This window comes from Pocillopora verrucosa, chromosome 9 (genome assembly GCF_036669915.1).
Source record: "Pocillopora verrucosa isolate sample1 chromosome 9, ASM3666991v2, whole genome shotgun sequence".
Taxonomy (NCBI): Eukaryota; Metazoa; Cnidaria; class Anthozoa; order Scleractinia; family Pocilloporidae; genus Pocillopora; species Pocillopora verrucosa.
Window position 1 is genome coordinate 9,141,578 of NC_089320.1, and position 144,179 is coordinate 9,285,756.

Here is a 144,179-nt window from a genome sequence, read left to right on the forward strand (position 1 = left end):
AAACGTATTTATATAATAGTATGCACAAGCTCGGAGAATTTGTCCACCAAAAAACAATTTTTTTTTGGAATCGCTTGACATTTCTACCCAAACATCTGATACTCTTAAGAAGTTTCAAGGAACCATTTAGTAGCTCTTAGGTGAAAATCTCCAACTGCCAGGAATTTAGTCTATTCGAGACCGTGCTCGGCAGTCTGATCATAAATGTACAATCTTACAGTGTGGACAACCGAGCAATATTATGGTATGAATAAGCTCGGAGAATTTGTCTGCGAAACAACTAAGATAATTTTGGAATCGTTTGAAATTTCTAAACAACATCTGATATTCTAAGAAGTTTGAAAGAACCTTTCGGTGGAAATTTTGTGAAAATTTCTGACTGCCTTGGAATTTAGTCTATTTGAGACCGTACCCGGCTACCGGGCATTTAGTCACAGCGTTGTAAAAAAGACGAAACAAAGTGCAAATGGTTGCGCGGTTGCTTAATATTTGATAAAAATTTGATGTGTCAGCGTAAATAAAAGGTACGAATTTCAATCAGTTCAGACCTGTTATTTTAAAATTCTTGCCTGGAGAAATGATCCAGAAACCAACTATCCTCTCCACCGAACAATTGATCGCGGTAAAAATGAACATATGTTGGTAGTGCCAGTCTCCAATCAAGCGGATTTCAAAAAATCCGTATCTCCTCACAGGAAGTTGACGATCCAATTTGTCTGACTGAACACGCTCCTTTTTGTTGTGGTCTTGTGACGCACCAAATATGGTCGTGGTTCGAATCATTTAAATAGAACAAACTTTGATACCCACCGGGGTCATGGAACCAAATTAAGGGGGTTTGAAGTCTTCCTTAGCAACAGACTTGTAGTTAAGTGGCACCCCCCATAAAATGGCAGCTTTCTTATATGCAAAACTTTCCGCTCCGTTTCTTTTTCTCAAGCTTTTTTCTATATCTATAGCTTTATATTCTTACATTTTTAGGTTCGTAATGCATATAGAGATTTGATGAGGAATTTGACCATCAAACTTGGAGCTGGGGAAGATTCAGAAGATGATCTGTTAAAGACGTTTGAGTTCGAGAAAGAGCTGGCAAAGGTTAGTTATTGGCAATGCAAGGCTGGCCTGAGTTTTCCTCTGCCTCTCTTTTTCTTCTTTGATATCGTGCTCAATATTTCCATGACCTTGGAAACATCCTTTTTCCACTAAAGTAAGTCTTACTTCTCTCGCGTTCTTATCATAACAAAATCACTGTCAGGCTGTTCAGCGCTGGTTTGTTGGCAACAAGAGATGATACGTTTAATATTATTGTCCTCTAAGCATAAAACTGAAGACATAACGCATATATTGTAAACGAATGTAAATATATATGAAAGTCATATATTTGAACTGCGGATGAAGACGTGAATATGAAAGCGATCTTCGCAGTAATGAACACCAATTGAGCAGTAGTGAAAATAGGGCTTGAAAAAAATTCAGGCCTGTACGGGATTTGAACCCATGACCTCTTCGTTACCGGTGCACTGCTCTACCAACTGAGCTAACAAGCCAACTGGGAGCTGGTCATGATGGTGGTTCTAAATAAACCCGTGAAGTGATGAATATACGGTTAAGAATATATGAAAGTCATATAAGTCAAATAAACCCGTGAAGTAGTGAATAAACGAATGTGAAGTGGGTATATATTGTACCTAGTTTGATTTCTGTAGGTGACGAAATGCAGTTTAGGGTAGTTCAACTTAACTTAAGTAGCTTTATCTGGTAAGTGTAATTGCTGTAGTTAAACTGCAGTACTTTGTAGGAGGCTGCTGTATGCAATGTCTGAGTGTGGTGTTTTCTGTATAATATCGCGCAGTTGGTTTCGTTGGTATCTCAAGTAAGTATCGGCCTAAAATTATTTCTGTTTTGAGTTTTGTATCACGAACTCAAAGAAATTTCCTGGAGCCAGCAAAATATTTGAAGGCCCATCTTTCAAAACTAAAATAAGTCTTATCCCAAGAGAATGAACACAGATAATGACAAGTAAATATTGCATGAAACCTTTGTTACGGTATGAATCTAACCGACAGAAAAACATTACAATCCCACATACTCAACTACTTTATTAAACAACCAGTGATATTCCTAATAAGGAGCGACTCCTAAAGGCATCACAATACTTATCGTTAATAAACTTAACTAAGCCCACCACAGTCTTTGTCCTAGCTTACAACTAATACAGTTTCGCTGCTGTCTCCAAAGTTCCTTGAAATAAGTAATCTTCCGCAGTAACTCTCTCTGGGTATAGCTTTCAAAACAGTCTCGCTCCGACAACAACAACTACTATTACTACATAAGTGAGTCTTTATATATATGTATTCACAAAGTGTTCAGGAACCTTCCAGAAGCTTACTACATCAACGGCAAACTTGAACGAGGAGCTGAAATCAGGCGCTGTCGATACAGGGGCACTCTGTAACATAGCTTTTAATTCCTCAAACGCCTTTTCACATTGGTTACTACAAACAGATTTCACCTTCTTACTGAGTACTTGCGTTAATGGTTATGTAACAGAGGCGAAATTAAAACAAAACCTTTTATAGTTGCCGGCCATAATAAGAAAACGCATGAGTTGTTTCTTGTTCTCTGGTCGTGGAAAGTTAGCCATCGCTTCCACCTCGGCACTAACTGGTTTTACTTGACCTTGTCCAACGACATGCCCCAAATAAGTGACTTTCGCTTGGCCAAACTCACTTTTGGAAAGATCTATGGTCAGCTTAGCCCCACTCAATCTCTTGAAAAACTCACTTAAAGTGCTTTTCCCAAATGTCAATGAAAATAATCACATCATCAATATATGCTTTACAATTTTCACGATCTGTGGTGACTTTGTTGATATGGCGCTGGAAAGTTGCAGGTGAATTTCTCATACCAAAGAGCATGACTTTGTATTGGTACAGTCCTTCTGGTGTTGCAAAGGCTGAAATCTCTTTGGCGCGTTCTGTCAAAGGAACTTGCCAAAATCCATTTAGAAGGTCGAATTCCGTTACATACTTAGCTTTTCCAGCTTTGTCAATACAGTCGTCCATTCTTACGATAGGAGAGGTGTCTGTCTTGGTCACGTTGTTCACTTTTCTGCAGTCTGCGCACATACAGTAACTTCCGTCTGGCTTAGGAACGAGTATACATGGAGAACCCAACAACTGCTGCTTGGTCCAAGAAAGTCGTTCTCTAACAAATATTTTATCTCTTTTTTTGAGATATTGTTGCTTACTAGAATTTAGCCTGTACGGGTGTTGTTTTACACGAGCAGCATCACCGACATCCACATCATGGTAAATCTGAGCTGTCCTGGAAGGTACATCAGGAAACAGCTCTTTATACTCTTGGAGTAACCTTTTCAGGTCCTGGCGTCGGCTCTCTTCCAGGTGTGACAGCTTAGAGTCTAAGTTCCGCAGCACATTAGAGTTTGTGAGTTTTGTTGTGTTAGTGGGACTAAGATGACTACTACTAAGTTCGCTATTCAGTTCTTTGGGCTCAGAAACAACTACATTAACATTTGTAAGCTCTTTAACTAAATGAATACTTTTCTCTACATAAGGCTTGTTACTGGGTACTGGCAACAATGCAAGAACCTTTTGACCTGGCTTAAAGTCACGTTCTACAGCATGTACATCATACTTTTCTTTCATAGACTTCTGAGTAGAACTAAGATTAGCTTTGACTAATTCACAAGCTCTAAAAGCTTGGAGCGAAAATCTGAAGAGATCAGTACTGTCAGTTGTCACGTATAAATGTAATTCTGTTAGTGATCCAGCAGAGAAGGCGTCATTATTTTAATGAATTTTTTCCTTCCGTGTTCATACCTAACTGTGTTGATCTTGCGGGATTACAAAAAGAGGTGGCACATTCTAACCTACCTTTGGAAGTGTCAACAACAGCCTCTGAAGTCCATAACATTTTAGCTAAGTCAGATGTAGTGTCTCATGTAATCTTACAACAGAAGTTACGTAACTTTAGTGTGTCTGGTTGCCTCCTGAACTGGTACAGGGACTGCTTAATGAATCGTGAGCAACAGGGAGTAATAGATGGGGCAAGTTCTGACTGGCACACTGTCTCCTCAGCGGTACCCCAGGGATCCATCCTGGGCCCCTTGTTTTTTGTGATATTTATTAATGATCTGCCTTTGAGAGAAAGATGGACATACTTTGAAGAAGAATTATGCTCGCACAAACACTTTTAAGTTTAGTTGTTTTAAATATTATCGTTGATATGTGGAATCACTCACATTTTTTCAGTGTCTAGTATCTCAAGTTTTAGGCGTGGCGTGAGGAACTTCTCGATGAATACCAACTACACTGGTCGAATTACCGAAAACTCATAGTCACTTATTTTAGAATTTTTATATCAGATTTTAATTGATTATATTAATTATATTTTTAAACTATCCATTTAGTTAGGTGGTCTGTCTGAGGATGGATGGTCTTGAACTCTTTTACAGACCATCCTTAGGGCATTTCCTTTGTTATAGGTAATTATTTTATTTTGCTAATTTCCATTACATTGTAATAAATAAATAGATAATAACTTCTCTTTAAGTAGTTTTAGCGGTCCTCTCACAGTGTGCCTAAACACAAGCTTGAATGGACTCCTGTACTGACTCGCGTGCAGCGGGAACATCCGTAAAGTAGCGGGTGGGGTTTTGCGAGACTTCCCTTTCTCTAACACTTCTTGAAAACATAGGTGAAACTTCCGGGTCTTCATGCTGTTCTGCAATGAGCTAAGAGGTTGACATCTTTTCAACCTGTTTCATTAAAATTTTCTCAGAAAAGACTTGTACTGGCTCATAAATAGAGGGATTCAGTCGTTCACCCTCAAAGACTTGGCTGATGACGGTGTCCGCTAATGTTACCTTTTCGTCACTGGTTTCTTTCCACTTACTCATGGCTCGCGTCTCAACACACGCTTGGTATAGACCAGGAATTTTCTTCTCTACTGGGTCTGGATACTTTTCTGAACTGGGCTTCTCGCTAACAATAGCATTAATAACTACTTTGTCTCCTGCAAAGTCATTTCCGAGGATAAGGTGCACTCCCTGGTAAATGGTGACAAAAGCTGTATTCCAAATTTCACAAGCCCAGACACAATATTAGGTAAACTACATGAAGTGGCACTGGAGTATACTCCGCACTGATTCCTCTGATTAGAACACTCGCACCAGTGGACGACTTTCAGAAAACACCAAAGTGTCACTCAACCGAAAAAAGACTGCGAGGCTCCAGTGTCTCTCAAAATCTTGATTGGTATGGAGTCGGACATATGGAGACAGCAGTGATATTGTGTCAGTGGTAAGCTAGGATGTAGACTGTGGTGGGTTTAATTAAGTCCTTAAACACTTTGGTGTTTTCCGCACCGTAAACATAATGCGGAATTTGTGATTTGTATGTTATGAAGTAGCACTATGTATGGTATCATGTTGTGAATAATCTTAAGTTAGAGTATGATTAACTTCGTTAATGAACTGGTCGTCAGCAAAACGACTCGTAGACGAAAAGATCATTAACCCGCCCTATTTTACTCGCAAAGAAATAGTAAGTAATGAAAATCTCTCATGAAGCAAGAGTAGCTATGGACCGAGCCTCGAGCAACTCTTACGCTTCTCTCGTGCTCACCAAACTTCCCGCGTACATCTATAACACGATATACGCTCGCTGAGCATAGACCAATTCTTAAATTTGGAATAAGGTCTCCAGTCCTGCATATTTAGGTTGCTGCCTATTCATTAAATGTGTCAGAATCGATTGTACCTCAAACACAAATGTGATCTTTCCACGTCTTTTTCACCTTTCGTATCTTAGATATCTACCCCAAGATCTAGACGACCATCCTTTGAAGAAGCTTACAAGAAGCTCACGTTATTAGAAATACAGGAGTATACCGGTGACTTCGTGAGTATCAAAGAGTATTCATGTAGAGTGATCTTTCGTTTATACCACCTTCATCTCGAATTGATTTTGTTTACTCTCCCAAGTTCAACTGGACGAAATATGTGCAAGTAGCGATGGAGGATAATACATTTCATGTTAACAGCCAAACCAAAGCCGTGGTCTATTCTTTGGAATATTTAAAAAGACTGGTCAAACTCCTGAGCATTACACCCAAAAGGTGAGATATCGTAACTGCAATAAATAGATATTCAAGAGATTCATATTTGTCATCTTCTTTTTCTTCGTTGGGCCTATTGAAAAGAAAACTGATCACTCGCACTTAAAACAACAAAATAGTTCCTATTCGTTTTAAATATTTCTAATACTTGAACAAAAAGAATAATGAACAAGTTTCGAGTTGGTTGACTTTTCTTCAGTATCTTAGCTCGTTTCTTCTCTCCTTTGGTCGTTCGAAAAAGGCGCCTAACAGTTTTCCCGGCCTTTTTTTTCTGTGTCTACGATCTCCCGTGATGTTTGTAGCACCCGAATACTTTCCATCCTAACACATTCGAGCAATGTTAGTCACAAAGTAATTTGCCGGCCAACTGTCTGCGTGGCGCCAACAATGTCCAGCAATAAGTATTCTTCCTTGGAAATTAAACTCATAAATTAAAGTGTCATAATTGGTGTACAACACAGTACACATAGGTTACATCCAAGTGGGTTTTTCAGAACTGATTTGTATGAACTTACAACAACGTTCATTTACTTATTTTTACTAAATGAACAAGTGTTAGAGATTCCTTATAACATGACTTTCGCCAGAAGCTTACAAGCCTAAAGTAATTATGTATGTCCGAGAGCTGGGTTTATTAATGTGTGAGACTAGTCAATCAGAATTTACTTCCTAATATGGAGTTGTTTATCTTTAATGACTGCTGAATATGTAATGAAAGAAACTTTACCTCAGTACTAATCAGGAATACGTTATGATAATGCAGTTTTCAGACTGCAAACTTGACTCAACAAATAGAGAAGCCTTAACAATGCTCTGCTCTCTTGTAAAGCACGCAGGAATTGGCCAGAGTACTCAAGAACTGGGGAGAAATACGTAGTCGAGTGTTTCTCCCAGCTTCTTGAATGCTCAAGCCGCTTCCTAAGTGTTCCTAAGTGCTTTACAAGAGAACGGAGCACAGTCCAGACTTCTCTATTTGTAGCGTTCGACGAAGGAGAACGCATTCTAATCGAGTCGTTTTTACGGAAATCACTCTCGAGGGTTTTATGGACCAGTCCCAAGGGGATCGATCGTGATGCCATGCGATTTCAAGCATTGAGCGTCATTTTGGATTGGCTGGCTGGCTATGTGGCACAAATAGCCTCGATCGATCTCATGTGAAAATATTTTCTTGGCCGCCTTGAGCTTAAGACACCGATTTTTTTCTGCACAATCAGCACAATAAAGCTTTTACTGGAGATCGAACGCAGTTTACTAATCTTTGATTATTACTAATTTTACAATAAATAATCCGTTAAATTCCCCTAGTATTACTTTCAATTTTCAAAACAAACTTTATTTCCAAAGCGAACAACAGTGTCGTTAGTATGCTCTTTACTCTCATAAAGCACGCTCTTAGTCGTTCACTCGAAGAGCGGCCGATATAGTTTCTGAGACTTGACCGGAGATCGCTTGTCGCTCAATACCTCTTTGTAAACAATTGTGGGTTTTTATGAAGGAAAACACTGCTTAACCTCTAATTCCATATTTGAGCAAAACTTGCACCCTTGTTTCTGATTGGCCGCCTAATTAACCCAAGCTTGTAGTTTTGACAATATAGGGGATTTAGACACTTCTAGATCATAAGCTTCTGCTTTCGCTCATTAGATCAAAATCTTCGTGCTCTATCTCATTCATAGTATTTTCTATATTTCTTATGGATTTAACCCACCTTTCCATATTCTTTTTTTGTCCATTTTATTTTCACTTATTAGAACTATTGCTAACTATATGATGTGGAGAGTGGTCAAGTTAAAGTTTCTACAACTAAGCAGCGATTTTGTCGAATTGTTCAAATATTATTACCTCCAAGCTTTCAATTACTGGAGTGACTCGGACCAGCATCAGCTCTGTCTCATGGCAACTTCACAGAAATTTGGAATACCCCTTTCGAAAGTCTTCCTTGATCAAAAGTTCTTTGGTGACAGCAAGGAATTGGTGAGTGAAAAGGGCAGTCAAAGAAAATTACAGGCGAGAGTGATAAACTGAGTCTCTTCGTCTCTTATTGTTAAATAGTCTCATACTAATCCATTTAGGCAAAGGACATCATTGGAAACATCCGCGCGGCATTCATCTCCAACATTGGAAAACAAGACTGGATGGATGAAAAAACACAGAAGGTGGCCGTAGAGAAGGTGAGGTCCCTGAAATGCTAGACTGCTCTCTGTTCCATTTTAGTGATACTAGGTACAATCGACTTGTACTTTTTCCATAATATCTTAGATACGATGGTCTCGTAAACCTCAGATACAGATATGAACGTTATCGCTCAGAGGGAATGAAAATACAATAGTTAACCGACTCTAACGGCTCAGTCCAACACACTCTTCTCTTTTACGGATACGACAAAGTCGTGACGACCATTGGCAAACCTCCAGACCAAAGCTACCGTCTGTATATTTGTCACGACTTAGTTTCGTTGGTAGATGTATGTACTTCTATTCCGTTTTCAATTATTTGCGACTATTGACTACCTTTTCTTTATCGTATTAGTGCCCTTTTGATGTTTTTCATTGGACGTTTTCCTTCAAATTGATTTCAATGGATGATTGCAATGAATGAATATTTTGAATACTCGACCAATTGAATATTCACGAATGCATGGTTTGCTCGTAGGCGGAGGCTCTAATCGAAAACGTAGGATATCCTGATTACATAATGGACGTTGAATATATGACCCAAAGATATAAAGAGGTACGTTTTTTAAGCGTTAAATTGGAATACTTATCCGATATATTTCGTTCATACTATACCTTCTTAGAATTTCTTCAGCAAACTTCACTTCACTTCACTAGTGTTACTCGCAACCTATATAACGTGAGACTAAGCACTATCCAAGAATCTATGTATTGCTCCATGTTTTTTTCGCCTTGATACTAGTTGTTCTAATTTAAAGCAATGCAGGAGGTTGTAATGTTGCAGCGAAGTCGACTGATGGTGTGGTGACGGTCGCAATTCCTCGCCTCCCAACGTTCCTTGATTATAGCTTCTCTTCGAAGTACGACTGCGGTTACAACCTTAGCCTGGTCTTATAACTGAGATAGAAAAGAAGTGGTTGGCAAAGTTTCATGCTCTCGATTTAACTTCTTAACTCAACCTTTTTTTAAATTTCACCTCTGAAAGAAAAAGCAAGTAATAGCGCTGATTTCGATATTTCATTTAAATTGAGGGGTGTTTTCTTAAAATCCCAATTACCTCTGCAGTGTATATAATATGTGTCTTCCTATATCGTTCCTAAAAGAGGCCTTTGCAGGGTTAAAGATTTTTTCAGATAAACCGGATATAACAATAGAAAAAAAAACTTACAAATACATGAATGAAGAAAATTTAGGAAGTTCACATCAAAACAGGTGTTTTGATGTAAGGAAACTGATTAAGTCCAATAGGGTGTTTAAAGACGTTTCCTTGGTCGTTGTTTTTAAGGTAACCATAGACCCAAAAACATATTTCAACAATGATGTTTCAGTTACAAAGCGTCAGAATATCGACAAACTTGCAAAAGCTGGAACAGCCGTGGACAAGACTGAGTAAGAAATTTTTAGAAATTCTTATAATGTCAGTGTCCTTCCGCTTGAGCTCAGTTCCCTTTGGCGTAACTTCTGCAGTCGATCGGAAGAGGGTGTACCACAATGCATGAAGGCGATTTGTTTGTAAAGTTCCTGTAAACTCCAAGGATGAATCGCCAAAAATTTTTAGTGATTCGCAAATTTATATCCCAAATCGTCCCTCAGGCTCGTTCAATGCTACTACCCATGCATTCTCACGAGCTTATACTTCATTCCATTACAAGCACAGCAAGACTGGCCAAGGCGTACTAAACATTGAAAATTCCTTAAATAATTTCAGAGTCAAGTGCTTATCGGACTTTATGCTAAGACGTAGAAGCTCTAGCAAGAAACCTTAAGTTCTAAATTGTTCTTTGTGCTTTTTAGATGGCCTTTTCCGCCAACAATGCTTAATGCATTTTACGCCTACAACGAGAATAAGATGGGTAAGGAAAAATCATGAACGTTTGTCTTTTGTTTTTTTTAAATAAACCGTTGAACTTGAAGCTTAACAAACTTTTTTTCGTTAAATAGGGGGAGGAAAGGATGGAATATTGTCATTTAATATCGTAAACTATGATTTAGGCTCAGAAAAGAGAAAATGTGCACTTAGCATAGATATGTACAAAATTGTATTCTTAAATTTACTTTTCCACTTGAAATACATAGATTTGTTTTCATTTCAGTCTTTCCAGCTGCTATTCTGCAACCACCATTTTATAACCTGTTGTATCCAAGGTAATGCAAATCACGATGTTCATCGTTTGCACTTTGTTTTGTGATCGTTTTTTTCTGATCTGGTTTTCCTGACTGTTTTTTCTATTACAAATGGCCGGCCTATCTCCCTGTGCCCTAAGTCATGAAACAACGCATTTATATCTCTCACTGTACTGTAGGATTGAGTTGTGCAGTTCAAGTTTAACAAAACTGTGACCATTTTGCTCCCTCGCCTGATCTTCTGCACAACCTGCAGGGGCTGTTTACAAAGATAAATCATTACTCTTGTTTTCTGGTGTATTTTAAGAGCAATGAACTATGGTGCTATTGGAGGAGTCATGGCCCATGAAATTACCCACGGATTTGATGATACAGGTTTGTGGGTGATTGTTTATTAATGATTTACTTAAAGAAAAAGCATCATAGAAAGTCAGGATAGACAAAATTTTGACAGCCCGCGCGCTATTTGTAATTACACTCGTGTTACAACTTTGTTACTCTGTTACATGAAAAATGCAATCGTTTTCAGCCAATCAGAAACGGGTAGTTTTTTCATACATACTATAGTATGATTTGAAGATACTGTTGATCAGACCATCGAATGTACACTTAGATGAGGCCTCGACTGACAGTCGAAGAAAATCTCTATTCTTATAGGAAAGCTTTACGACATTGACGGTAATAGAAGAAGATGGTGGAGTAACTCAACCCTCGCTAACTTTCAAGAAAGGTCTCGTTGTTTGGTCGATCAGTACTCGAATTATACATTTTATGGGAACCAGGTAACAAAGCAGTAAATAAACTTTGATTTACCCCTTTTTTATACTAAAGAATAATATTTCATTGAAGCCACATTTTTGTTCTTAAAATAATATGGAATACAAAGGGTTAGATTTCAAATAGACAGTAAAGTACTTATAGAGAGGCAGTTTTCATGAATTAATAAGTATGATTATCGTCTCATTGCCTTCGGCTTCCATGCTTTTGTCGGACATAACTAATGTATACTTGTATAGGGGGTGGTGTAAAGGAACAGTGTACGCACAAAGAAAATGTGCTGAAAGTGAGGAGTCTCACTATTCAACATGTCCACTACCGAAGAATCGTTTCTTTTGAGGCACGTTTTCTCTCTCCTAGATGTAGTTAATCCTACCGTTTTGGTGTGTCTCAACTCCACCACCAGTGATGCTGAAGGCTTAAAAAATTACTTATCACTTGATTATGTGTTAAACTTTAAAGGTGAATGGCGAGAATACTTTGTCAGAAAACATAGCTGATAATGGTGGTGTTCGCGTAGCTTTTGAGGTAACTGACGAATTATTTTCCCTATGAAGACAATTTTGTTTTATCAACTGAGTTGATAATGCAAATTAGGCACTATAAAGAGTTTCAATCTGACGTTTCGAGCGTTTGCCCTTTCGTCAGGGAAACTGAAGGAATAATCCATTTTACAGTTACGTACTTAGTTGCCAAGCCTTTGATTTGGAGGGAGGCTGAAGGTGACCTTGTTGTGATAAAGACCAGTATCTAGTTAGCACGATGACAAAGTAATTTACATTTGAAAAGCAGCAAGGTTTGTATCATAAAGACCAGTGTCTAGTTAGCACGATGACAAAATAATTTACATTTGAAAGCAGCAAGGTTTGTATCATAACAAGGTCATCCTTAGCCTCACTCCTGTTCAGACTTGGCAACCAAGCGTGCAACTGTAAAATGGAGTATTGTGAGTTGTGCGAGTGTTTATAGGCAGAAAATGGAGCTACACTATCAGTGGCAACGTGGTAACGAGAAACTCAAGAATAAACTAGTTGAATGAAAAGCGTTCATTGATACTTTGTATGGATTTTTACGATGTTGCACAATTCAAAAATCTTTATTCCGCGCTCTCCAACACTCAGCACTCAGCATGGAAACGAAGCTCAAACAGAAATTGACCTCAAATTTAATCTTCTACCGAAGTGCCCCAAACCCTTCTGGAAAAATGATGAGCATGTACCTGCCTGCAATTTGAGAGTTCACATGGTACGACAGCATGTCACGTGACTGTCACATGACCAATTTATTTCTTCAAAAAGCAGTCTCCTTTGTCGATTCTGACATGTTTCAAATCCTGCTGAGACTAGGGTGAAGGTCTTATTCAGGCTTTTCATCTCATGTGGCAACAGAGAAATCATGTACTTTCGAATTATGCTGAAAAAAAACATTTGGATGCGTAGAACTCCAGAAAATGGACAATATTAGTGCCAGATCGTGAAATTATTTTGGTCCTAAGAGAGTTTTGCTGAGATCTGGGTGTGGTTGCAAGAAAAAGATCCCAACGGAGGCTTAAGTTGCTGAGTTCTGGGTTTGTTTGCAAGAAAAAGAAAACATTGACACATGAACGAAGTAATGAAAGTGAATCCAATTTGATGCTTTTGTTGCCTACATAATTGTTTCCTTATGACGATGCCCTTCACCCTTCTGCGCAATAACCTCTAAGTATCGGAAAACATTCAAAGCACTTTCTACAGGCAGTTATCGTTCTGATTGGTTTTTGACGAAGCTCATTTACATTTCACAGGCATACCGGAAGTGGGTTAGGGACCATTGGGAGGAACCTAGGCTTCCTGGTATGATGCTGACAAACGAGCAGGTTTTTTTCATTAGTTTTGCAAGGGTAAGATTGTCTGTAGAAGAAAAATAATTCTTTTAAATCTTAGAATCAGAATCTTTCGAGAGAAGTTGGGTGATCTTACTTTTCATGAAATAACACTTGGTAGAAGGGAGTTGCCTTCACTTCGGGCCATAACCATGGATGACTGGAATCAACACATTGGTAGCTGATAGCTCATTGCTTCTGAAGTGTTATCTCTCAGTAGCAATGACACAAAGGGCTCAAATTCAGTTGTGGTCCTAAACTTTCGTGATTCCTCATCGATTCTTTTATTTTTATAAATCTTAGTGTATAACAACATTGTATTGAAATAGGTTTCATTCTGACTTGAAAAGAAAAGATTCTCGCAGGTGAACAGCAATCTCCTGCAATTGCCTAAATTACAGTTCACCTGCAATGATCATTTCTTCACTTGTCCTTCGTGTCATAGCAGTTTCTTCCTCAGTTTTTGCCCTGGGCTTGAGCTGACCGCGTTGCAATTGAATTTATGGCGAGTTTCGTTTTCATCGTAGTCACATCCCGAATGATATCGATTTTCTGCAGCTTAAAGTGAAAAATAAATGTGCCAAAGAATGCTCGCTTCTGAAAACATATTTGACGTAAGTCTTAAGGGAACGAAATAAGTTTTAGAGTTAACGATATTCTGACTCTCAGAAGTGATGCGAAAAAATTGTCTACAATGTAGCAACTAATTACCCCAATTGTTAACATTTGTTTCAGAAGTGGACAATCAAATAAGCACCTCCAAATCATGAATTACGGCCCCCCGATGGTGATTTGAAAGCATTATATTAAGAAACAGTCAACTGACCGCGCTTTTAATTTGTTTTATTTTTGTTATAAAAGATTTTTAAAAACTTAACATCACAAAACTAAAATACATTCAGTTACCGTAGCTTACGGCAAATATAATCTATAGCCTAGGCCCTTAAAATCAGCGCTGTATCTTCTATAGGCAAAATAATATCAGAGTAAGCAAAGATGCCTCTCTCTCTTGGATTTTTGTCTGCTAACTTTAGTGAACTGGCAACTTCTTGTTTTCCAACAGAACTGGTGTAGCCATTACAGCGATAGAGCTGCTCGTGTAGCAACGAAATACTTCGATCATAGTCCCATGCCATGGAGGTAAAAAGAAGTAATTTGCGTTTATAGCCCATTTTTTACACGGTCAGTTCTTTATTTCCGACAATTATTGCTTTCCTCTTTCGTTGCAGGGTGAATGGTACTCTCATTAATTTCCCGGAGTTTTCAAAGGCGTTCAATTGTCCTATGGGTTCACCAATGAATCCTGAACACAAATGTAAAATTTGGTGAAAGTTACTTCTAAGAAGAACACTAGCAAACCTTAACGTGATGTTTAGCAATTGAGAAATAAAATACGAAATACCTTATTAATGTCAGGTGAAAAAAAATCGACAGAGAAATTCGTCCCAACTGAACAATCAAGCCTTCATTTAAAGTTCTTTACAATAATTTAGTTTGAAATGGTAAATTGGAAATTCATCTTTGCGAAGAAGTTACTACTTAAACAGGATGTTGGTGTGTACACTCAAAAATGAAAGTAGTGAAAGTCATCAGTGTAATACATTCAGATACAAAATAATGTATCGATGTAGTTCGACAGCTTAAAAAGCAATTTTTAAGGCTATTTTCAGTGTATTCATATTTTTATCATAAAATGATTAAAAAGACCATACTTGAAAGATAGGAATGTCAATATGGGTTACCTTTGAGCAATGATGATGTAAACGAAGATGGTAAATTTTAATCCTGGCGAGTTAGGTGAAAAAAGATGTTATTCAGTGAATGACACTGGCATCTCGGAGATAAAAATAATATAATCCGAGTGCTGCCCATAGATTTCGAAGCAACGACCTTCTTAAGGTTATAGAATGGGTTTTCTGGGACAATTTGTTATTTTGCTTCTTCGATTCCCCGAAGTTGAGTGGTGAAAAATCAAAATGACTCAGCGAATTCCTTCAAGCGGCAGCTTAGTTCTAGGAGGAACTATCTGAAGCTGTTGTGTAACGAATCCACGCTTTGGACCATCTTTCCGATAGTAATGAACTGACTCTCCTCCATTCATAATTGATCTACTAACGTTGTAGACCTTCAGAGACCAGATTGGATCTGTCGCTCTTCTCTGTCCACTTTCAAACTCACCAGCTGCATTCAAATACGTCACATTCTTTGAAGAATCGAGTCCCTTCTCACTCAAGCCAACATGCCATTGAGGGCATCGACAGGTTCTTTCCAGTCAATCGAGTCACCTCGCGATTCAAAGCTGAGACAACTTCTGGAAACCTTTCACCCGTTCAGTCGATTTCTTTTTAGATGTGAAGTTCATCTCCTAGCTGTACTGAAAACTGAAGTTTACGTTCACCCAAAGTTCAATTGTGACATCACCTATGAATTCATGTCCAGGATCAACCTGAAGAGCTTAAAGGCCATTTCAGTGGTCCTCTCTTCAGTAAAAATTCTTTCCTCTCGGGAGTCTGTCTTGAGGAATGAAAATAGGATCAGCTCGATGAACTGCATTTGGAGATTAAACGTTAAAAGTCGGTCTCGCAATATGTTTGGGAGCAAACAAGTAATTCTGCCAAATGGCATACTTCATTAACCAAAGTTTTGCAACATCTTCATAAAATTTAGCCTTTTATGCTAATTTCTTTACTCCATGCAATCCTTCCAATAGCAATAAAATATCGTAAACTCTTGAAAACGTACTTTCCATTTTGAAATAGCTCACTCGAAACGACTAGCAGCCAATCCCAAAGAAAGCAATGAAGCTGTTCGCTCAAGCAACTAGAGGTCTCCAAACTTTAGAACAACTGTTGTGAATCTGCTAGCCACTTTTAACAATCAAGCAAAATTTTGTTATCTTCAAGATATTGTTTTTTTGCAAGAGAAGCTAAGACAACTACAGTGAACTTAGCATAACTCATGAAATTAGACCTCAGATTAGAAGTAATTGGCTCTTTGATCAACTACTTTGCGATCCATCCATATCCAGCTGCAGCTGTGATCCCTGTTATGGTTACGGCATCCGTCAATGTTTTCATGAGCTTATTATCAGACTTTATTTTATTTAAAATAATCCTGATAATTTTCAATCCATGAGTCTTACTCCTGTGTTCTACCTCCAACTGAAAGTTCATTGAGCACCTGGTCGGTCTTCGACTCGCTGCAAAGCTTCTGGCTTCTACTGGTGGCTTTTTTATATAGTAGAGTCCAACCAGTGAAAGAACTATACCCACTACTGACAGTATCGAAGTGGTCGTGAATGATGATGCTTCAACTTTCCTCTCACTGCTATTCTCACGTTGATCAAACACAACACTGTCACCTGAGTTTCCACTGCAACCAGGGACCTCTGAGTGAGAGGACGTGTTTTCAGTTAGCTCCGTACTTAGTTTCAAAATAATCTTAGAATATGTCTGGAAGAGGAAATAACACTAAAGTTAAAGCTCCTCAGCACCAGAATGACGCTATGATGAAAGAGCTGAGAACTTTGCGCAACGAAATTGGCCGTCTACAGGAGTCGTTAAGATCGCACGAAGAAAGGTCAGCACCAGATCTTGCTGTAGTCAAGGCGTCGTCAGTAACAAATACGGTGACCTGTCCGCCTTCTGCCGTTCGGCTAAAGAAGACCTCGATCCTCTAAAGAATCTTAGGGAGTCTCTCAACTTTCAAGTCAGCGAGATGGCGGGAGTCTTGGATGATTTGGTACATTATAGTTATAATATAGTACAATATAGTCCCGGAGATTGATCCGACTAAGCGAGAACCTGCTCTTCAAACGGCTAAACTTTCTATTCGACTTTTTAATGCCATGGGTGCTGATGTTACACTTAACGACATTGATACTGCACACATTGTGCCCCGCCGAAATTCGTCTTCGAATGGCCCAAAAACCAAAAATTTGCAAATTTTAACGACGAATCGCTTGAGAAAATGTCGTCATATCGCCGAGAAATTGATCAAATAAACGCCAAGATCATAAGAGCCTTTCTTCTGATCCATCTGAAATTCCTGATATTCTCAATAAACATTTTGCTTCTATAGGGAATAAATTTGCACCCAAAATTCCAAATTCAGTAGAATTCTCTCGCTATCTGCATTAAATTTCGTTCCCAGAACCTTTTACCTTTGATCCAGTTTCGTCTCGTGAAGTTGAGCAAGGAATAAAGTATCTTCCTGTAAATAAATCGTCAGGCTTGTATTCTTGCCCCTTTAGAATTCTTAAGTCTGCTAGTCAGCTTGTTTCTAAGCCTTTGACTCTAATTATGAATAGTCCTATCGAAACTGGCATATACCCTTCGAAGTTAAAGCATGCCAAAGTTATCGCAGTTTTCAAGAGTGAGGATGAATTAGACGCGAATAATTACAGGCCAATCCCCCTCCCGTCAATTATTAATCGTATCTTTGAGAAACTTATGTGTAATCGCTCAAAATGTTTCCTGGATAAACACAGTATATTGTACCGTCATCAGTATGGTTTTCGGGAAAAATGCTCTACACAGCACGCACTCATTGATATTATCAACAGGATCCAACTCAATATTGATAAGCTATTCTCCTGAGGCATTTTTATTGAACTAAAGAAAGTTCTTGACACAGTCAACCACTCAATCCTACTGCAAAAACTGCAAAAACTTCAACGTTATGGAATCCGTCGAGTAGTAAACATCAAACTACTCAGGTCGGCGCTCACGTATCCAAGAAAGAGTGTTGTCTCAGTGACGTCCCACGAGGATCAGTCTTAGGACCTTTACTGTCCTTGTTGTACATAAATGATATCTATACCTCCTCTGAGAAACTAAGCTTTTTCTTATTTGCTGATGACACTAACTTTCTTTAGGTGATAAGAATTTGAGATCCCTTGAATGAACAATTAACGAGGAGTTAAGGAATGTGAGCAAATGGCTGATGGTAAATAAGTTATCTCTTGTATTAAGATGTATTAAGAGCCCTCTTTTATAGATTAACCGTGAAATTTGCAGGATAAATCTTGCAAGGTACAAATGACTAAGCTCTATGAAGAGCTCCTCTTTACTAAGCATGACAGAGAAAATATGTTGAGGGTGAGATTTCAGTGTGAAGATCTTTCAAAGATCAGATGCAATGTTGGAGACAAGAAGACTTCCGGAGTTGTATAGAGAACAAACTGAGTTCAATTTACTGGACCAAATTCAGAATTCCATTGGATCGTGAGACTTTGAAAGATTATTGAGTCTTCGATTCGAAAGGATTTCTAAATGATCTCGTTTTTGAACACAGACTCACACCTGCCAGCAAAGTTGTGAAGACATCTGATTCAAAAAAGCTCAGCTATGTACTGAGCAACAACTGGCTTGAGTATAAAGTGATTCACTTGCCGATGAAGCGAGATCATTCTCTTAAATGGCTGGGAATTCATGTATGAGCATGTTCAGCATCGCAAGACATTATCAATTGCAAAAGGAATTGACACGATCATCAAAGAGAGCATCAATGTTACAAGGAGGTTAATGGAAGGACTCCTACTCCTCTTCTACGAGCCATGCACGGCAGGATTGAGAGATAGTGAGAAGACATTCAACACTGACTTTACTGAGGTGAAAGTGGTCGTGAACGTAATTCTGAATAAAGTGTACAGCCAGGGAATGAATACAAAATCTCCTTGGGAAGAAGTCTGGGGAAGATTCGGGAAAGGGACCAGTTTAATGAATGCAACTGACCTCTATGCAGGAGATAGAGTCAGTTTGTTCATCGACCTCAGTAGCATGAAATAAATTATAATAATCTTCATGGTTCAGGATAGAAATTGACTGACACAAAAGAGGGAGATTCACAGAAATGGATCGGGTTTAAGGCATGTATAGTTTTGTATCCTCATCCTCTCAGACACTCAGTTAAACATCATTAACAGAGAGCTTAATAGTGTGACCTATCCACTTCTCGCTACGTTGGGAGGTGGTCTGTAGCATTGTTACAGTAGAACTTCGATTGAACGAAGTGCCAAGGGCTGGGAAAATTGGTTTCTCACATCGAGGGTTCGTTATATCGAAAACCTCTTTTCAACGAATTTGCCGAAAAACAACCAAAATGTTCGCCATCTCGAGGGCTGGTTAATAATAATTTTTGATATTATTCCTTTTATTTTTTGTGGTGTGACGTTGCGCCAGCATTTTGGAATCGGAAATGTTAACTGTAAATAACATTTGTGCTTTAATAAATGTCTATATGAAGCTACAGCACACTGGGCAGATCAATACATAGCTAGAGCACTTTGCTTTAAAGCACGTTTATGGTTTCAAACTTCCTGCTTACTGGGAAGATAGGAAGGCCGATATGTGTTGCCTCTGCACAATGATGATGTAAATGAAAATGGTTTATTTTAATCCTGGTGATTTAAGTAAAGGAATGTGCTTCTAGACGAGACAAAAAAACCCGAAAGCATCCAATAGGAGTGGAACTTACGACCTTCTGATTAGTACTCCAGACGCTCTACCACTGAGCTACCGGAGGCCTTTTAACTACAATCGGCGACACAATTGTTGACACATTAGCCTTTTCAACCCCCTTTTACTCTATTTTAAGTTAACCCTCTTTCCCCCAAAACAATTTTGTATGGTAATTCTATTAGCTTTTAGCCACACACAGGCAACATTGAACGGGGGAAGGGAGTCTTTTCTATGATTTAGGGTGTTGTAGAGTCAAGAGTGTTATTCTACATATAAAATAGGACTCTTTCAATATGACGTGTAAACTGATTTTGAAGCTGATTGTAGGCCCATGTTGAAAAACGTCCTGCATACTGTGTGGGTATGAAGGTCGATATGTGATGCTTGTACACAATGATGTCAACGAGGATGGTAAATTTTGAGCTTGAAGATTTAAGTGAAGGTAGATGTTATTCATTGAATGGCACAGGCATACACGGAGATAAAAGATACACATGCTCCCAATAGGATTCGATCCTAAGCCTTTCTGGTTGGTACTTCGAACGCTACACAACTTAGTTACAGGAAAATGGCCCGGTAGGGCCGAGCTAAGATCAAATTAAAAAATTTCTTTGGTTGTATCAACTGAGTTGATAATGTAACTTGACCACCGCAAAGAGTCTTAAGAGGGTATCCGGTCAGTTCGCCACCACAACAAACTCGCCACCACTGAAAGTCAAATCACCACCGGTGAAGATTTGACTTTTAGTGGTGGCGAGCTTTGTGGTGGCAAGTTTGTTGTGGTGGCAAATTGACCGTAAACCTTTAAAAGCCGACGTTTCAAGCGTTAGCCTTTCAGTCCTTCGGTCTGACGAATAGGTAACGCTCGAAATTCGGCTTTAGAAACATTTCATCATAGGCAATTTACATCATAAACTCAGTTAATAAAACCACATCATCTTTTAATACCCCAAACCGAAGTGTCCCCACAGTTTCATTACAAATTTACGTCGTTTGCGGGATTAAAGTTGGTTTGTCTGTCACGATTACTACAATTTTTTTGTATAAAGAAAACAGTGAACAGGGATCGCAGTAATGTGCACGCATCTATGGACAAAACAACAAAATCGCAAGAGCTGCTCCTACACTCCACCATTTGTTATAATTCGTAATGTTTTGTAGAATTTTAAAAGTGCATTTGACTAAAGATTGTTCAATTGAGAAATTCTTTAAAACATAACTCGCTCTGATAAGACACGAATCATATTCGCGTTTATTCGATTTCTCATACGTATAGAGGGGGCATAGTTACACATAGTCCACGCTAAGACTTATGAAATACCTTTGCATGCCATATCTGACTTAGTATCCTCTCATACAGGAACATACTCTCATGAAAGGGCTATACTGTTGCTTCCTCTGATGTTGTCATATGGCAAGCCTTTTCTCTTTTCTACTTAATTTGCTTGCTTTATACCTTTCCCTGATAACTTGAGATTATGTCATTAATAGAGAATATATGCAAACTTGTACCACAAGTAACTTGCATGGCATCTCTAAATGGGCATCATCTTCCTGGTTAGTTAAATTTGGAGATTCAAATTAGCATGGTCCATTCAAAACGCGAATTCCTGCATTTCCTGTAAAATCAGACAAATCTAAAGCTGAATCCACTCCTCTGATAAAATTTAAGAGAAAGGATCTACGAGTCTGGTCGGTAAGTTCTGCTGTAATTAGTAACATAAAGTGCAGTTTCGTCGTTAACATCGCCACATTAAAACCGAGAGAAATGTAACCAACAGGAATTAGTAACCACATCACAAGGAACTTCCAGCTAAGTTTCAATTTGAAGATACAAATAAAGGTCTAACTAACTTAGAATCAGCTTTCAGAAGGAGGCCAGTCAAAATCATGCTCAAGTTGATGCTGCAAAATTCGGAAGTAATTTTTTGGGCGAGTTTTGCAAAAAAGACGATTGAGTACTTTCTTCAGCCATTGTGACGGAACAATGAACATCTGTGTACACAGAAGAGAAAACAAACAAACATTAAGATCGAAGTACATAGAGCCCTAAATAATTTCTATACATCAAAGGGCAGATTTGCTTTTTGTTAAGAATTACGAGCTGTAAAAATGATCCGCAATATAATTATTGATTACGTGCCCCTTTATCATTCATAGTTTATGTTCTTTGAATGAATTTCTTGCAATTGGGGGTATACACGTTTGTTAGCGATGGCAAATTTCAAAATACCGCTCATGACACTCTTATTAGATTGTATCATTGTAAAGTCATTGTTAATGACTGAGATTGACAAATTTGCTCATCATGAGCCCCAAAATTCAAATACTTATGTTTTGTTTGTAAACGAAAGAAAAAGCTGTGTCAAGAAACGTTGAAAGTGTGGGAAAGAAGAAATGCGTTATTCCTCCAAACTATTTCCTGGTTAAAGAAAAACCTGTTAGTCTAGGTGCTGAACAGCAATTTGTTTGGCTATCTGAAGTAAATATTAAATTAGGCGGTGAAAACTACTTAAGAAAGATTGCAAGGGGGCTATCTTGTTAAAATGTCGGCTCAAATTGAAACAATCGAGCGATTATAGAGGAAAGTTTTGAGAATTGTTACAACGTGCTTTCTGACCCGTTTCAGACTTTGGAAAAAGGTAAGAATCTTGAATAGAAATAGCAAACTGACGTATGACCCCAACCCCCGATTTGCAAAGAAAAAAGCAGACCAAAGTGCAAATCTGGATGAGGAGATGAGGAACATAGGTAATCATGAACTTACTAGAGCACTTAACATAACTGAATTATTGATCAGTTTTGCCTTTTGAGAATAGAATGGATTTGATACATCGCTTTGTCCTCTTAATAATAGCTCGTCACTAATAACTGTCCATGATGTCGATATCGCAAAGGAGTATCACCCGACAACACGGTCAATCAGTAAACCCACTCGCCCCATCTGATACTTATGGAATTGATTTGTATGAATAAGCAGTGGATTTTATCGCACAATATACTGAGATACTGAGAGGGAGATAACTTTACTATGTTACTAAATAAATTGCTATTGTAAGCTATGAATGCTAGACCAGTACTGTCGGTTTCCCTTAATTAAACATACATGAGGAATACAAGTGATACGATTTCAATCGTTTTACAGTGTCATTACAGAGTGAGAGTAAAATATGCACTTCCTATTGAACTTAGCAGTTTGAAATAGTGTTTTGCCAGAAAAATGCAAACTTTTTGAAACTGGGATGGCTTAGGCTTCGCCAAAGGACCCTTTTTCGTCCATGGAGGGTAAGGATGGCGTGGTACAAGAATAACTGTAGCAGTTCATAAAACGAACTGGTCTGGTTTATCGAACAAACAGCCAAATTCAGTAGATGACTTTCCACTAACCTCAATGAAAAGAGAAATGAGACAATTGCATGCCGCAATACCAAGAAGCGTCCACTTGAAGATTTTATCTGGGATCGTTGCTAGCTGAAAAAAAAAAAAACAACAACAACAACAATCAATCAATCAATCAATCAATCAATCAATCAATCGGGCAAACAATCTGTTACTCAGTTGATTTTTAGAGAATATCAAACAACGAATTACTACAGCCACGGAGCTCTGAAAGTGGTGCACTGTAAGTACTGCTGTGGTTTACTTAGTGTACATCCTAGTGTGCACCAAACATTATTATAAAATAATTCAAATAGTACGCGCACTCTGATTGGCCATAAAACCATTTTACATGAGCGTATGTAAACACGGTTTTCATTCCTCTTTCATTAGTTATTTTATAAAAGAAATGTAAAATGGTTTCCGTGTTTACATAGCCTGATGTAAACACTTGGGAGGTTGGGAGAACACTCGATAAGCTGGAAGCCACTCAGCTTCGCGTCGTGGTTTCCTACGCTTATCTCGTGTTCTCCCAACCTCCCGCGTGTTTACATCAGGCTATGTAAACACGGAAACCATTTTACATTTCTTCACTAAAAAAAAATCTTTATTATTAACACGGGCAATAGCAATCCGACCTCAAAGCTACCCTTTGCATTTCGTCTCTTAACGCATGTGCGGTTATTTCTCTTTTAAAGAATGCAAGAGGAGGCCGAATAATTCATAAGAAAGATTTGTCAAAAGTGTCATGAGGCTAATAATAGCTTGATTAGTTTTTAACTCAACCCGCAAAAGGCAACGCATGTCTGGAGATTAGCGCCCCTCAGATCTGACACTTCCTTAATAACAGGGTGACTATCTTTGGTGGACCTCTGCAAGGCCCACAGATATTCACATCTTCAGTTTGCTAGTAAAAGTACCGCTGTAATCAATACTAACTCGAAAATCGAGGTAGCAGAACCAGATCATCGAGTACACCTCACGTAATGTGAATAAAGCAATAGGATGCAACAGTTAAAGGTTGTCATAAAAACCTGATAACTGACAACCAGACAGTGGAAATGCTAATAATCGACAAGGTGTACTATAGTGCATAATTTGGCGTATTATTAACAGAAAAACAGAATGAAGGCGTTATTACTACATCAGTTCCCTATTACATCAGCACCTGAATTATATGAGTAAGTATGTCAAGTATACATTCCTTATTTACAATCGCAATTATTCCCATAAAGTGACTTTCAATATAAAAATTAAAAAATTAACTTTGACTGAAAATACATTACCTCAAAAAAAAGCTGCAACGTTTCTCCTGGAAGAACAACTAAAAATCCTGTAAACAGGGTTAGAAATACCACGACCAATAGAAAATATCCTGGAAAGAGAAGCAAAATAAACTGAAAACTAAGTTTTACTCCTGACAAGATTCAAGTTACATTTGATATGATCATTATATGAATTTTGAACGACTTCGATCGACACGTGTTTCATCGGATAAGTGAAGAATCTTACATACCACTTTTATAAAATGGTTTACGATAAGGGGCTCCACCAGAGAAGACTACTGCCAAGTGTATATATTGGAAAGAAGACAGTGCAAACAAAACAGCATTCTGATGACATTTCACATATGTAGCATTCTTTTCAGTGACGTGGACGGCGCTATACCTAGAAAAAAAGTACACAGCTTTTAATCACGCACATCCAACTAAAGGAATTTTCATTAGAGGCAAACGAGGAACTGCAAAATCCTGGAAAAATGTAAGTTTACGCGTAATGAGCGATAAAAGGAAGTATAGCTGTCAAAAAATTGAACAAAAGACTGGCCATCATGATGTATGTAAGAGCACAGAGGAGTGCATAGTTTAGAAGCAGATAAGCATTCCTGATATAACAGGTGTCTAAGAGAGGGAAGCACAAAAGAAAATGATCTCCACAGGTAAATTTCTGTAAAAGAAATCGCACGAAGAAACCTTCATATCTGCTGAAGTTTCCAACAAATCGAGTAGATTTCCTTTGGCAGATTGAAAAAAAAAATTAAAGAAATCCACAAGTTAAGCCTAAATTAACGATAAATTATTTGTCATCTTACCATGACTGGGACCGTACGTAATAAAATCCAGCAACCTGCACGACAGTTTGTACAGCAATATGGGATATCAGTGAAAAAAGAACGATTGGAGACATAAGACTTCCTCCAGGTCTCTTAGCCACCAACATTGGATACGCCTCTGTCTTACCCACTAAAAAAAGACAAGAAACAAAAGTTAAAAGATCAAATTTTGCTTAAGCATTGTTTTCAATTTCTCTAAGACAAATTGGAAACCATGGTTATGCAAAATTAACCATGGTTTAAATTTGTTGATTATCAAATTTCTTGCGGGAAATAACAACAATTCGGTAGAGTTAGCCCAGACTTTCAAATGAGTAGAAAAACATCGTGTTACGAGGCGAGTTAGTCTCATATTGAATACCTCGCCGACGAAAGTCTCGAATAAGAAACATGATGGGTTTTTTAGCACATAGCCTTCACCGTGTCAGGAAAAGTATAGGGATTTTGAGGCGAAGCGGTAACGCAGAGACAAGAAAAGTCCAAGACACTGCCTCAAAAATACTGCCGTCTTCATCAATTACTGATCACTTTGTCGGAACTGGGTTTATTTCTATAACCTAGGAATAGATGTATTAACTGCGCTACAATTAAAAATGTTAGGATAAGTGATGTTAATGAATGCAAAGTTTGTCGTATGTTAAGGCGTAAATGGCAACGACAAAATATTCCGTGTCGCAATTCCTGCCCAGGGACCGAGTAACTGCACTTGTGGCTGACCTTTAGCCCACGATGGTAAGAGGGGTAGGTTTGCGTGGCAAGAAAAGAAATTTAAATAGTTCTGCTAACTGCTAAGTAGAACCTGGAAAGCAGTTCTGCACGACCTTAATTATCAGACTTCATTCACATTTATATGCTTTGTTGACGACGTCCAAACTGTCTGATAGAGGTGATGGAAAACTGCTTCAGAAAACTGTCGTTCTTGCAGTCCACGCTGATAAATGACACTGTTCAAGAGGGCCGTGGAACATTCTCATCAGGGACGGCTTCAAACTAAACAGTATCGAAAGCCATAGTTGATAATGATATGGGGCAACAACTAGCGACAATCGAGACTGGTTCGATTATATCAACTAGTAGCGCACTCGTTGCATCAGGACCCTTGGAGAATATGCACACACCCACTCCCATGGGATTACCTCCACATCCACTGACAACGCCTCTATGGCTAGTAAAGGTATCTATGTATACGGCCATGCGAGAAAAAGACGCCTGAATGGATCTCCCCTAAAATGGGTCTCCCCTTTAGGAAATCGAGGCTTTGTACGGCATTTCAGAAATGGACGATCCATAAGAACCTGTCCGCGAAAGGCCCCTAACTGGACTGTCTGTGCGCAAGCATGTTTGGGTGAAAAGCCCCTTCTCTGAAACGGCACAAGGGGACCAAATGTGTCATTTATTACTATCTCCTAAGCGGACCATACTTATTTAAAAAGCAAACTGATGGAATTCATTTGAAGAAACCATCATCCAAAGCTTAAAACACGAAGGGCAATAAACTTACTGACAAGAGCCAGGCTTGTAATAATGACTAGATCAATGTACAAATACTGCCAGTCACCAAGGTTAGAAGAAATCTGTACAAAAAAGAGAGAAACTTACATCAAAGGTGATTTTTTACATGTGCAAATTTATGACAGAAAAAATACTCTGAGCTTCTTGTAGTATTTAGTTAAGGATGTGTTTGTCACTAACCTTACCCTAAACTTTCCTCAAATGCGAGGATAAGGAAAAGGTGAGAGGAATTGGACCATTAAACATGCCGAGATGGGATAGATTTAAACTCTTTTTAAGATAATTTTCACTCAACCAAGTTACTAGGCCGTTCACAAACACAACTTGTGCTTTCAAGAGACCTAATTTCAGAAAAATAATTGACAAAAAGATTATAAGTGGCACATACCGAATAAAGTAAGAGAACAGAGACAAACTGCACAATACTGTAAAGAGCCATGTACTTAAAAATTCCAAATGATGTTACCAGAGCTGCTCTGCCTTCCCTGAAAAAAAAAACCAAACAGACAAACAAACTCTTATAGTTGACAATTTTAGGGCCGACATCTCACGCAAGGATACTTCCATTAACATTAAGGTATTAACATTAAGACATTACCTTTATCATATATTTCTGGAGAATATGGAATGTTGGTTTTAAGAGTTTACTGATTATGCAATAGCAACTTTGAGCATTTACCTTATTACAGCAGGTACACATTCAATATGTGGAATCTAAATAAAAATAATGTTCATTGGTTAACTTCCATTTCTGTGCCTTTCAGTGATTTTTCTCAGGTATCTTCTAAGCTGAATTTTGTTAATGTTTCAAAAATATCTTAATAAAAGCGAAAATGTATGGTGTTCATCCGGTTTCATTTCATGCCTCACAAAGTTGCAAGCAAACTGTAGCCCCCCGAATCTGTGTTTTGGGCAACTTTCATACCTTAATCCGCTTCTTTTGAACTCGCAAACGTCTGTCTAAACAACATATGATCTATACTAGAAGACACAAATAAAGAAGCCTGTCCATGCTCTTTGTTGCAGAGCCGCGTTCTCTCGTACAACGATATTATTTAATGGGGTAAGTTTCTAAAGAAAGCCAGGGGTATTACAAGATAAATTGGTTTTATCAATTGAGTTGACAATGTAAATTGGCCACCGTAGAGAGTTTCCAAAGCCGACGTTTCGTTTGTTAGTCCTTAGCCAGAGCGAATTACGAAGGGGTAATAGAGTCTAAACAAACCTTTGAAGTAAATGGAGATGCCACAGATGCTTCTGCTTGTGACAATGAAATTCCTGCATGTGCCACCTTAAGAGCCTACACAAACAATACAAAATACTTTAGGGCACAACAAAATCCACATGCTTCGAAGAATTGCGCATTTTTTTGCGATTATTGTTTCTTTAAACCCCAGTGGTGTGAGATTGTCATCAAACCCTTATGCCACTTTTTTCTTCCATTCAATTTTAGTATCAATCCTAATTGTTACATTACATCTCTAGTACTGATATAACTATCTATCAATTATCATGCAGTATCATCAGAGTTGTTGTCCTACCCCACAATCATTAGCTCCATCTCCACACATCCCAACACAGTAACTACGTTTAAGACAAAAAAACAGCATATCAAGAGTTAATTAACAACTATTGGATCCTTGCTGTCACTGGGCAATAAGTTACGGTTTTATACCACAGTTACGTTATCAGGCGAATAGATGCGCGCAATGAACCATGTAAAAAAGTACAATGGTCTTTTCCCCCTTAAACGTAAATTTTGGTTAGCAAATTACCCCCCTTTAAATTGGAAAAGTACTCGTGGATGCAAATTCTGACCTTCATAACATAGAGGGCAAAATTACTAAAGCTGATTGGCTGAGACAGCGGGGTTTTTTTTCGTTAATTTTGGTAATTGCCCCAAGAAATTACCAAAGTTTAGACAATGTTCAAAAAGGCTTAACTTCGCCTAAAAAATTTTATCATTTTATTCACGGCAACTGTTTTCAACTAGGTTGCTTTCATTGCTTTGGCGTTATTGTGCAAAAATCAGCTGATTTGTGCGTTTTACAGTTTACTTAATACACTAACTGAACACTGTAATAGCTGAACAGGCAAGGGCCAATTCGAAAAAAAAAACACAACACGATGTCTCAGCAAATGTTTTTACTATAACGTTAGAAAAAAGCAAATTCCTTCAAGAGCGAAAAATTAATAATTACAAATCAGACAAACTACCAAAAGGCCACTGCAAAACGAAATCAAATGAAAATGAGGCCGCTTACCAAATGCTGAGAATAACTGGCATTGGTGGTTGGAGACAACAAACTATATAACTAAATTTACATACAGCACGTAACAAAGCAGCGTAATTAACAAATTACAGAAGAGCGAAAAGAAAAAAAAAAGGTTTACGATGACAAGTGAGCAAACGAAAACGAAGGGAAAAATTTGCCCCAACAATGGCTTCCTACGAACGTGCGTAACAACGTGCGGTCTTGATCTTCTTCATGAAAGAAAACTTTGGCCTTTATATTGTAAACAAGAAATCACTTGTGTCCTGGTAAAATTTAGGATTAACATCACGTGTTTTCTGAAGTATAGAGAAAATGCATGAGTCGCGCAGCCCGTGAAATTAATCCTTAATTCTTCTTCGCTCCATGCAATTAGCTAGTTTAAAAATGCGTGATTTTCCACATCAAATATATCAAATCGTTCTATACGATCGGGACTTTCGGCCTGTAAAGTTTTGTTCAAGTGTTACTTTAACCTTTGCTTCCAACTATCGCAAAATGTACAGTGAACCAATGTAATGACGCGCGTGATTAATAAATGGGGTTAGTTTGGTCAATTATATCTCACAAAGAAGACCCCTCTTTTTTAATGTATTTTTCGAACCAGATATTGATAGGGAACATTTAAGGAAAATTAAAAAAATTTAGAGAACATATGCACGCTCACGCCATCTCCGTTCCTCTGGAAAATAGAGTTCGTTTTGAAAATTATACAAATAAGTGGGGAATTTAATGTATTCTTTATCGTAAAAAAACAAACAAACAAAACCTCGACTGTGCTTGTTTTCTTGTAAAGCATTCAGAAAGCGTAACAAAAGAAGTAGGGAAAACAAACAACTACGTCTTGTGACTCCCCCTACAGTTCTTTTGTGCTCTAACTTCTTCCTGCGTGCTTTACAACAGAACAGAGAAAAGTGAGGCTTCTTTTTTCCCTAACTCTGCTACAGCATTACTTACTTCAGATTCTGCAACCCTTGAATAAGATGTGTCTTTTGGTCAGGTGACATTCGAGCAAATACAGTTCCTGACATAAGCAACTTAATGCAAATTATACACAAAAAATGAAAAACTTCAAATCATGTATGGTATAAGGTAACGAAAGGAAGCCGATATCTGCTAGTTTGGGAGACCTTAATTTTAAGAAAATAGAGAAACTCATTTAGTTGAGACAATTTGGTTATGATGTCACTGTATGTTCACCGTGTTAAATATTGGGTAAATTTACATATCACATTTGTAATGTTGTTTTGGGTGCTGTTGAATAAACCCTTAAATATGTGCCTGCATGTACCCTTTCACAGCTGTTTGTCTTGGGAACCAAAACAAATAATTATTATATAGCTGACAGCGCAAGCAGACATGATGATGTGAAACCTGTGCTGTGATTCGTTTGCCAAGCGGGCAAACGGGTAAGAGCTTTGGACAGTTTTGGAAACAATTCTAATATTGAGAACGATGTTTTTCGTCTTGTGATGAACGTGGGACAAAGACTATTTTAGACATAATTGTTAGTTTCAGTTTTCTGCGACCTCACTTGTGTTCGTGGAGTATACTGTCTAGAGTAACATTGTTCACCTTGTTAAATAGCCGAGGCTTGTGAATTCTGATTAAAGCAAATGTTTTCCCTGAAACTGCCACGTGAATACATCTTCTTCCTCCATCTATGTAATTACGCTAGTAAAGCACACAAAATAATAATGTCAGTGCATTTAGGTTTGAGTATGCAGTTATTATCCATCATGATGACATTACCAAGTGCAGATAGAGCCAAACAAAGCAACTGTTGTAACGTAAGTTGGTTTTATAACTGAGTTGATAATGTAAAATGGCCACCATGCTCTGATCCTTCGAAGCCTGATCCATTAGCTTGCTTCCCTCAGCAAACGAGACGTAGGCCCTTCATCACAGTGTAACCAAATTTATTCAAAGTAAAATTTCGTGGTGAACCGAGAAAGCCGGCGGGCACGACAATTACAATCCCCGACAATAACATGGAAAATCAACACCCTAATACCTTGCGATGAAATACAATGCTTAACTATGTTTGTGACGCTAGACGCGTGACACGTGTGACAGAACACACCATTGAGAGTTTCTAAAGCTAGCATTAAGAGTATAAGCTATATGTCAGAGCGAAAAATTATGAGTCGTGTGTGGTTCATATCTACAGAAAATGGAGCCACCCCATCGGTGGGAACATAGTAATGCGAAAAACAAGAATTAATTAATTGAAAGAAAAGCGTTCGTTGATACCGTAGGGATTGAGAGTGCTGAACTGAAACAGTTTTGCGGCTTTTCGAACTGTCTAAGGCGACTGTTTGGCTGACAAGGCTTTCTACACCCTTACTCAACTGAGCTCCCAGAATCAAGTTTAAAGTCTATATCAAGCCCACAACATACAGAACCCCTAACAGCACTACCATTTACCACAAGTATGAACCTGAACTGAGTGTGCAAAGATGGAGAGTATGTAGTCACCCTTACTCTTTCTGGAATTTCTTTTAATTTTCAACTCCAGTCTACTTTAAAAGTCGCCTCTTTGTACTGCATCTGCCCTTGACCTCACGATGACAACAAAACGCTGTGGAATAAACCTCTCTTCCATAATTTCTCAATAGATCAGTACCTCAGTCTTATAATCATGGCTGCGACTTTGAACAGCTCCAACAACACACCAATTGACATGAATTTCGTGAGAGTGGTCCTCACTCAGCTTAGCAGTTAGTTCGACAACCTAAAGAGCAATTTACAAAAGAGTTTTAACACTTTCTTAAGTTAATGTTGTGCTACCTATTAATGTAAATCAATAGGTAGCACGTTGTCCCTGTCTATGTTATTTAAGTTGACTCTATTTAAATTGCCTCTTCCACTTTCCTTGCGTACCAATGGCTTTCACGGTCAATAAGCTTGCTTTCGTTCCACAATGGCTTGTGTCCGGTTCCGTTGGCATAATCTGAAACCGCGGAATTCTGAGTGCGTGCGAGTCGTATATCCCTGTCGTGTTCTTTCATTCTTTCTTGCATGGGTCGTCCTGTTTCCCCGATGTAGACTTTGCCGCATATGCATGGTATCTTGTAGACTACACCATCTTGCTTGTTTGGATCAGCGGGGTCTTTTGGTCTGACCAGCCGAGATCTTAATGTGGTGTCGGATTTAAAGACGGTGCGTATTCCTTGTCGGTGTGGGTGGCGGCGGAGGGGTTCTGAGACTCCTTTGATGTATGGCAGCACTGCGGTGGACTTGAATTCTGCTGTTTCCCTCTCTGGTGTTGGATTCCTGGTTTTGGTCACCTTCTGTAAGAAGGACGGAGGGTAGCCGTTGGCGACGAGAGCTGTTTTTTATCCTGAGCTGTTTCGGATGGCTTGGTGATGATGCGTTCAGCTCGATCATGTAAACACTTGACAATACCGCGTTTAACAGATTGTGGGTGGTGCGAATCATAGACGAGGTACTGGTCGGTGTGTGTAGGTTTTCTGTATACACTTGTGAGTAGTTTTCCGTCTGGAAAACGACTTGTTACGTAAAATATAAATGTTAAAACCACAATAAGAGCCTCACCGTTCAGCTTAGTTTTTCCTATTGACAAATGGTGATGAATTCAAGTATTTAACAAATATATTCCATGTTCCCTTGCGCCTGTTCAGTAAAAGGTCACAGATGACGTCAAAATTTTGAAAGAACATAAAAGCGACACAAAAGGCGCAGCCCGGTGTGTTATTAACGTTCTTACTACATCTCGGTCAAAGTTTTCTGTAATCTATCACAGAAGAGACCCACGGCAACATGGAATGTAAAGAAGCAAAAATACTGTCAACGATGAAGTCACCTATGCATGTGTCCTCCTATAAATCATACTTCAGAACCAATCAAAATGAGCACATAACTCAGCCTATTATATAAATGCATATACCTGATGTGTAGGTGCAATCATTCCACAGTCTCTAGCAACGCTCACAGCTGTTAACATGTTATCACCTACAACAAATCAATCTTGGGGTAGCTCTCAAAACTAAAGGAAATCAAGAGCTAGTAGAGTACATCAATCACGGCCCCTTGCTTTGGTAAACCAGGGTCAGTTGAGTGAGGTTCAGACATCAAAATCAAAATATACATGTAAAACAAGAGAATATAATTATATTCTCTTGTATAAAATTGTTAACCAATGATGAAAAACAGATCAAATCCAAACACTGTTGTAAGTAACAGGTTGTGAAAGCCATATAGTGATCATTGTACTTCACTCTCACTGAGCCAGGCTAAAATGACAAATTCTACATGGGCTTAACTTAATCAGGCTAACCATATTCCTAAAATATTTCATTTCTTCGCTTTCACAATAAATCCCATAGCAAAGTCAAATCTTGTCTACTTTGAGTTGTGTAGACTATCATGAAAGTGGCAAAACCACTGAAAAGAGTATCCACATGCTCATAAATATAAAGGTGCAGGTTTGAACTACACAGAGTAACAAGAGGTTGCAAACAGCCCGTCGGACTAACTTTTGCTGTAAAATGGATAGCTACAATATGAAAATTATGAAGGGAAGGCACTGGCCTTTTCTACCAAAAAATATGAAGCAAAGTGGGTCCTGAACAGCAACAAGATGAAATGCTGGTACTGGAGCCCTTAGCAGCGATAACAATAACAATGACAGTAGCTTTATGTCTAAAGAGAGATGTTTATGTGAGATGTATGTCTTACCTGTCACCATTACAGTTCTGATATCTGCATTTTGAAGCGTTCTTATAACAGGATAACTCTGGGGTTTCACTGCGTTTTGAAGAATCAAAAATCCCAGGAATTGCAGGTTTGATTCTATTCGATCCCTATAAGAAATCAAGCTGTCAAATTGTTGTTCTGAATTCTGGCACCTCAATAGTTTTAGCTGCACGCTAAACATTAAATTTATTTGATGGATAGTTACCCCCACCATGTCATTACCGTGTAACTCTATGGACATGATGCCATGACAGTTTAGAATCCAGTGGTTTCCATGCCAAACCCAAAACTCTGTAACCTTTCGTGGTATAGTGCTGCAGAACATTGGTAAAATCTCCTGGAACTAACCAAAAAGTTTACCAACATTAGGCTTCGTCAAAATGGGCAAACCCTGCATTTGACATAATTCCTTAGATATAAAACCAAATATCAAAACCAATTTCCTTTGACATCTTCAAAGGCTAATTTCTTCGAAATATTTATTATTTGACGTCAAACCAAGCTATATTATTTTGATTACAGTTTTAAAGAAAACGTATGGTAAAATTTTGAAATGCGTGCGAGATATTAAAAAAAGAAAAACGCTTTGAAACTGACTTCTTTAACCCGCCAAAGTACGAGTAGCCAATTATGACATGTCACCATAGAAGCCTCCCAAAGTGCTTTTTTCAGGCAAAACATCCTGATCCTAAATTTCAAATGCTGCAAAATCTCCTGATTTCTGTTGCATGTGGTGATCTTTGTTATCTGTATGCGTAAAAGCAACTGAATATGGAAAGATGAACAGAAGAATCCTTTATGAAAGTTAAAAAGGTGCCTGGTTGTAACCGAAAGAAACAAAATACCACCCATCGCAGGAACTTTAACACCATAGACCTAATTAAACGGCCGAGTTTGCGCGTGTCTCTTATAGCTCAGTGACAGAGCGTCCACAGTATTTTAAATCGCAAGGTCGTAGGTCCGAATCCTAACAGGAGCACTCGAAATTTTTTTCCCTAATCAAAGTATGCCTGTGTAATTTTCTTAATAAAATCTTCCTTCACTTAAATTACCAGGCTTGAAATTTACCACCTTCATTTATATCATCACATCTAGAAATTCCTATTCTAGCAGCACACAGAATGTTTGTCACCATGGATCTAGTTAAACAGCCTAGATTGGATCAAGTCTCCTGTAATTGCGTAGTAGAGCATTCGAAGTATTTCTCCGAAAGTCGTTGCCTCGAATCCTGTTGGGAGCAATCGGAATTTTTTTTTTTCATCATACTATGCCTGCGTCGTTTACTGAAGGGTACTGCTTTCCCATAGATAACTAAGCTTAAAAATTACTCTCTTTATATACATCATCATTGCACATAAGCATCACATGACGACATTCCCACATGATTCACGCAAGATTTTAAACCCAGTTAAAATAAAGCTTGCCGCGAGTCTTCTCTAACCTATAACTCGGTGGTAATACGCGTCCGAAGTACTACTCGGGAAGGTAGTAGGTTCAAGTCTATTTGAAGCAAATTTTAAGATGCTCCAGGTGATATTTAACAATTATTCAACTACTGGAGATACCAAAAAATAAGTGTATTTCTTTCAATATACCGAAAACAGGTCGGGAATTAAACTCTTGAAGTACGATTTTGTCTCGTCGGCGGCTCGGAAGTAAATATGCGTGCTATTCACTTCTAAACTAGCCAATAGTGAAGTTAACAATGACTTTCATGGTGCCTTTACCGGTACAAACCTGTTTGTGGTTGGCACAGACTTGTAATAGTTTCTGGAGCACCTTTTACATAAACATCCATATTGGGGGCACCAAGAGTACGACACACAACACTCATACGCTGCAGTTCTGAAGAAAATGGAAACTGTCGAAGGACAGCTATTTCATAGGGAGTCTAGATTGAGAAGAAACAAAATAAAATCAAATTTTCAAAAAGGCTTAATATAAAACCCAGTAAAACTTATGAAAAAGACTGTGCAGCTTCTAGAAAACTCACAGTAGGACTCTGAATGGCTAATAAGACGCTACTCACATGCCCTTTTAAAGCAGACTCGATAATGAACTCCTCAGCAGTTTTGGGTTTAACAATTGTGGGAACTATATTGTCAAACTTTGTATTGTCTTCCCCTGGCTCCTCGAGAATCTGCAATGAAAAAAGGGTAAGTTTGCACCCAGGAAACTCGCCCTCCTCCTCGCCCTCCTCAACAAAGTATTTATGAGAACTGGTCATATGGCTCACCACTGTCAAATAGAGCGTGGGCACACGTATCATTTATTATCAAGTGTCTTTACAAGCCCCTCTGAATATCACGTTACAAGGCCTCTCTTGGAGGTTTTTATGAACTATCATAAAGAGACATCACATATAAAATAAATCACACTATAGTAAAGATTTTAACAGGGGGTGCCAAAATGAATAATTTTTTTTTTTTTAATATATATAGTTAAAATTTGCTTTCTACATTGCTAATGTCACCATTGAACTTAATAATGGCAAAGCCCAACACAAAGTTCTCTGAAGCTCAGAAGTAGAGCATCATAGCTCATAATCAGAAGTCTTTAGTACCCGAGGGCGGTACTCGAGACCTTGGCACAGTTTTTCCCAATACGGAACTCCCGGCTGGCGAATAACATATATTTTCTCAGCGGGTACAGCAACGAATCCTGCAATCTGATAGGATCTTAGCGCGGTCCGTATTTTCTCTGGCCACGGGCACGGTAACGATTTCGTAAGTCGCCGAGTACATCCCTGCCTTCGTTGCCATTTTTCATACATATATCTAGTTTTTCCGGCTGGGCAGTATTTTTAAGCAAAAAAGTTGGTCACAACCTCAAGCCGATAAATAACTCATTGTTCCTCTCTTTTATCTCTCTCAATCACTTTGGTAGAGGAAAAATATTGGTTTCGAAATTAATTTGTATAGGCAAAAGTGTCATTAAATTGGTTGACAAGCGACCTAAAAACCGTTTGTAACTAAGTACCGAGGAAGTTGAAACGTGTGGTATTTGGTTACAATTGAGTTAATCGATGGAACTTTCATTCATTTAAGATCTGAATTCTCTCAAACAATTTGTTCGTAGCTCATCCTTCAACAGCACAAGTAAAAGATGCAATATATATGTATATGTGTATTTGTATATTTAACAAAAAGATTCCAAGATTCCAAGTTGCCATGCCTCTGTTCAGTAATAGATCACAGATGACGTCAAAATATAGTAAGAACAAAAAAGTGGCATACGAGGTGCAGCCGAGTGTGTTACTGATGTGTCACATTTTGACGTCCTCTGTGATCTATTACTGAACAGACGCATGGCAACTTGGAATCTATTTGTTTTATATAGTAAAGAATTAAAAAAATTTAATGATGACGTCATCTATACGTCTGTCCTCCAATAGATCATAAGTGAGAACCAATCAGAATGCGTGCATAACTGAGCTTATTATATAAATACATATACATATACATATACTTAACAAATAGAGAAGCCTTGACTGTGCTCTGTTCTGTTGTAAAGCACACAGGAAGCGGCTAGAGCACAAAAGAAGTGTAGGGGGAAACACGAGACATAGTCGAGTGTTTCTCCCTACTTCTTAAGTGCTCCAGCCGCGTCCTAAGTGCTTTATAACAGAACAGAGCACAGTCAAGGCTTCTCTATTTGTTTTATAATAAAGAATCCGTTAAATTCCCCAAGAATTACTTTCAATTTTCAAAACAAACTTTATTTCCAAAGCGAAGAGCAGTGTCGTCAGCATGCTCTATACTCTCATAAAGCACGCTAAATTAAGCCAATCAGAATCCCTGTTAGAATGGATCAAATAATCTGATTGGCTGTACAAGACTAAAGCTGTCAAAAATGTCAAACCATCAAAGTTCATATTCTGCAATAGTTTATAAACTAAAATAGTTCGGCACGTCGAATTTAACACTTTTGCCTGAAGTTTTTTAGTTTCTAATACAGAATCTGAAAGTGAAATGTTCAGTGAAATTCGGCCCAATCGTGGCTCACAAAAATACTCAAGTTATTTCACATGACGAGTAGAAAACAAACTTCTCAAGGCGAATGTTTTATGAATGAACGACAGCCGAATTCACCAGGACATGAAGATTGCTCGGGATGACAGCGCCGTAAAACTCGGCTGCAACGACTGATGTGGCCTTCCACTCAACGCATCGGAAAGGTTATCAGAGCAAGCTCTTATTTTTCCACTCGAAGGGTAGTCGATTTAGTTCCTGAGGCTTGACCGAGGCGTTGATCGCAGTCGCTCTAACACCGTCATGATTAGTATGAATTTTAACAGTTATGCCAGATTACATTTTTCATCATTCCTGTTTTTTTCTGTTTTGTTTTGGAACACGAAACTTTATATATTATACAAGTGTAAGCTGAATTTGATTTTTATTACCGTACGTAAACTTGCAATCTAACTGAGCGTGAAAAACCTTAAAACTCGGACTTTCCATTTTGTTTTATCTTTGTCTCTGCTCACGTTACAGTAACGTAAATTACTGCGCCTGGCATTTTTGCAAAGCTTTTCTCGCTTGTTCCGATATTTCACTTTCAATTAACGAAAGAAAAGAGAAGCCTTGACTGTGCTCTTTTCTGTTATAAAGCACTTAGGACGCGGCTAGAGCACTCAAGAAGCAAGGAGCAACACTCGACTATGTCTCGTGTTTCCCCCTACACTTCTTTCGAGCTCTAGCCGCTTCCTGTGTACTTTACAACAGAACAGAGCACAGTCAAGGCTTCTCTATTTGTTAAGTATATGTATATGTGTTTATATAATTAGTTATGCTTAGTTATGCTTAGTTATGCTTAGTTATGCACGCATTCTGATTGGTTCTCACTTATGATCTATTGGAGGACAGACGTATAGATGACGTCATCATTAAAAGTTTTTAAATTCCGTACCATATAAAACAAATAGATTCCAAGTTGCCGTGCGTCTGTTCAGTAATAGATCACAGAGGACGTCAAAATGTGACACATCAGTGACACACTCGGCTGCGCCTCGTATGCCACTTTTTTGTTCTTACCACATTTTGACGTCATCTGTGATCTATTACTGAACAGACGCACGGCAACTTGGAATCTATTTGTTAAATATACAAATACACATATACATATATATATTTAACAAATAGATTCCAAGTTGCCGTGCTTCTGTTCAGTAATAGATCACAGATGACGTCAAAATGTAGTAAGGCCGAGTGTGTCACTTTTTTGTTCTTACCACACTTTGACGTCCTCTGTGATCTACTACTGAACAGACGCACGGCAACTTGGGATCTATTTGTTTTATATAATAAAGAATTAAAATACACAGAAAAAAAAGTTTTAATGATGACGTCATCTATACGTCTGTCCTCCAATAGATCATAAGTGAGAACCAATCAGAATGCGTGCATAACTGAGCTTATTATAAAAAGTACAATATTTGGCAGATGGCGTGACAGCTTTAGTTCAGTTCTATGCTCTATACTCTCATAGAGCATGCTCTTTTAACCAATGACAGCACGCGTCATATCCGAACTTTATTACAAATATACATATACATATACACATATACATATACATATACATATACAGATATACATATACATATATATATATAATGGTACTATAAATACTGTACCCAGTCAGTAGCTTCAAACATCTTGAGATCCAGAGGATCACCACTCAATCTACCATCAATCATTGTCAAAGAATGACAGGTTGCCATGGCAGCTAACATAGGTTTTTGAGAAATATTTTCTGCATTTGATACCACTGTGCCAAATCTGAAACAAAAATAATCTAATGAGAAGCGTTCACATAAATCTACACCAGAATTTTTGGTATGCTGTTAGCATCTCTGCAGGTGACAATAGGTTACAGTACCGGGTTAAACCAACCCAACTGGAATTGGAAGTGAAAACAAAACTATCAGTAAGCCACACAAAAGTAAGCATTTAAAACATAAACTTCAATATCTGGGTCATCTGCAGCCACACATAAAGCAAGCATAAGTACATAAATAAATGAATAAAGGGGGTAAGTTGCTAACGAAACTGTGGAGCTGTTACATGATATATTACATAATAATTTGGTTTTCTTAACTGAATTGATAATGGAAATTGGCCATGGTAAAGAGTTTCTACAGCTGACATTTGGAGCGTTAGCCACTGGAAACGTCTGCATCAGAAACTCTTCACCATGGTCAATTTTCACTTTCAACTCAGTTGATAAAAACAGAATTATCTTATAAAGCACACACACCTTGCAGATTGCACTGGCAATACTCCCAGGAGATTTAAACCATCTTCTGTTAATGTTCCAGTCTGCAGTAAAATAGAAACTCACACTTTGCTCACATGTACATCAAAGGCAAAGACTACTTTTTAAAGAAGGGTTAAAGGAGTCTATGCAAATGAAGCTGTGTGGATAACAGTACAAATAATCAAACCATGAATGCGTATGTAAGTTTCCTCATTTATGAGGAAAATATGATGTATTGAAGATCTGTAAAATAGCAGAACACCTTGATATGATTGTGTGGGCATATGATTTCAATTTTTCCTTTTTTCTGCATCTTTTCTTCATTAACCTCAAATAGCGGACCTCTAGTTGATTCTGGAATTTCTTTATGGTGCTTTTACTCTCTGAGGCTTGTAGCTTAAATTTCAATTTAGCAATCAGAGTAATGCAGAGATATAAATTTACCTTATTATTCCTTTCCCACCTTACCTTATCAAAACAGATCAGCTTGAGTTTTCCACAAACACTGATTCTAAATCAAAGCAAGCACATAGGGTTAATTAATATCAATGGACTATACAAAGGGAGTGAGACTTGTCCGTCTAACACAAACATCTAATTTGGTTTCCCATAAAAAGAAGGGAAAATGATAGTGAGAAAAGGACATCACCCAAATCTCCTTCTTGGTTGTCTCAACAAACCTGGAAGACATAGCTCATTGGTGAAATATGTGCTCCACATACTTCTCACCAGGTACTGAGAAGTGTGGCCTCTGACAATACTTAAAAGACAGTACTCCAGGTTCTCCAACTAATTGCAAAAAAAGGTTCCCTCATCATTAACGACCTAGAAGGAGCTGTATGTAACCACAAAAAAAGTTTCCAATCTCCAAATATGCAGACACCTCCAAATTGAACCCATTACTCACTTGCCCTCAGCTCTAATATGGAAACGAGGCTCTGTAAACAAAACTATTCATTTGAGTATTTCTATTGATGAAAGAAGTGATTGGTTCAGACTTCAAACAGCCTTGTAATAAAATTTACTAAAAAGTAGAGCATTGTTAACTCCCAAAATTGTAAACTATAACATTTAATTATTTAAAAAATTCGCAATTTCTGTTGCTGATTCAAGTTATCAGGACTTTATAGTATCAATTGGAAGGATTAATGGCATCCATGAATGATCTGTTGAAGAATATAATCTGAATTTACATCACTTCTTTCATAGAAAATATTGCAATTCGATTATTGTTTCTATAACAGAAATTAAATGCACCTTGAGGGATTGATACAGTAGATCTGTTTTTTCTTCAACCTCTGTAGAGCATAAACAATCCCCACGGACATTGCTGCAGGTAAAGCAGGTGGAACAGCAATAGTGATGATGTCTAGAGATCTCACCAAAATTTTCCCAACAGACATCTGATGCGCAAAAAAATGCATTGGTTTCCTCTAAATTGATAATACCTTATAGCTTGCCATTTGAGAATTCTAAATCACTTTTGTTCCTACATCTAACTGAAAAAGTTATTAACAGAAGTCTTGCATCTGTTAATCCATTCATTAAAGCAAAAACAGTGAAGGGAAAAAGGATTTGAAACGATAATTACTTTCAAGGCTATAGGCTCTGTTAGACAAAGACAGACTGGGACAAGGTGTTCCCAAGGGTGCTGAGTGTTGTGATACAAGGTGAATGCACTAGAATGAATGGCAGATTCTGGTATCTTGCTCTATGCGATTACAACCTTTTCAACTGAAGTGAGAAGTTTTACTATTGTTTTCTCTTGTAGAACCTTAGGTTTTGGTTGATAGAAATTAACAAGTCAAGCCTTAACCCCCTTGTTGGCTGAATTTATGAAATTTATAGAGAACATGCTCTGCTCTATAGGTTACTAAAAATGTATAATTTATGTAAAAGCACTGACCCCATTCACCACTGAGATGTACACACTGTACGAAAATCCCACCATTGCTAAAATTTTGAGAAAAACAAAGTTGTAAGTTATCATACATCAACAAACAGTAAACATCATTCATTCATCTTAGTCTTTTTATGAGCCTGGAAAAGTTATGTCCAGCAGTGACCATCATCTAAGGTAAAACTGTCTCACTCTTATGTGCTGATCAGGTTGAAGCTTCAACATCCCCTCAACCATCTCCTGGTGACCCACAGGCACTTGACTGTTGACCACCCTCCATGCCTGGGGGGGCAGGGAATTTGAACCTTGCTTGCATGGGGTGGGAAATTTGAACCTGAACTGTCTGGTCATTCCAATGGAATAAATGTCTATCTTATTACTATTTATTGTTAAATACTACAGTATTTAAAGGAAAAGAGTTCACTTTCACAAGCAAATGGCTAAGATGGAAAGGTATACAAGAAAGTCACAGTCACTGATCTTGCCTTAACAAAGAAATTGACCTTGAAATCCAGCACTTTGGTAATACATTTGAGCACAATTTTGGACCATGGGGGAGGAATTTTAACTAACCAATTTTAAAAAGTTTAAGGACTTCGGGGGTTCACCGGAGCAAGGATGTTGAAGCTTCAAATTGATTGATGCATCATCTTGAAACAAAAGAAAGTACATGTGTATGAGTCATTCAAAAAAGAGCTTGCATTGCTGAGCATGCTTCCTGCAGGAACATTTAATGAAAGTTAACAATTTAAACCCACTATGAATAATTTAAGTAGATATACAATGAGCAGGTCCTGAACTGATGCTTAAACATAGAGATTTCCTACAATAGACATTAGCAGAGATCAACCAAAAACTTCATACAGCACAATGCAATATTAGGATGGATCCTACCAAGAATTGTCATAAGGCCAATAAAACGCATAGAATCACGGAAGAATTTGAAGCCAACTGGTTTTGGACTAAGAATGGAACGCATTAAGCCACCCTTGGTTGTGGAGAATCCTGAAGATTCAAAATTAGACAGAGTGAGTGTGGTTGTCAAAATTTGACATGCATGAACACTATACTTCATGTATTATACTACCCAAGTCTGCCAGTGTCTTTGTAAGAGCACTTTGCCATATAGAGAAGAAAAGAATATTCAGGTACTTCTGCAAAGTTTAACATGTCAACTTTTGTAGGATATTTATTTCTTTTGCAGGTACATATAATGACAGTTAGACATGGTAAACAAATAAGAACACAATACTTTCTACATTCTACAACTTTCAAGTTCAGGACCATAAGTAATGTAAGGATTTATGCTTCTTTGTAGTGTAAAGAGGTGAAGAAGAGAGCTTTACATCATTCTTTCAGCAAGCAAATGATGGTGGTTGGCTCTGTATCCTTGAAGCAGTTGCATCAGAATGATCCTTAAAGTTTCCCAGGAGTAGGGATTTCATCACATAGATCAATACAGTTCCACTTAATACAGGTTCAACAAGTTTTGATAAATTAAAAACTGTTCACATGCATTTTCTACATAGAATATCATTAAACAGAGCTCATACATGTCCATCTACCTGTTCTAACAACAACTGCTAGCACCCTGACATTCCCATAGTAACGGGTTTGTATGACATTGGTGCCATTAAAGAGAGTGTGTCTCTTGTGCCGTTCTGGGCTATACTGGTCTTCTCTCTGTTCCAAAGGACTGTTTGATAATCTCTTTATATAAGGCAATGGAATCTTTGTGACTGGAACACTTTCACCTGTATGACATAAAAACAATTGTTAGCCTGCCCATTTCATTTGACTGTAAGAGTCAGAGTGAGCTTAAAACAAAGTAGCCCCCTGCCTTTTAAGGCCCCCACTGCAAATGACAAAGGGAACAGGGAAAGTGTTACATCATCAGTTTCACTTGCGCAAGCTCAAGAGTAGTCCATTTAGAAGTTGTAACGTCACAAACTGGGATTATGTGGAGGTGAGATACCTATTCTATACAGGACATTGATGAAGGTGGAGAAAACCTGACAAGGGTGAAAAGGAGATTGGATTTTACTAAAGCCCAAGCATGGAGGCGATGAAAGAAAGAGTAGGTCCACAGCCTAATGGAAAACCACTGGCCATAAAAGGAACTTGACACAACACCTACAGTTGGGGAGGTCGTTCTCATTGTTGGAAATGAGAAGAATTGTGGGAATAGAGGAAGGGAAGGGTGTTAGGCCTTGTTCAAGGTAAGGATGGAGTGGTTAGAGGCATGGTCCTGCTGCACAAGAGACACAGCATTACCAACCTCTTCAGGAAGTGTGCCCATTGGAGATTCGAAAAGCAAGTCAAATCAGCCCCCCGAAAGCAGAGGGGAAGGGATGAAGCCCAGCCCAGAAAAAAAGAGTGCAGAGTTCCACAGCTGAAGAGAAGCTCAAAGAATCTAAATGCAAATGCAAATGCAAATGCAAGCATCATAACTGTAAATATAGTTGGTGTCAATTATAGGGTTGTTGTGATTGACTGGTTGCAGACCCAAGACAGGTTGCAGACCCACTTTTCCTTTGAGGGGAGGTCTAAATAAGAACATGAAAATGTGCAAAGAATGAGAGCTACATCGTTTTTAACTACAAAATTGTGAAAGGGTACTGTGAGCCTTTTTGCTTAAAAGGATAAAAAATCACATCGTGTTAAGTCTCTGGTTGAGTATTTGGGACCAACTTATGGTGAAACTCACATTTGGGCTGCATGTTTTCAAGCTAACTATATAAAAAATTTTGAACTAATGACAATGTTTTTCTTTTAACTCATAGATGCTATGACTGCATTTGTATTAGTTTTTATCTAACCTAAACATTAGATACATTACTACACACATTCCTCATAGTAACACAACCTATTTACCTTAATGGAACTAATGAGAATATTCTATCCATATTTGCAATAATTTTTGTCTAATTTTTTACCTGTTAGCATGCTCTCATTGACAATACAGTTACCACTAATAAGGACAGAATCACAGTGAACTTGTGCCCCATTAGGTGGAATGACCAGCAAATCACCAGGAACAAGTTCATCAGATGATACATCTATTTGATCTGTGTAATTCAAGGTGAATTTTAGTTTCTCTGTTAACATTGGCAAATGGCAATAGGCCCCTCAGTCAAAAGTGTTTTTCAGCTGCAACAGATGAGCAGAATTTACAACCATGAACACAAGATCTAATGACAAAACCAGAAAAGTCTTCTATGAAATTCTCTTTGATCTTGGGTTAAGAATTACAGCATGGAGCAACTAAAAGGTGGACAATTTGTTAGATGTCACCATCAACCTGAAAACTAACGAACATTACCCACTCAGAGAGCCTGACAAAAATTCCTTGTACATCAATTTTCAACAGGAATTTCAACTTCATAATGCATCACAAACAAATTATGAAAAGGATAGGTTTGACTTGGTCTGCAACTTCTTTGCACTAAAAAAAATTATGAACTATTTGATACAAAACATGGGAAATGTTATAGCTGTTCAGTATGATGAATACACTAATATCAAAGAACTTTTAACTTGTCCCATAAAGTAGCCAGTGCTGATGTGATCAAGATATTTCCACTACATACTGCTAGTCATTTAATTGGAAAATAGAGAATACAAATTTCAGGTAAACTTTTGAAGCATTATGCTCAACTCTGATTGGTTGGTTCCCTAACAATTCCATTTTGATTATACTTATTGGTACCAAATCAATGTGGTTGTTGTCAACTTTCTCGTACATTTAAACAGAGTACCTGCATTATTTCGCAGCACAGTGACTCTCTCTGACACTGCCACCATGCTTCGCAATCTCTCAAGATGCTGTTGAAAAAAAAACTTACTTAGTCATATGATTGCACAATTAACACTGCATAATATTATTAATAAATTTGGGTAAATGTGAAGTTAATTCTGATTTATAAATAAATAACGCTTGCCGAAATAAAGTGCATAGATTTTGAGCTGGGATGTCACTTCTCTCAGACTCCTTGCAATATAATAGCATCCTGTGGGAAGTTACATGGTATCATGCATCAGGGTATATGTGCCATTGCAAATCCAAGAGAGAAGAAAAATGGAGCAAACATTAGAACCACTACAAATGATCCAGCTGAGAAAAAGACCCAGGCTGATAGTGGTACTCAAGACAGAGGTCACAGTTTTTCTCAGTAAGGACTGACCTTGGCTAGTCAAGGTCTAGGGAATTTCTTGCAGAAAAAAAGAATTTAGGGCTATAATTGTGGCATAATTCTCAATAACCTGACCAAAGAAACATAATGCAAGGTACAAATTAAAACACTTTTATATGCATTATAATACAACTGATTTAAAAGGCTTGTCAAACCCATAAACCACCAAACAAATGTCACAGGCCAGATTTTTTCAAGCTAGAGTCCATAATGGTTTGTTTCATATAAACCAGTTTGGTGCAGGCTTGCCTGAAATTTAGCAACCACAATGAAACAGCTCTTTTACATTGGATTATACAGGTTTATGGGGAAAGACAAGTAGTGCATGGCTTACCACTTTTGTTTGGTATACTGTGATTGTTATTGAAACCACTGTGACTATCAAAATGGCAAGAGCATAGTAGTAGTAATCCTCAGTTGACCATAAAACAATGCTGCAGAACTGGAACACATAGAAGGGATCTGCAACCTGAAACAATATTGGGTACAACTATAGTATCATAATATTCCTGATGAGTATCATAATCCTCTGATATCTATATCTATCTATCTATCTATCCATCCATCCATCCATTCATCCATCCATCCATCCATCCATCCATCCATCCATCCATCCATCCATCCATCCATCTATCTATCTATCTATCTATCGATCTACAGATCTTTATCTATCTATCAATCCATTGATCTGTTGATCTATCAATCCACCCATCCATCCATCCATCCATCCATCTATCTATCGATCTATCTATTTATCTGACAGTAAGTATGAAGCACGCTCTCCTTTAGTATTTCGTTTATTCATCAGTACTACAGTACTAAAAGTACGTATCTAGCACTGTTCAATATGCTGTTCTTGCCCATTATAAGCCTGAAACTTTAGCTTTCTTTTATCTGTTTAACTACATCTGTGCTAAGGAATGATTAATTAATGAAATTAACCAAGCCGCGATGAGTTGTCCTTTCCGAGTACTAAGGTACCAACGTACTAGCGCACTAAAAAAATGAAGAAAAAGCCATGAGGAGTTGTTCGTACCGAGTCAGGGCGTGAAATTGATTTTTTTTTCCTGATAGCCACTTGGCTCCTAAATTCTTCAAAGTGGTAGCCGATTCAAAAAAAGTTGGTCGCCATTTTCAAAGACAAACAAACCCTTTTTTTACGCTGTCATCGTTCTAGAAATTAAGTTAGGGAAAAGATCTTTATAACAAAGTGGACAATAGAATGGATGATATGCAACGTTCAAGCTCACCTGAATCCAAGATGGCGTCTAGTTATCGATCGAGATACACGTGCTGCGTTTTGGAAACAAACTTAACGAGGAAGTTTGCCGCAGTTTATCTTTGCAAATCTTTTTAATTTACTATATCTCTAGGTAAGGTTATGATGAAACATTCTAGTCGCCAATTTGGCGACTAATTTTCAGGATTTGTTCGTCAAAGTAAAAAATTTAGTCGCATTGGCGCCTGTATTAAGTACTAAGGTACTAACGAATTACGGTTAGATCGCACCATGGTTAGATCGCTCCCAGTTAGATCGCTCCAATCAAAGGTTAGATCGCTCCACTCGAAAGTTAGATCGCTCCATCAATATAAGTTACTTCGCTCCCAACATAAGTTACTTCGCTCCATGTAGAAAACTAAGGTAAAGGTAGCAAAACTAAGCTATCTAAATTCATAATTCATCAAATGACGTGTATATCTTACTTAACAATCGATTAATATCGCTCGCGCGCGCTTGAAATAAATCTGAGTTACGCAGAGAGAACAAATGAAGCCTCATGTAACGGACTCACGAAGTGTAACCACGATCATTTATTCCATCATCGCTATACTTCTAGTCACCTATATATATATAGGTGGTTAATCTGATGGACAGAGTGAATACAATGTACTCGAATCGTCGCAAGACACATCATCAACTATGAACTTTAAAGATCATTGCTAAGCAATACTTCACATTACAACATGAAACGAAGTACCTTGTTGGTAGCGAAGTAACTTATTTGATGGAGCGATCTAACTTTTGGTTGGAGCGATCTAACTGGGAGCGATCTAACCATGGTGCGATCTAACCGGATACCGTACTAACGTACTAGCGCTCTACACAAATGAAGAACAAGCCGTGATGAGTTGTCTGTACCGAGTACTAAAGTACTAACGTACAAGCGTACTAACCAGATGAGCAACCTGTGGTGGGCGTTCATACCGACTACTCCAGTATTAATGCACTGGCGCCCGTAACAAGTGAACAACAAGCCAACGTGAGTTCCCGTTCTGAAAGCGTAAAACATAAACCACTGATTGACGCGGAGCTCATTATGAACACACAGGACACTCAAAGTTCACCCACTATCTTTTCCTGAGTTTCCTTCAAAGAAGACACGTGCTCTGCTTTTACTGTTGTCCTCTCATCGTCACCATCGTTTCCTTATCGTTTATGACGCTTTTCTCGAGAAACCGTCGATACCTCACAGCTGCCTCAACATTCTTTCTGTTCAGTTCCCTGGGTTCCACAATCAATACTGAGTAGAAAACTCTAGCAAGACACTTGTTCCAGGATAACTTTTCCCGTGGCATTCCTCGTGTAAACTATATTGGAACTGTAGTTACCACGCCGAAGAGAACGCATTTTATGTGATATATTTTTGCTTTGAAAGGTATAACAGATTACGGCGTTTTTGCACAGTATTCGTTAAAGGTTGCACTTTCCCTAGGGTGGATTTTCAGAGAAACCATATTGCGCATATCATAGTGATTATTTCTTCTTTTTCTATGCTTGAGCGAGCAATTGATAGGAATGAGTTAACTCCTGGTCCAGTCGCTAGTATCTGTAGTTTCATGAATTGGACCATTCGTGGATGTTCCTCTCTAACTCTTTAGCCGGCTAACGTTGTTAATGCACTATTCGTGTGTTTATGTGTTCATTCAGCTACGCTTTTCATTATAAATACCAATCCTTGAACAACTACAACTGATACGTTGAATGGTCAAACAAGATGAAATTATTCAACTGGATAACATGCAAAAATTAACTGAACTGGTTCAACTGGATAAAATGGAAAAACTAGCTGAAATGGTTCAACTAATTAAAATGGTAAAACTAGTTAAAATGGTCCAACCAAACAAAACGCACAACTAGCTGTATAGGCTCAACTGGTTTAGTGGTCAAAATAGCTGAATATATGTCGCATAACTGAACGCGTTCTCTTCGGCGTGGTAACTACAGTCCCAATATAGTTTATACGAGGAATGCCACGGGAAAAGTTATTATGGAACAAGTGTTTAGTTGAAGTTTTCTACTTATCATTGATTATGGAACCAAGGGAACTGAAAGTTGAGGCAGCTATTAGATATCGACCGTTTCTCAAGAAAAGCGTCATCAACGACAAGGAAACGATGGTGATGATGAGAGGACAACAGTTAAAGGGCACGTGTCCTCTTTAAAGGAAACTCAGGAAAAGATAGTGAGTGAACATTGAGTGTCCGGCGTGTTCACAATGAACTCTGCGTCAATAAGAGGCCGTCTAAAACGCTCTCAGAACGGGAACTCACATTGGCTTGTAGTTCATTTGTTACGGGCGCCAGCGCATTAATACTGGAGTAGTCGGTAAGAACGCCCACCACAGGTTGCTCATCTGGTTAGTACGCTTGTACGTTAGTACTATAGTACTCGGTACAGACACTCACCACGGCATGTTCATTTGTTTAGTACGTTAGTAATGTAGTACTCCATACAGACAACTCATCACGGCTTGTTCATCAGTTGTTTAGTACGTTAGTATGTTAGTACCTTAGTACTCGGTACGGACAACTCATCACGGCTTGTTCTTCATTTGTTTAGTGCACTAGTACGTTAGTACCTTAGTACTCGGTACGAACGAGTCATCACAGCTTGTTCTTCATTTGTTTGGTTTCACTAGTACGTTAGTACTGTAGTACTCGGTACGGACAACTCATCATGATTTTTTCTTCATTTGTTTATTGCGTTAGTAGGTTAGTACCGTAGTACTCGGTACGGACAACTATTTACGGCTTGTTCTTCATTTGTTTGATGCACTAGTACGTTAGTACTGCAGCACTCGGTACAGACAACTCATTACGGCTTGTTCTTCATCTGTTTAGTGCACCAGTACGTTAGTACTGAAGTGCTCGGTACAGACTGATTCAAAAATATTCCCGACAAGCACCTACACACCTTCACCGTATTCGACATCGAAAGCTTCTACCCTTCCATATCTGAAAAACTACAAACCAACGCTATCCACTTCGCCAGGAAACACACCAAGATCACCAAGACACTAATATTATCATGCACTCCAGAAAATCAATCCTACTTCACAACGGATCACCTTGGGTGAAAAAAGACAACGACGGTATGTTTGATGTAACAATTGGAAGCTTTGACAGCGCAGAAGTATGCAACCTAGTCGGACTTTTCATCTTGAACAACCTCGCAAACAAATAAGGAACAAACAACATTGGAATTTACAGGGACGACGGACTCGCCATTTTCAAGAACACAACAGGACCTCAAGCAGAAAGAACACGGAAAGAGTTAACTAGGCGCTTCAAAGAACACGGACTGAAAATAACAATCCCAAGCAACTTAAAATCAGTCGACTTCCTCGATATCACACTCAACTTGACGAGCGGTCTCTTCCAACAGTAAAGAAAACCGAACGACAAGCCGCTTTACATCAACGCAAAATCTAACCACCCACCCACTGTCATCACACAAATACCTGCAGCCGTCAATCGCAGATTATCAGCCTTATCATCTAACAAAGAAACATTTAACAAAGCCAAGCCTCTCTGCGACAAAGCCGTCAGATCAAGTGGATTCAATACAAACCTTCATTACTACAAGAAAACTTTTCTTGTGAAAAAAAGAAATAGAAAACGAAACGTCTGTTTAACCCCCTATACAGCAACAAACCAACGTAGCTAAAACCTTCCTCAACCTAATCAAGAAACACTTCCCACCAAATCACAATCTGCACCCCGTCTTTAACAAGAACAACGTGAAAGTCAGCTACAGTTGTATGCTGAACATGGGCAGCATCATCAACAAACGCAACAAGAAAATCCTTACCAACAACAACACCACACCGCAAAACGGATGCAACTGTAGAAAAAAAGATCAATGCCCGCCAGACAACAACTGCCTCATCACCAGTGTAATCTACAAAGCTAACGTGACCACAGACACAGACGACACAGGAGACACAGGAAAGAACTACATCGGACTAACTGAAGGAACATTCAAACAACGATATACGCAACACAAACTATCATTCCGTGGTTGGAAACCTATAATGAAAATGTATGTATCACCAGGGCTTCCTTCAATTGCAAAATGGTGACCATAAAGAAATTTTAATCGCCTCCTTCAGTGCCCCTCCCTGCAAACCCGTCAAACCCCCCTTCCCCCACCCCCCCCCCCCACACACACCCCAAAAAAGAAACTCATATCAATAAGAGGACATTTCATGTTTCATTGCATGATTAAAGTAGAGTAAGAGAAAATCCTTACCTCTTCAAGGAAAAGCCTCCAATATGACTTTACAGTAACATCAATAACATTTGGGCCATACATTTTCTGTCTGTCAAAGACAAAGAGACCTCCCTTCTTAATATTGCATATCCAAACAGGAAGTTACAGGGTAAATATACACTATTTACTTTTGCATGGATTTTTGCCTGATTGCACCATCAACAATGACAAAATGATGCTTGCTCTTGATGGTTATGGCTGGCCTGAAAGAGGTTGCTCATAACTTTTGGAAACAAAGCATGGTAAAATTTTTCCTCTTGTTTTCAATCCTTTTTTAAAAGTTTTGTAATTTCAGTTTTATAAATCAAGACTTCTTCTACTTAAATTGTGCAAAATAAGAAACAATAAATTGTTCAAACTGTTACTTAAAATAAATTAAGGTAAGTTTTCAAAATATATATATATGAGATGCATAAAAATGAACAACTAAAGGGCAAAGTTTGATATAAATGTGAGTGGCAATTTTATCTCAGAGGCATTACCTTGATAAAGAGCTAAAGTCAAAGACACACACAAGCACCCAGTAGCAGAAATTATAGGAGTTGTGGGAAAAACCAGTAACTTCCTGACTGAAGTCACTGAATCTTATCAAAATAGTCTTGATAATTTTATTCTAGTGCATAATTTATTTGAACATGGCACCTCACATTGGCTTTATTAGCCTTCTTGTCTCCCTATCCAACAAGTACTATATTCTATAACGATTGCAGATACTCTTTGCTAATACTGTATGGATTCTCTTTACATCCCCTGCTATCAAGTACATGTAACATTGAAGATAGTTACCGAGGATGGGGCCTCGTAAAATGTTGAATAGAGCACCGTGCCCAAAAGAACATGACGCACAAATTATGACTGATTATGCAATTGAAGCCCTGGATTTGACATGGGGATATAGCTTTATTTTATAACAATCTGTTATGTTGTAATACTGTCACTGTTGTGCATCTTCCTACCTGAAAGCTGGGAATTATGAAGCTTGTTTGACATATGTTTTACACAAGTTTTAAGGTTACAGTTCAAATGGTTGAAGTCATACTATTGTCTTTTATTTTGTATCTTTATACATGGGGACTTAGTAAAGAATTTGGTAACTTAAGCAACAAGTTAGGAAGGGTCCTGTCTTGTAGCAGAAAATGTATGAAGATATTTTTGTAGCTCTTTTGGTAATCAGCAATCGCATACCCAAGGTCCTACTGTCACTGAGATAATTCATGAGTTTAAAATATCATTTAGCTGAAATCGATTACCTTTTAGAAATGAGAGTAGGTAATTACAGTCAACTAAAGAGATGAATATTGTCATAATAAGTGTGGAGAGGGAACAAAAAATAGCCACAGTTAACTTACCAAGGTGGATTTCTACTAAATTGTCATCTGCAATCACTAGATGCTTTAATATTCCTGCCGCAGTTCATTTTTTTAATCAAAAGTAACACATGGTGATTGCTGAAAATTGAAACTTAGGTCTAATGCAGTTTGACAGAGCCATGTCTTGCGTGACAAATATTAAGTAGCACATGGTTCTGATTACATTCACAGTCATAATTTATGCATCTTGCTCTTTTTGGCACAATGCTCTATTTGGCATTTTACAGGCCTACTGTTCCAAGTCTTTATCCAAGAAGCCAAAAGACTTGAATGTCAAACCATTAAATGACCTCACCAGAAATTTTTAATCTCTTCTGTCATAAGCTCTGACACTAATGAAAATGTTAATCTTAAAGTTCAGTTTCATTTTAAAATAAGATACAGTGTACATTCTTGTAATAGCAAAACACCATTGTAAAAAAACAACAACAGACTTTCTTCTTCAAAATAAAAATTTTGGAGCACCAAATGAAAATAAATTAAAGATTAAGAAAGCTTGAATTTCCAAGAATTAGACATGAGACAAAATGATTTCGCTATTCCACTTAAAGATGTACAGCAATCACCAGAAATTGCCCATACATTTCTGATGAGACTCTACCACATTTGGATAATGTGACCATTTCATTTTCAGGTGTTTTCCCGGTCCACTGAAAATAATCTCTTTGCATGTTTAAAAACCATTTTGAATAAATTTGTTCGGAATTTTTACTGTTAAGAATGTACACAGGAATTGAGGTGATTCTACTGGATGACAAGAAGTAAGACAATCTGATATCCACAAATAATTTGTTAACTGTCTTGAGGTTTTCAACTCATTCAAGGGATACTCAGACCTGAACATACAATATGTCTCAGGGTAAAATGTTTGTCATGTTTTCACTTAACCAATGCAATGAGCTACAGAGACTGTGCAGTGAGTAAGGTCAGCAGCAGGTTCATATTTGACATCCATCCTGCATGACTAATATGTAAATAGATTTTAAAAGCTCTGTATGCTCTGCAATGAGACAGTAAAATGGGTTTTTTGCTTGTCACAAACCTGGGGAAAAAAATTCCCTACTTTGACACTCTACTTATTAGTTTACAGACAATCTACTTTCCATGTCTGTTCAGTATTTCTTTTGGAAGAAGTCTAATTTCCAAGATCATTTCCCCATTGAGAAAACAATATGCCCTATTGGAATGTCAGAAAAACAATAAAGCTATATAAATGCAACTCTTTTTTGCTCATAGAAATTACACTTGAATTGTGAAATGTTACATTAGGTTTCAAATTTCCATTACAAAATCAAGTGAAATTTTTACCCCTTTCCTTGCAACCACATGTTTTTCATTTTGCTGTGGGAAACTTCGCTATTTCACACAAAAGGTCAACCATTTACTGTAGTTGTGAGAAACCAGTTTCTTGTTCTGAAGGATTTATCACCTTTCACAAGTTATATGAAAGGATTAAAATGGGTTTTTAAATCAAAATTGCATTTCAGAAACACTTGTTTTCTTAAATTAATAATATACATGGAAAAGTTACTCAGTTCTGATTGGTTAAGATAAATGCAGTTTTCAGGTAATTCAGTGTTCAAGAGAGTTAATTCAGTGTTCAAGAGAGTTAATTCAGTGCAAAAGAGGGTTAATTCAGTGCAAAGAGAGTAACAAATCAGACATTCTGACCGGTCAATAACCAAAGAAACTCACAGATAGCCAATCAAATGCAAGCCTTGGATGTCGCAACAAAATCTGAAAATTTAAAAATTTGCAAGCAAAACAATGGCCAGCGTTTTAAGTCGGTTTTCTTTTGCCACTGCAGATGGAAAACAGCTCAAACAATGAAAACACTGTAAAAAGCACTGCTTTTTGGTTGTTGGTTTGGAAAAAGTGGTTTAGAGAGGGGAAATATCCAAGGAAATAGAAAATTATGAGCTGACCCAGCTTAACACTTCGCTCGAGCGGTCCAATGCCAAAATTAAAAACAAACATGGTTGAACCTCGGAAACGACGATTCTATCTCACTGAAAGTGATTCGGACACAGACAATTCCTTGAACTGTTTAGCCGGACTTTGAACTTTTTTGCACCTTAAAGATGTGAAGATATCATTGCATATTATTGTTTTGATCGTACACGGTTGTTTTGACTGAATGCATGGTTTGAATAAATTATTTTTGCACTTGATGCCCATGCTTTACTTATGCTCAATTATGATAAGCCATCTCTTATTTTTCCATATATATTATTAACACGGAATCACATGATTTTTCTCGTGCAATTTGGAATAAACAAGTACTTGTTAATTTTTTCAAAGACCACAAATTGCACTCACCCTACGGGCTCATGCAATTTTGTTAGTCTTTAAAAAAATTTACTTGTGCTTATTTATTCCAAATTGCACTCAAAATCATGTGATTACCTATACTAACTATTTAATAGAAAGAGTTAGGGAGCTTATTGCATCAGCTCATTGCATCATCTAAGAGTGGTACCACAGCCTTGGACAAAAGATATACATGTATACCACACTTTCATATCAACAGGAGTGGTGACTTCAATCTAATGAAGCAAAAGAACTAGACTTTTAAAAAATTATGGAACAGAAAACGCTTTCAAATGGCCATGCTAGGCCAAGATGTTGAGAAAAATTGCCTTATTCAGAAAATTGCAAAAGGATGAAAGGATTCCCATGGTCTGCTATTTTTTTTTAAGGAAGGGCAATTTGAGAGGTTCACTTGATAGTCATTAAGGGGATTTTTTGGCTTGCCACACTAGCCACAGCCCCAAGTCTTAATGTTTTTAAGAGTGGGGTCTGTGAGCTGAAACATTAAGAACCTTTACGAACCTGACTGAATCCGGGCATATAAGCCTTGTAGAGAGGGAATGCTTGTAATATGGTAAATAAATAGCTGTTCACTGTGGTTGGACAAATTCTAAATATTACACATAAATCAACCAATATTCCATTCCCTTATCTGGTATAATCATTGCATTTGATGACTTGAGGAGAAAGGATATTGCACAGTCCTCTTGATGTGTGACCATATTTACAAATGGAAACTCTAGGGTGAATCTCAATAGGTATTTATGACTTCATTAATAAAACCTGTATATCATAAAGACTTGTGTCTAAGCCACACCTTTTTGCTTTAATCATGGTTGCGGCTTACGCAAGAGACCATTATTTGTCTCTAGTGTCCAGACTTCCTGTGTGCTTACTGAGTAAACATTTTGCATTGTTCTCCTACACTTTATTTTGTTCAAATTCCATCATTTTCATTTCAGCTGTGGGCTTTAGCAATGAAGACAAATGTTGTTAGCCACAAGGAATAGGTTGATTAACTTATTTATTTTGCTGCAAATACACAACACGAGATTTTGTCAAGTTTATTGGTCAAACATGAGACTGACTGACCTTGAGTGACGTAATTTTCCTGTGAAATGCTTAAATAATTTGAAACTTCCATGATGCCACACGAACCTCATCAACATGCCATCAGAATATTAATTTCTGACTAATTTGTACCCATGTTACTCAAACATCAGATATTATATTTTCTAATAAGTTGTCTACAGAAAGTTTTTTCTGTATTTAACTATTTATTTATATCATATTTTAATTGTGCACATACCCATGTATCTATAGTTACTGTGCTGTGAGTAATAGTTTGTAGTCTAAATGGTTAAGAATATATGAAAGTCATATATTTGAACTGCGGATAAAGAAGTGAATGAAAGTGATCCTTGCAGTAATTTGCACTACTCAGGCAGTAGTGAAAATAAGGCCTGAAAAAAATTCAGGCCTGTACAGGATTTGAACCCATGACCTCTGCGATACCGGTGCAGCGCTCTACCAACTGAGCTAACAAGCCAACTGGGAGCCAACCAGCTGGCTGGCTCCCAGTTGGCTTGTTAGCTCAGTTGGTAGAGCGCTGCACCGGTATCGCAGAGGTCATGGGTTCAAATCCTGTACAGGCCTGAATTTTTTTCAGGCCTTATTTTCACTACTGCCTAAGTAGTGCAAATTACTGCGAGGATCACTTTCATTCACAGTTTGTAGTCTGTAAACATTTTTTTGCAGATTCTTGTGATAGGACTTAATGGACTCACAGAGAGTAACAACATCTGTAATCACAAGTATGATTACAGATGGACTTGAATATATATATATATATACATAATTTATATGATTTTCATATATTCACAGTCATATATTACAGACGGAATTGGAAAACATGAAGTCCTATTACCAGTCAATCAAAACTATAACATAATTGGGGAAACAAAATGGCCACCAGTAAATACATTTTCATAATCTAAAGTTAACTCGGTGAAATTCACAGCAAACAAAATGCTTGCTGTCCCATTATACAGGCAAGATGCATAAACTCTCCTATCACACAATCCAATTACAAGCAATGGATACACTGTCCTATAAGTGGTCCAATCACATTCAAGGATTTTGTGGTAGTGTTCATTATAATTGTGAGCATTTCTGAGTGCGAATAGGGTTTCAACTGTTCAAATGGGGCGTCAAAGAAGAAAGAAAGAAATTGTGGTAGTTACTTTGAGATGTTTGTAGTAATAGCAATGTGATACAAGTAGAGGTGTAATATAGTGCAGTAATGTATTGGTGTCATAAGTAAAATTGAACCAGATTTGAACAAGCAGAGGAACAAGTTGATCATTGCCCTTACCTGATTTGAACTTCATCTAATGATAATCCAGATGGACATTGGTAAAATAATCCAGGGTGAGATCCACTATCAAGGCCCCTAATCCCCAAAATGTAATCAATAATTCTTAACTATGTACACTGTAAGTAACTAAAGCACCTCAGATTTGTTACCTCCTCTTCATCATAGATGTATTAAGGACATTCCAATTTAATTTGTGCCTGAGTGGAAAACTTAAATCCATGAATAAACATTGATGCAAACAAGCATGTATGTTTTATACATAACTGAACTTCCAATGATTTACAGCCAGATAATGATGACGATGATGTTAATGGCATATCTCATGCAAAAGTTCATGTAGAGCTGTACTAAATACAAAGTTTAACTTACACATAATACTTATAAATGTTGCATTGCAAGAAAGAGTGCCATTTTACATAACATAACAAATTGACTTATCATTTTACTATGATGTATTTTGGCCCCCTTTTGCTAAGATTTGATTCCAAACAAATAACCTTAAGTACTGGCAGATTACCTACTGCAAATGTATTTGATCATAAATACCTCAAAAAATGAAATCTTCCTTGGTCCTCATTCCATACATATCTGAGGTACTTGTGGCAAAAGTATTTTCTCTGTGATATCTGCATGAGTTAGGATAACAAAAAATTAATGATAAGTAATCCTATAATTAATACCCACAATTTCTAGACTTTCCATAGGAAGCCTGAAATAATAATTCAAGATTTAAACATTTTTTTTATCTTTTGACCATGTGATTCCAATGAATGAAACTTTGGGTACTAAATGTCTTTTTTCAATTCTGCACCTAGCTATCTCTTAGCAGCAGTTGCTGTAACACATGGAAACTTTGCAAAAGTTGCAGACTAACTATATGTTTTTTTTTTTGGGCCTTATTTCCACCACAACTTAAAAATAAGTAATGTTCATTACGGCCAAAATCACTTCAAATTCATTTCCTAAAAAGCACAGTTGACATATATGATTTCCATATAGTTATTCATTGATTCATCACTTTGTGAGGTTTAATGCAAATCAATATAATGACCAGCTCCCTGTTGACTTGTTGGCTCAGATGGATACTAATAATAATAATAATAATAATTTATTTACTTATATAGCGCCCTTTAACATTTATGGGATGATCAAAGGCGCTTTACAATCCAAGAAAACTAATATTACAATAGATAATTACAATAAAAATGCTATTTACAATAGGTAATTACAATAACAGTACTAAAATAAAATAATGATAGTAAATGAATACATAATGAAAGAATGAATGAATAAAAAGTAAATAAATAAGATACAAAATACTCATAAGATTGCAATGCGAATCTAAAATGCTTGCTTAAAAAGATAGGTCTTAAGAGATTTCTTAAATAGCGCTAGCGAATCAATCGTGCGGATGTGCGCAGGCAAGCTGTTCCACAGCGCAGGCGCGGAGGCATGAAACGAGCGGGCACCCAAAGTTGTGCGCATAACCCCTTTTGGGCATTCTAAAAATATTGTATCATTATTGCGTAATGAATACCTAGACGATGATCTGATACAGATCAGATTACTTAAATAACTAGGAGCCATGCCATGAATCGCCTTAAAAGTAATCATCAAGATCTTAAATTGAATATGATAATTTACTGGCAGCCAATGAAGGTTGTAAAGTACCGGTTTAATATGATCAAATTTCATTGTGTCCATTATAAGCCTGGCTGCCATATTCTGTATGCATTGTAATTTCGATAGTTGGTACTTGGGTAACCCATATAATATATTATTGCAATAATCCAGCCTTGAAGTTACGTAAGCATAGACTAATGATTGTCTATATTCCTTAGATAAGTATTTCGATATATGCCTAACGCTTTACCCTGCAAGCCAACAATCTTGGTCAGCCGATCCAACAAGATGGAATGATCGACCGTGTCAAACGCCGCACTAAGATCCAAAAGGATCAACAGGGTCACGTGTTGTGAGTTCATTTTCAGAAGAACATCGTTCATGACTTTGAGCAAGGCCGTCTCTGTGCTATGGTGTTCATGATAAGACGACTGCAGCTCTGGATAGATGTTATGGGTGACCATCTGACCATGTGTCTGTATGAACACAGCCTTTTCTGTAAGTTTGGAAATATATTGTAAATTACTGACTGGTCTGAAATTCTGAAAAATCAGTCCGAGCTTCTTCAACAGGGGATGGACCAAGGCACATTTCCACTGGTCAGCAAATATACCATTCTGCAGTGAAAGATTAATGATCTTGGTTAAAACAGGGAGCAGAGTGTCAATACAGGCGACAAGAAGGGGAGTTGGCATAGGATCAAGTGCACATGACTTCTTGGGCATGGCCTCAATCAATTTCCGTACTTCATGTTCAGTGAGCAGAGTAAAACTGGTCATTGGCTCAATCGAAGATACTTCAGGCTGTGAGTCAGTATTACTAGGTGACACGTAAGCTGACACTTCATCAAGCTTACCCTAAATGGTGACAATCTTCTGGGCGAAAAATTCACCGAACTTATTGGCAAGAGCAGCTTTGTCCTTAAAAGGTGGATATTGAATATATCCATATATATTGAACTACCAACCAGGTTTCAGTAATTGCGAAAGTATCTGCAGCACACGATTTAGCATAGCACAGAAAGTCAGCAGATTTGCTTTTGATAGATCTTGCATTCAAATTACAGTTTCATTAAGTTAGTTCGAAGTGAAGAGCACTGTGATATATCAATAGGAACGTCCGTGAGCGTGCGAAATACTGGCCTGTTATAACCAGAGGTGACAGTCGGCCGCATTGTAATCAGCAATGGAATTCCAAACCTTGCTCCCAGTCCATTATTTGATGGGCTTATTGTTTGAGTTGAACTTGAAATATGCAAATTTCCGCCATGAACCAGATTTTGACTGCCAGAGCAGATATCAAATAAATCGTTTGTAGGACCTGGATTCCTAGAAATATCCATCAAGACAGTAATATCCAGCGGGGGGTCATGTCCAGCAATAACTAAACAGATAGAACTGTGTTTCGACCATCTAGCTAAGGAGAATTGCATCAGTATTGCAAAGGTCGTGGGTTGAATTTTTTTAAAGGCCTTTTGTACCCTACTACCTTAGTAGTGATCATCACTGTGAAGTTCACTTTTTAAAGGCCTTTTGTATCCTACTACCTTAGTAGTGATCATCACTGTGAAGTTCACTTTCATAATCATTTCTTGAAAACTGCAGCTAACACATTTCATACATTCACAGTCATTAAAAGAGGAATGTTTACAAAGTCTGAAAAACAATCGAGTTGCACAGATTTGAAAAAAGGTTGTTGACTTTTACCGTAGTGAGTTAAAAAACTCCACAAATTCGTAATAGCCAAAGACTATCTTGTATCATTAAATTAAAGATAAAATAAGTTTTATAATCTAAAAGGGTAGGGAATTTAAGCAGTCTTCACATAATATCTCCCCTTTGTGCTACAGAAGCTGTTCTCCACACTTTTCCCTGTATACCCTTGAGGGGATGAGTGTCCATGGCAAGATAACTACCAGGCAGGTACCATGTATTCCAAGATTGGACATACAGGGGAAAGGTACAGTGAGGAAAAAACATTTGCATTAGTGTTCCTAACAAAAATTTGATGTAATGAAGCACTTTGCTCACTTTATCCATAATTATTTTAATATCATTGCTCCAAGAGAGAACCTTTGATATTGTGACACCAAGATCTATGAAATTGTTTACATGTTCCAAAAGAATTGGTAACTGACTCAACATTTTTTAACCGGTTGAAACATTTTATCTAATTAAACCATTTTAACTAGTTGGACTTTATCATCTAGTTAGACTTTTCTGACAGATTCAACCATTTTATCTTGTTCAAGCTCTAACAAAAGTTGAAAGATTTTATCTTGTTAAACATTTCAACCTGTTCGACCATTTTGCCTAAATAAACCATTTGAATTATGGTCCAGTTGCTACCATGCACTTTTCCTACCAGTCTGATCACTACCAACCACAGTCTGATCACTACCATGAAGAAGTTCGATCACTACCACTGGATGGCCACCAACAGAAAACATCAATTTAACTTAGTAAAAAGCCACAAAGATTTAAAAAAGAAAATTTCTGCAGATTCAGGTAGACCATTCTGGCTCGTTGGACTCTCTTATCTGTTGAAACTTTACCTGTTGGTCTATTTTATGTAGTAAGACTGTTGCTTTGACCGTTTTATTTAGGTAGACCATTTTAACAGGTTAGAACATTTTTCTTTGGAAGATCATTTTAGCTGGTTGAATCACTTTATCTTGCTAGCCTATTTCATCAGACTGGACCATGTTAGGCTAAACCATTTTATACCACAAAACCAATTTAACTTTTTGGTCAAAACAATTTAGCTGGTAGGACCATTTATTATCTAGGTAAACCATTTTCAGAGCTTAGACCATTTTATTTTAGTTAGACCATTTTCACATTTCCATCTGGTTATCCCATTTTCACCTGTTGGACTATTCTACCTAGCTAGACCATTGAAATGATTTACCCTCATTATCCAGTTAGACCATTTAAACAGGTTGGAGGATTTCCACAGTAAGACCATTTACACCTGTTGAACTATTTTATCAAGTAGGTACACCATTCTAACCAGTTGGACCATCTTATTTAACCATTTATCTGGTTGCACCCTGTTATCTTGTTTGACCATTTATACAAGTTTATCTGGTGGATAATTTTAACCTGTTTGACCATTTTACCTTGGTAGACCATTCAAACTAGTAAGACCATTTTCACAGGTTACCAGTACATCCTCTTGTCTGGTAACAGCACTTTTAAAATAGGTTGGACTTCGACTGCTTATTAAGCTATTTCATCTTGTTAGACTCAAAATTTCCAAGTCAGGTTTCGATTCCTCTCAAATAGAATTAGACCTTTTGGAACTCAAAATGACAAGTAAAAATGCTGCAGAATATTTTGCTTGAAAAATGATGGATATCAAAGTCTTAAAAGTGACAGAATAAGCTTCTGAGTCAACGACACTACCATTCTCTGAAGTGATACGAATTGTGGCCTTTAAGTGACAACCAAACTCTCAGACTTCAAGCAACGCCAAGGGACAATTTGAAGATTCTATGGCCTGGAAAATGCTATGTTTGAATAATGATATGTTAAAAAAGTATTGTTTAACACAAGATTTTGTTAAACTAATAGAGGCCACTTCTATTGGTTGACAAGTTATATCTGTTAGGACATCCTCACCAGTTGGATCATTTTCTCTAGTTAGACCATTTATCCAAGAGGACCAATTTATCTAGTTAGACTATTTTAACCAATTGCAACATTTTATCTAGTTATTCCATTTTACCCATTTACACCATTCAGTCATTTTACTTAGTCAGACCAATTCAACTGGTTCAGACATTTCATCTGTTAAGATCATTTTAACCATTTCCACCATTCTTTCTAGTTAAACTACTTTAACCAGTTGGAAAATTTAACTTAGTAAGACCATCCTAGCCTGTTGGACAATTTAATTTAGTTGTCCATTTGAAGCAGTTGGACCATTTCAACCACCTGGATGTTTTTACCTGGTTAGGATGTCATAACCTAGCAGACCATTTTTATTAGCTAATTAGCGAATGTAAGTGGCTGGACCGTCTAATCTAGCTAGACCATTTTTTTAGTAACAGCATTTTAACCTGTTGGACTTTTTTTCTTAGTTAGACTATCTTAGTCAGTTAGACAATTATATTTAGTTCCACCATTTTAACAGTTGTACTGTTTTATCTCCCTAAACCATTTAACAGATTGAACCATTTTCGCTGGTTACACAATTAAAACCAGTTTTGATCACTTTCTCATGTTAAAGCATTGTAACCAGTTGAAGGGTTTATCTGCTTAGATCATTTTACCTTCTATAATCATTTTACCTAGATATACCTATTCCACTGGCTGAGACATTTCACCTGATGAGACCATTTTTACCATTTCCATAATTGTTTTTGGTTAGACCACTTTAATTGGTGGGACCTTTTAGCCTGGTAAGACCATCTTAGCCTGTTGGACCATTTTATCTAGTTGTACCATTTTAAGAGTTTTTTTTCTGAGGATATAGAGAAGTGATGGACAGGCCAAAAAATCCAATGTTTTTTCATATTTTGCCATAAAACCCATGACCATTCTTGTCATATTCAAACAGAAGATCAATGACTATGCTTTATACTTCAAAACATTTCACAGCAGAATCTCATCCCAGTATCCCCTTGTAAACTTCCCTAACCCTAAGCAATGTGGCCCACAGGGTAATGCTCTCTAACAACCAGCTCTTTAACAAAGTTCCATTCAATTCTGCATTTTGGATGATTGTGTTTTCGCTGCCATCAATCATTTTAACAGCCCTTTTAGGAAACAACTTTAATGGGCTCAAAAGGTCATGGTTTGTGATTTGTGATTGGTGGGTTTCAATCCGTTTTGTGTGTTTCTGTGTTTCAAGGTTCGTCGCTTGTGATCGTAATTATGATTGATGGCAGCGAAAAACGCAATTGTGAAGGTGGCTTTTGCACAATAGAGTTTGCACATTTGTGAAAAGCACAGTAAAGATTGCCAGGTGCGTTCACCACCCTTGGTTGAGCATAAGATGTACATATACAGTAGAGCATGACTGTAATGTGACTTTAGAATGAACTTTAGATGTGCGATAAAATATAATTTTCAGTTTCTGTATTGAACTAAAACTCTTTGTGTGTGCTTCCTTTTGAGTTTTTTCCCTAAATTTTGAAGGGGACAAATTGTCCCCTTGGCTGCTTTTTTAAGGGACAATTTCAATTGCAGTGCAGGATTGACACAATGGGGCAGTTCCTGGTTTTTTTTATCAAATTGTCTTACTCTAACAGTCACTAGGGAGGTCCTTCAAAAGATGGGCAACTTCAATTGCTAAAAAAAGTGTCTGGTATGTTTCATTTGATAATGAAAATGATATGTAGGTTAACTTCAACTGGTTTCTCCTGACCTCACCGGCAACCATAAAGAGCCATAAGGTCTGAACCTTTCCCAGTTGAACCATTATTGCCTGTTAGACCAATTAAACCTTTGCCCCCTTTGTAACTAGACACACAGATATGGATAAAGGGTCACGGTTTAGGCAATCTTTGTGCTTGCACTTGATCAGCAACCATTAAGTTTTGCCCAGACATGAGAGAGATTAAAAAAGGAATAGAGTGTGTCAAGACTTTTACTACTCATTGTAGTTAAACCTTTTTAACTGGTTCGTCAATGTTGATCAGATAGAAAATTTAATCTAGCTAGACCAGTTTTATAACTAGTGGAACCATTTCAGCTAGATTTAGTTCAATCTTTTTTCACCACTTGGACCATTTCATCTATTTAGATCATTCTAAGGATTTGCACCATTTTACTTCTTAACACCATTGGAACTAGTTACTAATATTAATTCTTTTTTGGTCAGACAATACTAACTGGTTGGACAGTCTTGTAAAGCATGGCTTTAGAGTCCTCATGTTAAGGGGAAACAAGGAGAGAAACATAGAGCACTCATCTTGAAGAAACAGATACCTTAAAACAGCTGAGAGAAGGAAACAAAAAAGGTTCAAAGAGATTTGCTGAGCTTCTGGATGCTATAGTTGTGAGCCTCACCAAAGTAAATCAGGAAGCAGAACTTGGAAATAGAGTACTCTACATCTCTCTAGCATGAGTTAAAGAAGGCTCTTCTTGCAAAATACAAACAATAAGTTTGCAATGACCACAGGACTGAGAATGTTAAATTGTTGAGGGAGTTCATTGACCAAAGAGGTAAATTTTATGACCACAGCTTCTGAGAAAATAATTGGTGTTGTTAAAGAATGATTGAAAAAAAGAGAGGATCTTCTTTGCCAAGGAAGAAAGTTATAGTCCTAGCCAAAGGCATGTGAAGTCCAAGATATGTGACCAACCCAACTGTGGGTCTGTAAAGTAGCTGGGTGTCAGTCTCACCACAATCCGTTGCTTCATGAGAACGTCAGAGCAGGAGTGAACTTCAAAACAAAACTGTTTAAATTCACCAAGTGCATCAACAAGCAACTCCAACACATTAGGGGAGTTTCTTCAGTGAACACTCACCAGCAAAACTGGACATAAATCCTCACTGTCTTCTGAGTTTGTGAATTGTCCCAGTGTACCTGACCAGTGGAGGACAAAGGTTGAAAATAAAATAAATGTTCTTCTGGATGAGATTCTGTCTTGCTATGGAAGGCTTGGCTTAACCAAGTGTCTACCCTGGGAGACCAGCCATCCTATCATTTTCCCTCACAGTCAATGGATCATGACCAAAGGATACTCATGACAAGAACCTACATGTGGGGACTACTCAGGTTCTGGCAGAACTTTCAAAGTAAAAAAGTGGGAAAAGGAATGCATGCGGCCTTGAAGAACAAAACCACCACAGCAAAGCAGATTAAGGCACCTTTACCTGAACTGTACACTCAAAAGTCCTAGAGACCTTTGGTAAAAAATCAGCTGACTTTGGTAGACCATTTACCACTAGACAAGGGAGAGGAAATATGCAACTGAAATATATAGTTGGACCTCCATTATCTGGATTTCTCAATTATTCGCACTTTTTCTGTGGCCCCAATTTTGTCTTGAATATTTATTAGTCATGATCAAGATCCAAAGCCATATTCTTTTTTAAAACTACAGCATTGAAAAGTGAAGTTAAGGCAAGTTTGATTTGCTTTCAAAAAGCAAAAGCAGCACTCACATGCGTTGTAACTAATGAAGAACATTTGGAATAAGTTCTGGTTGGCTTAGAGTTGCTTTGTTACTCAATGAAAATGAGCTACCAACTTTGCCACAGTTGTCCAACGAGCAGATTTTAGATAGCATTGTTGGACAGTTTTCTTTTGAAGATGAAAGTAGCAGCAATGAGGAAGATGAAGGTCAAGATGAGGAAATTTTTTCAAACTCTGAAGCTGTTGAATGTTTTAAAAAGTGTTTATTATAGACAGAAAAACTGAACAATGTTGACGCTATCCAGATTATGCAGCTTTGAAGAAAGACTGAACTATTTTGGTAGTATTCACAATAGACAGTGAATATGTAGACTACTTTTTTTTTTTTTCAGAACAATTTGTAAACATTTTTTCTCACCATTAAATGTCGATTTCTTAGTTTAATCAGTTTTTGTTCCTCATTAAAATTCATATTCTCAATTATCCAGACCCTCCAATATATGGACTATTTCGTCTATTCCCAACGAGTCCAGATAATCAGAGTTCAACAGTATATCTGTGCCTATTTGCATGCTAGGGACTAATGCTGTGTACCTTGAACTATATGTAGCCTTCAGCCTGAAAATTGACTCCTTTTTAAATGCTTTCTCCTCAGTGGCCTTCCACCACGGCTAAAGGCTACATATAGTTGTTTGAGACAATGCATCAATTTTGTTGGAAGAAGTAAGGAGCTGAAGGAGTTAAAAGCTTTGGATAAGAGGGAAATTCAGGATGCCACAACAAGTTATGGAGTTAATTGCCACTTCAACCCCCTTTTGCACTGTGCATCAGTGACATGAATGAAATTGTGATGAAGGCAGACAAGAGGGCTATTTACTCTATTACTGGTGCAAGCTACTTCATTTGCTGCCAAATTGGTTGAAGGTTTATGCCAGACAGTGTAGACATTGTGGCCTTTAACTTCAACAAGAGTTAATTAACTCAACTGCATCATAAGTTTGAAATGGCTTGATTTAATTTCTTAAAATTCACTCAGCAGCAAGGCTTTACCTCAAGAAAGAAAATCTGAAGTTGTGAGAAAATCTATTAACTGCCAGCAAAGCTGTTTTAAAGTATTTCAACATAACATTAGTATAATAAAGGTGATTGCCATGCCATATCCACTATTTCTAACCTTAATCCTTAAGTCAATAAATATGTGAAATTGGTGTGAACACAAAGAGGTGCAGGAGAAAATTTTGGGGCATTCTGAATAAAGCCAGTAGGTGTCTCAGAAAAATTTTCCCAGCTACCTTAAATAGTTGTTCAAAAAGGTTGCTAAAAATTTGATAAATAAAGTTGCTAAAAAAAGTCCCTGAAAAAGTCCCAGAAAAAGTTGTAAAAAAGGTGGCTTGCAAGTAATAAGTTAGAGTTTTAAAAAAAAAGTTGCTGAAAAAGTAGTAAAAATGGTCACTTAAAAATTCACCCAAAAGGTCACCAAGAAAGTTGCATAACATTTTCTAAAATTCATCCCTGCCAAACTCATACTTAGGTGGATGATGATGCCTCCAGTATTTGGCACTATGCATTTATGTACACATGCATGTATACGTCTGTGAAGTTATAATAAACTTACCAAGCCTCCTGAATCTGCCACACCAAGAAGTCTCTGAAAACAACAACAAAATAGCGTAGACCAATGATAAGTAAAAAAATGAGTGCCACACAAAATTATCAAAACTATCATCACCTCACTCTTTCATGGCCAGTGGGCTAAAAGGTTTCTTTAGTAACTGAAGCTTGAAAATAGACATAAAGAATGCTGCTAGCATATGGAGGGCATTTTTTGCATAAGCCCTTAAACAAGTTGCAAACTAGTCAACAGAAGTTTAACTCTACATTTTCTTTCAGGTGATAACACCATTAAAAGCGCCTATTCATATTCATAAAAATCAATACAAACATTTTTTTCCATGAATGTACCTAAAATGTACAATTACTGACCTCAGTTTCATCATAATGATTACAATTGTCAGTTTCATCATAATGATTACAATTGTCAGCTTCATCAAACTCTACAGTACAAGTGGAATTTGAATGTGATCTAAAGAGACAAAAATGTAAATTTATCCACAAAAACCCCCAACAGAGAGGGAAAAAATGTGCTATGATCATGGTTCTTACTTAACATATCAATGGCAAAACTAACAGAACACTTGGAAGTTCCTATAATGGGAAACTTTTCTGTCCACTTAGGGGAAGCTAAGATGCTACATCAGTCCTGTATGAACAAGAATAATGTTGCACAGTTTGAACTCTTTCAATATCTATAATTTTGTCAATCTCAAAAGTATCGTATTAAGCACAAAATCTGTTCTACATGTTCTACCGATAGAAAGAAGCAATCCATATCTGTAAACAGGACCATATCAGCACACACGTGTATAAAGTTCATTGTTTAAAATAATTGCATAAAAGTTATTATCTATCATGATCAAGTGAGCTAAATTTTTTGCATAATAGAATCCCAATATACTAGAACTGTTACTTTACATCTAGGATCAAACACCTCCCCAATAACAAGTAAAAATGCTGCCAAATCAGCATTACCTAGAAAAAATGATTAGACTTGAATGGTTACTGTGCCTGTTCTATGGTCATTCCTAATCGACATACAACTGTAAATAATGCTTCATGCCAATGTCAATAAATTGGCTGCTTATTGCTGAAACTGCATACTACCCAAACTGAATTATTTTTTAATTATTTTTACAAAGGAAAGAGTTACAAATGTGGGTAAATATGAAGGATTTCTATAGAAAAATTAGCTGAATGATATAAATAAAGACATGCATAAAAGTTATGAACTAAATCTTAGTCCAAAATATTCTTCATCTTCTTTCATAAACAATGGAGCCAGGTTCAAAGAAGAAAACACTGTATTGTAATTTCCCACAAGAAAAAGAGGGAAAGTTTTTTTCTGCTGGTTTGAGGACACCTTAACCAGTGGTATGAAGAGCAAGGATAAAAATGATTCTCTTGCAGTCTTACATTAGTGTCGGTACCGAGTACTACAGTACTAACGCACTAAGAAATAAACAAGCCGTGATGAGTTGTCCGTACCGAGTACTACGGTACTAACGTACTAAGAAATAAACAAGCCGTGATGAGTTGTCCGTACCGAGCACTACAGTACTAACGTACCAAGAAATAAACAAGCCGTGTTGAGTTGTCCGTACCGAGTACTACGGTACTAACGTACTAAGAAATACAAGCCGTGATGAGTTGTCCGTACCAAGTACTAAGGTACTAACGTACTAAGAAATAAACAAGGCGTGATGAGTTGTCCGCACCGAGTACTACAGTACTAACGTATTAAGAAATAAACAAGTCGTGATGAGTTGTCCGTACCGAGTACTACAGTACTAACGTACTAAGAAATAAACAAGCCGTGATGAGTTGTCCGTACCGAGTACTACGGTACCAACGTACTAAGAAATAAACAAGCCGTGATGAGTTGTCCGTACCGAGTACTACGGTACTAACGTACTAAGGAAATAAACAAGCCGTGATGAGTTGTCCGTACCGAGTACTACAGTACTAACGTACTAAGAAATAAACAAGCCGTGGTGAGTTGTCCGTACCGAGTACTACAGTACTAACGTACTAAGAAATAAACAAGCCGTGATGAGTGTCTGTACCGAGTACTACGGTACTAACGTACTAAGAAATAAACAAGCCGTGATGAGTTGTCCGTACCGAGTACTACGGTACTAACGAACTAAGGAAATAAACAAGCCGTGATGAGTTGTCCGTACCGAGTACTACAGTACTAACGTACTAAGAAATAAACAAGCCGTGGTGAGTTGTCCGTACCGAGTACTACAGTACTAACGTACTAAGAAATAAACAAGTCGTGATGAGTTGTCCGTACCGAGTACTATAGTACTAACGTACCAAGAAATAAACAAGCCGTGTTGAGTTGTCCGTACCGAGTACTACGGTACTAACGTACTAAGAAATACAAGCCGTGATGAGTTGTCCGTACCAAGTACTAAGGTACTAACGTACTAAGAAATAAACAAGGCGTGATGAGTTGTCCGCACCGAGTACTACAGTACTAACGTATTAAGAAATAAACAAGTCGTGATGAGTTGTCCGTACCGAGTACTACAGTACTAACGTACTAAGAAATAAACAAGCCGTGATGAGTTGTCCGTACCGAGTACTACGGTACCAACGTGCTAAGAAATAAACAAGCCGTGATGAGTTGTCCGTACCGAGTACTACGGTACTAACGTACTAAGGAAATAAACAAGCCGTGATGAGTTGTCCGTACCGAGTACTACAGTACTAACGTACTAAGAAATAAACAAGCCGTGATGAGTTGACCGTACCGAGTACTACAGTACTAACGTACTAAGAAATAAACAAGCCGTGATGAGTGTCTGTACCGAGTACTACGGTACTAACGTACTAAGAAATAAACAAGCCGTGATGAGTTGTCCGTACCGAGTACTACAGTACTAACGTACTAAGGAAATAAACAAGCCGTGGTGAGTTGTCCGTACCAAGTACTAAGGTACTAACGTACTAAGAAATAAACAAGCCGTGGTGAGTTGTCCGTACCGAGTACTACAGTACACACGTACTAAGAAATAAACAAGCCGTGATGAGTGTCTGTACCGAGTACTACAGTACTAACGTATTAGGAAATAAACAAGCCGTGACGAGTGTCTGTACCGAGTACTACAGTACTAACGTACTAAGAAATAAACAAGCCGTGATGAGTTGACCGTACCGAGTACTACAGTACTAACGTACTAAGAAATAAACAAGCCGTGATGAGTTGTCCGTACCGAGTACTACAGTACGTTGGTACAAAAGAGACATGCAGTCCTTTAATCGACCCTAGTACGTTGGTACGCAAGTCATTCATGCTTGTTCGAGAAGTGTAGTTAGTACGCTAGTACGTTGGTACGCTAGTGACATGCAGTCCTCTGTTAGAACGCTAGTACGTTAGTACGCTAGTCATTTGTGATAATTCGCGAGGTGATGTTAGTACGCTAGTACGTTGGTACACAAGAGACATGCAGTCCTTTAATCGACCCTGGTACGTTGGTACGCAAGTCATTCATGCTTGTTCGAGAAGTGTAGTTAGTACGCTAGTACGTTGGTACGCTAGTGAAATGCGGTCCTCTGATCGAGCGCTTGTACACAAGGACGCAGGTCAGTCATGGTTGTCACAGAAGTGGAGTTAGTACGCTAGTACGTTGGTACACACGAGACATGCAGTTCTTTAATCGAACCCTTGTACGTTGGTACGCAAGTCATTCATGCTTGTTCGAGAGGTGTAGTTAGTACGCTAGTACGTTGGTACGCTAGTGACATGCAGTCCATTAATCGAACGCTAGTACATAACGACGCAGTTTATTCATCGGAAAAGTGGAGTTAGTACGCTAGTACGTTGGTACGCTAGTGACACAGTTAGCATACGTACTGATAGTACTGTAGTACTGGTGAACACCGTTAGTACTGTAGTACTAATGAATAAGCAAAAAAACTAAAAGAAATCTTTCCTAAAACGGGCAGCATATGTATTCCTAATTCTAGGACTGGTCAAGTTACTTCAATGCATTAACACAACTAATGATTGTCAAATTTTGGGTTGTAACTGCATATTTTCATGTACCTTTCTTTGTCCACAATGATAGTTTGGATTTCTTCTACAAACCAAGCTCCATAAGAGGTCTGCAAAGCAGTAAGGAGTCACAATAAATACAGACATTTAACAAAGAATCTAGAGCTACATGACTTTGTTATTGTTGGAATTCATAAGTTTAATTAATGTTTCTGTATACTTTATTTCCTTTACTTCCCTATTTTCTTTTATTTTCATAACCTGAAATGAATCAAGGACAATGAAATTGGTTGATAAAAAATTCTTACAAGTCTTGTTTGGAGAATTTGGTGTTGGATCAACTAATAATTCCCTTATTGACATTTTTCTCTATTCTTGTCATTTGTCTGCTTGATATTGTATAGAGAAAATCTAATGGAAATGAAGGGGTTGATAGGATTCATGGTGCGTACAATCAGAAAGGAAGCCTCTTTTTTTAGGGAACACAGCAGGCACAGGCACAGGTATATAGTTAACTTTAACTTAGCTAGATAGCTTGGTTTTAGAAACTGAGTTGATAATGTAAATTGGCCACCATAAAGAGTCTCTGAGTTGACATTACCCCTTTGTCATTTCCTCTGACAAATGGCTTACGCTTGAAAATGCCACCTTGGAAACTTTTTACAATGGCCAATCTACATTATCAACTCAGTGGATAACTCCAAATTATCTTGCTACAACTCTCCCATGGATGCAGGTCCTCAGTGTCTTTTAAGATTCACCCCCTTTAAAATTTAGCTACATATTCATGCACATGTAACAGCAGCAAATGGTTAAAAACTACTGGACAAAAAAATGTAGTACTTGCCTTTAGGAGCACCTGAGTAGCCTTTTTAAAGTACATGGAGAACATTTGAACTTGAGAGCCCAGTCTGGACGCCAATAGGCAACAAGAAAAATAAATCCTCCTGTGCAGCACCCCAGCAAGTAATAAATGATGCTCTGGAGGAAATCGAAATGAAAGGTACAAACAAAGTGACAACTACATATGGATACCAATCAGAAGATAACATTCAAGAAATGGTCTTCTCATAAATTGCCACTAAACAAGATGATCAACAACCAAAAATTTTGAAATTCATGCTTTGTTTATATTTTGTAAATGTAAACTTTATTGAGGCTGAATAGCATACATGCAGCAAAGTTTGGTACCTACAGAAGTTTCTTTATACTAATTGTAGTTTACAGAAAACAAACAATTAATTAGGAGAAGTATATGTATTGTTTTGTTACAAGCTGATATTTAATTTTATTTATCTCCAGGAGTTTATTTAGGCAAGAAGAAACTGTTTTTGGTTGCTGTACTTGTAAGAGTAGACCACCCTCATCACTGAACTTTTTCTTTCCAGGGTAAGACCAACATATGATGGACAAGTGAAAAACAGATCAGAGACCATGTTTGTCACCTTCTTTGAAGTGGAAGTCAGTGCTTGAAGCAATTCCAAATTCTGCGCATATGCATGTGAACGATGGCATATCATGGTTATAATTTATCTGGCTGAAAGTTGGGTCATCTGGAAGAACTGATTCCCTCTGAATTCCACTCATCTCAAAAAGAATCTTTTTGACTGCGAAGTAGATGTGAAACATCAGAAATGCCTTGATCTGTTCTGGACCTTATTGAGAACTTCACGAGATATTCCACAACCTGTAGTTGTGCACCATACTGTGAAGTTGAGCTGTTGAGGCCAGTGGCTTATATTTGGCCCAGTGAGCCATCTCTTTGATTCTGTACCTGAGGTGTGCTTTGTGAATATTCCTCTGAATTTTACATTGAAGTATTGATTTGGGGTAACAAAGATCTTAATCTGTTCATTCAAGCAGCTGACAAGATTCTCATAAAATGGAACTATGTTCTTTCCTATGTGGCTAGCCCCTTAAGGGCCTGGCAGAAGCCTCAGAGTGAGTTTCAGGGGGAAACCTCCAATTCCAGCTGCCTTCTTCATGATATCATCCCAATATCTTCTGTCTGATCTTGAGATGCTCATCTGAACTCCATCTGATCGATTTAAGTAAACTTCAGCTCTTGCCCATCTTTTATTATTCCACACTTTTGTCCTTGCTTTATCTGCAATTTTAATTGCTTCATCTGATCTTAACCACACAAGCCTCAAAGGGGCTGGCTATAGATTGGCAAGCCTTGAAGAGGCAGGCCCTAAAGGGGTACGCCCCAAAGGTTCGAAACTCAAACAGTTAAACATTTTTATTGCTTTTATAATCAAAATGGTTGTTCTGACAATTATTGCAGAGTAAAATGATCACAAGGTTCACTTCAAAGAACCACCCAAGAGCAGCAGTGAAAAGTATAAACATATCAGGCTTGTGAGCTGTTCTTATTGGTAGAATTGGAAGCAAACTGGAGAAATCTCTGTATTCGATTCTCAGGGCAATCCAACTGTAAAGAAAATTCCAGAAGGTAATTATTCCCTCAAAAGCCTCTGCTAAGCTATTCAAGATACATTGAGGAGTGAAGGAGTGAGGGTTGAAATAAATACTCTGAAAGGAGTTTTGGAACTCTAGAATCCTCAAAATAAGCATATCCTTCTTGACAATGATCTGGCTAATCTTCTTGGAATTAAATGACATTTTCAAACCATCAACTTATCCAAAAGATTTAAATCATTCACCAGCAACCCTGTCCACTGCAATCTTTGGATAAGAATGAAAACATATTCAATGGAGAGCCCTCAAGCATTCTTGGATGCTTCGACATTGTTGGGCAACCCTTTGATGGGTTCGCTATCAATCTGAAATTCCAACCCACCAAAAAATATCACCAAGGAATCACATCACATCTATGCAAATTTTCATGACTGATGAGAATATGGAGATCATCAATTTCAATGGGCTTCCTTTGAGATTTGAGCTGGAAATAATTTGACAAAAAAATTGTTTTCTGAAAATATTTTGCCAAGCACTTCAAGCTGGGGGCCACCCAAGCACACCACCACTGGACTGCTTGGATTGCTTGGAGAGCAAAGCACTTTGAGCCAGGGACCACAAAGTGGTCCAAGTGGCACCCTGACTCAAAGAGCCTTTATCCTTCTCTCCCAGCAGATGCCGAGGATTTAAGGTTCAAAAAGATTTGTAACTACCAGAAGGAACTTGAGAATGAAATCAGTATTACTGCTTGATCAAAAACATCAGCAGGTTACTCTCACAACAAGTCACAAAGCACGATGGTTCATTGTTCATCTGTCTAGGATGTTTGAGTCACTTTCAAAATGAGGAAAAATTAGCAATTCTCCATCTATACTGCTCAAACAATGAGCATCGACAGTTGTTGATGTTGCAAGCAGATTCAAGGCTGCTCAACCTCTCTCCTCAAGACTCTTCTGACAGAGGTCTCAAAGGCTTTTCAGACAATCTATAAGCCTAGACCATTGAGATGGCCAAAAGTTCTTCAGGTTGATCTTGGGCATGAATTCATGGGTGATGTCAGAAGAGAAATGCCAAAGCATGATGAGAGGATAAGAAGGGGGAATGTGAACATTCACAGGGATCAGGGAATCATTGAGCAATTCAATCAAACTTTGGGTGAATGCCACTTCACTTTCCAATACAGTCAAGAGATGAACTTCAAAGAGGGATAAACTGAAAAGGTGAAGAGGCTTCCAGAAGGATCAACAATATACAAAAGAAACTGTTTGATTGGAAATGGACTCATTCAAAACATTTTTCTTTCTCTTAAAAAAAGGTAGAGAAGTTGTCATAGGGGGAACAAGACTAAAAACATTAAGTATAAAAAGAAAACCAGATTTCAAATTTGTTTCTATTGATGTTAAACCTTCAGCAGGATTCAAGAGAAAAGCAAACCCAACAGAAGGAGGAAAGTGGAAAATTGTCATCTGTTACTGGAATATGGATAATGATGGAAAAGCTATAATAAACTCTTCCTCTTTCTAGTGTGATGGAAAAAAGCTCCTTTACTTTAGTGCAAGAGGAATCAGTTATAATATATAACAATTGTATGGGGGAATTTTTCAAAACAAGATGGAATTGATTTTTATGAAGGTTTAAACTCAGACTGTCATACTTTTCTCATTTACAAAGACACTCTTTTAACAGAAGGGTTTACTAATTACTGACAGCACCCAATGGTGAAGTTTTCCAAGTCCTTTTTAAGATTTCCATTAGCAATGGATGTATCTGATGGGGGAAAGGACATGTACAGTTCAGAGTTATTGACATAGCAGGCTGATTTGCAATGCAAAGGGACAGACAGGGATCATCTAATATGTAAACAGTAACTAAGATTGAGCCCAATAATTAATGTTGATTACTGTAGGACCCCCTATATTAATGGAAGAGCCTCAGAGATAGTATATTGGATACATACTCTTTGACTGCAACTAACAAAGTAGCTAAAAAACCAATCAAGACTTTGGGAGGCAATACTAACTTGCTTGTAGTTCTGTAGTAGAATGTCATGTTTAATACTGTGAAAGGCCTTTGATATATCAATTAAAACTAGAGCATGCAGAGACCTTTTTATTATCAATTCCATTTAGCAAATCATCTGCTATATGGTGAAGCTGAAATACAATGGTTTCAGTTAAACGAAGCCTGCAGTTACCAATTAGAGATTATCTACTTTTACATTACCAGCTGACTTGCTTTGGAGTCACCAAACTCAACTTCAAAATCATGAAATATTTCAAAACTAAGTTGTTATTCTTACCTTGAAAATGTTAGAGCAATATCCAAAACAGTCCTGTAAAAATAAATCATAAATGAAACAAAGGAAATTGTCAACCAAACTCTAATTGTCCATAACTTCTCATTGTATTCTGTTTGTAAATCTAGTGTTCCTTCCATTAAATTGAGGCCATTTGTTCACTTCCTACCTTGACAAAAAAACAATTTTGAAAAAACAAGTTTCCAAGACATCTACATACAGTACAAAATATTCATACATATTATCTGAAAGGTTCAGTTAATAATTCTCAGAAAGCTGCATGTTACGAAGGGTTTTTATGTTTAAATCAGCCATTATTTTGTCTCTGCGGAAATAAATTTGAAGAATGTAGAACAGAAGGTCTAATGTTGACTGTGAAAGATAAAGCATAGAGGTCAAGATTATTGAACCAGCATGAGCGGAACTTCTCTAAAACACAAGTGGGGAAATCTTTACAAAAAAAATATGCTTGAAGCAGCTTCAGAGGGAATTGGTAAAAAAAAAACCCCAATACCTGTGAACACTAATGTTCTTTGTGCTGCTGAAGCAGTGTGTATTTTTCATAAACTTACAACATTGCACTACTCAACACTATGCAAGTTCACTCTTGCAATTTTAATGTCACCTTCATGTGGTAATCACTGATAGCAAGGTGCTGTTGAAGGTGCTGTTGCTATGCAGGGGTGTTGGGAGTACAACAAATTCCCTTCAAATATGGGAATAGTCCATTTCACAGTCGTGTGCTTAGTTGCCAAGCCTTAGAATAGAAGTGAGGCTGAGGTTGACCTTGTTATGATACAAATGTTGCTGCTTTTCAAATGAAAATTACTTTGTTATCAGGCTAACTAGATACTGGTCTCTATCACAACAAGGTCACCTACAGCCTCACTCCCAATCATATTTGGATATGATTTGATATTTTTTCTTGTCCTTAAAAGTGCTAAACAGAAGTCTATTTAGTTCACTGAGTTTAGGATTCAGAAGACAACCTGGTTCATTCTGAAGAGAATGAATAATTATTGGTATACCTTTTACAAGGCAGTTTACAAAATGGCTTGGGCACTGGCAAAAACAGGTAGCTTAATGTGACTAGCTATCAAATTTGAGCCACCCAGTTGTGGGTCTGTGACTAGAGCAGTTTAGCTGCCAAGTTCCAATCATGTCATGCTTCATGTTTTAGACAGTCAATAAGATCATTTGTTTTCCCTCCACATGCATCATGAGGATCAATATGTGCGCACAAATGAACTCTTGTTTCGCGCACAAGTTGTTGCTACTATTTTATAGAAGACTTGGATCAAGGTGTGTGTAAATCGATTATTGGATGTACTTGGAAAGTTTGGAGAGCAATTCAAGAAGTTAGAGTCATTCTTGTTGCACTGCCCTCGTGCTATCCAAACTCTTCATGTGCATCAACAACGTGATATATGAGCATGTTAAGTATTCAATCCATTATGAAAAAATAATCTTTAAATATACACATCCTACACGATCTCACCAATTTTTCTCCATCCTCATCGTCTATGTGGCAGTATTTCACATCCATCTTGTTTTTCACATTTGATTACCAAATTCATCCTCTTAACACTTTTTAGCTGGTATGTAGAATGAAATGCGAGGTCTTAAGTTTAATTTCTTTTCCGTAACTCTTTACACTCGTCTTAAAACATGTTACGAGAGGCATTCTGCAATTCCGCAAGGCGTCCGGCCGGTGGCTGGGTAACCACGCCACGGTATAGTTAAGATGCATCGAACACATCCTGGTTAAGAGGGCCAAACAGATCAGTTGAAACGGTCAGGCGGTCGGTCAGGCGTCGTTCAATCCACGAAGATCTTTTTAATTAGTTCAACGTTACTATGCTGTTTTGTTAAGATTCCACCTAATTTCAACAAAAGGTATCGAAATATTAGTTTCTCACCGCGGCCATTACTGATCATCAACGAGAGTTTCAAGAGTGAAAAACAAAGTGAAGAGATTTTTCCGTAAGTAGCAACATCTACTCATAGGCTTTTGGTAGAACTAACTTTGTATTATTACGCTCATTCGGGACTAGATTTAAGCTTACCTTACATTTATTCTTATATTTATTGTAATGTAGCGTTTTTCACACAGTCTCACAAGAGTATCTGTCACGTGATCAGCTAGTCCAGTTTTCTACAATGGCTATAGTTTTTTAGTACACTTATCATGCCCTTTACTTGATTAGCTTGACTTGAAGGCAATTGCTTCAGAAAATTGCATCAAGCAGTGCAGTTTTTATCGTGTGTCCTAAAACGAAGACCAAGGTTATCACTATGGCCAGTTAGGGAAAAGGGAAACATCTATAGTTAGCCAATTAGAACTCTCAGTTAAGACAAGCAAACTGCACTAGGTTCAGGAAAACACAACTAATCCAGTTGCCTTTGGCTCTGGTTTACTTCTGACTGGTTTAGATTGTGAGAAAAGTTTTGTAGACCAATTACAGACAAAAGGAAAGAAAAATGACATTAGATTCTTAAAGATCCAGTAAAAATTTCCCTTGGTGGTTCTGAAATGCAATGCAATTCAGCTCATGACCTCAGCTTAATTTTGATCAACATTGTAGAAGGAATAGAGGCACCAGTGTAAAGCTAATAGTTTGAAGAATGACTGGCTTAGGATTTTGCTTTTTGAGACTCTTGGTTTGAATTTGATGCAACAAAACTCTAGTGGACTTGAAGAAGTCTTGTTAAGTGTCTAAGTGGAGTACTTAAGTGATGTTCAATACTTATGTGTTGATAACTAAACTGACCTAGTTCCATTTTAAGTTTTAACTAATCAACAGTGTTAAGTTATAAGAAGAGACCTTGGAGCTCCCATCCTAGTTTTAGATAACAACTCAAACTTGTTTGTCTTTGTTATATGGGTTGGTCATTGTAGTTGTTGTACTGGTTGGTATAAAAAGCTATCTTGTAGCAATTTTTTAGGCGGAGAAGTACTCTATATGTTAGTCATCACTTGTATTGTACAAAACAAAGTTCCTTTATTAAATCAAATGAAACATGCAATTTATTGGTTGAAAGACAGCAATAGAAATAATAGTTATTGTCATGGTTATTACTAATAATATTAATAAATTACTGCATGTAATAATTTTTCGGCTCAAATATTTAATAGAATCATCAAATGGCCACTGATGTCGTCAAGAAGCAATCAGCTAAAGGATGAAATTCTTAATCAGATTGCAGAGCAGATAAAGGGAGTAAGTGTTGGTTACATGTTTGTCATCACTAGTTTGTTGTTGCAGTGATATTAGACAGGGCGTGAAATTAATTTTTTTTTCTGATAGCCACTTGGCTCCTAAATTCTTCAAAGTGGTAGCCAATTCAAAAAAAGTTGGTCGCCATTTTCAAACACAAACAAACCCCTTTTTTACACTGTCATCATTCTAGAAATTAAGTTAGGGAAAGAATCTTTAACGTGTTGCAAAGTGGACAATAGAATGGATAATATGCAATGTTCAAGCTCACCTAAATCCATCCTAAATCTAGTTATCGATCGAGAGGCATGTGCTGCATTTTGGAAACAAACTTAATGAGGAAGTTTGCCATGGATTTATCTTTGCAAATCTTTTTAATTTACCATATCTCTAGGTAAGGTTATGATGAAACATTCTAGTCGCCAATTTGGCGACTAATTTTTAGGATTTGGTTGCCAAAGTAAAAAATTTAGTCGCATTGGCGCCTGCATTAGGCGCAATTTCACGCCTTGTTAGATTTCTAGAAATCTGTATTTACTAATTCATAATAGTTTTAACTTACTGATTGCTGGCTTTATTTGACATTTAATTTACAATCATTCTTTTATTACAGTTCAAATTATGATGAATGCAGGTACTGCTATTTAAACAAAATTTAATATGTCTTTTCACTGTAATGTGTGACTTTGTGATTATAGTTACAGCTTGGACATCAAACAGCCTTAGATGATGGTAAAACTGACTTTCAGGTCACTGCGAACAATATTCACCTACAATGCTTGTTGGACCTCTTAGATCACTTTCTACTTCATGGGTAAGCCAATTATTTCAAAGGGGTGAAAGTTATCTTGCTCTATATTGATGTGAAAGCATAAAGTGCCTTTCCCAATGATCAATAAATGCTTTCCTGTCTTTCACCTTATTCATAGCTGTGGGGTTTAGATTATTCAAAGTGCTTACAGTAAAAAAGTTGCAAGGTTATATTTCAACTGCCCAAAACAAAAAATATAGCATGCTAATCTTTGTGCTTTTATGGACTAGTCAAGGCTCAATTTTTCATATGCTATGTATTGTTTCATAAGGTAATAAGGTAACGAGGAAAAAATGTATGTGGCAGCATACCTGTATGTGTATTGCTGCCACATACATTTATACTTTATTATCCTATTACCATATTACACCATTATGTATTACTACCACATACATTTTTACCTTATTACCTTTTCACACCCTGTTTTATTGCCACATACATTTTTACCTTATTACCTTTTTGCACCCTGTTTTGCTGCCACATACATTTTTACCTTATTACCTTTTTACACCCTGTTTTGCTGCAACATACATTTTTACCTTATTGCCTTTTTACACCCTGTTTGTTGCCACATACATTTTTACCTTATTACCTTTTTACACCCTGTTTTGCTGCAACATACATTTTTACCTTATTACCTTTTTACACCCTGTTTTGCTGCAACATACATTTTTACCTTATTACCTTTTTACACTTTGTTTGTTGCCACATACATTTTTACCTTATTACCTTTTTACACCCTGTTTTGCTGCCACATACATTTTTCTCCCATTACCTTATTACACCATATATTGCTGCCACATACATTTTTACCTTATTACCTTTTTACACCCTGTTTTGCTGCAACATACATTTTTACCTTATTACCTTTTTACACTTTGTTTGTTGCCACATACATTTTTACCTTATTACCTTTTTACACCCTGTTTTGCTGCCACATACATTTTTCTCCCATTACCTTATTACACCATATATTGCTGCCACATACATTTTTACCTTATTACCTTTTTACACCCTGTTTTGCTGCCACATACATTTTTACCTTATTACCTATTTGCACCCTGTTTTGCTGCCACATACATTTTTACCTTATTACCTTTTTACACCCTGTTTTGCTGCCACATACATTTTTACCTTATAACCTTTTTACACCCTGTTTTGCTGCAACATACATTTTTACCTTATTACCTTTTTACACCCTGTTTTGCTGCAACATACATTTTTACCTTATTACCTTTTTACACTTTGTTTGTTGCCACATACATTTTTACCTTATTACCTTTTTACACCCTGTTTTGCTGCCACATACATTTTTCTCCCATTACCTTATTACACCATATATTGCTGCCACATACATTTTTACCTTATTACCTTTTTACACCCTATTTTGCTGCCACATACATTTTTACCTTATTACCTTTTTACACTTTGTTTGTTGCCACATACATTTTTACCTTATTACCTTTTTACACCCTGTTTTGCTGCCACATACATTTTTACTTTATTACCTTTTTACACCTTGTTTTGCTGCCACATACATTTTTACCTTATTACCTTTTTACACCCTGTTTTGCCACATACATTTTTACCTTATTACCTTTTTAAACCCTGTTTTGCTGCCACATACATTTTTCTCCCATTACCTTATTACACCATATATTGCTGCCACATACATTTTTACCTTATTTATTACCTTATACATTTTTACCTTTTTACACCCTGTTTTGCTGCCACATACATTTTTACCTTATTACCTTTTTACGCCATATATTGCTGCCTCATACATTTTCACCTTATTACCTTTTTACACCCTGTTTTGCTGCCACATACATTTTTACCTTTTTACACCCTGTTTTGCTGCCACATACATTTTTACTTGATTACCTTTTTACACCTTGTTTTGCTGCCACATACATTTTTACCTTATTACCTTTTTACACCCTGTTTTGCTGCCAAATACATTTTTACCTTATTACCTTTTTACACCCTCTTTTGCTGCCACATACATTTTTCTCCCATTACCTTATTACAACATATATTGCTGCCACGTACATTTTTACCTTATTACCTTTTTCCACCCAGTTTTGCTGCAACATACATTTTTACCTTATTACATTTTTACACCCTGTTTTGCTGCTACATACATTTTTACCTTATTACCTTTTTACACCCTGTTTTGCTGCCGCATGCATTTTTACCTTATTACCTTTTTACACCCTGTTTTGCTGCCACATACAGTTTTACCTTATTACCTTTTTACTCCCTGTTTTGCTGCCACATACATTTTTACCTTATTACCTATTTGCACCCTGTTTTGCTGCCACATACATTTTTACCTTATTACCTTTTTACACCCTGTTTTGCTGCCATATACATTTTTACCTTATAACCTTTTTACACCCTGTTTTGCTGCAAATACATTTTTACCTTATTACCTTTTTACACCCTGTTTTGCTGCAACATACATTTTTACCTTATTACCTTTTTACACCTTGTTTTGCTGCTACATACATTTTTACCTTATTACCTTTTTACACCCTGTTTTGCTGCCACATACAGTTTTACCTTATTACCATTTTACAACCTGTTTTGCTACCACATACATTTTTACCTTATTACCCTTTTGCAACCTGTTTTGCTGCTACATACATTTTTCTCCCATTACCTTATTACACCATATATTGCTGCCACATACATTTTTACCTTATTACCTTTTTACACCCTGTTTTGCTGCCACATACAGTTTTACCTTATTACCCTTTTACAACCTGTTTTGCTGATACATACATTTTTCTCCCATTACCTTATTACACCATATATTGCTGCCACATACATTTTTACCTTATTACCTTTTTACACTTGTTTTGCTGCCACATACATTTTTACCTTATTACCTTTTTCCACCCTGTTTTGCTGCAACTTACATTTTTACCTTATTACCTTTTTACACCCTGTTTTGCTGCTACATACATTTTTACCTTATTACCTTTTTACACCCTGTTTTGCTGCCACATGCATTTTTACCTTATTACTTTTTTACACCCTGTTTTGCTGCCACATACATTTTTACGTTATTACCTTTTTACACCCTGTTTTGCTGCCACATACATTTTTACCTTATTACCTATTTGCACCCTGTTTTGCTGCCACATACAGTGTTACCTTATTACCTTTTTACACCTTGTTTTGCTGCTACATACATTTTTACCTTATTACCTTTTTACACCCTGTTTTGCTGCCACATACAGTTTTACCTTATTACCATTTTACAACCTGTTTTGCTACCACATACATTTTTACCTTATTACCCTTTTACAACCTGTTTTGCTGCTACATACATTTTTCTCCCATTACCTTATTACACCATATATTGCTGCCACATACATTTTTACCTTATTACCTTTTTACACCCTGTTTTGCTGCCACATACAGTTTTACCTTATTACCCTTTTACAACCTGTTTTGCTGATACATACATTTTTCTCCCATTACCTTATTACACCATATATTGCTGCCACATACATTTTTACCTTATTACCTTTTTACACCTTGTTTTGCTGCCACATACATTTTTACCTTATTACCTTTTTCCACCCTGTTTTGCTGCAACTTACATTTTTACCTTATTACCTTTTTACACCCTGTTTTGCTGCTACATACATTTTTACCTTATTACCTTTTTACACCCTGTTTTGCTGCCACATGCATTTTTACCTTATTACTTTTTTACACCCTGTTTTGCTGCCACATACATTTTTACCTTATTACCTTTTTACACCCTGTTTTGCTGCCACATACATTTTTACCTTATTACCTATTTGCACCCTGTTTTGCTGCCACATACATTTTTACCTTATTACCTTTTTACACCCTGTCTTGCTGCCACATACATTTTTACCTTATAACCTTTTTACACCCTATTTTGCTGTCACATACATCTTTACCTTATTACCTTTTTACACCCAGTTTTGCTGCCACATACATTTTTCTCCCATTACCTTTTTACACCCTGTTTTGCTGCCACATACATTTTTACCTTATTACCTTTTTACACCCTGTTTTGCTGCCACATACATTTTTACCTTATTACCTTTTTACACCCTGTTTTGCTGCCACATACATTTTTACCTTTTTACACCCTGTTTTGCTGCCACATACATTTTTACCTTATTACCTTTTTACACCCTGTTTTGCAGCCACATACATTTTTCTCCCATTACCTTATTACACCATATATTGCTGCCACATATATTTTTACCTTATTACCTTTTTACACCCAGTTTTGCTGCCACATGCATTTTTACCTTATTACCTTTTTACACCCTGTTTTGCTGCCACATACATTTTTACCTTATTACCTTTTTACAGCATGTATTGCTGTCACACACATTTTTCCTTATTCCTTTATTACCTTTTTACACCCTGTTTTGCTGCCACATACATTTTTCTCCCATTACCTTATTACACCCTGCTTTGCTGCCACATACATTTTTACCTTATTACCTTTTTACACCTGTTTTGCTGCAACATACATTTTTACCTTATTACCTTTTTACACCCTGTTTGTTGCCACATACATTTTTACCTTATTACCTTTTTACACCCTGTTTTGCTGCAAATACATTTTTACCTTATTACCTTTTTCCACCCTGTTTTGCTGCAACCTACATTTTTACCTTATTACCTTTTTACACCCTGTTTTGCTGCTACATACATTTTTACCTTATTACCTTTTTACACCCTGTTTTGCTGCCAGATACAGTTTTCTGCCATAACCTTATTACACCCTGCTTTGCTGCCACATACATTTTTACCTTATTACCTTTTTACACCTGTTTTGCTGCAACATACATTTTTACCTTATTACCTTTTTACACCCTGTTTGTTGCCACATACATTTTTACCTTATTACCTTTTTACATCCTGTTTTGCTGCAAATACATTTTTACCTTATTACCTTTTTACACCCTGTTTTGCTGCAACATACATTTTTACCTTATTACCTTTTTACACCCTGTTTTGCTGCTACATACATTTTTACCTTATTACCTTTTTACACCCTGTTTTGCTGCCACATACAGTTTTACCTTATTACCATTTTACAACCTGTTTTGCTACCACATACATTTTTACCTTATTACCATTTTACAACCTGTTTTGCTACCACATACATTTTTACCTTATTACCCTTTTACACCCTGTTTTGCTGCCACATACATTTTTACTTTATTACCTTTTTACACTTTGTTTTGCTGCCCTATACATTTTTCTCCCATATACATTTTTCTCCCATTACCTTATTACACCATATATTGCTGCCACATACATTTTCACCTTATTACCTTTATACACCCTGTTTTGCTGCCACATACATTTTTACTTTATTACCTTTTTACACCTTGTTTTGCTGCCACATACATTTTCTCCCATTACCTTATTACACCATATATTGCTGCCACATACATTTTTACCTTATTACCTTTTTACACCCTGTTTTGCTGCTACATACATTTTTTTACCTTATTACCTTTTTACACCTTGTTTTGCTGCAACATACATTTTTACCTTATTACCTTTTTACACCCTGTTTTGCTGTCGCATACATTTTACCTTATTACCTTTTTACACCCTGTTTTGCTGCCACATACATTTTTCTTCCATTACCTTGTTACACCATATATTGCTGCCACATACATTTTTACCTTATTACCTAATATTACACCATATATTGCTGCCACATACATTTTTACCTTATAACCTTTTTACACCCTGTTTTACTGCTACATACATTTTTACTTTATTACCTTTTTACACCTGTTTTGCTGCCACATACATTTTTACCTCATTACCTTTTTGCACCCTGTTTTGCTGCCACATACATTTTTACCTTATTACCTTTTACACCCTGTTTTGCTGCAACATACATTTTTACCTTATTACCTTTTTACACCCTGTTTTGATGCCATATACATTTTTACCTTATTACCTTTCTACACCCTGTTTTGCTGCAACATACATTTTTACCTTATTACCATTTTACAACCTGTTTTGCTGCCATGTACATTTTTACCTTATTACCTTTTTACACCCTGTTTTGCTGCAACATACATTTTTACCTTATTACCATTTTACAACCTGTTTTGCTGCCATGTACATTTTTACCTTATTACCTTTTTACACCCTGTTTTGCTGCAACATACATTTTTACCTTATTACCTTTTTACACCCTGTTTTGATGCCATATACATTTTTACCTTATTACCTTTCTACACCCTGTTTTGCTGCAACATACATTTTTACCTTATTACCATTTTACAACCTGTTTTGCTGCCATGTACATTTTTACCTTATTACCTTTTTACACCCTGTTTTGCTGCAACATACATTTTTACCTTATGACCTTTTTACATCCTGTTTTGCTGCCATATACATTTTTACTTTATTACCTTTTTACACCTGTTTTGCTGCCTCATACATTTTTAGCTTATTACCTTTTTACACCCTGTTTTGTTGCCACATACATTTTTACCTTATTACCTTTTTACACCCTGTTTCGCTGCCACATACATTTTACCTTATTACCTTTTTACACCCAGTTTTGCTGCCACATACATTTTTACCTTGTTACCTTTTTACACCCTGTTTTGCTGCTTCATACATTTTTCTCCCATTACCTTATTACACCCTGTTTTGCTGCCACATACATTTTTACCTTTTTACACCCTGTTTTGCTGCCACATACATTTTTACTTGATTACCTTTTTACACCTTGTTTTGCTGCCACATACATTTTTACCTTATTTTTATTTCTTGCTCTATCAGCTTGTTCAGTGTAGTAGGCATGATGAACAAGCTACACAGCATTACAAATTTTTATCCACTATTATTATGTCCTTGAAGTGTAAGCGATCTGTTCTGTAAATAAAAGCTAAACAGTCTATAATTTTGAAATTAGACAAAGGAGAGAAAAAAAGAACCAATTTTTCAGCTGAATATGATGTTAGTACGATCAAATGTCACTTTCTTTATTTAATCACTTTTTGTTCCTTATTAATATTCATATTTTTGATTATCTGGACACTCAATTATTGGGACTATTTCATCTAGTCCCAAAAAGTCTCCAGGATAATCGAGGTTCCAGGGCGTGAAATTGCGCCTAATACAGGCGCCAATGTGACTAAATTTTTCACTTTGGCGGCCAAATCCTGAAAGTTAGTCGCCAAATTGGCGACTACAACGTTTCATCATAACCTTACCAAGAGATATAGTGAATTAAATAAATTTGCAAAGATAAATCCGCGGCAAACTTCCTCGTTTAGTTTGTTTCCAAAACGTAGCACATGTATCTCGATCTATAACTAGACGCCATCTTGGATTTAGATGAGCCTGAAGGTTGTATATCATACATCCTAGTGTCCACTTTGTAGCATGTTAAAGATCTTTTCCCTAACTTAATTTTGGAGGGTCTATCTAGAACGCTGACAGCATAAAGAAAGATTTGTTTGTCTTTGAAAATGGCGACCAACTTTTTTTGAATTGGCTACCACTTTGAAGAATTCAGGAGCCAAGTGGCGATCAGAAAAAAAAGTTAATTTCATGCCCTGGGTTCGATTGTATCTATTGCTGCCACAGACATTTTTACCTTGTTACCTTATTTCACCGTGTTGAGCATATGATGAGAGGCTAGGGTTTGAATGAGGCAGGTTAAAATACAGTAAATGTACTTGTATGTTGGAAATCCAACCCGAAGCTCAAGTCAGTAAGGCTTTGATACTGGCTTGTTGCACAAATTAAAATTAATGAAGATTTTAGATATATGAATTTCATGTATTTGGACTGTGGTGAAGAGATGAAATTAAGAGATCCTCACAGCTAAGAACACTACTGAAACGAGTAGTTGACAATAGCACCTGAAAAAAATTCAGGCCCTTATGGGATTTGAACCCATGATCTCTGCAATACCAGTGCAGCACTCTACCAACTGAGCTAACAAGCCAACTGGGAGCTGGTCAATGTGTTGGGTCCAAATAAACCATCCAAGTAATGAATGAAGATTTTAGATATATGAATTTCATATATTTGTACTGCAGTGAAGAGATGAATTTAAGAGATCCTCGCAGCTAACTACTCGTTTCAGTAGTGTTCTTAGCTGCGAGGATCTCTTAATTCTATCTCTTCACTGCAGTGCAAATATATAGCTCCCAGTTGGCTTGTTAGCTCAGTTGGTAGAGCAGTGCACCGGTATTGCGGAGGTCATGGGTTCAAATCCTGTACAGACCTGAATTTTTTTCAGGTCCTATTTTCAACTACTCATATTAGTAGTGTTCTTAGCTGTGAGGATCTCTTAATTTCAATTAAAATTAGTTGTTCTATGCTTTGACCCATGGCATTTCTTTTGGATCTTTATTAGCATAAACAACAGTGAACAAAATTTACCTTTTTTCCCTAATTTTTTTTCATCAAACCAGGGATGTGGCCTATCTGCAAGAACATCTGAAAAAATGCATTACAAATTTGCATGAATTAACAATACCTATAATAAATTTCTTAATCTGTGTAGCAAGCTTACAAAAACTTCTATAAAAATACCAAGGTACATATGGATCATTGATTTTGTGAGGTCTCTAATTAGTACTCTCCAGTTCTTGGTACATTGTATTTTGTCTTGTTTGGCAATAATTAGGTTGGAGAAAACGGAATTTGGTTACTGGCCATTTGTGAAAGAGCTCACCCACTCAGAAACAGTAAGACAGATTGTCAGCCACCCTCAAGTAACTACTGAGTTAGATAAAGGTGTGTACATGGAATTAAAAGCTTACTCTAATTGCTTTTTCAGCCTGAGCTAGGCATGTTTTTTGAGAATTCTTTACTTCAGTAACTGGGAAGAAAGGTTGAAAAGAAGGGTCTTTGCTAATCATATTGTTACAGTATCCTTTGGATTTTATGCCAAGTTGTGATGTTTTAACTGTGAATTAACTGAACTTACACCCTATTAGTTTGAAGCAAAACAGAACTCTGTGAACCAAAGTATTTCAGTAGCAGCTGGTGTAACAAAACTTGTCAAATTTACAAGGGCTGTACTCAATTTTAGCTGTTAGTTTAGCTGAAATTGAATTATAGCTTGTTGTATTGCAAAAATAAAACTATTTATAAAACATGTGAGGAATCTTTTTATGGTTGAAAAATTAAGTTACAAACTGAAGGCTGTTTTTAGCTTGACTGCCATTGAAAGTGATGGTAACACAACTTAAATTTTTTGCCTGAAGTTAGTATGTACAGAAAATTTGTTAATAGTCAGTTTCATGAAACTTAATTTACAAACTTACAAACTTGCAGCCACTTGGTGTTAAGCTTTTGCTTCTGAATCTTCTTTTTCTGTTGGGTAGGCCAACATTTTCAAGTATGAGCCACAATAAGCATTATTTCCTCTCTTTGCTTGTTAGGTCGAGTGTGGATTTTCGCAGCATTTGGTGATGGCCTTTTGGAGAGCTATATCAGATTATTTGTAGATAGTCAAAAGTTGGCAAAAAGGTTTTATACAAAGTGAGTTATTAGTAATACCCAAATCTAGAAGTACAGATTTATTTGAATGGTAAAAAAGTGGTTATTTAAAAAACAAATTCAAAATTTTCCACACTCTTACGGTAACCAGTCAACTTGCCGACGGACCAACTCGCCGACGGACCAACTCGCCGACGTATAAAATCGAGTAGAGACGTTGGCAAGTTGGTCGTCAATCCAATACAACTTATTAGAAGTTAAACATACAGAAAAGTAAACGATATTTAGTAAAAAAACACTGGTGAACATTGGTGAACATCTAACAGAAGCTTAAACATTGGTGAACATTGGTGAACATCACCAATGACTATAACAGCTTAAGACGCGAACAAGAAGTTATTGTGCGACAACAACACCATAAAGACTCATCATGTCAATCGCTCAGATTTTTCAACGAAAACTTGGCTTTCTAGACAAGATCTTTAGTAAAAAGCATTTCTTTTATTTGCAAAAAAGTTTATAAGGATCTCAAGGCGAAAAAAGGGATTTTATACGTCGGCGAGTTGGCATCGGCGAGTTGGTCCGTCGGCGAGTTGACCGTAATTCACTCTAACTTGCTCCCTAATTAATTAGACTGTGTTGTTCTCACCACCAAAAACATGATCTCTTGCAAGTTGAGGTGATTCCTCAGTATTGTATTGCACATCTTGTGCTGCAGATAAAAATCACATAGTCAGGCGAATATATGCACCCTCATTCCTAGAACATGGTTTGGTTTTCCAATGAATGGACCTGGTAAAGAGAGTATGATGGTCTTGAGCTCTTGAAAGAGCACAGTTACCAATGTTTGTTATTGTACATTTATGTTTTTGGTATAAAAATCAATCCCTTTAAATTGGAGAAATTAGAAACAACTTCATCAAATAGAAAAAAAAAATGTGGCTAGTAGCATGTGCGAAGCGCATTACTCATGGATGCAAGTTATGACCTTGAAAGCAACCTCTCAAGGAACATTTTGAAATGATTTCATTTGAAATTGCATAATTTTTTCCCAAATTAAATATGAAATTGTTTGGTATACTCTAGAATTTCTGTTTATCAAGTTCTTTTCGAGCAAAACTTTTAAAAACCCTTGCTTCCAACTACTGCAAAATGTATGGGGAACCAATGAAATTAGGTTGTATGATTAGTGCCAGAATAGGCATAAAAATGGTAAGTTTGGCCCATCATATCTCCTAAACAAGCTCAGTGACCCATCTTTTTTATTGTACTTTTTAAAAGAGACATTGGTGAGGAACATCTAAGGATTTATCTATTTTTTTTTGAGGAATCACCCTAACAAGCTCTCTTACCATTCTTTTCTGTCTGTTTGTTTGTTTGTTTTCTTTTTTAAGAAAAGCATTTGTGCGAGATAAGGAGGTAGGTTTGCTTTTCTTACTCTTGTTTTTTTTTTACTAAATAATAGCAGTAATGTTACCAACGTAAAAACATTTTTTTAAGTACATTGTAATAAAACAATAATTATTTATATTTTGTATTGATCATCAGTTTTTCTCAGTGTTGTAGGATGAAAATGGAATGCACTTTTTTAAGAATATTTTTTCATTCACCCTGTTCTACTTGCTTTGGAGTTGTTATCACTGCATTGTTGTATTCATTAATCTATGCTATTTATTAAAATAAAGATAATAATTTAGTTATACTGAAAACCTCAGTATTTAATTTTTAAATTAAAGTGATTAAAGCAACAGTCTGAAAGAATGAAAATTTCTAATTTATGTATCAAATGAAATTAGAACAATATAAACAGAGAACAATTTGTCTGAAAAAATATGTTGAACTGCTCAGAAGTCACTGATAGTAATAGAATTTTCTCTCTTTTTGTTAGTTATTCAGCACTATTTTAATAGTGTATTATACTTGTGTTTTCAAGGTTGAATTGAATAATTGCAGACATTTTTTCTTTGATTCTAACTAACAGTTTGCAACCAAATTAACCTGAATCTACAAAAAGTACTGCATAATAATTATTTATAACTTTGGAACCTGCATTTAGAATACATGTTTTCAGTTTCTTATTACTTAAGTTGCAGTAACTTGTTTTCCACTCTTCTGAACTGTTTTGTTTTGTGGTAGTAAGACTTAAATAATGGCATCTTTCATTCTTTACAGAGACTTGCTTTATTGCAGACTTTAGTCTCAGGTCTTGATTATATCTCAATTGTCTTGGACCAGGTAAGTTAAGTTAATTATTGACCATCACTTTAATCTCTGAGTGATGATAACATCAGTTGCTTTTTCTTGGCATTGGAAAATTTTTATATGCATTATAAGGCCTACCTACATATTTTGTAAAACATTCAGATTTAACATTTGTTTGCTTCAATTTATTTTGGTTAAAGCACAAAAAATCAAAGAATAAACAGTTGTAGTGATTTGGAGATAAGGTCTTTGATTACAAGTCACGCTTTCCAAAACTTGGTTGATTTGCACTTTAAAGTTCTCTTTGACACAAGAATCTTGTTGAAGACACTTAAATGTGAAATGAATCATGGGAAATAATTAAATTATTTAAATGAAAACAGAGAAATATTTTAGCACCAAATAAAAGTAGGCAAGATGTACAGGCAAAAGTCGATATCCAACTTCTTGATTGAGTCACATCTTTCATAGTGATTTCTAATTCTTTAGACACAGTAGTCACAATCTCAGGCTGGAATCAAGTTGATTATTCACATCTTAAAAACTTTCAAAAATTTATTTTATGAAATTCTTGTGGAATCATGTCAAGTTCTTTCAACATTTCACTGAAATGGCCGCCATTGGATCCTCCAGATGTTGAGATATACAAATGTTGATTTGATGTTGTGGCGGTGGCATTTTGAGACAAAACCTTTGTTTTCTGAAACATTGCAGAACAAAGCAAGCTGACTGTGTTTAATAGTAAAAATGGGCCAAAGATGTGCTGAAACACGTGCTTTTTTTGGCACAGAACACAAAAAAAGTGTGAAGGTTTTGTGTGTGCATTGGCTATCTATCTCTAGGCTGTACTGTAACCCTTGAACTTTGCATGTTAGGAAGCATTAAACTTTTTTCATTTAATATTGTAAGGCAAAGATAAATGTATGTGTATCGTTGAAAATGTATGTGTATCGTTGATAGAGATCAATAAGAGAATACAGAAGCATGCTTAAAGTGCAGGGTATGTTCAAATGGAAATGGTAGTGAAATAGTTGCCATATCCACAACAGGATTTTGGAAACTTAGTGTGGAACCACAGGTAAAGAAATGGTCTTTAAAGATGAGCTGTAACCGAGGTAATTGCCTGAAAAGAAAGCCTTAAAAAATTTAGGCTTCAATGGAACTCAACCCTTTGCCTTCCAAGTACTAGTTGTAGTGTAGTGCATGAATTCCTGGACTTTGATGTATTATTCTCTTTGTTAGGAATCTCCTTATCTTGGTTATGGAACTCAGTATTGTGAAGGTAATGATAGATGTAATAGTAATAGTGGTAATACTAAACAAAAGTAACCATAATGATGATGATGATGACAATGATGGTGATTCCTGAAAACATGCAGAAAATTTCAAAAGACACCTTAGAAGAGTCTCAACAGAACCTTCTCTCCATTGCTCTCCCAATATTTGGCCTCAGCTTACATGTACATGTACATGTATTCTACTGGGTAGATTTTTAGAAAATGAATCAGTCAAGGCTCATGTAGTGCATACTTTTTGTTGTGTGTGTGAGAAACTGCAATTTATTGGCAGACATGATCATTATGATTCTTTAATGAATATCATTTCATAATTAAGAGTAGCAAGATTAAAACATGACCTTTCAGTGACGACATGTCACCACTTTCAAATGTAAAATTATTTGTAAATAGAATAAGATATGGTAAGTTTTGAGCTTGGTAAAGAAATAGGGAAAGGTAGACATTTTTCTCTTTAAAATTATTATTAATAAGTTCAGTGATGTTAAATATGAAGAAAGGAAAGTGTGAAACTGATTAAAATTACCAGTAGTATAAAAATGAGATAGAGTGAAACAAAAGAATGTATATAATTAAATGAACAGTTTCACTGGAATAGAGTCTTTTTTAATGTTCAGAGTTGGTCTCTTTTTCCTCATTAAAAGTATCTTGTAAATAAGGCACTCAAACACACCTTCCTTTCTTGATATAACATCATTGAACTTACAATAATTTTACTGATAATGGTGACATGTTGCCAAAGATCATGTTTTAACCTCGCTACTCATGAAATATTTTTCCAAATTATTGATGAATATCAAGACATATGGTATTATGTCATGTGGTGTTATTTAATTATGTCCTTTTAAGAGTGTTCCTCTAAAGAGTGTGCTCAGTTTTCATGTAAATTCAATATTAAGTATTACTTGTGTTCTAGTGGATGGCAAGTGTCAGAGGACACTTGTAACAATGGGTAAAGATGCTGAGGGAGTTGGCATCAGTTCAGGCATCAAAGGGGATGACAACAATAGCACAGTTAGCAGCAGCTTATCAAGCTCATCAACAATAGCTACACCACTGAGTCCAAGGAGTTATCATTCTAGTGGATTAAATGAAATCAATGGGGAAGAAAATGAAAATGTATCTGACCAAAAAGTACATGTCCAACAGACTGATCAGCATGAGACTCAGTTTTGTGACCAGTCTGGCAATGAAGGTCATAAACAAGAAACTACTTCCAGGCTCCACTATAACAAACACTTTCAAATACAGCAGTTTACAGAAGATGGGGATGTGGGGTTTGAACTAATAGATAACAGAAACAAAAAGCAAATGACACAAAGAATAGATCAATTGGTAGATGCAGAACAGAACAAAGGAAAAAATTACCTAGAGGTGCAGCATGTTTCATCTGGTCACAACGATATGCATAAATGGCCACCAGATGTGCCCTCTGTAGGTTGTGAAGATGCTCCTGAAAAACTGTCCTGTGAAGGTGGGTCATAGAGGTTGCTTTTTCTGAAATAAACTGCATTTTTAATAACATAAATCAAATAGGGTAAGCAAAAGATCACAACCTAAAAATCCTAAGGGAGAAAATATATTCTTTCCCTATGATTGATTTCAGAAGACTTACTGCACATGTCAAGATTTCAGAGGTCACAAGATAGCCACTCAAGTTGTAGCCCAACCAACAGTGTACATTCAACAGATTCTATGGACCAGTTTTGTAGAGACTTTGACTCTAGTTTAAAAGTTACCAGTGAAATGTCCCTAAACAGTGCCACTCTTCATTTGTGTGATAATACTGCTGGTGGACAGCCAGACTCCTATGATGCAGAAAAAAATTCAAGGCATGGAGTTTTCAGTGATGATGGCCTTCTGCAAACTGTAACAGCAGCAGAAACTGAAAAACGATTATCAGAAGCTGATAATTCACCTAGTTATGAAGGTAAAAAAAAGGTGCAAAAGTTGCATGGACAACTGTATTTGCTCATTTACACAACCTCACAACTGATGGTAGTCTTAGGCTTCCTTTACAAATTTGCATACAAGATATGTACATCATCCAAATTTGCTTTTGGAAAACAATATTGGGGATGTTCCAATAAACAGTTGTAAAGTGGAGTCTTTTGTTGGCCAATTTAACATGTATTTTAGGACAGTTGCCAAGAATAAAACCATCAGTGGCTACCACATGCATATCTGCAGGCTGATATCTGATATATTTTCTGTACTTTGATTTGATTTGAGATTGTAATAAATGGATATCACTTACCTCACAGGTAAATGAGCATCTTAAAGTTTGAATCAACATCAATTGCATTGTTCAGTTTAGTGGTCTTAAGTGGGTGGCTCATAATTATTTGTAGAGTGGCTGCTTTCACTGACTAATTGGTGCTTCCACTCTATACCATTTCTGGGGGAGGAGGTTCAAATCAAGAATGATTGTGCCTGAGGGCATTGTTTTGACTTGAGGGCTGTGGTGGTTGTAGCAAATTTACACACTGTGGAGGTATACTGTTTTCTTGATGTGGTAAAGCAAAATTTCTACCAGCCCCTCAAGGATGGTAAGGATAGTTATGAATTATAGTCTAATTTATGTACAGGTGTAGGTGCTGTAAATATCCTCACACTTGTTGCTGTTTTGTAAATTTTTTCTTTGAATGACAGAATTCTTCTATTATGTCTTAGGGATAATATTAGGCATTCCAAAACGACCCTCACTGCACCAGACCCCAACAACATCTTGTGATGTAAGGTATGCTTGATGATGTGTTGAGTAAATTTGTAATGGGCATGGTTGAACTAACTAGTGATGTTACAGCACATGAAAAGGGAAGGAGATGCTCAACTTATCATATGAAAAAAATTTTCTTTCTAGGTTAGTAGTGTACCCCTGTCGGCCATCAAGAATCCAGATTTGTGAAGCATATATTTACTTTAGGTTTTTAATCAAAATGTGTGAAAGATGAATAAGTAAATACATGTAGATGAATAAATTCATAAATAATATAATTATAAATATGTTGTGTTTACTTAACCTCATTTATTGTTTGTGAATATGGAGGCCATCTTTGTGGCTATGAACACTACATTGATATTCAGGCCTGTACATGATTTGAACCCATGGCCTCTGCAATACCCATGCAGTGTTCATCAACTGAGCTAACAAGCCAACTGGGTGCTTGTCATTGTTTTGGTTTGTAATAAACTCATGAAGTGATTTATCAATGGCTGTGAATCTATGAAAACCATGTATGTGAACTGCAGTTTAAGAAATGAATATGAAAGTCATCTTTGCAGTAATGAAAACTCCATAAGCAATAGTAAAATATTAAATATAAAAATATTTTATGTAGAAATTTATTGTTTTCATTACTGCTCAAGTAGTCTTCATTGCTGTGAAGATCACTTTCATTTCTTTTTTTCAATCGGTTTTTCACATATATGATTTCATTTATTCACAATCATGTATTCGTCACTTATTGGGTTTATTAAGAACCAACATAATGACCAGCTCCCAGTTGGCTTGTTAGCTCATTTGCTAGAATACTGTACCAATATTGCAGATGTCATGGGTTCAAAATTTTTTAAAGCCTTATTTTCACTGCTTCTTAATGAGATTGGAGTAGCACTGCAGAGATTGCTTTCATATTTATTGCTTAAACGGCAGTTCACATAATCATATGGTTTTCATATTCACAGTTTTTGATTATTGTTTGTGTTTGTGCTAATGCGGGTGCAGTGTGATGTTTTGAGTGGCATTACTGAAGAAATATGTGTTTAGGGTGGATCAGAATAGGATGCTGCTATTGTCGTTGGAAGTGTTTGAGAAGAACAGTGAGCAGTTTCACAGGGTGAGAATCTAATCATATATTTATTTGTTTTACCTTTACTATCCATAGAATCTGCCAGAATCTTTTACTCAGTTGTTCTTAAAGGAAATCCTCATAAAGATTAGTCAGTATTTAATGCTAACGACAAACCCATCCTTCTTGGCTAGGACTACATTTCGACTTATTGCATAAATGCGGTTGCTTCGTTACAGATGCTGGTGTGTATGTGTGGACTCCCTGGTAGTCGGTTGTATTTTATTAACCTCCTCCTCACGGATCATGCGGTTTATCTTCTAAGCAAAGGTATTATCTGCAAAATGATATGAAGTTATTATTGAAAACAAACTGAAGAGTGACTGTGAATCTAAGAAAATCATATATGTGAAATGCGGATCAATGAATGAATACGAAAGTGATCTTCGCAGAAATGAACGCAAGGCCTAAAATATTCAGGCCTGTACGGAATTTGAACCCATGTCCTTTGCAATACCGGTGCAATGCTCTTCCAACTGAGCTTACAAGCCAACTGGTAGCTAGAATTTTCGAGGCCGTATTTTCACCACTACTTAAATAGTGTTCAATACCTGTAAAGATCGCTTTCATATTCATTTCAGATAGCAGTGTTGATTATTCATGCTTATTATATGTATATCTGAAGGCAGAAAATAAACAAAAATCAGAACATTTCAAATTACTCTTTATTGTAGTATTGTTAAGATTACTGTAGAGGGTGACCAGAATAAGAAAAGATAGGTTTGCTAATATTAAGTTGTTAGTATGTGAGTTCACTTTTTTTTTTATTAAAAAAAAAAAACTTTGTGGTAGCGTATAGAATAGTATGTTGCTCGCACCAATCAGATCGCCGCATAAGGGTATGTACCTCGTACTAATCAGATCGCCGCATTAGGGTATGTATCTCGCACCAATCATATCATAGCATTTGAATATCTTACGCCAATCACGTCTGGGTATTGTTTTCTTGTAAATGATGTCATGGATCACGGGGCTATGCACAAAGAATGACATTAATCAGAAATACTGGGCACATTTGATAAGTGTAATGGTTTGTGGCCTTCGCGAGAGCCTCGTCGATTAAGGTTGAGATTTTATCGGGATATGAAAGGTACGCATTTAAATTTTCAAATTAAAACTTTTTTTTTTCCCGCTCCTTTACTCTCAGCGCACACGCCAAACAACTTACATTCCATCACGTACCATGAAAACAACGTCCAAAGTCCGGTCAGAACATGCCCAATCATTGCACTACATGAACATTAGGCAATTTTTCACGTGCTTGAATTGTATTTCACCAATCAAACAATTCACAAGGAACTAAATGCTACTGATATTGAGTTTTTTCCACGCAAATCTCCCGCGTTTGACTTTTTCTACAAATTAAAGTCGCTTTTAGTTACCTTGGACTTAACCCAATTGCGTGTTAATTCCTTGTAAACAACCTAATTTTTATCACGTATTTCACACATAGAGAGCAAAGTCCAGATACACAATAACCAATCAAGGAGCCCTTTTTGAAATATAATCCTTTTCTCTTGTTCAGTGTTCCTTCACTTATTCGAGATCTCAATATATCTTTAGTTAAGGTCCACTAGAGGTACAACAGAGTTTCAGTTTGCATTTCGTAGTAAAATTACGCGGAATTATATTTTTGAAGTAACTAACTGTAGAAGAATAAGTTTGATTTTCTCTCTGTTGGAGGAACGGCAGTAAGCGTAGTCTCTTTCGCAACCGTATATCACATAATATAGAGATTTAGCTAAGCCTAAAAGCGGAGCTCGCATTTTTTTTTCCCCGCACGTCTTAAGGGCACAACGCCTTGCCCCGGCTAGGACTAGAACCCGGATTGCCCGACTCGGAGCCCAGTGCACTGACCACTGGACTACTGAACAAAGCCGTGGCGTCGGCGTGCCCGCGGTACAGTTGACCACGCATGTTGAAAGTAGCACCTTGTACGGTCGTACACCCAAATTTTTTCGGCTTGATGGGTTACTACTATTTTGTATAATTAAGGGCTACGCTCTGCGAGCTCCGCTAATATCTGTGTGAATTCAGATAAATTAGGGTTTATTTTCTGTCTTTCTGCGATATTTTCGCTTTTTGAGAGTTATGCTCTTTTCGGCGACAAAAATGAAAATATTAGGTACACTAACTGTCCCATCTCAATCCATCCAGCCAAAAAAATAACTCTTGCATGCTATGCATGCCTATGTTTAAATTGCGGTTACAGATCATAAAATCTACTCTCCCTTAGTCTATTTTGAGAGCTTTCATTCCTGTCGCAGTCTCTCCCATTCTTCATTAGCATTTATTCCTTCCTGCCAATTCTTTGTTCAATTGACTTGAAGTCTGTTGTCTCTTCTTATTCTGCCCTAAAAGTTGGCTGGCCTAGTTGTGTTGTCTCTTTGGAAAGCATTAGCTACTGTAAGAAACATATAAGCAAGATGTATTTTAGTTTATGTGCCTCTGGTTTTGCAGAATTTTAACATCAGCTATTTTTTATCTTTAGCGCCATCCCACAATGGAAAGGGCTTTCAAGTTCAATCAGCATTACCATTTACAACTTTGAAGAAAGTAGAGGTACTCTCAAATTACAATTTACATTGCAGACCATTTTGTGTAGTTTCACGCAAAAAATACAATTTTCCTACAATAAAGAAATTGATATTTTAAGATACTCAAAATGGCACTGAAATTTTGATTGACTTGATCATGGTTATATACCTTGTGCATGTGATAAAGCGTGGTTTGGAGGACTTTTTAGTTATGGCTATCAATTTATATCGTTATTTTGTTAAGAGATCATTTTGCTTCCCTTCATAATACCTTTCAGGTTGGTCTGAACTGTCAAACAGTTACTCTGGTATCCAAATCTCGAAAAATTTTCTTATTTATAGCAGATGAGGCTGTTACAAGGTATGGTTTTGAAGAAGCCTTATTCCTACCATTTCTATGCAATACTGGCAAGAAATTTGAACAATCTTAAATTCGTGCTAAAAAAATCAAAACTGTCCCAAAATGTTTAAGTTGCAGTAATGTTTGAGCTTTCAAAATGTTCACAGTACAGCAGAAAACTTGAAGAACGTTAAAGAAAATTAATGTATTTTCACGGGGGATACATGTGCCAACATATCTGTTCCAGGCCAACATGCTCAACCTGAAAGCCACTTAAGGCTTTATAGATCCCTAATTGAGACATTGGTTGAGGGTCATATCATCTGGACAAATTCGTGATAGACTGTTTCAGAATTTTCGCTAAGTGTCCCTGTCATGGCAAGCAATGTGATCACCTCAGGCGTTTTTTATGCTCTCTGTGTGTCGGCTTTCTTACGGAAAGAAATCTTGTCTGCCGATCGCCAAATCTTAGAGGGTGCAAGGAATTTGGAGCAAAAATAATAGGATTTTGGGCCACGGAAAGTACCGTGCCTCTTCAATTGAGACGAACAGGTTTACGCTTACAACAGGTAATGCAAAGTTTTAAAATATACGTTAATTACATGCAGTGTTAATTTCATGAAGAGTCAATTTCCTATAATAAAGAGTTTAACTGTGCAAAGTGATGATGCAACTGTTGCCTTTTTTTGGATAGGGATTTTCTTTCATCATTGACCAGTATGATACTCAAATCAGGCCATGGATCCCTGCTCACAAAGATTATTTCTACTTCCTCATTTGAGCAAGAAGTTACATTAAAGAATTGGATCTGTGAACTTGAAAACCTCCAGGTAAAAGTTGGAATGAATCTTATTCCAGGAGAGCCAACGGTGGATAGAACTTATTACATTTATTTCATTATTTCACTAGTCTTAGTATAGATGCCGGACACTTCTACAGTAACTCAGGAGGAATAGCAAGAAATATGTTATATTAATGGCGTATTCCTTCATAGATTAGAGATTAGTTAGCAGATTGAAGAGGTTCTTCGCAGGTTAAACACATGGTACAAACCCGGCTCTACTGGAGGGCAAATTGTCATTGTATAAGTCGTTATAATTCTTGCAAAACAAATGTGACTTATCAGTATAAAAACCATGAATTATAACGATCTTGATTGTGAATTTTGTTAATGGGATAATGTGTGCGCTGATTTACACAGTGATTCTTCTAGTATCTTGAAGATAAGAGTTTCTACAGACAGCGTAGTGTGATGAATTTTTTTTATTTTCTAGGCTTCGAGTTTGTGTTTGTAAATCAATGATAACTATTACCTATAGAAACATAACTTCCAAAATTAAAAGAAATGTGATCTAGTTTTTATCACGCATTCAAATGAGATGGCCTTTGGCGTGACCTTTACACTGTTTCACTGTTGTGGTTGCAGTCGTCCAGTGTGGACATCAGGTGTTTTACTTTTATTCACTGGTGTGGACTAACCGGACCGGATTCCAGCATTGAAGTTCTCAGTCACAAAAGTACGTGTACTGTATATTAGAATTAAGAGTCGATAACTAAACGGCAACACTTGCCGTGATTGCCACAGTAGATTTAGACAGATTTTTATTTCTTCCAAGGGTGCGATCAGTGATGTTAGACCCTGGTGAAGAGGGCTCGCCCTTGATTACTAACATTCTTCGAATTGTTATTTTTTTTCTCACTTCCAATTTATTTTAACCTAAGTTTAAAGGTATATCAACTCTAAAAATGATACTTATATGTAACTGGACGTGACCTTCTCGGAATTTGGGAAGCCATATTTCAAGTCTTCAAAATCAGTTTTTCGTTTTTTTGTTGTTTTTCGCTTTGCTTTATTACACGATAGATTAATTTTGCTTAAACCGTAAAAGAAATTCGAAAGTTATTCGGGTAATTGTTTTGATAAACAAAGCCCCCATTAGTATAGGTAATCACATGAGGCCAAGTACTATTAAGGATTAATTGCACGAGAGTTTTCAAAATTTTCCAAAATTGCCCTAGTCGCGAAGCGACGAGGGCAATTTGGAAAATTTTGAAAACTCAAGTGCAATTAATCCTTAATAGTACGAGGTCTCATGGGATTACTTGTTTATCAATAAAGGGCAAAATTTATACGAAGGAAAATCACGCGCGCAGTCTATTTTTATCTGGGAAGCAACGGATTAGCAATGCAACGGATTAGCCAATCATTAACAGGTAATCATGCCCTCTCTTGATTACTAAAAATGCCCTCGATTAAGGAAAAAATGCCCTCTCTCTCAACCAATCAGCGCTCAGTAATTTTGCCCTTTATTGATAAACAGTTTAAACATTTACATTTCGCTTCACTAATCTGGCGTTATAATTGTTGACGTGGCTTTTACTGCTAGTCAGTTGCGTTCAAGATTTGGAAAGATTATTAGATTAACGGTCACGCTCATCGACATCATGGTTTTCATGTTTGAAAATAACTTTCTGATTTCACTTCATTGGAATTCGCGATCTTACTCTCTTTGCATATTATTTAAGCGTGGTCAAGTGAAGTCAGTCACTCAGTCATTCATTCATTGTTTCATTTTTATACCGTATTCATTCGATTAAACGCCGCGGCGTTTATTAAATTTTTCGTGATTCAAGGTCGGCGTTTATACGAGGGCGGCGTTTAATGAAAATCCAACTTACTATTTGCAAACAAAAGTATGGTAATTGCCCGTTAAATTAAAAAAAAACAGAAACATGTTTTGATGGTTGTCTAAAGTGTCACTTTTTATACTGTTCTCAATTGCACAAGTTGTGCAAGATCTTATGTCGGATATGCTTTCTCGACATCAGAACTGGTACGTTCAAAAGGATTTGTGTCTGGTTCGCTCAAAATTTCTAAATGTGATCGAATAAACTCCGCAGGATGATGCGGCGTTTATTCAAGGGTGGCGTGTAATCGAATAACTTCAATATGTATTACATGTTTCAGGCGTTAAGGAAGGTTACATGGACTGTAAGCAAGCACAGTATTTAAGATCCTACAAATGGACCACCAGCTATTTTGTGTTAATGTAAGTATATATTAGTTAGAACATATGATGGCATTTGGAATGTTTAGATTAACTTGAAATCGTATTTTGTTCTTGCTGTAGGAATGGATCCCTGTATCAATATGTGAAGAAGGTGAGGTTGTTTAATGAGCTGAGTTTTGTTAGATGGTGAATGCCACGCCTATTTTTTTTTAACCCAGAGGCTAGTAAGTATTTGGAAATGAGAGCGGGTTAAGGCTAAAAAAAAATCGTAACTTACTTTGTCAGTTTTATTAAGATGAAAAGAAAAATGTTAATAAGTGACACATATCTTGAGTCTCGGGATTTCGGCAGAAGCTATTTAACAAATACACAACAGTAGTACACTCTCGTTAATGTAAATGAATTTGTGGAAAATTTTATTACAATAAGTGCATAGATACAACGGGGTTTATTTATAATTTATGACTCTCTTGCCTAAGAGAGAAGTTCTCGACCTTACTGTTTATAGTTAAGTAGCGGTTTTAATTATTATATTTAAAGAAAACTAACTTACTGTGATAATTTTTTGGAAACATTTTTTAAATTGGTTCTCTGTTTGTTTTGTATAGGGTGATGAAGAATGTAAAGTTATTGTAGAGCTGAGGTGAAGATTTTTCGCAGCTTAGAAATTTGTTTGTTCAATTTTGGAAGTCAATTTAAGTTTTCATTCTTTAAGGTATAAATATTTACATTTAGGCATATTTACATTTCAGTCTAACTATTTAAATTTAAGTATAGTTACATTTTTGTATGAATATTTACATTTTAGAGGATCCCGATGTGGAGGTTGCCGAAGAGTTGATGATGCTGACCGCCCTTATGCCTTTGAGGTAAACAGCAGTAACTTTGCTGATTTTTTTACCTCAATGAGCATGTGTAACTTTGTTGGGTTGTCACGTTGTAGGTTGTATCAGAGGATGGCTCATCCCTACTTGTCCTTGCAGCCTATAGCGAGGATGAATCTGCTGATTGGATATTTAGGATTTGTCAAGCTACTGCTGATACGGTAGAGACATATCACAAATCTTCTTACTGTTTCTGTTTATTTGTTTGTTTGTTTTTATTGCTATTTGTCAATTTGTTGCTCTAGAGGTTTTTACCGCTACAGCAACATCAGACAAAGGTGGAACGCAGAATTTTCAGTTCCAACCAGATAGCGCTAAACGGATGAAGTAATTATTTTGAAAATATGTCTTACATCTTACTTTATCCTTGTTTCGCCTCATCAATTGGTGTTTTGTTTCGTAGTCTGAAAGCGTTGAGGAAATGAGCCCTACAGTTATGAAATGCGTGCCTTCTTGTCTTATCCTCACTAATGTCAAAGTAGGTAATACTTTGTTATGGCCAGGCCTGTCTGATAGTCTGTTCAGAACTGGGGACATTGATTTAAGAAAATTAAAGGGTTTGCAAAAATGCCCACACTTAACCGATATCAAGCAGGTGATCAATGGATTGGGATTGAAGATGTTTACATGCTTCGTCGTTAAAAAGTTAATTTGGAGTTTTGACACTTGCCGTGTTTTGGCATTCCAAAGAGGCATCTAACGTTCCCAAAATTGATGAAATGAAGAGATCCTCGCAGCTAAGAACACTACTGAAACGAGTAGTTGAAAATAGTACCTGAAAAAAATTCAGGCCCGTACAGGATTTAAACCCATGACCTCTGCGATACCGATGCAGCGCTCTACCAATTGAGCTAACAAGCCAACTGGGAGCTGGTCAATGTGTTGGGTCAAATAAACCATCCATGTGATGAATGATGATTTTGATGATCATGTTCTGTACGTTTCAGTAGTGTTCTTGGCTGCGAGGATCTCTTAATTTCAACTCTTACCGCAGTGCAAATATATGAATTTCATATATCTAAAATCATCGTTCCCAAAATTGTTTTTAAATGTGCTAGAAAAATGGGTGCGCATGTCGCTAGTTTCAGTTTAGCAACGTGACCGTTCAGTTTAATTTTGACGCGAGAAAGTCCCACTTTTAAGCTCATTTGATAATAGATTTTAGATTTTAACTACGTAGCACAATTAGTTTCACATGCTTTGTAAAGGGGTAATTTGAAGGTTTTATGGTTTTTGTGGAAAGCTCTCCTTTGAAGTAAAAATGAAGTCACTTATCATGGCATATCTTTTCTACATATTCAAAATAATGCCTTATTTGTCTACGTCACTTTTAAGATTTTGGCGTGTCTCCCTAATCCAACTAGAGAGGAAACGTTTCAGCTGCTTAGTGAATGTTCTGTACAAAGTGTGACAAGGCTATTTGTGGACAATGATGTCAGGAACTATTGTATTTTGGTAGGTGGGCCTAAGTCACCTGTTAGTCGATCCTTTTTCCGTTTCCCGACACGTTATCTTATTTTAGGCCCTGAAGCAGATTTTTCCAATTTTTATTTGTGTGTTCATCAGCCTTATATTAATGAACTACGAATTCAGAACTAGTCAAATGGCTAGAAAAACGTTTGTTAGTGTCTGGTGACGATAAAAGCTTCTTCTGCGAAGATCAATGTATTATGGAAGAATTTATTTTTCTGAGATTTTTCCGTGTACTGTGTCTGAGTTCATTGTTGATATCGCTAAGTTTTATTTAGTATCTCTTCACGTAACCATAAGCCTCATAGCTTTGCAAATCTGAATGAACACTCAAGTCAAATAGGGGTTTCAATAAAAGCCGGTTACCGGCGGTCTACCGCCGCCCATAAGACCTCTTACTGCTTTCTGTAGAGCCAGCGAGCAGACCCTCGTGTTAACGGCCCCTTTTCCGGGCATAGCTACACTTATCACATTATCGACAGCCGCTTGTGAAATCAGTTATTGAAACCCCTGTTTGAGCAGGCTCCTGTGTGCTATGGAAGTTGGTTACCGTCACGGTCGAGTGAGCACTTTATGTCACTATGTGTAACTTCTAAACCATCGCATTTTGTTTTGCACCTTTAAGGAGTTCGAACACAATGAAATCACCTCTACAGAGTCCTCTTGGTTTATTTGGTTTAAAACGGAGTATGAACTAGCAAAGTTTGAACGTGCTCTGCTGGAAGCTTGGCGGGAGCTCTTCCAGGTTTGTCTAGTCTCGGTAATTGTTCTTCAGAAAATACGCTAATTTTACTCTCCAGCCACATCAAGCAGCCGAAAGGCACGTATGTGGTCTTAATTTCATGTCACAATCTGTAGTCACTTTAGAGTGTGACCCAGGCACAGATGCTGAAACCCTCGCGACCTTTAGTACTTCACAATGATCTTAAGGTATTTGAGAAGAGTTCCTCTTCCCTTTAGAAACATGAAAAGAACAAAATGCCTGTTTAATATACTTCTTTAATCGTTTTCGTTTTCCCTCATCACTTCCTCAAAACCGTTGTTATCAAAAAAAGAAAAAAAACATTTAAGTGCCTTACGTCACCAAATGTGTCCGAACTTTGGTTATCAATACCGCTTCGTTTTGGTTTTGTTTTGTTTGTTTGTTTTAACGAGCTTGTGGTGATTGGATTTTAATTTATTCAACAGATCGATCTTCAGTTTCTTGTCTTGGGTGAAGGATTCATTCGCGAAAAAGCAAGACAATTAGCAAACAACATTGAAGATTTGTATAAAACCCAACTTGCTTAGCTTTGCTTCCATGTAGTCTTTCTGAACTGTAACCGTTAATATAATGTACATTAGTATTCGGTGTTTGTGCCAACTGCTAGCGTTATTATACCGGAGTTTCATTACGAATGACTCTAGCTACGTGTAGACTGTAGCCTATGATTACTTTCAGTAGTTATAACCTTTTGGATTTTTCCATAATATGAAAGGTGGTTTTACTGAGAACAGTACCGTTTTTTTCTTACATTTTCTCCTTTTTTCCCCAATGTCAGAAATTTGTAAATGGCATAGTTACAGCGCATAACGGGCCAAACAATTGTTGGCAATTTTTATCAGTGACCCACGATTTCCGTGGTAAATACTATTCAGGCGCGAAAAAAAAAAAAAAAGAAAAAAAAAAAACCACAAGAATCAGACATACAAAACCTTTTGCAGGTTTGACAACATTGTTTGATTATTTTATGAGGCCATAATTGGCAGACCTGTTTTATATGTAATGCAGATAGACTTTGTTATAGTAAAATTGTGATGGGTGCCGTTATTTCAATCAAAAAAGTTGTAGTCAAATGGAATAAATGAAATCATTGAAGTTGATCAGGGCGAGCGTTGATGTTTAAATTGAGTATCTTAATTCTTCATTGAGTTAAGGCCTCTGTATGTCTTATTAGATTAGTTTGAGATTAGAGACTGAAAACAAGTCTTTGACAGTCATGGATTATGTAACAAACTGTTACTAAAGCCATTTCCCGAGTTGTTTCCATCACTCCATCACCCCTTCCATTCATTCGTGTCAACTTTCGGTTGAATCTGCTGACTAGCGCATAGGGCCATCGCATAATCAGTTCCTGCGTTACATTCAACTGCTAGCCGGGAATTGATCAAATTTTACAGTCTGCTAAGAAATAATGTCTACTAAGATCTGTGAGAAGCCAATTTTAGTGATGGATGAAAAGAGGGCTAAACCGACACTACATGCGTGAGGTTTTCCTACATACTACACACATTTGTAGGCCTTTCTTTTTAACGTTGCTGATCCCGAATTCGAATATTCTACCGCCAAAAACACAAAATGGATGAAATTTACTCTATTCGTTATAGAAAGCCGGTTTGCGCATAATAATTTGGAAAATGTTGATTTGATTATAATTATGATTAAGAGCCAAAACACGGCCTTTTATAACTACTTCAGTGTAATCACAGATCAATGAATTCCTTCAGGAGGTAACTCTGTTCCACCTGGTACAATCAAAAGCTCTTCTCGAACGAAACCACGCTCTGGACCATCCCTCAGATACTAAAGAAGTGGCTCTCCTACATTCACAATTGTTTTCTCAATACCATAGACCTTCAGAGACCACACGGGGTCTGTGGCTCTTCGTTGACCATCTTCTAAGTCGCCAGCGGCATAGAAAGATCTTACATTCTTTGACTAGTCGAGTCTCTTCTCTTTCAAGCCAACAGGCCTTGAATAAGTAACAAGGTTTACTGCCTCAACAGGTTTCTTTTCTTTTATTGGAAAGTGAAGAGACGTTCACCCAAAATTCGATGGAATCGCTCAACGAATACCTGATCCCAGTGGAAGTTTACATTCCTTCTTCTTATCCTCACATCATGCTTTGTCATCTCTCGTGTTACCCATGATCCCCACCCACATCACCCATGATTTCACGCCCGGAATCAACCTGAAGAACATTAGGCCATCTCAGAGGTCTTCGCTTATAAATTGTCGGAAAAGCTCTGTCAATGCATACTTACAGATTTTCCTTTTTGTCATGAGGAAAGGGATCAGCTTGATGAACTGAATTTGGGAATTGCACATCTAAAGTTGGTCTTGAGATATTCTCTGGGGCAGGCAAATAAATCTGCCATATTGCTTGCTTCATACACTCCTTCCTAAGCCGACTTCTTAAATGCAGCTTGTAGAAGTCGGAAAAAAGTGGCTGTCTAAGATCAAGCTCTTGATTATGCACCTTGCTGTGCAGCTTCAAAGCATAATCTGTATCAGTAAAATTCTGTTTTGCCTCATCCTTGAGTCGGTCATTAGCTGCAATCCAATCGAGTAGTTTTGTTCTTGATACTTTTCATAAGCCGCTTGATGTTTCTCCACAGCGAGATCATGCCTCTTCTCCTCTTCAACATTTCTGGTGTCCACTCAAATACTTTGCGAGATAGCTTCCTCCAACAAAGGCAGTCGCGTTTATTATAGTTCCTCCAATCATTTTTTGCAATGCTTGCCATTTCATGAATCTTCAACATGCTTTTCTTTGCTTTTCAACATGCATTTCGATGCAAATGCACCAATCAGAGCTGTTGAAAAACAACTAATCACAGCAGAGCACCATGCTTTATAAGATCACGCATGACCAGTCGACCTCATCGCCTGAAGAAGACTGACAGTATGCAGTCGAAACGTCGCGATCTACATCACACTTGACTACATCGTGAGACAAACGAAAAACTTAGCTTTTATTGTTATTCACCACGATGAATAACCACAACCTTTTCCACGAAATGCTTTTCTTTGTTTTACGAGAACAGCTCACAAGTATTCATCGTGAACCTTTTGACAAAGCTTATGATATAGAATGTGAGGGCAGACTCAATGATTACGCAGACTCCTGCGAACTTAATTGTATTCATTGTGAATCGGCTGAACATATTGAGTAGATAAAATCTTCTGTTTTTAGAGATACGGTTTTGTTGCGATTGGTGCAGCGATTGCGAGAGTGAACTTTACGTAGCAGATGAGGTTTGAACTCGGATCAGAAGTCATCGATTCCTTGATAACTTAAATCGCAATCCATCCGATTCCAGCAGACAGTCCAGTCAAGGTCGCTAAATCAGTCAGTGTTTTCACATGCTTAAAAACAGACATTTGTTTTATTTGGCAAACAAAAAAAATTAATTCACTGCTTTTAATCGCACAGGAATCTGTGGTGGTGTTGGTTGAGGCTGTGGTTTTGGTTTATTAACAAGAGACATCACTTCTTTCCTTTTCTAGCAGAGTCCAGCCAGTGAAAGAACAATGCTTGCATCTGAAAGGTAGACTTGAAATCAAGGTTGATTTAAAAAAAAACAGTTCTTGCACGTTTTCAGTCAAATCAACGTTGATTCCAAGGACAATTTAAATTTGTCAAGATGATAATATTCACATCCTTTTTTACAATGTCTCACCAGTGAGACATTGTGTGACAATAGGTTTTCGCGCACCAATCTAGACTTCGCGGGAAACGTACAAAACGGGGGAAACTAACTCGGTAGAGACCACTCGGCTTGCGAGAACGGAAACTCGTCACGATTCCATGGTACACGTAGATCTACTTCGAGCGAGCTTATACGGACGTCAAGGATGAGACAGCGTTTGGTTCCACAGCAAACTTTATTCGAAAAGCACTCTAACATACATCATGCCAGAGTAACAGCTAAACTAGTGATCGGCACGCCGTCGTGTATGTAATCCAAAAAGCTTTAGAAAGTACTTGCTTACTGGTGTGAGATTCCATTGTTCTCTAAATCTACCATATTTTAACAGTATAACAGAAGAAGCTGAAAATGTTTCTTTGAAGTTAAACGATAGCTACTTTTAAGTAGCTTTATTCAAAAAATATTCCATCTGTCTCTACAACGAAAAGAATCTCAAAGTTAAAAGGACGGATAAAAAAACTTAACGCCATTAAAAATAGGAAACTTAGGTGAGAATTCACAGCTCTGATATCAAGAATATACCTATCTTAATTACAGTGGCGCAGCTTAGGAAATGAAAGTAGAAAAGTAATTAAAAGTTTCTGCTTATCTATGCTAGGTTGGTGTAGAAACTATCGTATTAAAGGAAATTAAAATTACGGGTACAAACTCAGCTGCCAACTATCGTGAGAACCAATTTTTCCAGAAAGACCATTAACACTTATATTTACCTCAAATTTCACTAGTAATGAACAATTAAAGTACCGACATACAGGTGTACAATGAAAGCAAGCAACGAAGCAGAAATCTCTTAGTGTACTACTCAAAAACTGCTGTGGCTTTTTATACATATATTTTTTTTACTCACTAGGATAAAGGAACTTGAAAGAACTCGAATGATTAAATATGGAAAGTTTACGAATAAATGTCCCAAACAAACACACGGAAGAATCAGCAAATTTTCCCGTAACAATTGTGAAGAGGGTGTGAATATTATCATATTGAGCGATCCTTTTGCCACGCTATCGACGTCGCTGATATGGTGTTGATTGTTTGTGTGAAGATTTTGAAATATCAATGTTGTATCTTTTCTCGCAAAGAAGTCGTGGTGTGCCCTGATTTGTTCTTCTGTCACAAATTGTGTCTTTATCAATGAGATGAGTAGGACAGTTTGAGTGCAGTCCTTCGTGAAAACGATCTCCAACTTTTTTTATTCCCCCACACAAATTCAAGTTTCTTTGAAATCAAGGAATTTTACCTTGATTTAAAAAAAACAGTTCTGACACATTTTCAAAGCAACCTTGATTTCAAGGCAACTTGAATTTTTTCATAGGCGAATGATGTCTCACTCGCGAGTCCTGAAGAAAGTGTGAATAATATTAAAATGTTTCTTCAAAAATTTTTCTGACGCGTCCGAAATTTTTCTCATCTATTTTCTTCAAAAATTTTTCTGACGCGTCAGAAACAATTTCCATTTATTTTCTTAAACTTGTTTCTGACGCGTGGAATTTTTCCATTTATTTTCTTCAACCTGTTTCGTTCCAATGAACTTTGGTTCAAAATGTTTCTGACCTGTCAAAAATTTTCAGTTATTTTCTTAAAAAATTTTTATGCGAAAATTCAGCACTCTTCAGATGCAGAATCAAAGCGATGGCTCGCAGGACCGAATATGAGCTACTGGCCACAACAGCTCAACTTCGCAGTATGGCGCGCAACGACAGGCTGTGGGATATCTCGTGAAATTCTCGATAAGGTTCCAGAACAGATCAAGTCGTTTCTGATGTTTCACATCTACTTCACAGTCAGAAGGATTCTCTTTAAGATGGGTGGAGTTCAGAGTGAATCAGCTCTATTAGGTGACCCAACTTTCAGCTAGATAGATGATAATTATGACACGCCATCGTTCAAACGAATATGCAGTTTTAGGTTTTAGAGGAGAGAAAGATGATAATTTAGTAAGGCATTGTTTGCTCCTCGCAAGGTATTAATTTATTGCTGTAAATTTAAGAACATATTTCCATCTACCAGAGAATATGCGCAACAGCTGAAATATAATTTAGAAATTGAAAAAAAATATCTATCGTGACTGATTCACAATAAATTTCAACAGAAGTGGGACAAAATACTTGATGCACTATATAGTTTGCGGGCGGGCTCCAAATGTGAGCCTGCTCGCAGGCTATATCTTACTCTCCTTATGCTGATCTTAAGCCTCTGAAAACCAATTTTTGCCAGACGCTGTACTTTTTGTTTGTTTGTTTTTTTTTCAAGCTCTTACTCTTATCTATCCCACCCACAATTTAGCCTTTTGTCTTTCGTAGCTGTTAATCTTTTGTGAATAAGTTTCTCTTTTTTTGTGTGTAAATGATGTGCCTCTAAATATATGTGTAAGTAGAGTAATGTAAGTGGCATAAATATTAATTAATAATAATTAATAATTAATTAATCTCAAGAGTACTGTAAGTAACGCAATGTACGTAAAGAGTCCCGTGAAAGGAACCTTTAATGTAGTTAATGTAAGTATCATGTTGTAAAAAAAACAAAAACAAAAACAAGAATAAAAAGCAATTAATAATGATTCTTAAGATCAAAGTATCATTATTGATTGAAGGCAGCGAGAAACAGGATCATAAAAAATGCACAAGCTAGCTTCGTACAAGATGAAATTTCTCAATTTCATCGATCATTGCCGAATTATTCTAATTGCCGTGATTCTTCCCTTCCTTTATGAACATTATGACAAGAAATTGAAAATAATTTTAAATAATACATCAGTATTTAAATTATTATTTAAATAACGTTGTAAATAACATAATAAAACCCTTTTTCGTACCATATTCCGGTAATAAACTCTTTGGAGAAAAAAACAACAACAAAAAAACAGAAAAAAAAGTATTGAAAATGAAGCCGACTATTGAGCCTATGACATCTGGAAGAATTCCCGCGATCTTACTTCCAAGAGTCTTAAAACCAATTTCAACTCCTTTGGTAACAGATTTAAGACCTCTTGTCAATGCGTTCATAATCACTCCAATCGTGGTTGCGACTGCGAATACAACAGCTGTGAAACCATATTTCTTGAGTACAACAGACTGTGAAACCATATTTCTTGAATGTATTTCTCACTCTCTCTCTTAACGAAGTACTTTCTGCAAGTTCTTCTCTCTCATTCTCAAGAGCATCAATTCGCTCTTAATTTTCAGTAATCCTTTGTCTTGCTCTTTCTCTTTTAGCTCTCTCTTCATTCCCATTCGACAATCCCCCGTTCCTCCTGAATAGACTTCTGCAGCTCCTCAATTTCATTATCCTTCTGAGCAATCAAAACCTCTCGCTCCGGGCCAAGTGAGGTTTTGATTTGTTTTGGGAGTGATGGATTCAACCTTTGCTTATTCCTACCCTTTTCTTCAGTATACAAGGCATACGTCTTCTTGCTCCGGCCAAACATCTTTACCTTCAACTCTTCCTGTCTTATTATAAGAAACCTCGAGTTCCGAAGCCTTTGCCTCAGGATAAATTCTGGAAAGGAGCCCCACGCCTTCTCGTTGAAGTGATGACACGCGAATAAGAAGTATCACCTTCAATGATAATGTTTCAGCAGTTGTTGACCCCTTCTCTTATCCCCAGTTTATAGTGGTCATTAGAATGTCTTCACCTGATAGTTCTGGAGTTGAATTATAATCAGGTTTTAAAGGTGTTGTTGTATTTCCTTCATCATCATCATCGTCGTCGTCGTCATTGTGTTCCAAAATAGATTAGTGTCTCCAAAATCAGTCATTTTAAATGAAATATCTATTTTTTAAAATGGAAGTAAGTGAAAACACCAACCCAAATTTTGAAAAAAAAACGTCAAACGCCCTCAATGTAGACCGCACAATTCACAGAGTAATATTCAATCCGAAAAAAGCATCTCCACGTGAGACACTTAGAGTCCCAGTTCCAAAGCTTGATGATGGAGTGGTCCTTGTGCCTGGATCTCTTTCACTCATCTTTGACTTGAAAGTTAATGGCCACGCAAGTAATCATCTAGTGATCAATGTCTCAAAAAGTTGGAGTTGTCCTTGTGCCTGGATCTCTTTCACTCATCTTTCACTTGAAAGTTAATGGCCACGCAAGCAATTATCTCTTGTCTAACTACACAAATGGAACGAGATTCATGTACAAGCATATCACACATCTCAAGACAATCTCATTAGATAGGGGATCAGACTCGATCATCAATAAAAGCATCAATGTTGCAAGGAGGTCAATTAAGGGACTTCTTTTTTACGAGCGATATGCCGCTGGTGCGAGAGACAGTGAGAAGACATTTAATCCCGACATCACTGAAGTGAAGGTAATTGTCAATGGATCCCGAATAAGGTTTACAGCCAAGGAATGGAGACAAGAGATATGTGAGAAGAGGTCTTCAGAAGATTTGGAAAGGAAAACAGCGCGATGAATGCGACAGACTTATGCCGGAGACAGCTTCGCTCTTTTTATCGATCTCAGGAGTATGAGAGTCAATCATCTTCATGGAAGTGGGTTGAGAGTGATGAATACGAAAGAAGGAGTTCAGCTCGCAATTAAAAGGAAGGCATCGGGCTCAGGGAATGTGAAATGCCACATCTTCATCCCTCGGATGCTCAGCTCAACATCATCAACAGAGAGCTTGAAAGCGTGACCTATTAATGATATAAGCCATCATCACACAGCTAAGCAAAACCTTTTTTCAAACAGTTTGAAAAAAGGCTCAAATGAGATTTTTCTTTTTCAGTTCATACCTTATGTGTTCCCCAACATTCTGAACATCATATTTTATTCTTATTAGAGTCACTCAATATATTTTACATTTGTAATTCCTCATCTCATTTCTCCTCCTCTGGCTTTCGAAGAGCTTGTATGTTCCATGAAATGGATTGGAATATTTATAATTTTGAATCCCGTCAAATTCAAAAGCTAATGTCATTGTCTCACAAAATCCAACTAATTCAAGCAAAAATCCTGTAGGATGACCCATCAGCCATGAGGGTCTGACATTAGGAAATTTCTTATCGAAAATATTCTCAAAGATTTTATAAAACTTTCTTTATTAAAAAAAAATGTTTTTGTCCTTTATTTTTTATTTTCTCTCACCCAGAATTTTTTGATCCGATCTCCTCTTGATGAAAGGTCTTTCATGATCAATGGCATATTAGATAGTGGAAGAATTTGATATTCCACAATCCTTTAACGCCTCCTTTATTGTGTCATGTTTTGCAAAACCCCGTTTCATCGGTCACATCGACCTTCTGTCTCTTATTCAAAGGACGATAGCCGAGCATCGATTTTAATTCTTTGCTTGGAATCTTGTCTCGGTATTTTATTCCACAGCCTTTCGCAACCTCTCTGAATTCTTTTGCGCTTATTGGAATTAAATTTGTTCCCATTTTAATAATACATGCAAAATTTAAAAAAAAGATTTGTTTTTATGTAATTTTAAAAAATAGAAAACAAAAAAGTTCCAGAATTAAGAGCAGAGGCAAAATGGCTCGGACTCAAAAGATGTTCACGATTGGGAAAACATGATTGATATGTGCTGCACAACAGCCCCGGCTCGAAGAGCTTCCCTGTCAGGCCTCAAGTTGAAGTAAATGAACAGAGAAGAAAAGAAATCAGAGAAATCGAGGAGATGCTCGGATTGAGAAATAGACCAGGGGTTATACCAAAAATCAAATATCCAGTCCAGAAGAAGTAGAGTGAGAAAGAAAATGAACGAAATCAGTGAAATGAACGAGATGAATAGAAAAAGCATTGAACTCAGAACTAGTCAAACAGCCAGCGCATTGAGAAGTTTCGCTAGACATTTTAGAATTGAGGGTATTGCAGGTTTCGGACCGAGAGAATTTATGCAAAGAGCAAAACCTGAAGTCTTGAAGCTAAGGAGAGAGAATCGAAGGACAAGAGTCATGATTATTTTGAATTGTGAGATGGCAAAAGAAGAATCATTCAATGAGAATGTAGGCCTTCAACCGGGAAGCGGAATCACTGAATTTCTGAATTCTCGTTTTCAAAGCAACGTGATCGTAAATCTCGAAGCAACTGACGAATCTGAAGAATTTGGCACTTCAATAGATACCATTCAAGAAAGAATTCAGAATTTTTAATCAAAGAGGTAGCAACTAGATATTTCAAAGAATGACATCTCTCATTAAAAATGCGGATAATCAGTGATTCAAGTGGTGCATCACAAGAGCGCTTAACATGGTTGAGAAAGACACTTAAAGAGTAACAAAGATCCTTAGAACACAGTTTAAGCACCTTGACTGGAGTGGTATTAGTATCCCTATATAGGCAAGTTTGAAAGGCAGAATGAAAAGACCGTAGTAAACGCGCAAGCCCACAGCGAGGCCTCAATTTATCTGTTGAGGATTAGCAAAGAGGAAAATAGGAAGCACGTCATAAACCTTCTGTTAGGCGGTAAACGACCCAGTCGAAGGCTAACAAATGACAAAAAGAAACTACTGCCTGATAAACAACATGGGCAGGCAACTATCGATTCAATTCAGTGTCTCAGCCACTTCTCAAGCAAAGAGAAGCTTGCACCTCACCTCGTGGTGCTCATTTAGAGGAAAAGTGAATGTAATCAGATCACATGGGTATGAGGTATTCACTGAGACCATCAACAAGATAACAGAGAGCATGCGTGGACTCGGTGTGCAGTGGCACATTTCTTGAAGAGCGCTGTCCGCGTCCTCAATCTTCTCTGAAAATGCAAAATTTCCCAGTCTTTGGTTCTAGTAATATGTTAAGAACCCCCATTAGAAACTAACTTATGGGAAACAACAAGAAGAACAAGCGAGGAGCCAGAGGTTCTTGCGAGGAGGAAACCGGAACGCCTAAACGACCCAATATGGCGGCGACCGCAGAACCAATTTCAAGCGAACTAGCAAGCCTCGCTGGACCAACTCTGATGGAGGAGATCCCTGGACAGAATCATCGATCGCTCCTGTAGAGCCGTCACTTATTGAACTTAGGGAAATGCTGGTTGATATTAAGATCGATATCTGCAACATTCTACGAGAAAACGAAGCCATGAAGAACAACATGGATGAATTGAAGGCGACTATTCGAGGGCAGAATGTTGAAATAGCAAACCTTCGAGCATCGCTTAATAAAGCGATAAAGCAGTTTGATGATGCCGAACAAGAGCTGGCCGAAACAAGGAAAATAGTTGACCAACAGGAGGAAGAAATCGCCGAGTTGTACGACCTCCAAGATCATCTTGAACAGTACACACAGAAAAACTCCTTGGAGATCCATGGAATACCGGAACAAGCTTATGAGTCAACAGAAGAAGTGGTTCTAAAATTGGCTAATGCCCTGGAGGTGCCGGTGTGCCAACAGGATATCGAAATATCTCACAAATTAAGCCGGAGAAAGGGAGCTAAGCCGATTATCGTAAAATTTGTTAATCATAAAACTAAAACGAATCTATACAAAGCCCGGAAAAAACTCAAAAATGTGAGTTTCTCAAGCCTCTTCCCCGCTTCGACCGCCGCAGCACGAGTTGCCTCCGGCAAGATCTATTTATTCGAGAGCCTCACGTCGTACAGGAAAAAGATCGTCAACAAAGCGAACGAAATGCGGAACGATGGTTCAATCCTAAGCGTTTGGACAATGGATGAAAAGATTTTTATTAAAACGTCGCCCGAAGGTAGGCCTATAAAAATTAATGAATTAGATGATCTGGACTATCTTTAAATACTAGAAGAGAACACTTACAACAAAACTAGAAAACTGAGGACAAAGTCGGACTGTAAGCTAGGAAGAGGGTTAGCTCTTGTAACTAATTGTTGTTGTTGTTGTTGTTGTTGTTTTTTTTTTTTCCTTTTGTTCTCGATATCATAAACTACTAATTGTAGCTCTTTATTGACTATGCAAACGCCTGTAAAATTAGATATTTTATCGCTTAATGTTCTAGGAATACGGGACCAGATTAAGAGAAGGAGTATTTTTTCGTTCTTGAAAGATTTTAAAACAAATATCTACTTTCTCCAAGAAACCTATTCTGATCTAAAAGACGAAAATATCTGGAAAAATGAATGGGGAGGTGAGATATTTTTCTCCCATGGTACTAACCACAGCAAAGGTGTCTGCATTCTAATCAACCCTGCTTTTCATTGTCAGGTGGATTATTGTTATAGCAACAACTCAGGGAGAATTGTGCTAATTACGATTACTTTTGGCTCCCAAAAATTAACACTTTGTAACATCTACGCACCAACCAACCAAACAAATCAACTCGAGTTTATGCAGGAGATAAACAACTGCATAATCGACAAAACAGAACTGACAAATTAATTGTTGGAGGGGACTGGAATTGTACGCTGTCTAAAAAAGACAAAATTGGAGGAACGGTATGGGCACCAACGAATTACAGGAACTTGTTAGTGACTACAATGGATATGTTCGATCTAATAGACATTCAGAGAGTACGCTATCCAAAGTCACGAAAATTTACGTATGAATCAAAAGCAATAGGAATGAAGTCCAGGATAGACTTCTTTCTTTTGGCCAAAAACCTAACAAAAAGTGTAAAGAAAACAGAAATCTATCCATCAATTGCACCCGACCACAAAGCAATTTATATGTCCTTGTCTTGGTCGTGTGAAACCTCGAGGGGACCCGGACTCTGGAAATTCAATAATACCCTTTTAAAAGATGAAGAATACGTGGAGTGGGTTCGTAAAACCTATTCAAACACCGTAAGATATTACCGTCAAGCAACAAGCAAAGGTCTCCTGTGGGAGCTAATCAAAATGGAAATTAGGAATGCGACTATCTCGTATGCGAAATACAAAGCAAAAGTATCCAGAGACAGGGCAGAGGATATTAAACGCCAGCTCGAACAGTTAGACGACACTATTTGTAATAACTTTTTCTCGCCAGATACTAATCAAATCTTGCTGCACTATGACAACCTTAAATCCGAACTTCAGTCTCTGTACGAAAATAAAGGAAAGCAAGCGATGTTTAGAGCGAAATGTCGTTGGGTAGAACAGGGCGAACGACCAACAAAATATTTTTTCAATATGGAAAAAAGGAATTATAATAAAAAGACCATAAGGGAACTTCGCCTAGAAGATGAATCCACTACAATCAATGATAAACAGATCCTCGACCAAATTGAAGTTTACTTTAGAGACTTGTACACATCAGCAAAAACATTCTCTCAAGAGGAATACGATGGATTTACACAGCATTTGCAAATACCAAAACTTTCAGATGACGATCGGGACAACTTGGAAGGTCCTCTAAGTTATGATGAGTGCAAAAATGTACTAGAATCTTTCCAAAGTGATAAGGCGCCAGGTGAAGACGGATTCACCGTGGAATTCTATAAATTTTTCTACGACCTATTAGGCGAAAATCTTCTGGCATGCTTAAACGAGGCTTACGAGAAAAATGAACTTACCATCTCGCAAAGAAGGGGCATTATTACTTTATTACCAAAGGAAGACGGCTCTTTACTCGACCTGCATAACTGGAGACCGATAACCCTACTGAATGTCGATCAAAAAATCGCTGCGAAAGCAATAGCTAAAAGATTAGAAACGGTTTTGCCGAACTTAATACACCCAGACCAAACAGGCTTTGTAAAAGGACGCTACATTGGGGAAAATATTAGACTTATAAGCGATGTTCTAGACCTAACAAAAGAGCAAAAAATTCCGGGCATTCTTATAGCTCTTGATTTTCGTAAGGCTTTTGATTCTCTCGAATGGCCCTTTATTATGAGAATTTTAGATGCTTTTAATTTTGGTAGCAGCATAAAACGTTGGATAAGTACATTCTATACGAACGTGGAGAGCGCGGTATTGAATAATGGGTACACAACGAATTGGTTCAAACCGTCGAAAGGTGTGAGGCAAGGCTGTCCTCTCTCACCGTATCTGTTCATCCTCTCAGCCGAATTAATGTCCATAAAACTACGCTACGACTCGGGGGTCAAAGGCATTAATTTGTTTGGCAACGAACTTAAACTGTCACAATTTGCAGACGACACAAATCTGTTTTGTGCAGATTTAAATTCCGTGGAAAAAGCTTTAAATACAGTCAATGACTTCGGTAGGATAGCTGGTTTACAGCTAAACATGAAGAAAACAAAAGCGATTTGGCTTGGGAAGTGGGCTAACAATAAAACCAACCCGTTGGGCATGAAGTGGACGCATACCCCGGTTCGGATCTTAGGAATTCACTTCTCGTACGATAAGAAGGGGAATGATGACCTTAACTTTAGCCTGAAATTAAGGAAGCTACAAACAAAATTGGATATGTGGAGTGCTAGAAGCCTCACGCTATTTGGAAGAGTTTTAATAACCAAAACTCTCACAGATCATTTATTCCGCTTCAAATATTGAAGTTCCTGATACAATCGCAGACACGCTGAAAAGAAAGTTGTTTAACTTTATATGGAAAAAGAAGAAGGATAAGATCAAACGAACCGTGCTTTACCAAGATTTAGAGGAAGGTGGGCTACGCATGACAGATGTAGATCTTATGTTTAAAGCCTTGAGACTTGCATGGATCCCTAGACTTTTGAATGCTGGAGATAAAAATTGGTGCTCTGTGCCAAACCACTATTTCAGGAAAAAGGGGGGCTTAAATTTTCTTCTAAAATGCAACTACGACACAAAGTACTTCCCTCAATTGCCAGCCTTTTATAAGAACATTCTCAAATTCTTTCAAGAATTAAAAATACTTTACGGTTACGACCAGGAAAGTGATGTAGTACTGTATAAGAATAAAGAAATTCTAGTAGATGAAACACCCGTTTATCTCAGCAACTGGATGGAGAAGGGAATCGTTTCTATTAAAGACTTGTTGAAGGAGGATGGTAGCTATCTCTCATTCCAGGAATTTAAAGGAAAGTTTTCTTGCAAGACAAACTTCCTCCAGTATTTTCAGATTATTAGTGCCATACCTGACCGGCTACGGTCGAAAGCAAGACAAATAGAATCAGTTAATAATCAGTTTTTCACAAGTAACGATCATCTTTTTCACCTCAACGGAAATTTCACGCTCAACCTTGATAAAGCCAAATCAAGGGATTTCTATAATCTTTTAATTGCTAAAATCCACACTGGAGGTCAGGCAGGTCCTAAAAGATGGAGCGAAATACTTTCTTTGAATGATGAAAAATGGGCAAAGATATTTAAGTCAATACGAAAGCTGTGCAAAGAAACAAAACTAAAAGAATTTCAATTTAAGTTTATTCATAGAATCGTGGTGACAAAGAGAGAACTATTCAAATATGGTATTAAAACTGACGAAGAATGCTGCTTTTGTGGGGAAATAGACTCAATCGATCACACCTTTATTCACTGTCCCTTTACGAAATCATTCATACAGAAAGTCATTCGGTGGTTTAACACAACGTACAATTCACAGTTCTCTCCAACTACGGAGGAACTTTTATTCGGAATTACCTCCAACTTAAACGAGAATAGTACCACCAGGAAATTCGACTACGTCACACTATTCATGCGTTATTATATCTATAGTTGTAAACTTAACAACAAGCCCATTGTCCTCCACGACTTTGTGAATGCAGTTCACCAAAGGGACCTAATTGAAAATACCGTCAATAACTAGCTCCTGACAAATGCGGTTAAAATATCTCAACTCTCTTTAAAAAAAATACAAAATAAAATAAAAACGAAATTTAAATAATAAAAAAATAAATAAATAAAAAACTTAGTGGTACACCTGCCAACAGTGAAACTCTCACCAAAACACTTCAAACAATACTCCTTACGTTCTTTTTCTTTTTTCACTTTTGTTATAGTTCCTCATTTAATGTATCAAAGTCTCAATGCATAATTTAAAATAGCTTTTCAATCAACGTATTGTATTCGGATATGGTAAAGTTATCGTTTTATGTTATTCATATTGTATTATTGAACTTTATTGTAAGTAGACTAACATCTCCCTTTGGAGAGTACGGCGCAATAAAGAGATACTATTAAAAAAAAAAAATTAAAAAAAAAAAAAATCAACAAGATAACTTTGAGTGCAAATGATGATCAGAGAATAACAAGAGAAGATAAGACATCAACTTTTGCTCACGGTTACCATGAACTAACACAATAAAAAAAATGTGAATCCTGATAACATCACATTCATGCATTAATAGTTAGACCAACAAACTCGGGAAAGACAAAATACCTGGTCAATCTCTTGAGCACCACCTTCCGAGGAGAGTTTGACTACATCGTGCTCCTCTGTCCAACATTCCTCAACAACAAGAAATATGACGGTTTTGCAGAAAATGAGAGAGACCTACTTATCCTAACTGCACTCCAAGGTCAGATTGATGATTGGCTAAAGATTATCAGTTATGTGTATGAGGGAACTAATACACTGATCGTTCTCGATGATTGCGCTGCCTCGAGAGATGTGAAGCAGAGAACGAACGAACATGTGAATTAAGCTTTCAGTGCAAGACATAAAAGAATCAGCACTTGGGTCCTCACATAACAGATAACAAGTATCGCAAAACCATTAATGGCCTATGAAAAGTATCAGGAGAATCGAACAGAGCTCCTCGATTGGATCGTAACTAATGACAGAGTTAAGGAGCAGGCAAAACAGAATTTTGTGGACGCAGTTTATGCTTTAAAGCTTTAAAACAAGGTAAGAACTTAATCTGAGGGAACCAAAACTTTCCGTCCTCTACAAACCAAGTGTTCAACAAAAGCAAGCTGAAATGATCTACGTCAGAGGAACGGCTTTGGCTTTGGGATTGGCCACTAGTCGTTTCTTGCGAACACAAAGTAAAATGGAAAGAACACGTTCAAGAATCTACTACAGCCACTTGAGGCTTTTAGAAGGGATTGCCAGCTGTAAAGACGTTGGCTCAAGAAGCTGAAATATCCGAGGACGCTTTGGCTGATGAGGCAAGCCATCTGGCGGATTTCTTTGCTGCCCCGAAGCATATCCCAGGACCAACATCTGATGTTGAATCTCCAAATGCAGTTCATCAAGCTGATCTTCTTTTCCTTCCTCATGACAGGCTTCTGAAAGGTAAGAAAGTCTACAAGTACGCACTGACAGTTGTTGATGTTTTAAGCAGATTCAAGGCTGCTCAACCTCTCATCTCGAAGGATTTCTCTGAGGTCTCACAGGCTTTTCAGACAATCTATGAGCGTGGACCATTGAGATGGCCAAAAATTGTTCAGTTTGATCCTGGTTGGTGTCACAAGAGAAATGGCACAGCGTGATGTGAGGACAAGAAGAGGGAATGTAAACGTTCACAGGGACCAGGGAATCATCAAGTGATTCAATCGAACTTTGAGTCAATCTGGGCGCCCCTTTACCTTCCAATACAGTCAAGAGATGAACTTCAAAGAGGTAAAGATATCAACTGAATGGGTAAAGAAGCTTCCAGAAGTTGTATTGGCTTTGAATAGTGAAAAGACAAGATTGACTGGAAAGAAACCTGTGGATGCAATCCAAGAGAAGGTAGTTGACACAAAGAATGCCGCCGGTGAGATAAAAGGTGGTCAAAGAAGAGCCAGAGATCCAATCTGGTCTCTTAAGGTCTAAAATATCGAAAAATCACTTGTCAATAAAGGCGAGCCTGTTCTGTTCTATCTGAAAGATTGACCAAGGCGTGGTTTTGTTAGAGAAGAGCTTAAGATTGTTACCCTTGGAACTGAGCTACCTCATGAAGGAATTCGTTGATTTGAAAAACATGAATCAACACCCCCATCGTTCAAGAGAATAATTTTCACACTCTCTTCAGAACTCGCAAGTGAGACATTGTGAACCTGTGAAAAATTCAAGTTGCCTTGAAATCAAGGTTGTTTTGAAAATGTGTCAGAACTGTTTTTTAAAATCGAGGTTGACTTGAAATTAAGGTAAAATTCATGAGTTGCCTTGAAATCAAGGCTGTTTTCAAAATGCGCCAGAAGTGTTCTATGAAATCAAGGTTAAAATCAACCTTGATTTTTGAGATAAAACTCATGAGTTGCCTTGAAATCAAGATAAAATTTATGAGGACACGAAATGCACCAGAACCCGCTTTTTATAACTACTTTATTGATCATAAGCAGTGACACAAAATTTATTTTGATGATATATTTCACGGCTTGAAGTGTGGTCTGTGTGACTCCAGCATGTGTTCTGTGTGATACCAGCATGTTGCAACAAGAAAACTTCTGAGGGGATGTGAATAAATAAATTGTTTCTATTTTTCATCAACATACTTCTTGGTTACTGTGTCTTGTTGGTCAGTTGGATTGGCAAGATTGACGATCTTTTTGCTGTTCATATGTTTATCAGTTTCTTGAATTGATTTACCAGGATTGCTTGGGTCTAATGCGAAACTGTTTTTCATAGTTTTTTTTTTCGAATCAAAGAGCTCTTTCAGGAGCCAACTCAGTTCAAGGAGGAACAATCTGAAGCTCTTCTCTGACGAAAGCACGCTTTCCTCCATCTTTCAGATGGTGGAGAACAAGGTCGCCTTCATTCACAAGTGTTCTCTCGATATTGTAGACCTTCCGAGACTAGATTGGATCTGTTGTTCTTTTTTGACCACCTTCCAGCTCACCAGCGGCATAGAGATATCTCGCAATGTTTTGAAGAGTCAAGTCTCTTCCCTTTCAACCAATAGGTCTTGAATAAGTGGTTGAACTCTTCGCGTCAACCACATTCTCTTTGATTACATCTATAGGATTTTTTCTTGTCAACCTAGTCACCATTCAAAGCTGAAACAAGTTTAAGAAGCCTTTTCATCCATTCTGTTGATCTCTTTTTCTCTTTGAAGTTTATCTCTCGACTGTATTGGAAAGTGAAGAGGCATTAACCTAAAGTTCGATTGAATCGCTCTATGATTCCCTGATCCCTATGAACGTTCCCATTCCCACTTCTTATCCTCACATCATGCTTTGCCATCTCTCTTGTGACATCAGCCATGAATTCACGCCCAGGATCAACCTGAAGAACTTTCGGCCATCACAATTGTCCTCGCTTATAGATTGTCTGAAGAGCCTTTGAGACAAGTGAGTGTGAGTGAGAGGTTCAGCACCCTGAAATCTGCTTGCAACTGTCCATGCATACTTTTCGACTTTCTGGACCCCTGAAGTCGCCTCGTCATGAGGAAGGAAAAGAAGATCAGCTTGCTGAACTACATTTGGAGATTCAACATTAAAAGTTGGTCTCGGGATATGCTTCAGGGCTACCAAATAAATCTGCCAGATGGCCGGCTTCATCAGTCAAAGCCTTTCATTATCTGCAGACACTCTGGCTTCTTTAGCCAACTTCTTCACAGCAGGCAATCCCTTCCAAAAGCCTTTAGGGCTATAATAAACTCTTGAAAGTTTTCTTCCCATTTTATTATGGTCGACAAGAAATGAAGTTCTTCTTCTATCTCGTTGATGTAGACTATCAATACAGTGTCTATGATTGCGCAGGCTGCTGTTAACTTGGTTGCATTCATCAAGGTGGTAAAATCTTTTGTTCTTCAAGATACCTTTTCGTTGTAATTGATGCAGCAATCACGAAAGTAAACTTCATCTAGTTCACGAGATTTGAACTCGGATCAGAAGTCATCGGTTCTGACGTTCTTTGCAGCCCATCCAACTCCAGCAGCTAATCCAGTCAATGTAGCTGAATCAGTCAATGTTTTTACAAGCATATTATCAGACCTTTTCTCGTGGCGAACAAAACCAATCAATCCATTGACTTTATTCATACAAGAATTTGTGGTTTTGTTGGTTAGGTTTTTTTTTTGGTTTATTAACGAGAGCCATCAACTCTTCTTTTATAGTACAGTCCAACTAGTGAGAGAACGACACTTGCTGCTGAAAGAATTTGAGCGGGTAGGTGACAATGATGATGATGGTTCTGGTTCCGGTTCTAGTTGTAATCCTTCAGATTGCTTTAAATATCCTTTCTTCTCCTTTTCCTCTGTCACTCTTCTGTGTGTTCAAAAAGATTTTTTACCAGCTGCTACACGGCTTGGGTCTTTATTTGGTTTCGTCTTATTTTAATCCGTTAATGTCACTTGATGAGCCAGTGCTTCTTTATTATTAGGTTCTTTACCATCAATTTCTTTGTTAATACATAATTCTAAACTCTCGTCAAGCACTTACACAAGTTCTCAAGCCTCATGATAAGAATTTAATCCACCTGTAATCATTCCGAGTTCTCTCTTTACCATGAAGTTGTCGTTCAAACCCCTTAGAAGTTTTCCTTCATCGAGGGGAAGAAAATGAGCCAATGCTTTGCATGAAAGCTGAAGAAATGTATCAACCATTGCATCGCAAGTCTTTGAAGATAATGAAACTTCATATCTCTTGAAGTGCTTCTCAACATCTCGTTCAGAAAGCCTCTTGACTTGATCCTGGGTGAGAGATACACCAATCATTTCATTTGCTTTACCATTTGCAACGAGAACAGCGAGCTGCTCTCAGTGATCTGAATAACTTGAGGGTTCAGCTTCGAGAATACTCATAACATTTTGTGATTGCTTCTTTTTCATTCATATCCATTTTATTTCTTAGATTTCAAATCAATGCTTAAGGGATGGCGAAGTGAACATATGAGATGTGAATACTTCTTATATGCTTTGCTATCAATTCTTTTTTATTATTATTTGTCAACTCACCTGCCTAATTCTCGAAAATGATCTCTGCAGCGATTATTTCTCTAAATGCTCTCGCGATACTTGTCATCTGTTGTGTGATTATCTAAACGCTAATTCCTCTATGCCTTGCGCAAAATGCTTAATGTACGATTTTACTTGTCCTCTGCTTTACATCTCTTAAAGCAGCGCAGTCATTAAGAATGGTCAATGTATTTGTTCCCTCGTACACATGACTGATAATCTTAAGCCAATCATCAATCTTGTCTTGAAGTCGAGTCAAAATAAGTGAGTCCGTATTATTTTTTCCGAAATTGTCATGTCTCGTTGTGGATAAATGTTGGACAGAGGAATATGATGTAATTAAACTCTCCTTGAAAGGTGGTGGCTGAGAGATTGACTAGGTATCCTGTCTTTCCTGAATGTGTAGGCTCGACTATTAATGAATTGGATAGAACGTTATCATGATTCATGTTTTTCATTGATTTAATTGATAGTGACCATGAGCAAAATTTGATATCTCTTCTTCTATTATTATTCTCTTATCATCATTAGCACTCAAAGCTACCTTTTTGATGGTCTCCATGAAGACCTCATGCTTGTGTGATCTGATTGCATTCACTTTCCTCATTTCCATGTTTCCGCTGAATAAGCACTCCCTATATTCGTCGTGAATTATATTCTTCTTTATTATAGCCTTCTTTATCCCTTTAAAATGCTTCTCCTCTTTTCTCTCAAGAATCTTTTAGCTGTAGAGTTTTGCTTTCAGTCCAACGAACTCTTCAGTGATCTTTCCGCCAGCTTCATCTATCATCATTCCCACGACCTTCGTGTTGCGGCCAGTTGAGATCCTGACACGTGATTTTCTGTGTAATTGCTTGCTTCAAACTTATCTTCAACGTCACCGCTTATACCCTTGTAGCAGTCTTCAGTTGCAATCTCATAAGCAAGACTGTCAGTGTCTGTGAATAGAAGCTTTGCACGATCTCCATACTTCGTTTTGATTTAGATGTAGTGGAAGTCATACATCTATTTGATGTACGACATACTTCTCCTTATCATTCAGATTAGGAATCAGCTTCTCTACTTTATTGATCATAAGCCTCAGGAGCAAGCAGATAGTCATTATGCAAGTCATGAAGCTCTTTTGAATACTCAAGATCTACTTCAAGAATGCAAGGCATATCTCTCCAGTTGTCAAAGTCAGACATCCAATTGAAACCTCTTTCAGGAAAAGGCTGGCACATTGCCATAAAGATTGTTTACATTAAATAGATGATGTATTTCGTTGGCTTTGTTTCATCATAAGCTTAACCCAAATATGGATTATTTGCCTGTGGAAAGCGATTTGAAATCATTGAGATTCCTCCACGAATTCCTTTTTTCAATCATCAGCAGCATGTCTGGATCTCTCAATGGCTCAAGCACAGCGTTTGTCACCGTCAATGCAGCATCCCGAGCCAATCCAGGAGCGGTGAAATACCAGGCAGGCTCAAGCTCATAACACTCATTAAAAATGTATCTGAACTCTTCGAACACGTCTCCAAAGGAGAACGTCTGATTTTAGAAAATAATCATGACAATCACTTATCATCTTCATTCTGAACTCATTCCAGACCTTATTTGCGTGCTCGTAATCATCAAATATATCACAGTTATTCAGCTTTGAGTAGAACAATTTTTTTGGCAGTAGTTCTTTTTCATTAAAATTAGTGATACTATCTATGTAGTCATAAGGGTAAACACCCTTTCTTGAGACAAATTTGATCTTGTCCTTGAATACCTTTTCAGTTTCCCTCAACTTATCAAGACTCAAATTGCTAACCACTTTTTCGAGAGAAGAATTTATGAAATTGAAGCTGTCGATAAAGCGAAGCTCATTCATGATGTCAACTTCTTTACCTTCTTTGTTGATGAAAGAGCCAACAACGACATATTTGCTGAAGCTGATGTACTTTCCTTCGTTATCGGGAACGCATTCGATGTTTCCTTTAGTCTCACCGAGATTCCTAACGAACAGATGAGAGTCATAACCACCCAAGTTGTGAAAGATAATAGGAGTGATATTGTTGGGTGCATATGTAGTGAGCTATTCCATGATACCTCCCTGTAAAATGTTAGTGGTCTCTCACTTTATCAAGTTAAATGAACCCTTGCAAATCCAGCGGTGCATTGCTTGTTAAAAATCACTCCAGTATTTATCGCTTAACACCATCTTCTTTTTGAAGTCGAATTCTTTATGAATATTTCAAGGAAGATCTGAGCAACATCGTCGTCCTCACTCTTTTCCCTCTTGATGACTGACTCTTCAGAATAAAGCTTATCGAAGCAAACAATGTGAGAGCCGCACCCACATGGTTTATGCTTTTGATACTGAAAAGTGAAACTCTTATCGCTTCTCAGCTCACAACCACTCGTTAGTTTAATACAAGCCTCAAAGTCAGCACAAACAACGAAGGGGACTCATATTGAGCGGTTATGATTCTTGAATTTGATTATACTGCCCTTATCTGGCATCTCGATCCAGGCTGCCTCATTTCTTGAACGAAACTCCTGATGAAGTGCAAGTTTTCTTTGCTTGAGAGGTGATTCAAACATCTAAGGCAATACTCTTCTGCTTCCTCATCCTTGGAAATTTGAATAGATAGCAGTCAGCTGATGCTTTTTATCAGGCAGTCGTGTACATCTGATATGAGAGGAAGATTGATATGTGTATTTTTTTTTCCCTTTGTTAATCCTCAACGGATAAAAATTACATTCGTAACTAAGCACGTTTACTGCAATGTTTTCATTCTGCTTTTCAAAGCTGCTTACATTGGTCAGCTTCATAGGAAAGTTGATATTACTCCAATTAAGCTGCTCAGATTGTGCTCTAGGGAGTTTTGTGATCGTTAGAAGATTTTTCTCAACCGGATAAAGTGCTCTTGTTACTGCCTACTTGAAGTGCATATTCATCTTTATTCTCCATGTTCATAACTGCCTTTTTTATTACGATGAACTCTGGGAGTTTGATGTAAGAGCTGCCGCTTAACGGTCTGTTTCCTGCAAAATGGATGTCAAGAGATATCACTCTTTGAAATATCCAGTTGTTTCCTTTTTGATTAAAAGTCTGAATTCTTTCTTCAATGGTTTTCATTGAACTGTCAAATTCTCTAGATTCATTTGTTGCCTCAAGATTTTCAATTAGTAAGCTCTGGAATTGAAGATCAGAAGTTCAACATTCTCATTGAATCATTCTTCTCTAACCATTTAACAATTGAAAATCATCATGAGTCTTATCCTTCTCCCTCATTAGCCTCTCAAGACCTCAGGTTTTGCTCTTTTCATAAATTCTCTTGGTCCAAAACCTGCCGCTCCGCCACCTGGATCCGAAGGATCTTCAACACACTCAATTCTAAATTGCCTCGCGAAACCTTTCAATGTGCTTACTGTTTGACTAATTCTGAGTTGAATACTTTTCATATTAATCTCTTTGATTTCTCTGATTTTTCTTTCTCGCTCGCCTTCTTCTGGAATTTATATTTTTATTTTTGGGATAACTTTTTCAGTTGCCTTCGACCTATTCCTTAATCAAGCATCTCCTCGATTTCACTTATTTAATTCCTTCTTTGTTGTTCAGATACATTAATTTACGGCTTGACAAGGACATATCTTGTTGGTGTTAGAAGTGGAGCATCAATTTCTGGAACCTGTTTCTAAAGGCTGTGGAGTAAAATACAGAACAAGATTCCAAGCAAAGAATTGAAAGCAATGCTCGGCTATCGTCCTTTGGACAAGAGATGGAAGGTTGAAGTAAGTGATGAAACAGGGTTTTGCAAAGCATATGACACTATGAAGGAAGCGGTAATAGATTTTGAAAGATCAAATTCTTCCTCTATCAATTATGCAACAGCCAATGATAGGCCTTTTGTCAAGAGCAGATCGGATAAGAAAAAATTCTGGACGTGAGAAATTAATAGAAACTATTTGGTAAATGACTCTTGACGTTGAAAGTCTTTGGAGTTTCATCAGACAAAATAAAAAGGAAAAATATTTTTTGAACACCAAAATTTCAGCATCTTTCAAATGAGTACTCAATGACATCAACAGTTAATCACTTATTTTTTATTCCTTCAGCAAGGCGACTGCTGCTTATCCTGAAGAAATCCATTGCTTATGAATGTGAATTGTTTGGCATCCGAGTCTTTGATGGAAATGTATGGCTTTGATCTGATCTCATTATCAACATTCTCAATGCCAAGGGATTCTTGCAGTTCTCTCTTGGTGAGCCGCGTGTAATTTTTTATCTTTTTGGTTTTGCAGGACTGCCGTAACCAAGTAAATATGTAATTTTTGATTTTTGTTGAAATATTATTGAAAAATTGCTAATTTATTATTTTTTGTCTAGATATAAACAGCGAAAAGCCATCAAATTTTCTTTCAAATTCAATTCTCAACTCTGTCTATTGTCAGCAGAGAGTCTAATTTTCTATGAAACTCCTTTTTTATCTCGCCTCTGAGAGTTGCATCCTGAACTTTCTCTACAGTATTTAGTGAAACATATTTTATGACTTTGGCCTTCAAATCATAATATTGCTTGACCTTACTCATTATCGAAGCGAATTCACCATCTGATATCGAACCGCCTTGACAGGCTTTTGAGACGAGTCTGCAAATTGAACGATGTTTTGCTTCAGCTAGAGAGACAGTTTTCTCGTGTTTTTCAGCCTTTTTGATGAGCTTTTTGCTCGCGGCTGTCCCTGTGGCAGACATCAAGCCAAGAAGACCAGCAATACCTGCAAGATACACACTCACAACAATTCCAACTCCAGTCAGGACACTTGCAAAACTGCCCGTCGACAAAAGATCTGTCGTGACTGAAATGAATCAAGATGTTGTGTGAAAGGCAGCCTTAACTCTCCTGTATTTTTTTTGCGACCTTCTGATATTGAGAAATCTCCTTCTCAAGTTCCTCCTGGCAATCACAAATCTTTTTCAACCAGAAATATGAGCTACTTAGGGCCACGAAGCGGCCCTTGTCTCTTCGGGGCCTAGCCAGAGGCTTGGTTTGAAGAGCCTCCTGCATCCACCAGGATAGAAGGATAAAGGTCCATTGAGACAGGGACCACTTGGGCCGCTTTGTGGCCCCTGACACAAAGTGCTTATTCCAGTTCAGCGGACAATTTACATAAATGAGATGTAATTCCTCGGTGATGTTTTTCGTTTGGTTGGTATTTTTGAATAATGGCTAACCCTATCAAAGGGGTGCCCTACAGTGTCGAAGTATCCGAGAGCGCTTGAGGGCTCTCTATTGGAAACGTTTTCATTCTTATCCAAAATATCACAGTGGACATGCTAGTTGGTAAATTATTTAAACTTTTTGATGGAATTGATGGTTTGCAAATGTCGTTTAATTCCGAGAAGATCAGCCAGATCATTACTTATTTTGTGGATTATGGATTTCTAAAACTCCTTTAAAGTATCCATTTCACCTATACTCCTCCACCCTTTAATGTATCTTGAAGAGCTTTGTCAAGGCTGTTAAGTGAATAATTACCTTCTGAAATTCTCTTCACAGTTGCAGTGCCCTGGGCATTGAATACAGAGATTTCTCCAGTTTGCTTCAAAGTAAACCAAATGTTGAAAATAGAAAAGCTCACAAGCCTGATATGTTGATATTTTTCGTTACTGCCCCCAAGAGGTTCTTTGAAGTGAAAAGTGTGATCATTTGAATCTGCAATAATTGTCAATACAATTATTTTGATAATAAAATCAATAAAAGTGCTTGAGTGGCTCAGAACAGATGATGGAAGCGAATAAATTTGCGGATAAAGCAAGGAAAAAAGCCTGGAATGATTTCAAAGCACGATACCCAAAGGAAGACTTGAGTAAGTTTAGTGCGCAAGTGTCGTCTGATGATAAACGACAGGCAACAGCTGAAATTTATTTTAATCGATCAGATGGAGTTCATTCGAGCGTCTCAGGATCAGACAGGAGATATTGGGATGATGATGTGGAAAAGGCATTTGGTATTGGAGGTTTTCTCCTTGAACTCACTCTGAATCGAATAGGAAAGAAGGAGGTGCTAGTAGTTCCATTTAACAAGAATTCTGTCGGCTGCTTGAATGAAGAGATCAAGATCTTTGTTACCCCATCCCAATACTTCAATGCAAAATTCGGAGGAATATTCAGATAAGAGATGGCTTGCAAGGCCAAATATGAGCCACTGGCCGCAGCAGCTCAACTTCCTAGTATGGAGGGCAACAACAGGCTGTGGAATATCTCCTGTAGTATTTGATAAGGTTCCAGAACAGATCTAGTCGTGTCAGATGTTTCACATCTACTTCACCATCAAAGGGATTCTCTTTGGGATGGGTTGAATTTAGAGTGAATCGGCTCTTCCAGGTGACCCAACGCTCAATCAGATAAATAATAATGACACGCCATCGTTCAAACGAATATGTGCAGAATTTGAGATTTCATCAGATACAGACTTCCGCTTGAAAAAAGGTGATAATCACTGTCTCGGATCGCTTTTCATTTATGTCACAAATCTTGGACCATCAGCAACATCAAACTCTTATCTTGGTGATGACAAGTTCAGCGACGAGGGGGGGAAAGCCGTCAAAGGCAAACTGATTTATTTCATCAAAAATGACAACCAAGGTCTAACGCAAGTCGGGATGAAGAGACTGAATCAGTCAATTGAGGCATTCGTTAATTGCATTCTTGTTTCTCAAGTCGATGTCAAATCATCAATCTTGGGTTCACCAGGAAGCGCTAAGGAAGCTCAACGTGAGTTTCTCGTATTGGTTGAGCATGCAATCAGAAAGCCAGAAATCTCAAAGAGGGTTCAGAGGTTTGAGCTTGCGATTGATGATTCATAAGTCAGGCCTGATCTTGCAGTCCCACCAGGCACTTGGTTTATGCCCCCAATCTTCTTCTTAACACTCCGAATACAGTTGGGTTTAATAACAGCCTGAAGAAGGCGACTGCTAAATGAAGCTGGGAGTCAACAAATTTTTTAATTTGGAGATGAGATCAGACTCCCATTGTCAGAAGCCATGCATTTTGATCATGAAAGTTGTTCACTGGTCCAGTCGTCTTGAAAATGAAGCCGACTATTGAACCGACGATGTCAATGCGCTCACAATCACTCCAACCATTGTTTAAATGTTTGCTGAAACTGTGAAACCGTATTTCTTGAATATTTTTCTCACTCTCGCTCTTAGTGAAACGCCTTTATCAAGTTCTCCTCTCTCATTCTCAAGAGCATCAATCCGATCTTGATATTCTATTATCCTTTCCCTTGCTCTTTCTCTCATAGCTTGGTCTTCACTCTCAACATGACAGAGTCTACTGAGCTTCTAGATTTTGAAAGGCAAAAGGATGGTTATAAAGTTACTGTAAAAATCTCCTTGTATATTTGTGTTGTTCTATCGTGAGACGAACTCAAAGTCCGGCAAAATTTTCTTGTTTGCGACTATGAAATATACATAGTGTTCCTACTTGTCACTACTGGCATATCGAGGCATAAATCACTACAATTTGTAAAAACTCTTACCTTGTTTGTTTCTGATTTTATAAGACCAGTAAACTGTTTCGGTTATTATATTACGCTTGGGTATTACTTTTTGTCGGAAGCCCAGGTTTTACGTTATGTTTTCCCCTATCCCGTTCATATTAGAAGCTGGCCACGAAATAATTGACACCAACACAAATGTATATTTACCCTATATGAAGATTTTTGTTTATGTTGAATTGACCTTATTACAATATGTTACTTTTGTGGTCACTAATCGTTGTTTCAGTAGCAGTGTAGCAGTTCAAAGCGGGCTATTGCTTCAACGCTATTGAAATTTATAATGTTCTGGCAGGAGAGAAAAGCGTGATGCAATGGCAATAAAAACTCTTAGGGGCCTTTACATGATAACGGAATGAGTTTTGTTCAAGAACGAGTTCATCCCGGTTGCCACATGATACCAGAGTAAAATTATTCGAAACGAGTCATTTCTTAATGAGTTTATTGAGGTTTTAATTCCAGAATGAAACACTTATTCTGGACGACCTTTTGTATCTGTATAAAGTAAACGCGGTACGACACTCATATCTGTATGAATCCTCTTTAGGAGCGAGGGAAGCATAGAAAAAGGACGTAATGACGGTATGAAATTCATTTCGTTCCGGAACGAAACCCATTTTGGAATAATGTAAAAGGTACCTTAGGGACGGACCATTAGATTTTTGATGCAGGGGGAGGGGGTCTTTTGCCAATTGCACTATGTGTTTTCTTCCATTGAGCCTGTGCTCCATTTTTTCGGGGGTTATTGCCCAACACCCAACACCCATCACCCAACACCCCCCCCTCGCATCAAAAGTCTAATGGTCCGTCCCTAAGATGTTATCAGGTCAAGTAAGAAGCAACAACAAAAGGATTCCTATCAAAGCGAGGTGCCATTTTCAGTCATACCTGGTCGGACACCTTGAAAACAAAGGATGACACGCAAGCAGTTTATTACGAATTTGACATGAAAATAATTTTGATGCCTCTTTGAAAAGAAAAAAAGGCTTGAACAGTAGACATCGCAAGATCTTTGGCTATGTTACAAAAATTAGAATACTTAATGCACTAGAAGTGCATACATCGAGTTCTGGATGCACTTGAATAGTCTGTTTAACAAATGCATATGTACTGTTATTTTCATCCTTACCAAATTATGTCAAGACGAACAAAACAGAAAAAAGTATAGCCGCCCTGCCTGGAAGCAGGACAGATTTTGTCAGCACAAAAATCTGACAGAACAGTGCCTAAAAGTTTTTATAAGTAAATAACCAGTTCACGTGAATTTTACGAGGTGAGACTGACAGCTCGTAGTTGGCAAATCACATCTTTTGTTTTCAGGTGCTGACAGGGTTGGTAGGGGAAAGGGGGGGGGGGGGGGAGGAGGCGGTCGGAAATGGGTGAGGATGCTTGTTGTACCTTTCAGGGGTCAAAATCAGTGATCTGGTACCTTTTACGGTGTCTCAAACTTTAGTGGACTACCAGAGACCTAACTGGTACCTTTTACGGTGTTTTCCGCTCAATAAAATACCTGAACTAAGCATTACTAGGACGATTTTAATGATCTGACTTGAGCCTCTGGAGCACATCGATAAAGGAGTTCTTATTTTTGGCATTTTTCAATTTTTTTGTGTTTAAATTGGTACTTTTCAGGGGAAGATATCAGTTGTTGCCACTCCCACACGGATAAGATTCAGGTACCTTTTATAATTTTATAGGGGTGCATCCTCGCCCTCTTACGTATAGGGGTTCCCGGGGGGTGCTGATACGTTCAGCACACTTGAAATTTAGCAAGGACAAATTTTGATGTGATTTTCGGTGAAGAGAAAAAAGTTTTGTCAGCGTCTTGTAGCTACTGAGGAAGGGCCCTTTACCACTGTGTGCTTAATTACGCGTCCCGCCAGATGGCGGGAAGGCTACAAAGTGCTCAGACATTAGTGTAGAAAACTCCGCCTCTGTCTGGATTTTTGGTAGCCTATTGACCAATTCCCAATCTAGGCCTTAGTCTGACGGGACGCGTTATTTTGCACGATGTGGTAAGTAGCCAGGTTATATAAAGTTTCCAGACGTCTTGCGTACTATCTGTGGTACACGCTTGCCAACTCCCCAATAGGCTTTTGGAATCGACTTAGCCCTAACTTTACCATTTAGGCACTCTACACCTACTAATGGAACCACGAATCCACCCAACACCGGTACCGAGATTTGATCCATGAGTAGGGCAAACTGTAAAATCATCGATATCTTTTGGCGTCTCAAAGATGACGGCTCGCGACAAAATAAGATCAACTTCAGTTTCTGGATCTCCGCAAGTAACTTGAAATGTTTTTTTTACAATTACGCAAGGGAACGACCTGAGATATGCAACGTCGGTCTTCTCGATAACTATACCCAAAAGTCCCACCAGGAAACGATTTAAATGAACAGCAAATCTCCTTGTTAGCATTAAGATGAGACGCTTATACAACAGATCAATTAGGTAAATCAGTATATAGCTTGTCAATCGAATTGACTTTTGTAAACATTCTTTGACTTCCGCCGGCAAAGGAATCATTGATGGATCTGGACATTTTAGTTTTCTGAATACAGTAATTCTCGGAAGGTTTTTATAGATGTGAAAAGGGAAAAAAACCCATCTCTTGGTAATTCGGAGGTTGATTCATCTTTGAATTTATGTGTCAGACTACACTGGTACTAAAACATGGAATGACCTAAAAAACCGCCTAAAAGCACTTACAACCACCTACAACCACCTCAAAAACTTCAACAACCACCTACAACCACCTCAAAAAATCAACAGCCACTCGAAGACAATCTAAAACCATCCATAACAAGGCATAAATGTGTAACAGAAGGTGAGACAACATGTCACGTACATGAAATACGAGAATCGAACAAAACCTTCACCTCCCCCTGAAATCTTACTCTCTCTGGTCCCTTGTATAATCGACCATCTCACGAAATGAAATGTGAGAGCTTGCTAATTATATTTTATATTCCCTCAGTAGTAAAAGAGTTAAAGAACTTTACAAAATGAAATGTCAAGTTACAAAAAATAATAAAGTAAAATAAAAAACTCGTAGTCAAAAGACTGACTTGACTTGGCTTTTTCTGCCCTGGGTATCAGCAGACGTTTTGGCTCACGTTTCATTTCTTTACGTAATGGTCCAAGTTAAGGTTTTTCTCCATTGATAATCTCAGTCCCGGAAATGTGACAGGAGCGAAACGTGAGACACCATAGAGTTAGTGGTACCACTCATACAAATGCAAGCTGCAAGTTCACCCGGCTGACAGGGTTACCCTACCTGGCAAACCGGGCAACCCGCCTAGGCGGGTCACCCCACCCATCATGTAAACGTGATCAAAATAAAATAAGAAATTATATGGACAGGCGGGTTTCCTCACCTTCCTGAGGTCCCCCACCTCCATGTAAACGGGCACTTACAAAGGTCAACTAGACACCAAATAAGTAGCCGGAAACTTGATGAGGTTGCGTAATATAACATTAGGGGTAATGTTATATTAGCGAGCGTACAACAAGGAAAACAAAACAGTTTTATAATAAGTTGGTATTATTCAGAGAAAAAAATGAAATTGACTAAGAGTAGGAAACCCCGAAAAGGACAGTGACATTTGAAACGACGATAAACAGAACTTGCAAATTTTGCGAGATGCATGTAGTTTACAAATTCCCTAAAATTACTGCGCTTACAGGCAGCATCCTTACTAGTCCCAAACGCGAAATAGACCGAGTCAATCAGCTCTCGAAACCTACTACGTGCTGGCATTAATTTGTTCTGATTTTAGCCAGAGGCTTTTCATGCGCGGTTTCCAGTTTCGGTTAGTCTTTATTTTGACCCGCGCCAAAAGCCTCTGGAGCAAAGCGCTATTCCTTTGATGGCGCCTGGCCAATGACAGGCCTAGTCCAGATTTTGGACCAGAGAGCTGATTGGCTCCTAATGACCATCTACGGGATTTTAAATGTAACAGACGCTGCAATTGGTTGCCGAGAATAGCAACTCCACGGGGATATACTGTCAGTTGACAGGCGATAAACAAGCCATGCATGGTCGATTTCGTCATGGCGGAGGTTGAAGCTCCGAAAAGTTTTGAAAGAGCAATCCAAGAAAGTATTGCAAAGGTTCTAGAAACGTTTGACGTGGTCGAAAACTTAAGTGCCGAGCAAAGTGATACCATATGTAATTTTATTCTCCGCAAGGATCTCTTGGCGATGTTGCCGACTGGCTTTGGGAAGACTTTGTTGTTCCAGCTTATTCCTGGACTCTGTGTTGATAGATGATGCCTTGCAATTGAAAACCCATATCTGTCATCTCTTCAAGTGCCAGTGCATGTGATCACAGTATGATTGATCTAAATGTACTTCAATAAAAAAGGTCAAAGCTCAACAGGAATGGAGGTTTTCCAGCGGTTTATACCGCTTGAAGTAGCGGCCTTCGGCTGCCGAAGTGAAGTATCCCCCACGCTGTAAAAAAAACTCCGGCACACAGGGTATTCTGGCCACGGTTTCCCAAAGATTAAATGCCTGGCAGTCTGAGATTTTTATCTACCTGGGTAGCGTTTGAACACATCCTGTCTTCTCGAATTGTCTAGCGATTAAAAAACAATCAGTGGTTATATACAGCTTAGCTGGTAGTTGATAATCGTATCAAGAAATGGTCCATTGTTGTGCCTCAACTTTTCTATCAACTTTCTCCCTTGAGCGTCACACAATAGTCCTTTTGCCTTGGATAACGCTGAGTGACTTTAGCCGAAGCTAAAGGGAAAGTTCGCAACTCATCGGAATTCATGTCAGCAGTAACAATTAACGTTAATGAAAGTGATCCTCGCAGTAATGTGCACTACTTAGGCAGTAGTGAAAATAAGGCCTGAAAAAATTCAGGCCTGTACGGGATTTGAACCCATGACCTCTGCGATACCGGTGCAGCGCTCTACCAATTGAGCTAACAAGCCAACTGGGAGCTGGTCATGAAGTTGGTTCTAAATAAACCCGTGAAGTGATGAATAAATGGTTAAGAATATATGAAAGTCATATATTTGAACTGCGGATAAAGACGTTAATGAGAGTGATCCTCGCAGTAATGTGCACTACTTAGGCAGTAGTGAAAATTGGTAGAGCGCTGCACCGGTATCGCAGAGGTCATGGGTTCAAATCCCGTACAGGCCTGAATTTTTTCAGGCCTTATTTTCACTACTGCCTAAGTAGTGCACATTACTGCGAGGATCACTTTCATTAACGTCTTTATCCGCAGTTCAAATATATGACTTTCATATATTCTTAACCAGTAACAATTAAGCTGCACTGTGGGAGGGGGTAAGGTAAATTTGCACTCGTCGGTGTTGCCATCGGATTGATGATGATGTGCTCAGCAAGTTTCTAGGGGTGCCATGAGCGAGCGCGAGGGTAAGACTTTTTTCCCCAAAGAATAATAAGTCTCGCGCCCGTAAATCTTTTTCCAAAAATCTGTAATAGTTTCGAAATGAATTGTTCTTAGCATTTCAAGACTAAACTATTCATTATTTGAATCCAAACGAACGCTCTTATCGTTTTTCTCTGGCCCTGGCGCTGACTTTCTTGTGCTTCTTTACGGTCGACCGCGCAGCACTTTGTGTCACTTACTGACACAAAGTGCCGCGGTGTTACCGTGTTACAGTGTTACCTTCACAAAAGAACGATACATCTCAGTCAACTCGTCTCCCAACACGCTGAATGCCATACATCGATTCTGCGTCCTTGGAAACAGTATTCTGAGAATCGATACCACTTTTGAGTTAGTCGATGGCCTATGGCTAACAGATACTACATACGCGAATGAGTCCTTAATCAACCAGAGCAACAAGCATCCTGAGTTCCCAGGTCCAAGCTTCTGGCATTTCAAGAAGAGTCGAGAAAGTTATAGAAGATTCGCTGGTGAACTCACCATTGCCAAACCAGAATTGTTAGGAATGAAGAAGATCGGCCATGATCTTGACAAAGCTATTGCTGGTGGCATGACTGATATCTTCAGGGATGCAGACAATGTTTGGTGTACGCAGCATAGTCAGGAACATGACGCCCTCAAACTTAAATCCCTTGGCGCAAATGAACGATCAAGGAACAGAATCATGACCGACATCTATGGGTCCCAGGATGATGTCCTACTACAAAATGGCTTGGCAGAAGCAGATGACTCAGAGGACTTCCAAATTAAATTGGCAAGTTTGGGGACTGTCTAGGAGAGCCAAGTGCCAGGGTTCCACGGATGGTTTACAAAGCATAGGTCGGAACAATTCAATACTTGTCTTGTCCTATCTGCCCGCCAGAATCTAGCTATAACTAGTAGGATCTACACCAATAGTTTAGAACTCAAACACTGACTTAAGAAAAAACGTCTTCGAGAAGATGAGATGTCAAAGGAGGTCGCCAATGTCGCATCAATGCTGGAGAAGTGGACAACGGAATTCTACCTTGAGGAAGAAAGGGCTGTTCGTGATTTGGGAAAGTATAGGCTTGCTCCTGGGTACGACCAGTTTCAAGTCGATTCAGTGAAGTAGAACAAGTGGGGCCCTATCAGCATTGGGTAACTTCACACCGAAGTCATTTGACATGCATAAGAAACCCAGGACTGCTGGTCTTAAATCATCTCCACAGAGTAAAACAAGGAGAGTCCACTTGTCAGAACCCGAAATCTTCACCGACAGAGTTGAAGTTGGCGATGACAAAGTTCAAGAAGTTACCCCTATTCGAATTGCAAAGAGTGATGACAAGTCAAAGTAGCAGGTGAGAGGAACTCTGACCGCATTTGTTTATATCTATAATTGTGGCAAGCAGACTTAGAGAGGGGATGTTGGCACTAAAACGTACTGGGTTAATGGTACGAACTGAAAGACCAACATAAAACTTGGTGGGAGTCACGTGCGTCACGCAGGTGAAGAATGCCAATGTTAAGCTCATACTATATAGCAAGCAATTCACAGTCCTGGGATCTACCAGCCAAAAAATAAGCATTATTATTAGATCTTCCCTGGGATTTCTTCTAAGGTAACTTTTTTCTCCTGCAGACACACAGATAAATACGCAGTCTGAGGTTTAGGTTTGTTATTCATCATGCATAATTTAACTTCATAGGTAGAGAAAAGAACAACTGCAGTTACTGGGGCAAGGAACTTCCTTGATTCTGACGGGATATCGGGAAATCAGTACGAGCTTGTGAGCAGAGATGATGGAAAGCTATACCCCAAAAGTGTCCAACGCTGTGAGCAATGCAGGATGGCCTTTCATCAGGCCCACAAGGTTGTCGTCAAAAGTGTTGGAGTGTGGGAACGCACTTATTCAACATTGTTATCACAATTCACAAAGTCACTTGGTTTTCTCAGAAAGCATGGCCCTGGTAATGGTTTTCAACCGAAATTATACTATATTAAGCAATTGCCAATGTCACATTACCTCTCCAAATATTATTTTATTTTAGAGTTTTTCTGGATGTATTGCTGAAAAGTTCCTGAACACATAAATTTGGGTACTTCCAAAACCTGTGACTGGCGTAGCGATGACCTTTAAGTACCAGGCTGTCATAATGCGACGTCAAACCATTTGTGAAGTGGGAGTGGCTCCAGGGCGACTTTTTCAAGCTTCTCTCCCTGGACTAAAACGCCTTTCCCTTTTCAGAGATATCCCCTCCATGTTCCTGAGATAACTGGAAAAATGTACTTTTGCTTGGCAGAACTACTGTAAGTACTAGTTGAGAGGCACTTACTGACAAAAATCAGTGATTTCCCGTAAATATGAGTGTATTGGGATATTTATGGCTGCAAGTGACCCCATTTTCGATAAGATGCGTAGGGTTTGATGATCGTAATGTATATCTTTCAGTTTTTAAACTTTCAACTTTGTATTAACTGTAACTGTTTACAATGTCTATCTCTTTAAACCTTAAGCCCTCAGAAGTTGTAGCAGGCGAGCCTCTAACTTGACTTCCTTTGTTTAGAATTGTGAGATTATAACAATTATAGTTTTGTTATAGTTATTACCTTGTAATTAAAAATTGTTTGCCGAAGGCATAGTGAATGTTGTTGAATAATCTCCAGAACGAATTCGAAGTGATTATTCAGCAATGTTCAGAGACTGAGGCTAGTAATTTTTTTAGTATAATTTCTCAGGTTCTTTTGAATTCTGTTGTAATTTATGTAAAGGAAGAAAGCATTGCACATATTTTGTTACAACTTATTTATTTCAATCAGCAAAAGCTGACAGTTTTTGAAATTTATTATTGGAAGGACATTATCACATCTATGCGTAAAAAGCTGACAAGAAGTCAAGTAGCACTCAGTTACTTAATCAAAGAGTATACTAAACAGCACTGTATTGATTTTATATTGCTCGATATTAATTCCATGTTATCCTATTTCCTTTTTTCCTCTAAACATTACGTAAACATTTTACGTTGTCCTTCAATAGCATGTTGATTAAATGGTCGGTTCTAATTAGGCCTTGAGCTACTGTATTTCTCTTTTTTTCCAAGCTTTATTTTTAAGGTATCATCTTTATCGAAAGCATTTTTATCGTAAGAATGTTTTTGTTTTGATTTGGTTTTTTTTGTGTGTTCTTGTATCAACCAAAATTATGTAATAGTGGGATACTTTATTTAAATAAAATAAGATGAAGGAAATAGCAGTCTTTTTACAGAAATCAGATTAGAGTGGAGTTCGAGGTGAATAAGTAGTATAGGCCAACATTACCACGGTATGAAATTTGTACATTGGTGTTAAATCACTCTTCAGTTCATCTAAGTCGGTATTCCCTGAATATTGCTCTGTTTTGGGATGAATTTTGATTGAGCTTTAAACGTTCGTGTGTACCGTAAAAGAAAATAAATAAAGAGATTAATAATTAAAAATAATAAATAACAAATAATAACAATGTGTTAAACCTTTTACTTTTATTCCATAGCCACCTTGTCTCTTCTGGCCGTTTAAATGTTATTTTATCTAATTTATTTGTATCGCGTGTTGTGCACGATAGAGCGATTCACAACATGGTAAGGAGGTTTATAATGGTAATTGAACTGAGTGGAGTGCAATTTGCGCTAAAATCATACGCCTGATTTCAAAATCGAACGAGCGCGTAGCGTGAATAAATTGCACTAATCAAAGCCAATCAGATTACATGGACCACCAGTGATTTCAAAATGGGTGCAATAAAACACGTTTAACACGCTGTATTTCCCATGTTTACTATCATTTCTATTTTCTCTGTTATCATTATTTTTTTACGGCACGCGCGATCACTTGGAATTCCATCTAAATTTCTCCCACAATCGTGCATTATTCAGGGATTTCGTCTTCAATAAACTAAAGAGTAATTAAATACTAACAAATACTACTAAGTGTCGTGCATTCAAGCTGGCAGACAACTACATTTAAATTTACATTAAAAAAATCGTTAAGATATCACCAACCGTAAAGTCTCATAACAGAACTCTCACCAAGGTGATTCTTTTTCCTGCTTCGCTAATCTTTCCTCTCTCTCGCTTTCCGTAAGATTGAGAATGTTCGTAGGGCAACTTTACCGTGGAGTTTCATCGGACAGGCCAAACCTTGCCAATAGCTGGTCATCAAACTCGTCGCTGTCCTGAAGACTCAGCTAGTATGGGAAAGAAAGAAAAACAAATGAGAATCCTTTCGGACAGCAGTGATCCTCACAATCAAACAGGAAGAGTTAAAGAAAGTGCTTCATCAAGACTGAACCAAATTGTCTCGCACGAATAACAATCAAATGCACGAGCCAATCAGTCACGGTCTCTTAGAAAGTGGAAAGTGGAAAGTTTGGAAAAGGTAAAAACAAAATGGTTCATAAACAGGATACCTGCACCTGAATAAGCATTGTGTTCGAAAAGTCTCGAGTTTTCTGCTTTGTTTCCTT

General features: G+C 37.5%; 3 protein-coding genes and 1 pseudogene across 8 annotated transcripts in view; 3 read left to right on the forward strand and 1 right to left on the reverse strand.

The window, feature by feature from the left end:
• LOC131796939 (endothelin-converting enzyme homolog) overlaps window positions 1-14,483 on the forward strand; it is a 22,767-nt gene extending 8,284 nt beyond the window's left edge. The window contains exons 5-19 of the mRNA XM_059114561.2: window positions 982-1,095; window positions 5,835-5,924; window positions 6,008-6,141; window positions 7,893-8,115; window positions 8,214-8,312; window positions 8,794-8,871; window positions 9,601-9,704; window positions 10,110-10,168; window positions 10,409-10,460; window positions 10,747-10,814; window positions 11,097-11,221; window positions 11,679-11,744; window positions 13,000-13,095; window positions 14,141-14,217; window positions 14,307-14,483. Of these exons, the coding sequence (XP_058970544.2) occupies window positions 982-1,095; window positions 5,835-5,924; window positions 6,008-6,141; window positions 7,893-8,115; window positions 8,214-8,312; window positions 8,794-8,871; window positions 9,601-9,704; window positions 10,110-10,168; window positions 10,409-10,460; window positions 10,747-10,814; window positions 11,097-11,221; window positions 11,679-11,744; window positions 13,000-13,095; window positions 14,141-14,217; window positions 14,307-14,406 (1,485 nt within the window). The 3' untranslated portion in view covers window positions 14,407-14,483. The remainder of the gene's footprint in view (window positions 1-981; window positions 1,096-5,834; window positions 5,925-6,007; window positions 6,142-7,892; window positions 8,116-8,213; window positions 8,313-8,793; window positions 8,872-9,600; window positions 9,705-10,109; window positions 10,169-10,408; window positions 10,461-10,746; window positions 10,815-11,096; window positions 11,222-11,678; window positions 11,745-12,999; window positions 13,096-14,140; window positions 14,218-14,306) is intronic.
• A 6,259-nt stretch (window positions 14,484-20,742) lies between these two features.
• On the reverse strand, window positions 20,743-78,238 carry LOC131796903 (polyamine-transporting ATPase 13A3). Of its 5 annotated transcripts, none has more exons than XM_066172286.1 (37): window positions 78,041-78,238; window positions 76,546-76,578; window positions 72,673-72,806; window positions 71,877-71,935; window positions 68,217-68,288; window positions 67,821-67,854; window positions 58,039-58,118; window positions 57,490-57,567; window positions 51,415-51,484; window positions 46,216-46,350; window positions 45,447-45,513; window positions 44,625-44,756; window positions 43,254-43,442; window positions 42,583-42,693; window positions 41,695-41,741; window positions 41,046-41,191; window positions 40,257-40,299; window positions 39,789-39,850; window positions 39,166-39,310; window positions 35,563-35,673; window positions 35,271-35,424; window positions 33,756-33,876; window positions 33,516-33,640; window positions 32,725-32,789; window positions 31,441-31,548; window positions 30,390-30,488; window positions 29,772-29,851; window positions 28,083-28,125; window positions 27,767-27,841; window positions 27,221-27,255; window positions 26,930-27,026; window positions 26,531-26,603; window positions 25,009-25,159; window positions 24,433-24,584; window positions 24,203-24,291; window positions 22,926-23,009; window positions 20,743-21,533 (listed from the first exon to the last, which is right to left on the reverse strand). In XM_066172286.1, the coding sequence occupies exons 3-37, from the start codon at window positions 72,715-72,717 to the stop codon at window positions 21,399-21,401; spliced, it is 3,312 nt and encodes a 1,103-aa protein (XP_066028383.1). In that variant the 5' UTR covers window positions 72,718-72,806; window positions 76,546-76,578; window positions 78,041-78,238; the 3' UTR covers window positions 20,743-21,398. The 5 variants fall into 5 exon arrangements, with proteins under 5 accessions (XP_066028383.1, XP_058970502.2, XP_066028382.1 ...); XM_059114519.2 differs by having other exon boundaries at window positions 67,821-67,853; window positions 68,189-68,288; XM_066172285.1 differs by lacking the exon at window positions 78,041-78,238 and adding an exon at window positions 77,168-77,249 and having other exon boundaries at window positions 67,821-67,853; window positions 68,189-68,288.
• Window positions 78,239-78,279: 41 nt separating this feature from the next.
• Window positions 78,280-107,525, forward strand: LOC131796904 (pleckstrin homology domain-containing family M member 2). 2 transcript variants are annotated; one of them, XM_059114521.2, is made up of 26 exons: window positions 78,280-78,525; window positions 79,679-79,763; window positions 80,459-80,574; window positions 89,255-89,364; window positions 90,015-90,114; window positions 91,467-91,491; window positions 92,245-92,307; window positions 93,517-93,556; window positions 94,486-95,043; window positions 95,176-95,499; window positions 96,243-96,309; window positions 97,339-97,408; window positions 97,600-97,690; window positions 99,912-99,982; window positions 100,236-100,318; window positions 100,992-101,127; window positions 101,724-101,814; window positions 103,266-103,347; window positions 103,429-103,459; window positions 103,917-103,951; window positions 104,117-104,177; window positions 104,252-104,353; window positions 104,596-104,670; window positions 105,528-105,647; window positions 106,288-106,407; window positions 106,851-107,525. In XM_059114521.2, exons 2-26 carry the CDS (start codon window positions 79,698-79,700, stop codon window positions 106,950-106,952), a joined length of 2,739 nt encoding a protein of 912 aa, XP_058970504.2. In that variant the 5' UTR covers window positions 78,280-78,525; window positions 79,679-79,697; the 3' UTR covers window positions 106,953-107,525. The 2 variants fall into 2 exon arrangements, with proteins under 2 accessions (XP_058970504.2, XP_058970506.2); XM_059114523.2 differs by having other exon boundaries at window positions 95,179-95,499.
• A 25,373-nt stretch (window positions 107,526-132,898) lies between these two features.
• Window positions 132,899-141,752, forward strand: LOC131796935 (uncharacterized; annotated as a pseudogene).
• The last annotated feature ends 2,427 nt before the right edge of the window (window positions 141,753-144,179 follow it).

What these genes read in the sequence shown, in the direction of transcription:
- LOC131796903 (XM_059114519.2), bottom strand. Translation starts at nt 72,717, where the DNA reads ATGTTCTCCATGTACTTTAAAAAGGCTACTCAGGTGCTCCTAAAG. An exon ending in AGTCTGCTTTAAAAGGGCAT is followed by an intron (nt 35,425 to 35,562) that starts GTGAGTAGCGTC and finishes TTCTCAATCTAG; the next exon opens with ACTCCCTATGAAATAGCTGT. An exon ending in TAAACCATTTTATAAAAGTG is followed by an intron (nt 24,292 to 24,432) that starts GTATGTAAGATT and finishes TTCTCTTTCCAG; the next exon opens with GATATTTTCTATTGGTCGTG.
- LOC131796904 (XM_059114521.2), top strand. Translation starts at nt 79,698, where the DNA reads ATGTCGTCAAGAAGCAATCAGCTAAAGGATGAAATTCTTAATCAGATT. An exon ending in TGTATCAATATGTGAAGAAG is followed by an intron (nt 103,460 to 103,916) that starts GTGAGGTTGTTT and finishes TGTTTTGTATAG; the next exon opens with GGTGATGAAGAATGTAAAGT. An exon ending in CTTGGCGGGAGCTCTTCCAG is followed by an intron (nt 106,408 to 106,850) that starts GTTTGTCTAGTC and finishes TTTATTCAACAG; the next exon opens with ATCGATCTTCAGTTTCTTGT.